The sequence below is a fragment of the Sceloporus occidentalis genome, unplaced genomic scaffold (assembly GCF_023333645.1).
Source record: "Sceloporus occidentalis isolate IW3139 unplaced genomic scaffold, rSceOcc1.0.p SCAF_5, whole genome shotgun sequence".
Lineage (NCBI taxonomy): Eukaryota > Metazoa > Chordata > Lepidosauria > Squamata > Phrynosomatidae > Sceloporus > Sceloporus occidentalis.
This window is the reverse complement of record NW_028316985.1, coordinates 172,303,083-172,411,854: the sequence shown is the minus strand read 5'-3', so window position 1 is coordinate 172,411,854 and position 108,772 is coordinate 172,303,083. Positions and strand designations below refer to the sequence as shown.

The 108,772-nt window shown below is 40.6% G+C and overlaps 1 protein-coding gene across 1 annotated transcript; it reads left to right on the top strand.

The window, feature by feature from the left end:
• The first annotated feature begins 19,290 nt into the window (after positions 1-19,290).
• On the top strand, positions 19,291-108,396 carry MMRN1 (multimerin 1). The gene is made up of 8 exons (XM_089526124.1): positions 19,291-19,869; positions 41,711-41,830; positions 48,881-48,987; positions 63,132-63,248; positions 65,815-65,988; positions 83,600-85,573; positions 97,187-97,333; positions 106,225-108,396. Exons 1-8 carry the CDS (start codon positions 19,349-19,351, stop codon positions 106,644-106,646), a joined length of 3,582 nt encoding a protein of 1,193 aa, XP_089382250.1. The 5' UTR covers positions 19,291-19,348; the 3' UTR covers positions 106,647-108,396.
• Positions 108,397-108,772: the final 376 nt, after the last annotated feature.

Genomic DNA, 108,772 nt, shown 5'->3' with positions numbered 1-108,772 from the left:
GCTTCTCCATTAGAATTATGTGGTTAAAGGCCCAAACAAATGTGAAACAGGAGATCAGTGTTTGACTCTTGTATCAGTGTACTTCCCCCATTGGAAGGCAGATTCTAAGCAATGGAACAGCTGTTTAGTAGTTGGTGGGATTCTAGGGGCAAGGGTGAGAGAAGATTCCCCCCAAATCCTACAATTCTATCATTTTCTGCTAGTTCTGCTCCAGTGTATTTTTAATACACAGCTGCAAAAGTGACAACCATGACGTGTGGGAGAGCTTAGTACTGTACAGTTACAGCCTCTGCAACTGAGTAAAATGACCTGCACACCTCTAGGAAAATGAATGTCATCTCCAACCGCCTCCAGTTACCATGTTGTCATCTTCATGCTGGAATGCAAACTGACAGGTCAGAATAAACATTACAGATCTGGAAATGAGCCAGTGTGGCAGAAGAGGAAAACTGGTAAGAAGGCAGATGAGTTAATTCCCTGTTTGATGCTAATAATGGTGGTCAGATACTTACTTCTACACAGCACTCACAGTATGCTAACCATGCTTGGACCTATTTATTCCAATGGAGTTTCAATGCACAATATAGCAATCCTATGCATGTCTATTTGGCAATAAATCCAACTGAACAGAACAGGATATATAATCAAATAAGTGTATATAGGGCTACAGCCTTACCTGGAAATAAATTCCATTGAACTCTGTTAATTCTTGTTGAGTAGACAACTAGCTGGATTATTGGAACAATGTTTCCACCCAGAAGCTGTACTTTTCTGAATATTGCAATGCATTTCTCACTTCAAATTTTTTTAACTAGATTGCTTACTTCACATAACATTTACAATAATGCACATATTTGGGGAAAGGAGAAGGAGGCTGATAGGCACATGCATACACATGTCCGAAGGGGCAACCAAGATGACAAAGACCCTAGGGACCAAGCCTTAAGAGGAATGGTTAAGAGAGCTTGGTGTGCTTATTCCTGAGAAGAGAAGATAGGTGGTATGATAGCTATCTTCAAATATATTTGAATATCTGTCATGTAAAGGACTGAGTGATTTCCCCCCTTCTGCCTCTAGAATCATAGAGTCAGAAGAGATGTCAACGGCCATCCTGTGCAACACTCTGCCATGCAGGAATACAATCAAAGCACTTTTGATAGATGGCCATCCAACCTCTATTTAAAAGCCTCCAAAGAAAGAGACTCCACCACACTCAGTGGCAACTTACCCAGCTCCCTAAGCTCCACATAACTGGTTTCCAGACCTTTCACTATTTTGGTTGCTCTCTTGTGGACACACTCCAGCTTGTCAATATCCCTCTTGAATTGTGTTGCCCAGAAATACATGCCCACTAAGGGATCTAGGAGTCTTAGTAGAGTGCAGGTTGAACATGAGTCAACAATGTGACACAGCAGCTAAAAAAGTCAATGTGATTCTTCATTGCATCAATAGGAATATAGCGTCTAGATCAAGGAAAGTAATGGTGTCACTCTATTCTGTTTTGGTCAGACTTCACCTGGAATACTGTATCCAGTTCTGGACACCACAATTTAAGAAGGATATTGACAACCTGGAATGTGTCTAGAGGAGGGCAAACAAAATAAATATCCAGTTTGCATTGTCTTCTTTTTAAAAAACAAAAAAACAAAAAACAAACAAAAACAAAACAGTTTTCTGGGTATCATAAACAGAAGAGTTGATGGGGGACAGAATCACATAAACTGTGTGTAGCATCCCATCTTCTGCATAGCAATGATCCTTTCTATCTGCCAGCCACTTTCTCCTGTCCATACAAATGTATGGGTTGTGGTAGAGGTTTTTAGCATGTTACGTTAACATGTGCACCTCTTTCTAACCTATTTATTTGCCTACTTTAAATTACTATTATTTCTTACATTTTGTGGGTGGGATTGGAGAGTCATCCTTGAAAAAAACACACAACATCTTTCTTTGGACACAGTTTGTACTCTTGCAGAGAAAGAATTGTGATTTATTAGTTTACACAAGTTGTTGGTTCTGCTGTACAATAATAAATTAGCTGATAGAATAAGTTAAAAATAAAGCTATACATTATCCAAGCAATCAGCTATTTGCTAGCCTGTATGTTCATCTCCATTAATAACTTTTGCCATCTTGACTACACTCTGATGTCACTTGGCCACACAAGCCATGGTTTCCATCTAGCTACAATGGATCCAAAATAAAAGGAATAATAATTTGTTAATATGTGCTTCAGGTCACCTTCAATTTATGTCAACTGTATCCTAAGGTTTTCTTGACAAGATTTATACAGAGGAGGTTTGTCACTGTTTTCTTCTAAGACTGAGAAAATATGATTTACCTAAGGCCACCCAAAGGGTTTCCATGGCTGAATGGACTTCGAACCCTGGTCTCCTATGGTGCGTCTGCATTGTAGAAATAATGCAGTTTTGTACCACTTTAAGTGCTGTAGCTCAATACTATGTAATCCTGGGATTAGTAATTTTACAAAGCCTTTAACCTTCTCTGCCAAAGAGTTACAGCCTAATTCCCACTTACAGAAAAATCACTTTCCGATCCAAATCGATGGATCAATTTGACATTGGATTGTGGTTCCCACTACATTTGCCCTGATCACATTTTCTGGCATGGAATCAAATAAAAACAACCCACTTGTGGTTCCCATTCACAAATCAATCGGTTCCATTTAAAAATATGCAGGTTAAATGGGTCTAGAGCATGGTCCCCCTTTCGGAATCACTTCAGTGATTTGGATTAAGTGGAAACCATGCTCGCTTAAACTAGTTTGAACCAAATCACGATCTGGTTTAAAAGCTAGTGGGAATGAGGCTATAGATCCCTGGATTCTGTAGGATGGAGCCATGTCAGTCAAAGTGGTGTCAAATTGCATTATTTCTGCAGTGTACATGCATCCCCAGAGACCTATCCCAAGACTTAAACCATTCAACCACACTGGTTCTTCGAATAATCGTAGGAGTGGAAAAACCAAAGTGGCAGAGCACCACCGCTGTTCTGAAAGGGATCATGCCAATTCTCAGCTTAATCCTGCTTTCCCTTTGGATGACTTCCACAAACTGCGAAGACTTCCTGATTTTCTTCTCTCCTTAAAACTCAGGACAGCACATTGTGTAAACTGTTCAGCATGTATTCCGCACACCACCACTCCAGTTTCCATAACAACCTAATGTGCCACATTTCCACTCCTTGATCTCACTTATAGTGTCTTTTCAAATCTGATTACCCAGTTTAACTAATAAATGACTAGATCTGAGCTGCCGGCTGCTTTTATGTCTACAACTTTATTCAGCTAGATTGTAAAACATCATCTTTTCATGTTCTCCTAATTAAATTGAAGGCAATACTCAAAGGAGCCAATCCAAATTGGATTTCTAGGGGGCAGAAGGATATATTTGCAGCCAAAACCATAAATTAGGTTACTGAAGCGCTGAACAGAAAACAAGCCAGGTATACAGTACAAGCCCCTTTCACAGACATGTTCCTATGTTACCTGTTGAACCCTGACTTATGAATTCAATTGGAAATATATTATATGAGTATATTAAGTGGTTTAGAAAAATAGTACTGTATAACTCCTTTCAGCTTATCCTGTTTGCTACACATACACAGTAACTTTCAAGACCAGACAGGATTCGGAGCCTTTTAGGGTATTCATAGACCTAATGAGAATTCGGTTAGTGTATTCTGCCTGAGGTTAACAATATCATTCAGGTGGAGGTCATTCGACACTTATATAAATTCCATTGATTGGATAGATCTACATAATATTGTTAAAGAAATCGTCCCAACTATCAAATTGATGGAATTTATTAACTTACTATTATATCAATGAGCCTATTATGGTTCAAACTAATAATAAGATTATGGCCTAGCTATTTAAATAGGTTAAAATCTCAACAAGTCATTTTTGCCTTGGTAGATTCTAAGCTCTATTTAGCCAGTATTCTAGGATAACATAGGCGCCATGAAAGTATGGAGTCAGTCTGTACTAGGGTTAGGAAGGTGCGGTGCTTCTGCACTCCCCTAACCCTAGTACGGACTGAGTCCGTACAAAATGGCGGCTCCCCTTCCACATGGGGGCCGCCATGATGACGTCACGACCGCGCCGCCTCTATACGGGGCAGCGCGGACGTGACGTCGTCAGTCCGCGCCAGGGCCTTTGCGCGGACCAGGAAGTACAGTTTCGGAGCTCCTTCCTGGTTTGTGGCGCCACTTTGCATCGCTGGGCGCAGCCTTCAGACAGCTGCACCCAGCAAAGCAAGGGAGAAAGGGGCCAAGCGGCCCCTTTCTCCTCCTCCCCGCCGCTGTGAGGTGTCCTTGGGGCTTGAAGCCCCAGGGACACCCCTTTCCAGGCTGCGCGGAAGGGGCCTTTTGCCGCTTCCCCGCAGCCTGAAAAGCAGTGGACTGGGGCCTCAGCAGCTGCCGTTCTAGCAGCTGAGGCCCCGATACACCGGGGAAAGGGGCGGGTACAGCCTGCCCCAAATGAGCGGTCTGTAACCCACCTATGAGACAATCAGTCCTCCAGATCTTTTGGTGTTCAGTTCCCAGAATTTCATTGGCCACAGGAGATGAAGTCTGCAATGTCTGGACAATGAAGGGTTGAAAACCACTGCTCTAGTTTCAAATGCAGAAGTATGAAGAGTTTGGAAATTTGCTTTTAAAAAAGGAGTTAAGGGCAAAACAGACCGGCATAATATACCAGCTTGAGGGTGGTGGGGGGGGGGGGGGCATGGTGTTTAGATGAGACATACCCCAATGCCACCCCCAAGCCAGGATCATGCCTCCCACCTGCCCAGATGGTGGGCAGCATTGTGGTGCTCCGCCGGCACAGTATTTATATGCTGTATGCCACAGGCGTTCCGAAAAGGTGCCACGGTGGCAGAAAGGGAAGCTTTTTCCCATTCCCAAAAGGAGCAGCATTTTGCCGCTTCTTTTTGGGCCAGAAAAATGTCAGATTGGGGCTGCGGCAACCACACACTGCGACTCTGATCTAGTGATCAAAGCTACCCCTTTACGGGCTATACAGATGAGAAGCTAAAAGCAGCCCGTCTTTGCCCCTGGTCGGTGCCGCAGCAGCTGCACCGACCCGCTCCCTAAAAAGAAGCTACTCCAGGCCATGATGATGCCCGTTCCAGCCAGTGCTGTTTGGCTGCTCAGACGCCCATGCGTCATCATTAGGGTGCCCCATATAGACAGGCGTGCCCCAAGATATTGCACAAGTGGCGAAAGTCAGGCTGGGCACGTGTAACTGCTCAGCCCTATCTAGCCCTATTTTCGGGCCCAGGCTGGCACAAAGTGCCGGTCTGCTTAGGGCAGTGATGGTGAACCTTTTACAGACCAAGTGCCGAAACTGCAACCCAGACCTCACTTATTTATTGAAAAGTGCCACATCCCTCTGGCTTTCTAGTAAGAAACTCTGGCAAACTCTATGCTAGGGTGACAGCATGTGTGCCCACAGAGAGGGCTCTGAGTGCCACCTCTGGCATGCATGCCATAGGTTCGCCATCACTGGCTTAGGGCATGAGTTAATATCTAAGCCCCCTTCCTAAGTATTTAGTTATTGCTATAGGTAGAATTTTTAAAAAGCAAATCTTTGCTTTTCCATTTCTCAAAAGTAACAAAAACAGTTACTTTGGATTTCATTTTTTAAAAAATTCATTCAATAGCACAAAATGCAGCATAAACTAGCTCTTGAACCATGTAATCTTCCTTTCTACCATTTAGCAAGGCCATTGTCATGCAGCTATAACTGTAACTAAAAGTTTAGTTTCTAAAGTAACTCAAAGAGAGTAAAGTTATTGTACATTAAATCACAATCATAAGCAATATCAGTTATAGGAGAAATAATTAGTTATGTTTGTAAGTAGTTACTTCCAGGCTCTGGGTATGTGATGTCTCAAAAATAACAACAAGGTACAACACCTTGACTATATCATGGTTAATGATTTCTTATGAAATTTCTTCTAGTAAAAATCTGTTTCATTCCAATTTCTACTTATTTGCTTTTAGCCTTGTCCTCTGATCAGAAAACAAACAGACAAACAAACTCAAGCATGTTCCTTCTTCCTCATGATAGCTCTTCTATCCTTAATACCCTTGCCATGGGTACCTTCCACATGCAGAAATGGATTTAAGGAGAGGGATAAAAATTGTAGAAATCCAGAAACAAGGAATTGGCTCTTTAAATAAACTGCATAGTTCTGATCATTTTCTGGGAAAACAGGTGTTACCATTGACACATGGCAAGCATACCATGTGCTGGTGCCTTTGTCTCCAGATTTACTGCAAGAGGTTTAAAAATATCCAGCATGAAGATCATTAAGCTGCTGTTGTCATTAGTTCATCACAACTCTGAGTTCAAGGTTGGTTTGGAGTTTCACAATAAAATCTATGAAGAGCTTTCTTGGAAATGGAGAAGAATTTATTGGGCAGAGGAGGCTGTTTTGCTTGCATCTCACATTTGGCATTTTATTGTCAAGTTATTTTATTGCAGCAGTTCACTTGGTTAGGAATAAAGTTTTATTGGATGTTGTCTATTAATCTGGAGCATTAGAACTGCAGACAGATAGATGATAGTTCTAGCTCATTCAACAGGATTCATACTTAGCTCCTTGTTTTTCAAAAATGAGATCCTCTTGAACATAACTATTGGCCACTTCTTATGATATGGTTGCCAAGGAGAGACCAGTTGAAATCAACCAAAGTCTTATTTGCATGCTGTTCACTGCACAATGCAGCCTCCACCAACTCTTGATCCTTGGAGGGCTTTTTCTTGGTCTCACCAAAATCACAGACATGGTTGGTGAGGAAGTGTGAAAGGACCTTCTTGGTGGCTGCTCCCAGATTGTTGTTGTGGTTACAGTTAATTAATCCTCTGTCAATTAAACCACTGTCAATTAATCAATTAATTCTTCATCCTACTTTTTCAGTTGCTTTTAAAATGTTCCAGTTTCTCTCTCCTTCTTCCAATTTGTCCTCAGGTTACTTCAATTGCTTCAAATTGAGTTCAGTGTGAAAAAGCAGTTTGCTTTTAATTAATTCAGCAGGGGAGAAGAAGGGTGGCATCTTGCCCTTCCCATTAGGCTCAGGCAAAAGCAAACTGCTGCCGTTTCTCCTAGCTTCTGTGTTACTCCTTCTTAATAACTTTTACCATCATGAACAAATTCTGATGTTGCTTGGCTACATTTTCCATTGTGAAATGCTGGAAGACATGTGTGCTGCATTTGCAAAGCTTTTGATGTGAGACAAAGATTTTTTTTTTTTTAAAAAAATAGGCTTTTAGCCATTAATTCCTTGTTGAAGAAGTGTCTGTTAATAGGCTGCTATATTTTGTTCTGAATGTTATGTTTTCAGTACCTTTGGACTATCCTGTTCTTTAATAGGAGAGTTTATTTAGCTGCTTTTAAACTCTTTTAGTTACCATGATTTTTAAAGCTGCATTTTGTTTGAATTTAATGTACGGCCCCCATACTCTGAGAAATTCCCAGAAGCCCCTAGGCAGCATACCCTGTCATTAAGATTCCAAGAACTTCCATGGCCATTCTGGCAGGAATTATAGTCTAACACAGTGGTTCTCAAATCTTGGTCTTCTAGAGTTTTTGACTTCACCTTCCAGAAGTCTCAGCCAGCTATGCCAGTAGGAGTTGAAGTCCAAAACATCTGGACAGCAAAAGTCTGAGAATCATTGATCTAATACACCAAGAAGGTTTTAGATTGGGGAAGTCCAATTTAAACAATTTATCAGCTGATTGAACAGAAAATGGAAACCTGTCAGAACAGAAGCAGAACAGTCTTTTTGATAGGATCAAGCTTTGAATGCAATCAAATTTATTCTAATGCCCATTGAGCTGTATGCTCTTTTGCTACAGAGAAATAGAACAAACACACATTATTATGGACTGACACAAATGTGAGGACTGACATGACTGTGACTGAAAGCATGTGAAGGGTCACAAAACTTGAATTTGTTGTATTCTCACAGTTATGACACCTACCAGACATAGAAATCATAACCAAAGGCCATACTCCAGAAACTTTGCAAGGTGCTATATATATCACAGCCTTTGCACATCTCAGTCTCAGCATCAGTCTCAGCTGGGCAAGGAGGCTATAAAATCAATACTTTTAGTCTACTATGGAGCCATAATTACTTTTTATTTATGATCTGTGTCAAATGTAAATGAGTGCATATTAAGACATTCTGTCAAAGAGCCAAGAATACATTTCTTAACTGAAGTCAGCGCCCTCTGTCTAATGATGAATACTGAAACCAACTTTTGACAAATGTAATACTGTGCTTCTGAAAATTCAAGATGATGAGAAATAGCAAATTGCTTGGAAAAACTAACTTCCTCATTCATAGACATTGAATCAATTGTGCCTGAAAACTATCAGGAAAAAAATCACTGAGATGGTTTATTTGTGTAAGATGCTCACATTCTTGTTGTGTGTCTTGAAGTTATTTTCACTGTATGGCAACCCTAAAGCAAACCTATTGTGCATTTTTCTTGACAAGCTTCTTCAGAGGGTTTGTCTTACTCTGAGGCTAAGAGATTGTGACTTTCTCAGGGTCACCCAGTGGGTTTCCATGGCTGAATATGGATTTGAACCTTGGTCTCCAGAGTCATAATCCAGTGCTCAAACCACACTAATTTTACCTTTCCTTTATGAAGCTCAGAACAGCTTAGACAGAGCTCTCAGTGGTATTCCAAGCCTCACCTGCCTAGTTTCAACAAAGCCACAGAACTGGGTGCTTTCAGATCATTCACAAGGGCTATTCATCGGATCACAGAATTGCAAAATTTTAGAATTATGAAATTGGAAGAGGCCTTATGGGCCATTGAGTCCAACTTTCTGCTCAGTGCAGGGTCTCCAGAGGATGGCTGTCCAGCCTCTTTTTTTGAAAATGTCCAGAGAAGGAGACTCCATCACCTCTCTAGGCAATTGGTTCTATTGCTGAACTATTCTTACTGTCAAGACCTTCCTTCGACTGTTTGTTGGAATCTACCTCCCTGTAACTGCAGACAGCCCTGGTCCTATCCTCTGGAAAACCCTGGAGATATTTAAGAAGTGCAGTCATGTCAGCCCTCTTTTCACCAAGCTGAACATGCCAGCTCCTTCAACTTCCTCATTTGTTTTGTTCTCCATACCTCTTATCATCTTTGTTGTCTTTCCCTGAACCTGTTCCAGCTTGTATATATCCATCTTAAAATTATGGATTCTTCACTGTCCAGTTCTCACATCTGTACATGATGATAGGGAATACAGTGGATTGTACAATTCTAACTTTAGTGTTCAGTTGTATGACTTTATGCTTTAGAATCTTGTCTAGTTCTTTCATGGCTACCCTTCCTATTCCTAGTCTATTTCTGATTTCTTGACTTCACTCTCCATTCTGCTCAGTGTTGGAGCCAAGGTACGGGGGACTCTTTATTTCAGTTTCCTCATTGTCTAAGAGAATTTATATAGATCCTCCATGGTCATTATTTTTGTTTTCTTTATGTTCAGCAGCAATCCTGCCTTTGCACTTTCTTCCTTGAGCTTACTTGATTCCATTGACCAGGTCCTCCCTATTGGTTAGGATTGTGTCCAGGACTGCGGATCTCCTTATTTCTTTCTTTGCCTTTTGAGGTAGGAAATAATCTGGAGGCACATCAGGAATTTGTTGGACAGCCTATGCTTCATAGAATTCATCTCCCAGCAGCTATCAGGGTAACTGAAGTGCTCCATAACTACTAATTCTTTCATCATTGAGGTTTGTTGTGAAAACTTCATCTACCACCTTTTCTTGGTTTGGTGGCCTATAGTGCCATTCTGCTCAGCAGAAGCAAGAAGAGGGGATCTCAAAAGCATTATACTGCCAGTGCATAGATCCACAGCTAAAGTATCCCTGAGAAACAGCCACACAACAACTCATCCTAAGGGGCAAGGATAGGTAGAAATTTTGATTCAATCTGTTTTTGATAAGGACTGACCAACTTTTGAAATTTCCTCCCTATATGGGATGAAAAGAATTAAGCAGAGAAAGGGAAATGGACAGATTTCCCTATTCTTGCTACAGTCCCCCTCCAATAATGCTGCTCAGAAAAGTAGTAGGCAATTTGCAAGGAGTACAGGTTACTATTAGACTAAAGATTGCCTTCTTCAAATGATAATATGAAATCACAGCAGGCTGAAGCAGAACCACCCCAAGGTATCTAGTGGGGAAGACATTATCAAAACTGCCAGGTTACATTTTAAACACTGGACACACTGGTCACTGGAAGTTATCAGCAGATATCCTGTGCTGAGGCTATATAGTGTGAAGGCTGGTCCTGAAGGATGCCCTTAGTCTGGGCACATAATCACAGACTTCTTAGCTATCCTCTGCTCTTCACTTGCTAGTACTTGGTTGTGCAGGTGTGGAAGGCAGTATGGAAAGGGTGAGGTTTCAGTGGTGGTGGTGGTCATTGTGTAGGGGATGTAGAGAATTCTGCCCTCTATAGCAGCAGAAACAACAAAAGATGTATGCAGTATACACTGGTGTATATGTCACTAACAGGATACTAGATCTTCATAATATCAAATATAGGTCTCATGGATGAAGCATGATTAGGGATATGAAAAGAGGTGACCGTTTGGAGAAAACATTCCTCTGTTGGATGAGTCCTCTATTAAGTTTGTCCAATCTGGGTCAACAAAAACAGAGAGGCCTCAGAGGCCTCCATCAAAAATTGCAACCTGGAAAATAAAACGAGCAGGAAACACATAGGTCAATGGTCTACAATTTTCCTCATCATTGTCAAATTCATTGTATTCCTATTTAAATTATATTAATGATTTCTAAATCTGCATCTATACATCTAAAAGTAGTGTGTATGTGGATTTTGTACAAAACCATGTCCTCTTTTGTCCTATTATTTGATGACGCATTTCCTCTTTTTCAGTAACGCTGGACCAGCACACCAGTCTGATGAAATGTGGAAATCAGAGGAAAAACAAAGGGTTGGAGAAAGTGTGAATTTCCCTCTGGAAGATTATTATGATGTGATGCTTCTTATGAATGTGCATATAATCTTTTTCAGTTTTGAGAAAAGAGAAGTGATAAATGTTTCAATCTGGTTCATGTGGTTAGGGAAAATTATATATGACAAATCATTGCAACACCCAAAAGATAGGGTGAATTTCTTCAGATTGTTGAGTTACTGGTTGAGAGAGAGAAGTAAGACTGATTTCTGGGAAGAAATGGTGCAAGATGCTTCTGTAAAAGAGGGTGGAAAAGTATGAAAAAAGACAATTTCATCTTGTAGCACAATAATTGAAAATGAAATCTCATGTAGGTCAAAATTTAGGACAACTAAAAATGCTTATACACTGCGTAGGTGTGAGATCAGGGGTTTCACTAGGGGGTGCTGGGGGTGTGGACCAAACCAGGTGACACCCTAAGGTTGTGTGTGACACTACTTCTGCCCAAATGTCTGCCTTTGGGCAGAAATGGTGTTGACATGTGTAGCTTTAAAACATTGGAATTCAGTGGAAAAGATGGAGTGAATGGGGCAAGGCTCAGTGGGAAGAGGATGGAGAAGCGTCAGATTTTTTATTTGATTTTGTAAAAAACCCAATTTTTAAATTCTTTTACGTTTTTCTTTAAAAACATCAAATCTTACCAAATTTTCACTTTAACTATCTGAAACATGTAAACACATCTGGACTGTGCATATGATATGGTAATTTAAAAATAAAATTTAAATTTTGCAAATTGTTTATGTCACAAGTATTGCCATTACATTCAGTGATATATGGGAATTCTGGTTTAAGCGTAACCTTAGTACAAAAAACATTACGAAGGATTCTGTGTGGTGTGGTATGGGAGGAGGTTAACAGAGGCGTGACACTATGAGGTACCACAATAAGTAATGCCAACCCTAGTGACACCACTGTTATCTGCAGTATATCAAGGTTGTGATACACTGGACATAGTCCAACACAGTTGGCTCAAAGAGCTTCAGCCAGATTAACTCAAGCTGCTACAGGCATTATACACTGCCCTTGTGGCAACAGCTCTACTGGCTGCTGGTACATTTCCAGGCACAATTCAAAAACCTGGCTGTGACTTAGAATGCTCTACAAGGTTGGGGGTCAGGATATCTGAAGGGCCACATCTCTGTATATGAACCTGCCCAAGCTTTAACATCTTCAGAGGAAGCTATTCTCTTGGTACCACCACCTTGCTAGGCATGTTTGCTGGGTACAAAGACAAGGATCTTTGTGGTAGCTGCTTGCAGACTTTGGAACTTCCACCCTACCTAGGCTAGAATGGCTTGCTCCTTGCTTTTCTACCTACCATGCTGTTATGAACTGACTGCAAGGAGATTTAAATGGTTTCCTGTTTTGTTGTTTTATATACTCTGTCTTTTAATTAATTTTATACAGTTTTAATTCTATACATTGTTTAATTGCAGATCTAGATCTAGATACTTGTTGACTGAGTCTGATCAGAAGCTGGACTTGCACTTCCTTGTCAACAGCCTCATTCGCTGGAGGGTGGTGGCTGGTGATGGAAATGTCATCTACCTGTGCCTCAGTCTCCAGCCAAATAGATCCCCTTCTCTCCGTGCAACTACACTGGAGGTAAAGTAGGTTGGATGGGAGCTGGACCAAGAGATGCTACTTCTCTATGCAACTATGGTAGTTATGTATCTAAGTATTGCATGTAGACTTCAGACCAATGCTTTTAATTTGTTCAGCTTTTAATATTCTATAAACTTCTTCGAGTCACAATATTGTGGAGAAAAGGGAGGATACAGATGAATAAAACAAGCAAATGAATAAATAAATAACAACGGCCCATAATTAGGCATTCTTAAGCCTATTGAAAGTAATGGGCCTCAGAGGCTGTAATCTTTTTCAGGTGTGCCTCTGAATGCAGGTGGGTGGGCAGCCTTGCAACATCCAACTTCGTACTTCACTTGTATGTGTCTGTTACACCCAGGTTAATGTATGGGAAATCCTTGTGAACTGGGTTGCAGTCTCTCTGTCCCCTATGTGACTTTTCTTGTTGTTTGTTGCTGTTGTTTGTCTTCAAGTCATTTCTGACTCTTCGGAGATGGTTTGCCATTCTAAGGCTGAGAGAGTGTGACTTGCCCACCCAGTGAGCTTATACAGCTGAGTTGACATTCGAACCCTGAGCTCCAGAGTCATAGTCCAAGACTGAAAGGACTATACCATGCTGGCTCTGTCACATTGTGATGTTTCTTGCAGACAATATCTTATGGAAGACAATCCTCAGAGAGTTCACTTTTGTACTGTAAATGGGTCAACACACACACAACATTTTCCTTGCTGGACAATCAGGGCAATTCTGCTTCATTTCCTTAAAATATGCAAAAATGGAAAAAAAAAAGGGGGGGGGAACCATTACCTTATGGCACGGTCTAGCAAAAGCAGTAGCATTGGATTGATGATGTCTTCACTGAGAACACACTTGAAGTGTGGAAGGATCATAGCTTCATAAATGGAAAAATTGGTTTTGTGGAGACGTGTTTTGCAAACAGTGAGGAAATCATTACACACACACACAACCTCAGTGTTTCAGTTTTACACTGGAGGTCACATTTTATGAGAAGATGGGAGAAAAATCTTGACAGCCTGGCTGGCATCCTGTTGGCAACATATGGAGTTGTCATTTTGAATTATGCCTGTGTGTGTCCTTTTGCGGTCATTGCAGGAGGAGGTATTTTGCTGTCTCCTTCATGCAGTGACCTCCCTGCAGGAAGAACTCACCTTCCCCCTGTGCCCTCCCATTCCATAGCCATTTAGTGACTGAGGATGGGTGGGCAGCAGTCAAGGAGTGTTATGAAGGAAGTGTCATCCTCCAGAGGACCCCTGGACTTTCTTGTCTACCAGATCTTGGCTGATGTCTCACTGTGGTGGCATGTCTCGACCAAAGTCTTGGCTAAAATTTCACATTATTACAGTGTGAATGACTTTTCACACTTTTACATTCTTACCTTTTCATCCTGTTTCTTACAACTTCTTCATTTCAACATTCTGTCATTTTGAAGTTGAAGGCTTTCATGGCTGACATCCATAGTTTTTTGTGGTTTTTTTGGGCTATGTGGCCATGTTCTAGAAGAGCTTATTCCTGACGTTTCACCAGCTACAGATGCTGGCGAAACATCAGGAAGAAACTCTCCTAGAACATGGCCACATAGCCCGAAAAGCCCACAAAAAACTATTCTGTCATTAGCTACATTATTTCCAGATTTAACTGTATCTCATGGTTTGTAGTCTGAATCTTTACAATGGACTTGGGCATGTTATTGTTGTTGTTATCATTAATTTATTTATTTCCCTCCTTTTTCCTTATATAGGAACTCAATGTGGCTATCAACAAATTTACAAAGGTACAAGTTAAAAGCAATACAAAAGCATTAAAATATAGATACAAAGTTTAAAAAACAATTAATTTTTTTTAAAAAGCTATAAATATTCCACATGTAAAATTAAAATTGACTAAAACCTTTATACAAATCTTAAAATCTGACTTGCACAGCATTCAACAACCCAGCCCTCATCAGTTTGTTGTTATTGGGTGCTTTCAAGTTGATTCCAACTTATAGTGACTCCATCATGGAGTTTTCTTGACAAGGACTTTTCAGAAGAGATTTAGCATTGCCTTCATCTTGGGCTGAGAGTGTGTGACATGCTCAAGGTCACAAAGTGAGTTTCCATGGCCGAGAGGGAATTGTACCCTGGTCTTCTGGCACTCCAATACCTCACTGGAGATAGATATAACAGACAGTCAGACACATAGGTCTTCCATAAGAATACCCAGGATACACTAACATAAGGAATTCAGTAATGGGAAGACTTCAGACTTGGAGGTCTTCAAATGGAGGCTGGATGGCCATCTGTTGGGGATGCTTTGATCTGGATTTCCTGCATGGCAGGGGGTTGGACTGGATGGCCCGTGCAGTCTCTTCCAACTCTATGATTCTATGATTGAGGGTTTTATTTTCACTAGATTTCTAAGAACCAGAGTTGGATCCAAAAGCAGTACATTAAGATTTGGAGAATTCTGTGCTCAGGAATTTGTTTTGACTAGCAGAATTTACCAGGGCCCATAGTCCTTCCTAACAAAAAGTCACTAATCGTTAATCCAACATTTAATATGTATCCTTTGAGTTTCTCATTCCTGCATGGGTTTTTCAATATTTAAAGCTATACCAAAACATTCCAGAAGTTTGACATTTCTGTTGTCAGGTAATAGACAATTAATCTGGAAATGACTATTAGTCTCCATGTCAGGAAATGAAACATAAGAATTATCTCTTAGTAACCAGTCTAACAAATACAAAAGGGTCAGAGGACATCTCCCAGACAGAAATTATGACAATGCGGTAGTTAGTTACAAATCAATGACCTACATTACACCATGTTGTTGTTGTTGTTGTTGTTGCTGTTGTGTGCCTTCAAGTAATTTACATCTTATGGTGACTTCAAGATGAACTTCTCACAGAGTTCACCTTCACAATATTTGTTTAGGTGTGTATAGGGGTGCCATTGCCTTCCTCTGAGGTGAACAAACTGTGACTTGCCCAAGGTCACCTAGTGGCTAAGAATGGATTCAAAACATGGTCTTGAGTCCTATTCCAACCCTGAAACCATCACACTATGCTGTCTGTCTGTATGTTATTATGTGCATAGGATATATGTATGTAGTAAGATCAAGAGTATACTTACTTCTGTGCAGGGGCTTAAAAATGACAGCATGACACCAAAGTGTCAAATTTCCTAGCTATACTTTTCATGACCCTGCTGTCTGTGGGGTCCTGACATATCTCCTGTACCACCAATTATAACTTTTAGTTGTCTCCGCCAGCCCAAATTTGCACCCAAATCCTTGGCATCTCCAAAAAGGAGGAAAGCTAAGCCTGTCTTATTTCCTCTCCTTCTCTTCTGCAACCCAGCAGCAGTTTCCACTGTACTGCCTTTAATTAAATTGAGGTCCATGATTGCTTTTTTGACTAGTTGAAATGTGATGAGAAATGAAGGGTAATTGATTCTGACCAGGACTGTTGATCTACCACCCTTAAATACCAGCATGTCTGTCTCAAGCTTTGCCTCAACTAAAGTGTGCTCTTGCATTTCTAGATTGCTAGGGAACAGGGAGGGAGTGGCCTGCTTTTATATTACCTACATAGCAATTGCTCTTTTATGGAAGGGTTGTTCAGCCTTGGAAAACTTGAACACTTGGCTTTTGAAAGTACACACGGCTATGTAAACAGGAGGGATCTGGTGTGCTGGCTCAGTTGCTGGTCCTGAACTGGCTTTCTTCCAGTTGTGCTTCACACATTATCCACGATTACAGGTGTAACTTAGCATAGTAGTTCTCTGGCTGGCTAATCTGACTTGTTTGTATCTTCTGCAGCACTTTTTCTGGTCCCAAGGAGTGTCACTAATGAGATGCTGTCAGCTGCAGAGGCTGTGTGAGAAACCTTTCCACTAACAGAAGATAAATCAGGAGGCCACTTTAGCAGCTGCCCAGGCTGGCTCACTGGAGATGCCTGCCTTTCAGTTACATTTAGTCAATTGCTACAATCTTTGGCAGTCTGCATGCAGGCACACACACAGACACCCTACTTTGTTCACAGAAATATCTATGGAGATTATCAGACAGAGGAAAAGCAAGGAAGAAAAAGGCATACTTCCAGGATAATTGCGTGATCACACTCAAGATGTTCAGATGATGTTGCTCTTATTGAGGACTTATCCCAGGAAGAACCAGAAATGCTCCAGCAACAAATCATTTCTGGGACTTACCCATGAATGGTTTGTTGTTGGAGTATTCCTGGATCTTCACGGAGGAAATCCTGGATAGGTGCAATGTGTCTGAAAATCTTCAACATGAATGCACAACTTTGCTGGGAGTATGCCTTTTACTCCAGTTTTTTCCCCAGTCTGAAAATGTATGTTAGCATCAGATATTTTCACACCTCAAATCATATCCATCTGCAGGGAATGTGGGGCACAAAGAGGAAAATCCACATAGTGCCTATTCCCATGATGTGCACACACCAGAGTCTAAATCTAGTTGCTAGTTCTAACTGTTAGGACTAATCATAACTATTGGGACATAATCTTTATTCTTATGCTTGTTAAATGATTTTATACTTCATTTATAATGGTGTTTTAATATGACAGTTGGTTTAACACTGATCCAAAACACACTGCAGAAATAATCCAGTTTGAGACTGCTTTAACTTCCCTGGATCAATGCTGGAGAATTCTGGGAACTGTAGTTTTTTGAGACATTTAAAGCCTTTTCTGTCAGAGAGCTATGGAGCCACAATAAATTACAGTTCCCAGGATACCCTAGCACTGAGCCAGGATAGTTAAAGCACTCTCAAACTGGATTATTTCTGCAGTTTGTTTTGGACCTTTATGTTTTACCTTTGTGTCATCAGACTTTTAGCTTTATCTTGTTTTAACCTTGCAGTAAGCCACTTTGATTCCCTTGAAGGAAAAAAGGCAGGACATACATAAAGTTATTTCATTCATTAAAACTAGAGAACGCATATTAAATCAGTTTCCTAAATCTCATTGACAAGTCCAGACTAAAGTAGACCCATCAAATCAATTAGATTTACTTACCTGTAATTGATTCAATGTGCCTACTCCATTTGGAACTAATCAATATAATTCATACCAAGAACTGAATGGTACTTCAACATATGAAACTGAGTGGGTCTACCATAGTTGACATAAGATCCAATGGCCAGTCTGGTCAGCTTCTATGTGTGGACTGGGAAAGGGGTGTCAATATGTCCTTCTAAGACAGGAAATAGCTTCAACTGTCCCAGAACAAGGAACAAGTGCTTTAACTGCCCTGGGTCAATGTTGGGGGATTCTGGGAACTGTAGTTTTTTTAGACATTTGCTGTGTTATGTACAGGCTTGAGGTGTCACTGAGATGAGGAATTGGAGCCCTTGTGGCTGCTTCTGTTTCCATTGTCTCACATTTCTCATGCCCCAGGTCAGTTGAGAGATTCAAGGTATATGGCAAGATGCAGGGGTGGTGGTGGAGGCAGTGGTGACCTTCCTCCTGTGTTTTGTGTTTGTTTAGAGTATGTGCTAAACATGGATCCTTTGGACACACTTATTTAGAACATTCATAATAGTCTGAAATATTTTGAAAGGAATGCTCTTGAAAATCTAACCATGGTAGTCCAGTTTCAATTTCATACATTGTGAATGTTCACACATCACACACATAAAACCCCCAAACATGTTTGTGTTTTAAACCATAAATTGCAGGGCAAATTGTTTTGCCTTTTCTACTTCTGGTCTGGTTCTTTTCTGACCCCTTTGTCATCTCCTGTTTCAGGTTGGGCAGCTGGGAGGAAAAAACTAGTGACAAGCTGACCTTGTGGATTCACACATCATTACAAGCCATGGTTTAGATAAGCTAGAGTTCATGAGCCAACAATAAGCCATACATTGAAGTCACAGTTTGTGGCCAGTTAACAAAGCGTGGCTTGTTACCAGAGCTGGCATTGCCAATATCTTGTCAGATTTCAGCAAACCAAACCATGGCTTGTTGTGAAATGCAAACGTGACCCATATTGTCAAAGGCCTGGTAATACAGCTGTTTCATATAACACAGAGAAAACAATATACCAATATGGATAGGATCAAACCAAAAGATGACAGAAATACAGACAGAGATTTCCAGTGGCAGAAGAAAAAGAGAACCAAAGGTGTAATGACATGTGAACAGAGCTGCAGCTGGATCACTGTGTGGTAATGATAAGAGATATAAAACAACAAAAATAACACATACATTACATATATTGCTCAGACACATAGGGCACAGGCATTTAAATTTTATGACATTGTTTAGTTTCAAATGGCACAGTTGATAGGTTTCTCATGTTCTGTTGCTAAACATTGTGAAAGGGAAGTTACTCAGCAATTATTATGCCCTACCCATCCCCTTTCAATTTTTTTTATTACTGACAGCATGTTTCCATGTTCATATTGTGCCATTATTCCTCATCCTGTAGCTTCACAAAGACAATCTTTTTAGCCTTCCCCTAAGGATTGCTCGCTTCATCGTTTGGAGAGGTCACAGGTTGCAGAGGAATCCACAGAAACAGGAAATGGAGCTTCCTTGCTCCAGTTTCAAATGCTAAAAACCTGTTTCCTCTCTCCACCACAAATAAAAGTCCCCAGATGGGCCATTCTCAGTAGGGTCATTGTGAAAGCACCAGCTTGAAGGGGAAGAGGCAGAAGGAGCCTCCTACAAATACTTTCTGAGAGACTCTGTGAAGTCCGAACAAGCCAAGAGAATGAAGGATGTACTCTTGATCCTCATTTTAATGTGCTTAAAATGGAGCAGCGCAGAAGCCGATTCAGGTGGTGTGGCCCTAAGCACACCTGTGGACAGTGGAATGGAAACAAGTCACCATGGTTTGATTTTGACAACAACTTTACCTGCTGCCACAGAGAAACCAACTGTTTTACAAAATACAACCCAGGAGGTGGATGAAAAACACAGCTCTCCTTTAGTCATGGAAGAGATTCAAGGATTACAGACTCCAGCGGCAATACAGCAGAAGAAATCTTTAAATCTTACAAATCCTAATAGCGGCAACAGCATTAACAGTGATTCTTCAAATGTAAAAGCATCAGCCTTATCTAATAGCACAAAAATCCCAGTGCAAATCAGTCCTAGAAAGGGTCCTCTTCAAAGGGAAGTTTCCAAAGGAGCAACTGTGAGCAGATCTTCTAGGCAATCAGGGTACAGCAGCAGCAGCAGCAAGCAAAATATGGACTCAAAAAAGCCTAGCTTTGAAACCACCAGGGGGAAGTAAGCAAATATATTGTTGTTGTTGTTGTTGTTGTTGTTGTTGTTGCTTACCATTGCTAGGCAAAGCTTAGAAAAGTTAACGCAGGCTGCACTGCAGAAATAATCCAGGTTGACACCACTGCCATGGCTCAGTACTATGGAATTCTGGGATTTGCAGTTTGTTGTGGAACCAGGACCCTCTGACAGAGAAGGCAAACTATTCTCTCACAGAGAAGACTACACTATAGATCCCAGAATTCTATAGCATTGAACCATGGCAGTTAAAGTGGTGTCAACCTGGATTATTTCGGCAGTGTGGATTCAGCCTGAGATGAGTTATCGAATCTCTTGTTGCAAGGTAAACCAACATTTGTTTAATCCCATTTATTCTTCTCTAGTTGGGACTAGCAATTAGATATACACCATGGATTACAACATCCAGAATCCTGAGTTATGGCAGTTGTAAAAAAGCAACTTTTATAAACTTTGCAACTAGTAAGGTCACTGTTCTACACTTCATAGAACAGTGAATTTATTAGAATCACACATGTCTCTCTCTGGGGATTAAAACCAAGATAAATGACAATAATATTACTTTAAAACTACTTTTGATTTTAAATAAGGAGAAACTTCATGGGAGAAATGGTCTTTTAGTGGGGAATGTCCTATAAGGTTACTGCTGAAGAGGGATGAGTGAACTGAATAGCTGGGATACTATGATAGAAACAGCAGCTATAATCTTGCAAAAAGATTGCAGAAATCCCATTGGATTTTAGACAGATTCTACAAGGGAAGAAGTGCACAGCAATTGCATGATATGTGCAAAACATCACTGTTGACATCATTGTCAAGTTTCACAAAGGTTTTTTGTTTGCTTGTTTTGTTCCACTGGCAATAAACAGAGGGAACACAGTAATGCAGTGTTCTTAGAACAAGCCACTATTTGAAAACCTAGACTCAGAATTAAAGCATGATTGTCCAGGACATTTCCATTGTCAACAGTGGGATGTGACATATTTCCACATATTCATAGATTATTGACATCCTGTAATCAACAGAGGAAGACCGAATATTCATCATGAGAATGCAGGAATATTAGGAATTACTTACTTCCCTGGAGACAGAGAACCTAAGATTCCCCTCCCCCCCCCCCCCCCCCCGATAACAGTGTAAATAAGAGCACTTCAAATTAGAGTTGAAAATCTCTGAATGACATCAGAGACAAGATAGCCCTGGTTCCACTTGTTTCTTCTGTTCCTCTGTCATGTCTTCTGCATTGACCATCTTCTCTGCTGGCTTGCAGAATTCCACGTGGGGTGGAGGAGACTAAAGGACAGAACCTGAGAGTATTTAGGTAGCTTGATTCTGGGATTTATAAGTTGTTGTGGCACCAGAGTTCTCTGAAAGATAGCTTCCCAAACTCCCAAAACTAAATACTTCCCAAAACCACAAATCTAGAGAACCTATGAAAATCTCAGAATTCCATAGTATTGAGCCATGTCAGTTAAAGTGGTATCAACCTGGATTATTTTTGCAGTGCAGATTCACCTCAAATCTAGCTCTTTGGTGAAGGCTGTTAGCACTCATATTAACTCCTGGAGTGGCTTCACCATCCCACTAACACAGGAGTCACTAGTTGTCAATGCTCCCAATGTCTTTTTGACTTTTGAGTGGGTGCACTCTACTCACCCCTTCCTCTAATCAGTGCTCCATATTGGCTGATGGTAATGCAAGCCTGAGTTATTTAACTTTTCTTTGGCCAGGGCTGCAATCCTATGTACAATTTACCAGGGAATACGCCTTATTAAATACAATGGAATGTCCTTCACAGTAAACATTTATTGGATTGTACTGCATAACACTCATCTGACCTCCCTAAAATGCACACAACCCATTCAAATAACCCAGATTTTTATTCTTAATTTTTGAATGTATTTCCCTGAATAATATGAATAATGACTGAGGCAGAATTAGGCTCTTTGTTCAGATGGTGTTTGCAGGGACAAATTGTACAAATTAGAAAAGCACTGAAATTCTCAATGTTTCTCTCTGGAGCTTTTTTCATACTGAAATAACAGCAATTGGCTAATGTTATATTGCAGAGATAAATTTAACACTATGAACTAGCGTGAGCTTTAGAGGATATTTTTTTTAAAGACTAGAGATAAATCCAGTGGTATTAAAATGTATTAAAATGTTCCAGGAAGCAGCATAAACAAACTATTTGCAATATAGTTCCTTCTGAAGTTGTCTATTTTGTATATTTAGACTAAAAAATAGATGAAGCAATACATTTGAAATGCCAGAAAATTGAGAGGGAGGTGCAGACTGCCATTGTACAGACAGAGATATTGCATTTTCTTAGCCTTCATTTGAGAAAAATCATGGCTGTGGAATAGGTGAATCACAGAAACATGAAGTATTCAGCAGATCCTCCAGAGACAGATAATTGGGCTTGGTCAGTTTATGAAGAAGTGTGAGAAAAAGGAGGTACTGGGATGGGGACAAGATAGCAATAGCATGTTTTTTGTAGCAGAAAATTTAGGGGCTGTACACACAGACACAAAGGGGCGGCATGCAGCTGCCCCTATTTCAGCCAGGTTGGAGCTGTGGCAACCACACACCATGGTCCTGATCTGGCCTTTGTAGGGTGCAAAAGGGAGCTGTAAAAAGCAAAGGGTGCAACAGCCACATTGCCATGGCTTGGCAGTGCTCCTTTGGCTGTGCATAGTCTGTATGTAGTGCTGGAGGAGTGCCATGATGCCACGTGCTGTGTGGTGTGGCGTGCAATATCACACCGCCTTGGGGGCAGAGCCAGGGCATGCATCATGGAGATGCTATGCCCCGAGTCTGCCCCCACGCCAGCCCAAACTGCCAGTCTGAACAGCTCTTTAGTCTTAAGGTTCATGAATGGAGTTGTTTCCCCTAAGCCAATGGGAAGTCTTGGGCCACCATTGGCATGTGGGCTGTCTTCTAGTCCATCAAATCTGAACTTTGAACTTGATGGAAATACAGAGCATGAGCAGGCGCTACTGGCTTTGAGGCAGATCAATCTCCTGGTCTCTCCCCTTGATGTAATCACTGTTCCCACCCTGCTCCAACATAGCCCTGTCTGGTGGCATCAAAACCAACAACATATTCCTCCTCTTCAAATGTCCTGCATTTCCTCCTGAATAATAATAATAATAATAGTAATAATAATAATATTTTTTATTTATATTTCCTGCCTCTTCCTGCAGATCGAGGCGGGATTACAACAATATGCACCTCTGGTTCAGTTCTAGTGATGCTATTTGCCTAGACATTACAGCATCCCTTACATATCTCTGCCCAGCCACTGCCAGAAGACCTTCAGCTTAGCTCCTACAGGAGCAAGCAGGAAGGAAGCACATAAGAACAGGCATGCAGTATCACACCAATGGCATACTTAGTCCAGCATTCTGTTGATATCTAGTCAACAAATGGCTTATGGGGACATCACCAGCAGGAAATGAGTGCAAGTGCACCTTCTGTCTTGTGTTCACTTGAAACTGAAATACAGAGATGGTGACCATCACTCTATCTTGTGGTAGCAAATCTCAGTGTAATGTTGTTTTGTGTGAAGACATCCTTCCTCTTGTCTCTCCTGAATCTCCCACCATTCAGCTTCAGTGGATGACTGTGGGTTCTTTTTCCATACCACACCCTGCTTTAAACATTCTAATAATGCCTCTCCTTATGTATCTTTTTTTTCAAAGCTGAACAGCCCCAAATGTTTTAGCCTTTTTTTCTCATAGGGAAGCTGATCCAGGCACTTAATCATTTTATAGAGGCAATGGTGTTGACTATTTGAGTGTACTTCAAAATATCACTGCCCCTCCACAATAAGAACAAAAAATTAAGCTGTCAAGAAGAGCCCACATAGGAACCCTCAAAGCAATTCTCTGAGAATTAGTCTCAATAATATAACATGAATCCTCCACTCTCTAGGTACCACCCTATGCCATTCAGTGAACAGAAAAAAGGAACTGTTATATAACCTGCAGCTGCTAAGAATGAGCTTTAAATAAAAATGTTAATTGCTGAAAACATACACAGTAGCTTTTGACACTCTTCCTGTGACAACCAAATCTAAGTACAGGTTTCCAAATCTCCCTTGTGCCAGGAAGATTACTGGGTTTCATCAGAGCATTATGCGCTTGTTCAACATTGTGGGAAACAGCACCCAAGAATCTCATTTCTCATTCTGGTCTCCTTTGAGTGCTCAGGTGAAGCTGTTATGAGATTATAATCACTTAGGATGGGGGAATTATGTCTCTCTCATTTGAGTCTTTGTAAAAAGTCTATATTTTTGCCATGTTCTTTATGATGATGTGGAAGACTTCTTTCTGAGGTATTGGTCATAAATATGCATCAGTTATTTTGTTGTTATTGACAGTTCTCTACACTTGTTCAGTTTGTCTCACTTAATAGTGCAGGTTGTGAGCCTTCTAAACATTTCTATGTGCTGTGTTATGTACTTCCATTTGCACAAATTAACCTGATCTAATACAAGCGAGGCTGTTGCTTCAAGCCATTCAGTCTAGGGATGCAGCATGAAGCCTCTTAGCTGCACTTCATACAAGACTCGCCTGCCATGTCTCATACCATTTGCCCAAAGAACACCCTCCCAAATGGAAATGTAATGAACACTCCAAGAAATTAGTATGCAAGAAAGTTCCAGGATAAAGGCAGTCAGGGAAACAGAAAATTCAGCAAAATGCTTCTTTACATTTTCCAAAGTAGTTTCTTAGTTTGCCACCTGTTGGGAGTTGAAATAGCCATTTTCATACCCCACAATAGATTCTGATAGCTCACTTCACTGAGTGTGGCATATAGAATCATAGAATCATAGAATCATAGAGTTGGAAGAGACCACTAGGGCCATCCAGTCCAACCCCCTGCCATGCAGGAAATCCAATTCAAAGCATCCCTGACAGATGGCCATCCAGCCTCTGTTTAAAGACCTCCAAGGAAGGAGACTCTATCACCCTCCGAGGGAGTGCATTCCACTGTCGAACAGCCCTTACTGTCAGGAAGTTCCTCCTAATGTTCAGGTGGAATCTCTTTTCCTGTAGCTTGCATCCATTGTTCCGGGTCCTGTTCTCTGGAGCAGCAGAGAACAAGCTTGCTCCCTCTTCAATATGACATCCTTTCAAATATTTAAACAGGGCTATCATATCACCTCTTAACCTTCTTTTCTCCAGGCTAAACATCCCCAGCTCCCTAAGTCGTTCCTCATAGGGCATGGTTTCTAGACCCTTCACCATTTTTGTCGCCCTCCTTTGGACACGCTCCAGTTTCTCAATGTCCTTTCTGAATTGTGGTGCCCAGAACTGGACACAATATTCCAGGTGGGGCCTGACCAGAGCAGAATACAGTGGCACTATTACTTCTCTTGATCTAGACACTATACTTCTATTGATGCAGCCTAAAATAGCATTGGCCTTTTTAGCTGCCGCATCACACTGTTCACTCATGTTCAACTTGTGGTCTACTTGGACTCCTAGATCCCTTTCACACGTAGTTTCATTCAGCCAGGTGTCACCCATCCTATATCTGTGCATTTTATTTTTCCGCCCTAAGTGCAATACCTTACATTTCTCTGTGTTGAATTTCATTTTGTTAGCTTTGGCCCAGCTTTCTAGTCTATTCAGGTCATTTTGAATCTTGATCCTGTCCTCTGGGGTATTAGCTATTCCTCCTAATTTGGTGTCATCTGCAAATTTGATAAGTATGCTCCCAATTCTGTCATCCAGGTCATTGATAAAGATGTTAAATAGCACTGGGCCCAGGACAGAGCCCTGTGGGACCCCACTGGTCACTTCTCTCCAGGATGAAAAGGAGCCATTGTTGAGCACCCTTTGGCTTCGGCCGGTCAACCAATTACAGATCCATTTAACAGTTCCTTTGTCTAGCCCACATTTTACAAGCTTGTTTGCAAGAATGTCATGGGAAACCTTGTCAAAGGCCTTACTGAAATCAAGATATACTATATCCACAGCATTCCCTTCATCTACCAAGCTGGTAATACCATACCATATAACAGAGCTGAGATGAATATTTCTTTAAATTATTGGTTTAGAAGGAGAGAGGTGGGGAGAGGGAGTAAAAGTTTCAGTTTTTAGTTGGGGTGCTTATTACCTCTATTTATAGTGACCAGATATCATAATTACAAAGGTGGACAAGACAATACAAAATGTAGAACATTACCAAATAAAAGCTAAAAACACTAATATAAATATAAATTAATTTCATATGGTTTATTTGCACCTACTGGGTTTGGGTTTCAGGACCCACCATGGATACCAAAACCTGTGGATGCTTGAGTCCCATTAAATATAATGGATAGAAAAATTACCCTTATATAAAATGGTAAGAGCAAAGTTTACTTTTGGAAATTTATACATTTTTTTCAATGTTTTCATGACAGGGATGCTTGAATCTGTGAATAAAGAATCAGTGGATACAGAGGGCCAACTGTATGTAACATATACTGCATTTATTAGGTACTCAACCTGACGAAGTTGATGATAAACATATCTTCATTAAACTGTCTTGCTGGTGTGCAATATACTTATAGAATGCCAAGCAAGACAAATGCTTAAATTGCACTTTACAGTGCGCCCTTCCCTTATGTGGGGATCCGTTCTGGACCCCCCGCATAAGGGAAAAACTTGTATAGTCAAGCCCCATTAGAAGTAATGGGGCTTGTGCCCATGGTGCACCATGGGGCGTGCACTGTGTGCATGCGCCCTGTTACCTCTTCCTGGCATGCGGATGCTTCTTCCAGTGCTGGCTTCCAGTTTATGCTGGAAGCTGCATAAGCCGCACCTGCGTATAATACGGGTGCACTGTACTAGCAGCAAACTCTGCACTGAATCTACATTCAGTCCATCCTCCCCCCTATTTACAGTGAGGACAGGCTGCCAAGTAGACAAATTTCTCAAAGGGGAACAAAGCAAATGTGGTGTTGCTCAGCGAGCTTCTTAGTCATGTTCAAAATGGAGGCCATTCAAAATTCCTCTTGGACAGAAGGTTAAATGTAGGACATATCCTGGAAAAGGAGGATGTCTGGACACCCTGCTTCTATTGTGGTCATGGGCAATTACATTTGCTGCTTCAAGCCATTTCTTTCATAGAAACTTTTTTTAAAAATATATAAGACAAGAGTGAGGGCAGGAAACGCTGACAACTCTGACATGCTGGAGCACAGTCAGAGAAGGGCAGCAAGGATGATAAGCAGTAAGGAGAACAAAACATATCAGGAAAGGTTGAAGGAGCTGGGCTTTTTCAGCTTGGTGAAGAGAAGACTGAGGGGTGACATGACTTCCCTCATTAAATACCATAAGAACTGTCATGGTGAGGAAGGGGCAGTCCTGTTCTCTGCCATCCCAGAGGGCAGGAACAGGTTTAATGGTCTTAAGTCACGTGTGGATGACACCTGAAGTCAAATCAGGATGAGAGTAATGAGAAGGCTTTTATACCTTTAATAGTTGTGCAGAAGAGGGCATTTCATCAAGTGTTGCTTGTCATGCAACCAGGTAACTAGCAAGATCTGCTGGAATCTTATTTTTTAAGAAAATAGAATCATTGCATTTATTTATTTATTTATTTTCTTTTATATGACACCTTTCTTGCTGAAGGGGCCCAAGCAGCTCACAGATTAAAAAAAAACAAAACACCTCACAATAAAATCCCATATAGTTAAAATAATCTAAAAACTATATAAAACCGCATTAAAAATATAACAAAAGTTAAAAGGCAACAGACATGCTCAATATAAAAACCACAGTGGTATGCTTATGTTTTAAATGCTTGATTAACTAAAAACATCTTAGCCTTGAAAGGCAAGCAGGAAGGGGGCCAATCTAGCCTCTCGTCGAAGAGAGTTCCAGAGGGTAGGAGCAGCCATCGAGAAGGCTTTCTCTCATGTCCTCACCAGGCGAGCCTGGAATGGTGGCAGGACTGAGAGAAAGCATTATCTTGCAAGTTCATATGTGGAGATACAGTCTCTCAAATAGTCTGGACCTAAGCTGTGCACTTTCAATTGTGCCCAGAAACAAACAGGTAGCCAGTGAAGCTATTCCAACAAAGGAGTTATTTGCTCCCTATAACTGGCTCTGGTCAGCATTCAGGCCACAGCATTCTGGACCTTCCAAAGGCAGCCCCATGTAGAGTGTGTTAAACTAGTCCAAATGGGATGTAACCAAGGCATGTGTCATCGTAGCCAGATCTGGCATCTCAAGAAACGGGTGCAGCCGGTGCACAAGTTTTAGCTGTGTAAATGCACTCCTAGTCACAGCTGAGGCCTGGGCATCTAGGCTCAAAGTTGAGTCTCGGAGCACACCCAAGCTGCAAGCCTGAGACTTCAGGAGGAATGTAACCCTATCCACCACAGGCAAGGCCCCTATTCCCTGATCTGCCTTATGATAGCACCTGTCTTCTCTGGATTAAGTTTCAGTTTGTTTGTCCTCATGCAGTCCATTAATGACAACAGACATTGGTTTACTACAGAAATAATTAAAGGGATGGAAGCCTTCTCTCCAGTTTTCACTTTGGCACCCTAGCATCATGCCAGACCCAGAAGAGAAATGATTGTCATTCTCTGAAGATGCCAGCCACAGATGCTGGTGAAACTTCAGGAAGAAACTCTTCTCAAACATGGCCACATAGCCCGAAAAACCCACAAAAAACTATGGATGCCGGCCATGAAAGCCTTCGACTTCAGATTGTCAGTAGGTTTGCCCTGTACCCCACTGCTGACTGAACCCCTGCTACACTCCATTTTATTGCCCGAGAACAGAATGACAAATGGGAGAAAGGAAATTTCACCCTAACATGAGCATGTCACTACACCCATTTAGCTTATGAAGGTAGCCTTAAACATGCTTAGTGGTCCCATACTTACCCCTCCATATACTTGGTACAGTATATGTATATGTGTGTGAGAGAGTGGAGAGTGGAGACATGTCTATCTATTTTCTGCAGAGATGTAGAATCCCTGGAGGTCTTAGCATATGCCTATTGCCTATTTTATGGATGTGTGTGTACAGATTATCCTTACTTTATGGCCGTGTTATTCTGTAGAATCAGTATGTAGAGAGAATTCTTTTAGCACCTTTGAGACTATCTGAAAGAAAGAAGTTGGCAGCATGAGCTTTCGTAAACTTAAATCTACTTCCTCTGATGCACTTTAATGTTTTTCAATAATTTTACATTTTTAAAATTCATTCTCTTTTTACATGATGGCTTGTCTAATTGTGTTTCAACTTTTTTTATCATCAGGATTTTAGCATTATCTGGTTTTAACTTTGCTGTAAGTCATCCTGGGTCCCATGTTGAGGGAAAAATATGAATGAAATCAAATAAAATATTGAAAAACTTCACATTTGTAACTACACGATTCACTAAGGAATCAACTCCCATGACCCACTTTATACTTGAGAGAGATACTTTGAGCACATCATCCCAAAGCTTCATCATCCTGATGAGGCAGACATCTCATTTGCCTCTGTCACAGGTTTTTCCCAACATGGGACCCAGGTTAACTTACAACAAAGTTAAAGTCAGATAATGTTAAAATCCTGATGATACAAAAAGTGAAGTCTCATAGTTTGGAGAGGATCCCTTGAATTAAAGTGGGGAATTTATGACTGTGATAATTGCATTACAGTTTTGAATATGTAGCATGTATGAATACAGATCAGTTATGGATTTGTAACTCTAGGTTATGAATATATAACTGCAATGTAGAATGCAAACCAAAATGAATAAATCAAGCCATATTGATTTAAGAGCCAGTGTCTGTGGGTTGTAGCCTCACTGTTGAGGCTGCACAATGCAAGGAGATCAGTTGGCACAACTATCCTAGATCTCCTCTATCCCATGCAGAGTTGATGAAAGGATGAAGGAAAGAAGAGGGAAGAAAAGGACATCTCTACAGAATCATTAACAAAAGTAGTTGCAGGAGTCATTTTCTTGGGGGCTTCTTCTTCTCCCGAACCTGTGTCAGAGTTGGCACCCAGAATCCCGGACAATCAATCAGTCAGTTTGATTACAGAATCAACAGCACTTTATTGATAGATCCAAAATCAGACATGTGCCTCACTCAGCTTCTTAGCTGAGACTAACCACACCTCCCCACAGACAAAGTAACAGAATTCCCCAAAGCCAAAATCCCCTCCCATGCAGAAGCCCGCCAAGCAAAGCCCCTCCTGGTTCCCACAGAACTGAAACCACATTCCCTGCTCAGAGAGCCAGGCCTTCAAGGCCACCCGATAAGACACCTGGCCCTGCTATGCACTATACATCACTATCTACATTCCTAACTGCAGCTAAGCCCCCATCATCCCCAACTACGGCGGGATACAAACCGCCGCTTTGCGGCGGTCTGCCGCCGCCGCCAGTTAGTCTGCGGGGGAGCCGGAGCCTCCACACGGCGTGGCTCCCGTGCAGACTGAAAAAGAAGCTCCAAAATGGAGCTTCTTCTTGAGTCGCGTTTGCGACGTAGCGAGGCGCCAGGGGCGCACTCGCTACGTCACAACGCCCGCAACGCGTACGGACGCTCAGTGTCCGATACGTCAAGATGGCGGCGCCCATGTAGAAGGGGCGCCGCCATCTTGTACATATTGAATACGTACTAGGGTTAGGGGGGTGCGGAAGCACTGCCCCTTCCTAACTCTAGTACGTATTCTATACGTACTAAATGGCGGTATGTATCCCGTCCACTATACCTCAACATTCAACACTATCTGGTAGAATTCTAACAGGATTCTAACAGTCGGCCTCCCTGAAAAGAAAACCCCCTCCCTCCACCAGCAGAAGCACAAGAAAGCAAGAAATCAAGTCACAGAAGAAAGAGAAGGGTTGTCAGGGTACTGCGCATGAAAACGTGCCACCAAATCAGGCACATTAACATGAGCAACAGAAACCCCATTCATCATGATCAACAGGAAAATGCTTCCAGTGTATGAGATACTGAAGTTTGCCCTTATGCAGTCTAGAGTCCAGAATCTTAGCAACTTCGAAATGTTGTTGCCCATCAATCATCATAGGCAAAGGCTGCGAATCAGTAGTCTTCCAACGACCTGTGCTGTGATCTGGCTTCAGCAACCTAAAACAACAACACTACAAACAGCCTATAAAATAGTAGGAGAATGTGGTAGCTGAAAAGAATGAGGAAACAGTGTCACACAATGTGTTATAAGGTCAAAAAAGAAAAACAGCAACCTAGGTATGAGAATCAGAGGATCCGCTGTCCAAAAATCACAGCAATTGGATGTGACAAAGGAAATGGATGATGAGAGAAGACCAAGTGTTTGCAACTATGTAGTACAAAGTGTCAGGGCCTCAAATCCTGGTGAAAACAAATGTTATTTCCTACCATGAGTCATTAGTACAACCTGTTTTGGAGACGAAGAGCCTATGTTCTTGGCACACATTCATCAGAAGCCGTACCTGAAATTCTTAGTCAAAAGCTAAATTTTTACCCTGGGTTTCTCAGTCTTTCTCATAAATGAGGTTTAGATGGAAATGCTTTCCAGAACAAAAGATTTAAAACAAAGTTCACTGTGGGACTGGTGGTGAGTGAGAGGGCTCTCTTAACATAACTCTTTAGAAGAAAAATGGCCACAACTATTGATTATGGCTGGATACAGATCCAGGCATCAGATTACCTTCCTGTTGACCATGGAAAATCCAGCCAGCTTATTTGCTGGGCACACTAGTGATGATAGCAGGGGAGGCCATATGTCGAAAAGCCACCTGTAACCTGGGAGTAGGACAAGATTTCCTGCCTTTGGGTTAGTTCCCCCTGCCCCAACCCCCAAGGACCCTTAAAGAGATGTCCAACCACTTATAACAAGACCCACTTGCACTGGATCCAGGCATCTCATCATTCTAAAACCATCCAAAGTGTGTGATAAAATTACTCTTAAGTACTACATGAGATGAAATCTGATGATGAATTGGCATTAGGCCTGAATATTCATCCTTGGAGTGGACTGGAGGGTCCTTTCCTGAAGCACCTTGGCCACTCTTGAATGGCTGTTCTTCTGAGGCTTTCCAGAAAGTGTGTAAAGTCTGACAGTGGCTTTTGGGAAGGAGAAGATGGTCACTCAGCAAAACACAGCATTGAACAGGAAGCCCTCTCCACTATGACTGTCCAAGCTTTCTCCTCCAGTAAACAAACAAACAAACAAACAAACAAAATGTAAAATTCATGGAGTTGCCATAAACTGACTTGCAACTTGATGGTATATACATGCACACAAATAATTGAAATGCCTAGTTTTTTGTGGGTTTTTTGGGCTATGTGGCCATGTTTCACCAGCGTCTGTGGCTGGCATCTTCAGAGCAATGTCATTCTGAAATTAAATTGTATTTTTTTTTTTTTTGGTGGATGCCATAATGGCTCCTCTGCTAATTGTTATCTCCACTTCCGAGATGTTAGCAATGCAGGGTTAACAATGATGACATGTAAGTGCCAAGAGAACCCCATGATAGGTTTATCTTAGGGCCCTCTTAAGTCGGAAATGACTTGAAGGCACACAGTAACAACAAACCCTGTGTTTCAGTGTGCACTGGCAGTTTCCGATGCACAATAATCACTTTTGCTAGCTCTCCTTTGCTGAATGTTGTAAAATTGCTCAGTTCCATTTTCCACAGATGTACCAGTAAGTCCGCTATCATAGATATAAGTCCCATACTGAATTCCAGCCACAGTAATTTACATCCTTGGGTGAAAACCTCTCCTGACTGCCAGCAAACCTACTGTGGATATTGTGGGTTTCCTGCTGCTCACATAAATGCATACAGTATAGTAGACGGCAAACAGCAATCCTAGTAGCAATCATTGGGGCATGGGAGATGTTCTCTCCAGCCTATTTTCCCAGGAATTCCTAGATCTTAGCAAGCAGGCAATTGAAGTTTAACCTCACCCATTCCTCTCTGTAGTGTGATAGGTATGTGTGCATGTGTGTGTGTGCCTATGCACGTGCATATGCTGAGGATGAGAAAATGTAACAGTGTCACTTTTTCTTCCATCCAGTTTTTAAAAACCTCAGGTTTTTTCCACCCCAAAGTTGTGATTTGGAAATTTGAGTGCACTCTTTAAAAATGACTTGAAATGAAAATTTCACCTATTTGCAGCATCCCATTTCCTAAATATACTTATTCCAAGCATGAAGGGGGACAAGTTGTACCTGCCAGCCATTTAGATGTTACAGATGAGGAAGCTCTCAGAACCCCCCTTTCCCCACCAAGTGATGACACCTCTAATTCAGCAGAAATATGGTCAAACACACAGGAATTCAACCAAGGACTTTTCAGGCTACATTATTATAGCATTGTGATCTCATTTTAATTGCCATGGATCCATCCTGTGTTTGAGAGTTGCAATTTAGATAGGGATATTTAGAATTCTTAGAAAGAGAACTTTAGTGCTTCCTTAAAACTATGAACCCCAGGATCCCATAGCTTGCAGCTGTGGTTGTTAAAGTAGAATCAAATGTCTGGGATGGTGTAGTGTGGCTGGACATGAAGATGTTCAAGAGTTAGGTACTAAAACCCCTTAGCCTGGATGGGGAAATCTGTCAGTTTCAGTTTGTTTCCTTCATATGTTTAAAATCTCAAACCCTCTTCACCCTAAATTGCAAGGCATTTATGAGTTTTGGAACATTCTTACAAAGAACCAACTGAAATGAAATTCTACCCTATTCCTAACATGTTCATATCTAGGGAGAATGTGTTGAACACCCAGGGAGTCTGGATTGTGTGGGATAAGTGTCTATGTTAGTGTGGATGTATACATGACCCTCCATCTCAGCCAACATTATATGTGCCCTTAAGGTCCAAAAAAGTTGCTTTAACCTGTTGAAAAGTATGCATTGAAAAACCATGTAGTGTGATAATTTAATTTTTTATGAGAGCACAAAAAGTTTGAAACACTTGTATGTTGAACAAGGTTGCCATCTGCTGGTTGAATCATGAGGGTTCCCCAGCACACAGCCTAGAAAATTTGCCAGTTTGCTGCTGCTGTTATTGTTGTTTGCCTGCCTTTCTCCTATGCTTTATCAGTAGTCCAACACATAGGAATTAAGCTGGATACCCCCCCCCCCCCCAAAAAAAAAATTACATCTAGGAAAGATGCCAGTCACTAAAGATTTCTAGCTGCTTTTAAAGTCACTGGTGTAGTTTAGCTGTCATGTTGTTATTTGCCTTCAAGTCGTTTTCAATTTATGGCAAGCCTAAGGCAAACCTGTCATGGGATTTTCTTGACAAACCCAGAGTGGGTTAACCTTTGCTTTCCTCTGAGGCTAAAAGAGTTACTTTCTCAGGGTCACCTAGCTGGTTTTCATGGTCATGTCAGATTTGAACTCTGGTCTTCAGAGTCCTAATCTAAGAATCAAACTATTACATCATGCTGTCTCACACTTTAACTGTACTTTGTTTTAATCTAGAGATGTAAAAGCTTGATTCTTTCATCCTCATAAGTGAGGACAAATCATCATGATAATTTTCTCCCAGTTGCAGAATAAAACAAATATCCCTGCATAGTATTCTCTCTGTATTCAAACATCCTGAACTTTGCAGAGGAATTATTCTCAGAATAAGACGTATTTTTCCCACCCCCCGACCCCATGTTTTCTGCACAGAAAACAGGTTTCCTGCAAAGGAAGCCCATTTTCTGCATGGAAAAGAGCGTGTGTGTGTCTGTGTGTGTGTGCGTGCAAAACCACAATGTTTTTAGACATTACAAATTTTACCAACCTTTACCAGCCTCCATTTTTTAAAATGATTTCCATTTTGGTGGCTAGGCTTATAAAGCAAGACCTTTTAAAAAACATGCAACTGGTGAGGCAAGCTTCTCTGCGTTCCTCTTTTCTTTCTGATTTGCTCTTCTTAGATGTTCAGTAAGGGATTCCGGGGGAAGCTGCTGTTTACCTTGTCTCTAGGCAGGAACACTCAGCTACACTAGGATAAAATAGAGCACAATCAATTTTTTTGCATTGTTTACTGCAGACATGCTGTTGTAGTCTGACACTGAATGTCTGTTTCTCCAACTCTCCTTCATCTTTCTCCCCATACCAGTGCCACTAAAAACCATCTAGAGAGATGATAAAAAGTAAAGGAGGGCTGGGCAGGCATTAAAAGACTGTGTGAAAAAGAAGTTCTTTGTCAGAGGCTTTGTGAACTGAGATGTGCCTGTATTCATTTGAATGTGGTAACCATTGGTGCTTTCTGTGGAGTTTATCAGACAAGGGAAATTGGAAGTATAATCCAAAGACAATCTGAACACAATCAAGGGGTTTAACATTATTGTGTGATAACCCACTACACGCAAATTCGAGCAATGGGAAGTCAGTCTGAACGCAATCATGTGGTTTCACGTTATTGCGTGATAGACTGCCACACGCAAATTCGGGCAATGGCATGCTATTTTTGGGCAATGGGGAGCCAGTTCGAATGCAATGCGTATTCATGCAATTGCGCTAAACTAGTGACTTTAAGTGAATGTGTTCTGGCCCCACTTTCTTTTCATTTGAATTTAAGAGAAATTCCTCCCGCCTGATAAACTCCTGTATCAGTGGAGCAGTGAATGCACAATAATTTGAATGTGAATTTGAAAGACGCTATCCAAGGTGCTGAACCTTAGCCCCAAAATAGGTTTATCACCTTGGACAGCTCTGTGGGCATCAGACAGTGGATTCATGGCTTCACTGACATGGGAGTCACCATCTCTTTGATTAGCCACATTTTCAGATATTTCTAATTAAAAAAACCAAATTGCCACAGATCACTACTTTGTTCACAGTAACCATGTATTTAAAACTGAGGTTCATGGTTTGGAAAACCTTGTTACATTCTTGCTTTCCAAAGTATGTTCTGCAATGTGTGACTTGAATTACCACTGAGAAAAATCCCCACTGCTTTGAAATTTTATTTAGAAACAAAAGTACAAACAACCAGAAAAGACACATATAACATTACAACAAGATCATGAAATAAACTCAGAAATAATAATAGATAGTGTAGGCAGGTCAAAATATACGATGTCTAGATGGCCATCAATAGAGCAGCAAGAATGTTCAACTCCAATATCCTCCACAATAGAAAGAAAATAGTGCACCTTCTTACAGTGTTCAGATAAAGAAATTTTGGGCTCTGGTCAAAAAATTATTTAAATCTTGTTATAATCATTTTCAATCTGAATCCAGCTGTTGGAACTTGGGAGGGGGTCTATTTGTTAAAAAGTATAACCTTCAACCCTGAGGTCTTCCCATCACTGAATTTATATCCTAGGTTTTCCTATAGGGAAAGCAGTGTGATATATATGGGGGAAGGGGGAAGAGAGCAAGAGCAGGAGAGCAAACCAGTATGTTGCACTAGTTTGAGTGCTGGACTAGGACTCTAAGAAACCAGGGATTGAATCAATTGCTATTTGGCCCTGAAAACCCACCAGGTCAAGTCACACACTCCCAGCCTAAAAGGAAGGCAATGACAAGGCTTCTTTGAATAAACCTTGATGAAAAAACCTATGATATGGTCACTGTGCATTGGGTTGAACAACAGCAACAACAGAGACAAATAGCCAAAGAAAAATTCATAAACTAAAGAAAATTAGGTGGAAGTTATATAAAGAGTCTCTCTCTCTCTCTCTCTCTCTCTCTCTCTCTCTCTCTCTCACACACACACACACACACACACACACACACACACACCTGCATGTGCACATATGTACTTGAACAGAATTTTATCAGAGATTTTAAGGCTTCCATATAGGAAATAAATTTATCTCATTTCAGATTCTTTGCTTGTCACATTTTATGAACAAGGCATCTTCATTCAGTTACATTATGCTGGCAGAACTTAGGTTGCAGGGTTTTATTCTACCATGCAAACAAAAAGAAAGCTGCATGGTGAAGATAGTCCTCCTTTCCACTCTGCCTCACAGATGCAGAAAGCATTTGCTCTTGGCCAAAGAAAACTGGCAAATGATGTTCTCATTTCATATGCATAAATCTCCACACGACTGGCACAGTGATGGGGAAAATGAACAGAAGGGAGGCAACAAGCCAGGATCAGCCAGGGCGGTCCAGAGAATGTCATGCTGAGAATGGCTGCTCCAAAACACATCAGTGTGTAACCAGTTAGTGCCTGGGCTGCCAACTGCACCATATGCACAGAAGGTACAGAAGTCTAGCCAATCTCTTAAGCCAATAGATGACACTCCCTTTGGATCGCATTGCCATGGCCAAGGCACTTAAGACTCTTTCGTTAATGAGTGTTTAATGTATCTCATTCATCTACTTCTGCAAGGATGCTACTGGCTTTTTTTAATGGGCTTTTATTCTGCCCTGCATTGCTTGCTTCTCCACATAATCATTAATAACCACCAGGGCAGGCTCTGGAGAATAATGAAATAAAAGAATTTGCCAAGATCCCAAGGCTGCTACTCCCAAAAAACATCAGTGTCATTGTGTAACTGATGAGTGTTGGTACTGCCAGCACTGGCATATGTTTAGACGTCTAGCCATCATGAAGGACCTGCTATTGAATCAGAGCTACCATGCTCATATATCACAGGGCTGAAAGATAGGCAACAAAAGGTGCATGCCCTACTACTTCCACATTAGTATATTAGACTGGGGAGATAGATGTGGATTGCAGTCCAAACCCAGCCTCAAAAGCCTTGGGGTAATCTTAGACTGATCACTATATTTCAGCTTAATGTAAATCATAGGGATATTTTAAAGATAAAATGGTGGTGGTGGCCCAGTTGCTATATTAGATTTTCAGAAAGTTCCTCTTTTGGACAAGCTATATTGTCTGGAACAGGACACAGAAACAATAAAATAACCTTATGGGTTAACACACATGAAACTGAAATTGAATGAAAATAAAGGGCTAATGTCAACTAGAATAGATCCGTTGCAGTGGATGGAACTTTTGTTAAGTGGTGACCAACATGTCTCATTTATTTAATATTGGGACTAATAGTAGATTTAACCCAGATTATTAATCTTTCCCTAGTATGATCTAGCAAAACTTTTCTTAAACTCATTGGTTGTGTGCTCTTTTTGCTTCTTTTTCCCCTAAAGCATCCAAAGGAGTGAAGCTGTATTTCAAATAAAGTTCCAATACTGAAGCAAATAAGCTACTCCAAATGAGAATAATTTATCTGCTTCAATGAGGGAACTGTGTCTGAAATACAAACCCACTGGTACCATCATCATCATCCAATTTTCTGTTTAACAGAGAGCTTGAATTGCTTCTTTTTAATATGTCCATGTGGCAACAAAGACTAATATCAGATCGGGTCTGTAGCTTTATTGCAGGGAAGGAAACTTAAAGAAAGCTTCATATGAAATACTGCTATATTAAAAAGAACACTTGTCCTTCTGTAAATTCACCTGAGCTGATGTACACACACACACACACACACACACACACACACACACACCACACATGCCACACCTTTGCCTTTAAGTCACCTATTGACTTATGATAATCCAATGAATTTCATAGATTTTCTTAGGCAAGGCATGCCCAGGTGGTTTTGCCAGTTCCTTCCTTTGAAATATATCCTGCAGCACCTGGTATTTGTTGGCAGTCTCCTACCAAAGTACTAACCAGAGCTGACCCTGCTTAGCTTCCAAAATCAGATGGAGATGATAATTTTGGATGGGGACACACAGGAATCCATTAGTACACATCCAATACCTGTCACCTGCAGTGTTTCCTGTATGCATATATAGCAGGGCCAGGACATGCTGATCCAGTACCTTCCTGGCTAACAAGGCCCATTCAGATCTGCTCCTCATCACTACAGGAGAGTTGGAAGGCAAATGTTGCATTAAGATGAAGTTACTGGAATTTGTATGTACCTGTTTTCCTTGATCAGGGAATTATTTCTATTTTGTAATTTTGAATGTCAGAAATGAGCTAGGGTTAGTCATTTTCCCAAGGCAAGTATAAATCCTTGAGAACCACAAACCAGTTTTTGCTTTCCTTATATTTCAGCGCTTTATAAATAAAGGATAATAATAATAATAATAATAATAATAATAATAATAATAATAATAATAGTTTCCATGATTCTATGGAAAGAATATTCACAATTACTTTTTTTCAAGAGTCCATTCACACTACAAAATTACACAGCTATTATTTCATCCCACAGAATCCTGGGACTGGTCATCTGGTGAGGTACCAGAGAGCTTTGGCTGAAAATGTTAAATGCATTTCCCTAAACTACAAATCTCAGTAGCCCATGGGATGGAACCATGGTATTTAAAGTAGAATAATAATGTTATAATTCTTTAGTGTGGCCAGGCATGGGTAAAAAAAAAAGGCAGGGGGTTCGAGATGGTTGGAAAACTCTATCAGGAGGAATACTGCAGCAGAAAGACCTTTGTGCAGTTTCCCCCAGTATTTGAACATCCAAAAATGTTGTGGAAGAATTATTCTGCAGAGTAATTTTGTGTGTGTGCAGGAAACAAGGGTTTTTTTTTGTACAAAATATGTTCTGCACAAAAAATGCATATTTCTCTGCATAATAATTCCTTTGCTATACTTCGGAATCATAGAATCAAAGAGTTGGAAGAGACTGCAAGGGCCATCCAGTCCAACCCCCTTCTTGCCAAGCAAGAACTCTCAATCAAAGCATCCCCGACTGATGGCCATACAGCCTCTGTTTAAAGACCTCTAAGGAAGGAGACTCCACTACACTCCGAGGGAGTGTCTTCCACTGTCAAACAGCCGTTAATGTCAGGAAGTTCCTCCTAATGTTGAGGTGGAATCTCTTTTCCTGCAGTTTGCACCCATTGTTCCAGGTTCTATTCTCTGGAGCAGCAGAAAACAAGCTGGCTCCCTCCTCAATATGACATTCCTTCGAATATTTAAAGAAGGCTATCATCACCACTTAACCTTCTCTTTTCCAGGCTAAACATCTCCAGCTCCCCAAGTCTTTCCTCATAGGGCATGGTTTCCAGACCCTTCACCATCTTAGTTGCCCTCCTTTGGACACGCTCCAGTTTCTCAATGTCCTTTTTAAATTGTGGTGCCCAGAACTGGACACAATATTCCAGGTGGGGCCTGACCAAAACAGAATACAGTGGCACTATTACTTCCTGTGATCTAGGCACTATACTTCTATTGATGCAGCCTAATATCACATTGGCCTTTTTAGTTGCTGCATCGCACTATTGACTCATGTTCAACTTGTGGTCTACTTGGACTTCTAGATCCCTTTCACACGGATAAGTCTCTTGTTCAGCCAGGTGTCACCCTTCTTATATCTGTTCATTTCATTTTTCCACCCTAAGTGCAGTACCTTACATTTCTTCATTTTGAATTTCATATTGTTAGCTTTGGCCCAGCTTTCTATTCTGTTCAGGTCATTTTGAATTTTGATCTTGTCCTTTGGGCTGTTAGCTATTCCTCCTAATTTGGTGTCATCTACAAATTTGATAAGTATACCCCCAATTTTGTCCTCCAAGTCATTGATAAAGATGTTGAATAGCACTGGGCCCAGGACAGACCCCTGTGTGACCCCATTGGTCACTTCTCTCCAGGATGAAAAGGAGCCATTGTTGAGCACCTTTTGGGTCTGGCCAGTCAACCAGTTACAAATCCATGTAATACTTACTTTGTCTAGCCCACATTTTACCAGTTTGTTTGCAAGAATATCTTGGGGAACATTGTCAAAGGGCTTACTGAAATCAAGATATACTATATCTATGCATTCTGTTCTTCTATCAAGCTGGTAATTTTAACCAAAAAAAGAGATTAGATTTGTCTGTCATGACCTGTTTCTCTGAAACCCATGTTGACTTTTTGTGATTATGGCATTGCTCCAGAATCTTTCCTGGTATTGATGTCAGACTAACTGGATGATAATTGTTGGGATCCTCTTTTCCCGCCTTTTTGAAGATGGGGACAATGTTTGCTCTTCTTCAGTCTGCTGGGATTTCTCCTGTTCTCTAGTTCTCATACTCCTCAAATATTTTCAGACTTTTCAAATATGAAAGAATACTTTCTTTCTCCTGCAGCAGGGAAAAAACCTATAGTAACCATTCACCTTTGTAAGGGAAGACAACATAAGGTTTTACATCCTTATTCCATAACCATTTATGATTTTAGTGGTACACTTTTATGAGCTTTAAAGCCTTATGCAACTCAGGTCTAGCCTATCTCAAAGACTGTATCTCCTTCTATGAGCCTGCCTGACTTTCAAAGTCTTCATGAGAAGCCTTTCTTTCTATTTTGCCACCATCACAGGCACATTTGGTGAAAACAGGGGAGAAAGCCTTCTTGTTGGCTGCTACCAACTTGTGGAACTCCTTTCTCTGGGAGACTCTGTCTGTTCTCTTTGTCAAACACTTTTATATTTAGCTAAGCCTTTGGCTTTGAAGTTGCTGTGGCAGAAAGATCTATTCCATAGGCTGTATTATCCTTTTACATGTTTTATTATGTTTTAATGTGTTTTAACTATTGCAACTATTAACAGAATTGCTCATTTAATTTTTTAAAAGTTCTTTTCTTAAGGGTACTTTGTTTCTAACTTGATGTGAACCACCTTGGGCCTAGTAACAGGTGAAAGATGAAATATTAAATAAACGAATTAATAAATAAACAGGCCAAAAACCTGCTGGGGACTTAACATCTTCATAAGTGGAATGATGTCTGCAGGAATTAGAACTGGGCAGTTCCATAACATCTGTGTCTAATAAGGGGCTATTGTTGTGTTACTACATAGTAGAGCCAGCGAAGTTGCTAATGCACATTGAGACTGATGCACAATGGAACTAATCACTATTTCTTTCTTACATTTACACAGGAATTGGTGTGCCTATGTTCATACAAGGCTCCAGCCCACTATTGTAGTTGACAATGTAGAAAGCTATGCATCAGGGAGAGCTGTGCCATGCAACTGGATTACAGGTCCCTGTGGATCAAGGTATGTAATGTGGTTTAGATTGCATAGATGTATTTTAATAATGAAAAGGAAGGTGTACAAAGCCCTATAATGTCCTGAGGAGCTCTCCTACAGCATTATTCTGCTATTTTCTTATTCAAAACACCACACCTTAACTTATTGGGAGATAGGAACTGTATGGATAGCATGCACTATGCATAGAAGAATTGTGCAGATACCATTATAAGCTCAAGTAGTTGTGAACTTCCAGTACTGCATAGCAGGGCTCCTGACAAAAGGAAACAGAAATATGTTGACATGCCTGTGGCCATGGCTGGACACAGAAGTCCTCCAACTGCTATGCAAGATTAGTGATACTATGGATGGTCACAATCAGTTAAGCTTATAATGCTCAGATGCAATGTGAATTGTGTACCATTTCCCAGAAATATTCTTACCTGGTTTGGAATGGTAACTTTGAGGATGAAAGAAAGGTTATTAGAAAGCACATGGATTTTGTTTTTTGTTTTAGTGGATCAATATGCCATAATGACAAAGTGAAATTGTGAAAATAAAGACCTAACACAATTTAGCTAATACATATACTCCTTGGCCACATGAAACAATGGATTACTCCTTACCCTAGATGTATTCAGCCTTTCCTATCACCAGCTTTAACCAGCTATAAAACAAAAGAAAAGATTCACCAATTTCTTAAAAGGTTCTAGGTGGATTGTATATGCCAGGACCATTTCCTTGTGTGTGTATTTTTTTTTTAAAAAAAAACCCAACACCCTGCTTTTTGTATCAAACACATTCTTTGAATTAGACAATTAAGGCATTGTTAGTACATAACATACGTTTGTATGAGAGCGATACTTAAGAACAAGATGGAATGCTGCAATATATGATTGTGTATGGCATTGTGTAGGGGTGTCTGAACCCTAGGTATGGCTGGATAACAAATATAAGGAATTTCATTGTCCCAGTGAGATATGCAAGCCACCAGCCACCACTGATGCAAACACTTTAATGGAAAGATAGGAAAGTAGATAAAGATCACTTTAGGCCTTTGTTCCAGTTGAGCTATCCCTTTTCCCATGGAGTTACTGATATTTACCCTGTGTTCAGTGCTTGGAAGTAATGAGTTAAAACAATATCCTTACCTGTAGTGCATTATCTTCTTTTTTGTAACAAGAACAACAAAGTTATACTTCTTAAAAAATGCAACAAATGGGCTTGCAGCTATTTAACTAGTGAAACACAAATACTTAGTTACCTATAAAGAGATTTTAGGCATTTATAGAGGTACTTCGACAAGTGTTTATCAAGTTTTACACTGTTCTTATCAATCTTGAGGGTTGGCTTAAAAGAAAAAGAAAAAACTAGATGAGTAATACAAAGACTTACTTTTTTAAACATTGTGTAATTTTTGAACATCATGATGATGAGGAGGAATGGATTAGTTTTACATTTTCCCCCAAGCTCTTTCTCTGGGGGCTATACCAAAAGAGGCAGGCAGGCAGGCAAAGATCATCTCAGGGTCTTAGTCCAGATGGGCTGACCCCTTCCCACAGAAGACCAATAGCACACATGGTCCTTTGGGAAAGATCTAAAGCCAGAAAGCCAGAGCAATGTGAGGCCCCTGGTCCTTGGCCTTCTCCTTCCCTTTCCACCACAGGGATTTTTACCTTCAATTGTCCTTTATGAATTATTCTTCTGTATTGTTGCTATAAGTTACTTTCATCCTATCGGTAACTTGCTTTGGAAGGATTTTTATCCTGAATGACAAGATGCTTGGTAAATATTCATAATATGAAATAATATTGTGGAGATCAAAATTTGGTTATCCACTACCTTTTCTGTTTTCTAAGAGTGTGAGAGTCTGTTCCTTCTCTCTCTCTCTCTCTCTCTCTCTCTCTCTCTCCACAATTTTTGACAAAAAAATGCTTTTTGAGGAAAATGCCCTTAAAATTCTTATTTATATATGTATTTAGATGGGAATTTTCATGCAGCTTTTAAAAATGGTAATAGTACAGAACCCATGCGCAACAATGACATAGGCTGGAAATAAATGAATTTGTCCTTCCCTACTAATGTTTTAGAGTGCAAGAGCTTTGTGATTTCAAAGGTGTAAAAGATCAGGTCAGGACTTTCTTTTGCTACTTGAAAATTGCCTCAGAATCATTTGAAATACAGATGCTTAGGGTCCTCCAATAAGTGTCCAAATCTGAGGGACAAACATTGTTACTTCCTTTCTAGATCCTATGGAAGCATAGTGGAATTTTTCAAAGACTTCCAAACTGTTTCATTCAGCTTATTATTTTCCACTAGGTGGCATGTTTGCATGCCTATAAGACATGACTGTGGTCTAGGGAAAAATTTAAAATCCAGTCCATCTCCTCTCATAAAACTCAAACCCTTTTCAATTTTCAAGTCTCTTTTGCTCAGGCTGAGATATCATCCAACCAAGATTAAGGGGAAAATTTGATTCCAGTGCCAATTGGTATTTGAAATGTGCAAGGATTTGTTTCCTGGAACCTTTCCCTCTATGAGTCAGGCCAGGCTACAGTGTTAGGGTTAGATCAGATTGTAACTAAAAAAGTGCTCAGAGTACAATAGATTACCTAACCGCAGCACTCTAAGCAATTTATTGCTACAGAACTGAATTTGAAACGATGAAAAAGAAAGACCTCTGAAATATTTTTGCAGGTGAAGGACCTTTAGAGCAGCACACTGTTTTTGCTCACTCAATAGCAGACTGTAGCAAAATTTTTCAGAACAAGAGTAGTAACATGAAAGTAAACACTAAATACATTGTGTTATTACTTGCACCAAAAATATCTCAAAGCAGGGAAAATCTCATGAGTCAAGGATGTCATTTCATGATTTCACCTTGCTTTGGTCCTTGAAATAAACAAACAAATAAACAAATAAATAAATAATCAATCAATCAGTCTTTGAAACAAACAATAAATAATTTGGTGTGGATGCTTGAATCCTTAAAAATATTGTTTAGTTGGAATCCTCTGTCACAGTGTACATTATGTAACTTTACATATACTTAACTAAGTAGCAGAGGGTTGAAGAAATCATGTTAGGGGATTCAAAAGATGTGTAATGAGGCACTGTCAAGAGTGTCACAATGCAGGTTGGTGCTCCTTAGTCAGTGTCCTTACACATAATGGAACTGATGTGTAACATGGAGTTATGCATCCATAACTGATCTGTATTCACATCCCTACATAGTCATGATCCTGGCACACTTTCTGCAATGACAACTGCCTCTCCCCCAATTTACTTTACTGGGCATCAGTCTCACCAAGAGAAGGAAGTCCTTTCTTTTCTCCTGGTGATCAGCCAATGAGTGGATAATGGTTCCATCCCCTTGCATCAGCAAGCAAGGCTGTGACTATCAGAAGCAGGACTCTTGTTGCATGTCTGTGTCACTGTCTCACTGGCTGGCAGGCGGGTGCTGAAACTGTTATTCACCCTTAGCTTTATTGCCAGCAGAATTAACCTCCTTTTCCTGGTGCATCTGATGTTCAGTAAAGTAGACTTGGTCTGTTTAGAGCTGGGAGACACTATGCAGAAACCTTCAGATTGGGAGATCTCATGTCCTAAGATTAGTTCTAGCCTAAATTCCACATATCTACCCCAGCTTTTTTCATCCCACTTTTCCACTGAAAAGTCTCAAACATTCCTTGACCAAAGTTCAGAGTGTAGAAAACTCACAGACACCCTCAACTAGCTAGGGAATAAAGAGGATGGCTGAATGATCTTGGGAGCTATACTGTATATATTCATGTATAAGTCTAGAAATTTTAGTCAAAAAATTGACCCAAAAAAACTGAGTCAATTTATCCATGAGTCAATGTAAGTATTGTACTTTAACTCTTATTTAAAAAAGGAACCATCCCTTGGTGAAAAGCAAGAGTATAATCTGTCCTGGAAGCACTGACCTTCCTCTATTCTCTCACCCATCCAGCATTTAGTGTGAGCAGAAACAGTTATCACAGCTGGAAATTTGTACATTCTTTGGCATTGTTTTTCTTTGCTTCATCCTTTAGAACCTTTGTTACATGCACCTAAGTTTTACCCTCGACTTATACATGAGTCATATCAAAATCCATAATTTTCACTCCCAAACCTACCTCGACTTATACATGAGGTTGACTTATAGTAGAGTATATACAATAGTCCAAAAAGTAACAACTGAAGACTCTGCCAATAGGTTTTCCCTCCCTCTTAGCTTCCGATTTCATACAATTTTCATCCAATCCTAATCAAAATTCATTGAGGGAGGGTCAGTACCATACATAGTAGCATGGGGGATTATTTGCACATTCAGCTCAATGCACATAGGTGCCTCACCCCCCTCAATTTGGAACTTGGCACTGTAGAGCTTCCTCATTGTATAAATCTTTTAAGGCACCTCTTGCTAAATGTGTAAGATTTGCACCACATGTGCATCATGCACGGATTTTGCTTGACTGTGATGTCCAAAGCCATCTTGAGCAGACATCACTGATAAGAAATAAGCCTAGAAAGTTACAAGGATGTTGAAATCTCTGTTATAATTGTATGTCTTTCAGTTTAGCAACTGGAGAAGACATGTTTGAGTAGAAGCTTCAAGCGGATGTGAATATTTTGGAACCAGGTTTCAAGTTCTTCATGACATACATTTACTAGGCAGTTATTCATGGTCATCTGAATCTAGAGGCATAATTCAAGTCACATAAAAATAAATATTTACCTAGTTTGCCTTCAGAACACTAAACTCCTATGGATTTCCCTATTGCTATGTGTGTCAGGAATGAAAATTCAAACAGAAACATCAATTGCAAATAATAGGAAGTTTTGCTTGATTCATTTGTAAAATTTAAGTTATTTCCCTTCCTAAGTTTTTAATGAGATTTTTTTCTTCAATAGGAAATAAGCATCACCTCTTTCCTGTGATACCTGTCACAATCTTCTTGTTTCTCTTGGAACCTGCTGCATTCCTCTTTCTGTCTTTTGTAAAGGAAGAGATATGATCCCCTTTAATACCTGAGGCAAAGCAGAACTCTTCAGTTCACCTATGAAGGGCAGGAGCCATTCTTCCCATCTGTACCTACCAGGGCTGCATCCACACTGCAGAAATAGTCCAGTTTGGCACCACTTTAACTACAATTGCTTGGTCCTATGAAAGTCTGGGTTCTGTAGTTTTGTGAGACATTTAGTCTTCTCTGTCAGAGAATTTTGGTGCTCCAAGAAACTACAATTCCCATAGCACTGAGGCAGTTAAAGTAAAGTGTTGAACTGGATTATTTCTGTAGTGTGGATGCAGCCCTGGTGGGCCTACTGGCTTTTTCTTGTTTTGTTTTTTGGCATACCAAAAGTGATGTAATGCCACTTCTGGACACCTTTTGGTCCAAATTTTGGACATGTTTATTTCTTCAGGACGTTTTTAGGAGATTGGAGGTCTCTAGGAGTTGAAGAAAACAAATTGCCACATTTGCAGGCAGCTTTAGAGGATCTGATGGCTTTGGGGGAGCATTTGGAGGGGCTTATGAAGCTGCATTTAGGAGCCACAAGAACTGCATGCAGCCTGCTTGCCCGCCCTGACTTAGGTCATTATTCAACAGAGTATTTACTGCATATACCCTACAAAATGGAAGCAAAGTAAAGACTAGAGTTGGTTGTATGTTGGAGGTGATTCAAAGCAAAGCACCTCTCGTGGACCCTGACAATGTGGTAGGACAGAGCAATACCGGACCATGTTGATCTCCCACTATGCCTCAGAGCAATGCATGTTTAGGTTAAATGCTAGATAGATCTACCTGCTACCAGAAAACTTGGTGGAACAGACTGTTTTTTGTTTTTTGAAAAAGGATGAGGAATAGGAAAGTGAACAATTTTCTATTCTGACAGGCTTTTATGAATTAACTGCAATTGGATTTTAATGGTATGCTGTCTTATTAACTTTTATCATCTGTCTTTTAATGATTTTAATGGTTTTAATTCTGTGGATTGTGTAACTGGATTTTAAAATAACTTTTATATAATTTTATTGATGTGTTCTCATGCATTTTAATCTCAATCAGTATTAAAATCTTAAAGCTGCCTTGAGTCCCATTACTGGGGAAATGGCAGGATATAAATGACTAAACAACAACAACAACAATAACAGCAACAATAAGTAGTAGTAGTAGTAATAGTTTTGTACTAAAATATTATAACTTGTTGTTATACTTGAATGGGAGAAACCTCTTAATTTATCTATTTGTCTGTTTTATAAAACACTGGTTTCTAGTATTTACAAATTTTGATTCCACTTTGGATTCTACGAAAATAAAATTATTTTCATCTGAAAAAACAAACACCAGTCTTAAAGGTGCTGCCACATTTACCACCACCCCCCCCCCCGCCGCCACTCCTTCCTTCTTCCTTTTTATGCTGCAAGTGATGTACATGTCTACTTTGAATATGGCTTCTTTGAAAACTATCAGTTTAGATTCTGTAATATATTGCCCTTTCCTGCATAAATCTGTTTAGGAATTAAGAGCAGCCTTTTGCTTTCAGTCCTCCTACTCTCTCACGTGAGGTGAATTTCTGTTGTGGAACCCTATTTGTATTACCTTCCTATTACCTAGGAAGATTACTTCTGGTGCTACCAGTTTTTTCTGAGAATCAATTAAAACACATTTTATTTGTGCAGATCCCTTGATGCAATTTGGAGGTTTTATACTCTCGGGTTATGGCTCTGTTTCATATGGTTGCTTATTCTGAATTACGAAGTCCAGTCTTCTAAATCCATAAGCTACTCTGAGACGTTTTGCTGCAGAGAAGCTAATGAGTATTTCAAACAAATAAATAAAATAAATGCCTCCCAATATTTAATTTCAGCTGTACTCCTGAAGTCTTTATTTTCACTAGTTTTGACATGAGGCCATTCTGTAAAAAGCATTCACTTGTGGTCTTGCACAGGATGCAATCAATAGACTTCAAAAATAATCCCTCTGTGGCCTATTACTGATGTATCATCCTGTATCATGTCCATTCATCTGAGACAAACCCCCACTAACATTTGCTTTCCAAATCACCTTGCAGCTCCCAGTCAAGGACTCACCAAGCTTACAGGATCAAACACATGATAGTGACATCACTGGAATGGAAGTGCTGTCCGGGATATAGTGGAGGAACATGCCAGCCCAAAGGTATGGAAAATGATGGTTAAGCCTTTCAGAGGAACGATCTGATCCCTTTGCAAGAAGAGACAGCTTGTGTGTGTGTGTCAGGATGTGGAGGACCATCGGTGGTAGATGGATATGGATGGCCTTCCAAATGAATTGGGCAAACTTCAGGCTTACAAGATGTACTTTGCTTTAATTAGAACTCCTGAGGTCCAATAACTGAAACCAGGTGCAAATGGTGGCGCAGGGAAGCAGATAGAGAAGGGAAGAACAAGAAACTTCTGAGCACATGTTAAACCCAGGAATGTATGTTCACTTTTTTATGGTGGTGGGATTGTATGTTCCTGTAAAGAAAGAGGCTATGATGATTATAGCACTGCTGTTGGTAGGGTCTCTCACATCGGACAGATGAGTAGCAAAGCATAAGGTCTCTCATAGATAATAGCAGTGGTGCCATAGCTAATGTTTGTTAGTATTGCACAGTAGGAGCCACTGGTAAAACAAAACAAACAGCTTCATTAATATACCACTTCATACTGTGTCTAGGTGGTTTACAACTGTAAGGTAATTGCCCCCAACAAGCTGGGTACTCATTTTAGCGACCTCGGAAGGATGCAAGCCTGAGTCAAGCTTGAGCCCTTTTGCTGGTATTGAACTCACAACCTTATGGTTTGTGAGTGAGTGGCTGCAGTACAGGCATTTAACCACTGTGCCACCAGGACTCTTAAACACTGTTATCCAAAATACTGGGGTGCCGGGAGGGCACACATAAATTAATCTGCTTAGGGGAATTTTAATAGCTCAAACTTTAATAGCTCTCCTAGCTTGTGTTTTCTTCCTCATCAATAACTTTTATCATCTTTGCCACACTCTGATGTTGTTTGGTTTTCATATATGAAATATTGTGTGGTGGGGGTGGGGATAGGCAAAGAGACCTGAAGTAACAACTTGGATGTATGGGCTGGAGGAGCCATGTGGACATTTCTTAAAATTGGACTAGCATTGTTTCAAAATAAAAGATAAAGCTATTTCTTATGATAAACATGCCAAAAAGGGGGATAGGGACTACGCCTGAAGCACTTTGCTATTTGTCTTCTAGTGCACAGCCCCAAATGACTCATGTTAAGGACACCTCTGTACAAAGCATGAAGCCTCTGGCTTGAATCCTGACTGATCCTGAAAAATATTCTCTGATAAGTCAGTCACAGCAAGAGAATAAATCTGGTGAGGACCTCATCTTCAGCATAGTCAGCATACTGGTTAATTCAACCCTGACAGAGAAAACCATCCAGTTCAAGACATCATTTTATAAAGTAATTACTTAGAGATATTAAATCATGGCCTCCTGAATGCCTCTTGTTTAAAAATTAATTCACCTATAGCAGCTTGACCCGCCTGACTTTTAAAGGTACGCTGTCTCTGAATATATTCCAGCCAGAGGGCATCCATTTAGACACTCAATCCTATTCCCATTGAAGTCAAAGTAAATTTATAGCCTGAGTTTCATTTGGATTAAGACTGAGGCAGATGGCAAAATGCCACACCGGCGATTGTACCGACCTTGTGTAAAACATTGCTTCTTTGAGGCAGGGAGCCCTGTACTCTTACGATTGCCCTAGTGATCAAACACATGGCAAAGGCACTGTAGTTTAACAGGCTATATGACTGCTATCACTTGCTCCTAGCCTTACACACAAGTTCCCCTTGAAAAATAAGATATGGCACCCACATACATATTTTAAATGGATGAATATTACAAGAAATGCCATTAGCTGCGGTAGGGAACTCAATCACCGGCGGTAGGGAAGAGGCTGTGATTAAAAATTTATGTGGAGAAATGTAGAGAAGTCACGGCTGTTTGCATCCAAGAGCAGAAAGTCTTAATACTGGCAAGACTGGAATCCCCATGGATACAAGATTCCCTCTTATATCACAACTGAGAAGAGGGAGGTATTTTGGGTGAGCTAGAATGGCTCTGTTCATCCATGGAGCTTTTACATCCACAACCCCAGCCATTAGGAATATGAAAGGTTCCCAAGGTTTATTATTACTGCTTTTTCAAAATATATACTATAAAAGTAAAAATGATGGGGGTCTATTTTCAGATCCTAAAACAGTAGTGATATCATATTACTTCCAGATTCAATTTTAGCCTACTTGGGACCATGGAGGGAAGTGCTGGACTTTGAAGACAAAACCCAGAAAGTAACAAACCAACAAAAATAGAAATTGCTAATATAATAACAACAACAACAACAATAATTTTTTTATTTATATCCCACTTTTTGTGAAAACAATCAAAGTGGCCTACAACATTTAAAAACATTCTACATTCCATAGTATATATACCATATCCCCCTTAAAAAAGAATTAAACAGGTTAGAGTTCAAATTACAAAAAAAAAAAAAAAAAAAAAAAAAAAAAAAAGCCATTAATATGTAATAAACAATAGGCCACTTGGGGCTTAGAAAAATTGGTGTTTTTGATGTTAAACAGTACAGTGGCTTGAAATCTCTTTAAAAGGTGAGTTGAGAACTCCTATAGGCTTCCAGGAAATACCATTCACCCTTGAGGAGCTGACAAGGGACATTCTGGGCCATTTGGAGTTGTTGTTTTTGTTGTATGCCTTCAGGTCATTTCTGACATTTGGACACCCTAAGGCCTTATCAAGTGGTTTTCTTGGCAAGATTTGTTCAGAGGAGGTTTGCCATTGCATTCCCTGAAGCTGAGAGAGTATGATTTGCCACAGGTCACCCAGTGGGTTTCATGGCCAAGCTGAGAACTAAACCCTGGTTTCCAGAGTAGTAGTCTAACACTCAAAGCACTATGCCATGCTGGCTCTCTTTGGAGAAGTTAAGGGTGATAAAATATATGTGGCAGTACATGTGGTCCCAGAGCTACATGTTGCCTATCCATCCTATGAATCATACCACATATGGTTGGGAAAGCTAGACAGTGAAGAAAGCTGATAGAAAGAGAATGAACTCATTTAAAATGTAGTGCTGGAGGACAATGCTCTGGATACCATGAATGGTCCAAAAGACAGATAAATGGGTTTGAAAGCAAATCATGTCTGAACTTTCATTAGAAGTCAAGATGACTAAATTGAGGCTATCATACTTTCGGCATACCACGAGAAGACATGACTCCTTAGAAAAGACAATAATGGTGGTAAAGTGGAAGGCAGCAGAAAAAGGGGAAGACTATAACACAGGTGGATTGACTCAATAAAGGCAGCCACAGCTTTGAGTCTGTAAGTCTTTCGCTGGGCTGTTAATAACAAAGAGCCTGTGCAGACTGGTGTGGGGATTGCATGGGGGCATGGTGTTCACATCCAGCCACCCCCCCCCCACTGCCCCCATGCCTGCATCACGCTGTGTGCCCAACCACACAGTGTGGGGCATCACAGTGCTACATTGGTGCTGAGCAAAAGGAGTGCCGAAAAGCTACTTTTGCAGTGGCTAGGGTGCTCTTTTCACAGCATGAAAAGAGTTGCTTTTTGCAGCTTCTTTTTTTTGTGTGTGTGCCATGGAAAGGCCAGATTGGGGCTGCGGCATGTGGTTGCCATGGCCCTAAACTGGCAAGGAAAGGGGCGACACAGAGCCACCCCTTACATGGTCTGTTGAGCCCCAAAGTTTCCTGGAGGTCTCTCATTCATATGATTGCTCTAAGTCAAAGCTAACTTGATAGCAATTAACAACATCCTTCACCATAGCATCACTGTACTTGCTGCTAAAATTCAGTAATGGAATTGCAATGGAGAAAGAGTATAGTCTCAAAGGTTGTCACAAAATTGCCGGTCCTTTTTTAAAATCTTAACGTGCTGGAGGTTTAACTTAGGATCTTCTTCATGTAAAACATCGGCACCACCATGTCCATCCCAGACAAACACAAAAGCACAAAAGCAACAAACATGAGTTTATGATACATGCTCATCATGGAGCTGTGAAAGGCTACAGCTCTCTGTTGAGTGGCTTGTCTCTGAATTTTGAGTGACATGGCCCACATTTAATTACTGAACATAATTCCTGCAAAGAAATATAAAATGCTACAATGGAGCTGAAAGGAAGATTGGGGGTTATACAAACTGTGGCATATCTCAAAGTAAAGCAGCTAGTTGATTTAATAAGGAGGGTGTTGCATGTGATTGACTGTTTGGAGGGGGAAATGCCATCACACTGGCAGCCAATATATTTGGGAACAAAAGAATAGTAAGTGAAAGGATAAAAGGACATCCATCAGGTGGTCCCTTATCACAGGAAAGTAACTGATCCCTCCCCTCCCATCATAGATGATATCGTCACACTGCCACCTGATAAATCCTATGTAATTAATTGGGATGAATGCAGGTATTTAACTCCTGTTGACAGTTACAGCCATATGAAGATAACAGCAACCACTGAGAATGTGAACAGAGATTTCAGCTTATATTGCAGCCTTGGCTGCTGCTAGGATAAGCTGTAAAGACAGCTAGATCTCATATCCCCATGTGGAGTACTTAATTGTTGCTTTCTATAATTACAGCATGTAGAATTTATTTGTGCCATCTTTCAGTACAACCTCTTGTTCATCATGGCTTTTGATGTGGTTTGAAAAGTGCCATCCCATCTGTCAGAAGGAAGGATGTATGACCTAGATCACAAATGTGCAAATGGTCTCCCCTCTTTCTGCTACCTTTGCAGCACTTCACTCCTCCCAGGCCATTCTTTTTCTCATCAAAATAAAAAGTGAATTACTTCCCTTTGAAAGAGGGACAATTCTCCCTTTGAAAAGTCTGTAGACCCTTTCCACTGTTTAACATTAAAAAAAATATCCCCACTTTTCTCCCTCAAAACTAAACATTTTTGGTTCCTTTCCAAAATTCTATTCAGCAAGATGGACTAAATGCAAACCATCTATTCAAGTAAGGCGTCATCTATATTTTGAAATTAATGCAGCTTGACACTGCTTTAACTGGCATGGCTCAATGTTATGGATTTATGGGATTTATAGTTTCACGAGATATTTAGCCTTCTTTGACAGAGAATTCTGGTACCACAACAAACTACAAATCCCAGGATTCCATAGGATGGTGCCATGACAATTAAAGAGGTGTCAAACTGCATTAATTCTGTATTGTGGCAGCAGCCTAAGGATATTACCACATGGGGATAAGAAATGGGAGAAAAGTGCTATGCTTTCGTCATGTTTGCATGATTGCAGGAAGATTTTCACACAATGTTGTGCACATACCGTACTTGTCCCATCATCGAAGCATTGTGTGAGTGCAACTTCTCATTAATGACAAAAAAGCATTAATGACTTGCTAATATAGCTTCATTAGCGCTTTTGTGAATGTGTGAAAGGTAATCACATTTCAATAGTGCCATTGAGAATCCATCATTAATCCTTCCAGAAATAAATTGAATCCCTGTCTCCCAGTGTGTCGTTCGGCAGAATCACTTCCTGAATCACACTTGTGAGTCAAAGCGGTGAGAGATTACCTGTTTTTTCTCTCTAATCACAACCCCTTCTTTTGTAAAAGTGCTATTTTACCACTCATGAATAGTTTATGACCTGTTATTGCGACACCGTGTGAAAGTAAGTGTTGCAATTTTGCCATTGCTAAATAATGTCCAAATAGTGTTATTAAAGTGTAAATATCCCTCGTGTGATAATCTCCTAAATCTTTGGTGAGAGATGGAGACAAGTTGGTGTCTATTTCTTAGTGCCAAGCTGTGCAAAGGATGCTAGATGATGTAGCCATTGTGCCTCTGCCCCTTCTCCCAGCTCTGCTTCCTTCACCTGGCTGCCTGTTTCTCCCTTTATTAGCCTCCTTTTGCCTTTGATTGTTCAAACTTTGGTGTACGTATACTGGAGAAACTTCACATTCTATCAGAGTCCAATAGGATTTTGACCAGAGAGAATGCAAATCCAGTTTGTGTTGAGAGCAATCTAATGCTAAGTCCACGTTTACTCTGAATGCACAAAGGCAAACTATTGACTGAATCAAAGCATTGTATATCATATTCTGTACTGCTTGATCCTTCAGGATACAGAGAGACTAGATTTTAGAACCATGCTCAGATATTAGACTGTCTTCCCTATACAAAATAGCTTTAGGAGTTAAAAATCATGTCAACTAAGCAACAAACCTCAGCTCCTGCATTTCTTTCTTCTTGGCAACCCCTGTGACCCTGGAGGCATTTATCTGCAAATAGCAGCAAGCCCAGTGGATCTGTGGAAACTAAGATAAGAAGGGGGGAAATAGACAGTTAAACTATTTTCCTTAATCCCTTTGTACCTAAAGAAAGGTTTTTCATTTAAATTCAGTTTAAGGTCATAACTGTGATTCACACTGTTTCCCCTCTCCTTAGTCTCTTTCCAACCCCCCAATAAGCTGCTTGACTAGACTTTTATATTTAGTCATATTGAAATGTGTTGCTATGTACGCCAGGCCTTCAAACCTTCCTGCATGATCCACCAACCTAAATGCATCTCACCCACCAAAAAAGTGACTCCCTAGTGGCTTGGGAAACATTCTCTTTCTACTGTTGCCATGAGACTACAAACAAGGAGAGATTACCTGGCTCCTGGCAAAACAGATATAGTGGCCAGTGAGAAGACATAGTAACATCTTCAATGGATTCTGCTGGTAGACCTCCTGATTTGGGTATCTCATGATATGTTCACAGCATGATTCAGCTCATAGTGGCTATTTCTGTTTTTTTCTTTTTCCTTGCATCTAGGGAGATTGCTTTCTTTCTGTTACACATGAGTTTTCTGATTTTCTGGCACCAGCCTTATGCATTACTGAAATGCAAACTTTTTTGTGTGGCTGAAACTGATGTAACAATATTTTGGCCTTTGAACAGCAGCTTTTTCAGCATATTCTGGTATGAGGTGAGGCAGCAATAGCCGATGGAGTGCTTGTAATCCACCTACCATCCCAATTTGGCAATTGTCACAATAAACCCTCTCACATCCCACTTTTTCATATGCTTTGAAAATGTTCCAGTTTTTCTCTCCTCCTCCCACTTCCCCCTTTGTCCTCAGCTTACTTCAGTGACTGCAAAGTAAGTTTAAAGTGTAAAAGCAGTTTAGATGCAATTAACTCATCAGATAAAGAGGAGGGGTGGAATCTTGCCCTTCCTAGAAGGCTCTCGTAAGGCAAACTTGCAGCCCGTCCTAGGTTCAGTGTTCTTCCTCATTAATAACTTTTGCCATCTTGACCACACTCTGATGTTGCTTGGCTATGCGCATCCGTTTTCAACTGTGAAATGTTGAAGGGCATATTTCAATGTGTTCTATATGCAAACTTTCCCAGGTTTGCTCCCTAATAGTGCTGAATAGGGCTGAGAAAGACCCCTATTTGAAAAACCAGACAATTACTCTGTGTAGATAAAGGTGAGGGGAAGGAGAAGGACCTTGGACCGGAAGCCTAAAGCAGCAGAGTCCTCAGAGTGTAAACAATGTCATCTGCCTTTTGGTGGATAAGAGCTGTGACATTTGCCTGCATCTGTTTAAAATACAGAAAAGATGGTGTGTTGTGGGTGTGGCTAAGTGAAAGAAAAGCCCCCAAATGCTCAAATTTTTATTTATTTTAAAATAAATATTCTTTAAAAACATCACATCTTGCCAAATTTTCACTTTAACCACATGAAACTATGAAAATAAATTTAAGGTGTATGTATGATATTGTAATTTAAAGGTATATTTTTTATTTTTAATAGTTGTTTATGTCACAACATTCAGTGATATATAGGAATTATGATTTATGAGTAACAATACAAAACACATTACTAAGGATCCTGTATGGTGTATTATGAGAGGAGGTCAATGGTGTGTGTGTGTAACACCATGAGTTATTGGGTGATGCAAACCCTAGTGATGCCTTCCAGGCCATGATGGGGGGGCGTGTCAGAAGGGATTTCCCCCACTACAAATGGTTCCCCAACCTGAATGTGATGTTAGGTGGATGAATGGGCTGACTCAATGTGATGCAGCTTCATGCTCATTTTGCTTCAGCTTGAACTATGCTGCCAGGAGGCTGCTGGCTGAATTTTAGGTCTAATTGTTTTGCCTGCATTCAGTGCTGGCTTGTATATAAAGAGCAGCGTGAGGGAGGCTTTGGCTTAAGAACCATGCCTTTTCCTACCTTGTACAACAAATCCCAAGTAACCTTGTGAGAACACCCACATGCACGATAGTTGCTTGTCAATTTGGAATGCTTTATTTGAAATGATATTTTATTTACCTGCCAGCTGTGCAAGGATCATATTTTCTGTGCAGAAAATGAGGAGTGAAAATTAACAAATATTCTTTGCATTCCAGTCTAAGAGGACTTGTGCAATCCCCCTCCCTTAGGGAATGTAACAAAATCTAATATTGCAGAGGCACCCTTTTTTAAGGCACTTGTTTTCATCAAAAGATGCAATAGACATTACACAAGTTTTCAAATGCCAAAGGCAAAGTAATAAAAAAAATCGTAGGTCTTGCCTTTTTGGCCCAAAAGGCGTGTCACCTCTCCTTCTTGCACATTTGTTTGGATGACACATGGCCCAAACCCTGATTCATGTGTGAACAGTTCATATTATGTCTGGCACAATCAATTGTGGTATAATACCTTTAAAAGAAATGTTAAAAGCTTAACTCTTACTTGGGATCTTCTGGGAAGATCTGGATTGCTTCATTCCCAGACTAGGGTGGCTGCCTGCATGGGTGTCCCACTGAACTGCCTAGCACACCCGCTACTGCTATGGGTCCCTTGCTTTGAGTTCAGAAGCAAGCAACCTGCAGTGATAGTGGATGTACCAGGCAGTTCCGTGGGACACCCATGTAGATAGTCACCCCAACATGGAACGGATGGCAGCTAAAGAGGGGAGGTAGGACAGCTCTGTGGTGACTGCCCCCAGAATATCCTGGCCCATGCAGACAGGGTGTTAAAGTAGGGGAAAAATGACAGTGTCAGTGTCATGGGCCTGCATATTGTTTAAGCTGTTTGATGAAAATGGTCTTTAAGATGATCTTCAGGGAAGACTGATGCAGGTAGAGGCCCTCCCTTTTCTTGACTATGCAGGCATGGGGGGCAAAGGTAGCAAAAGCCAGGTAATAAAATGTTAATCTCAGCTGCACTAAAATAACTCCCCCTAAGATTTAGGCTCTCTCTATCCCGTGTGAGACTGTGAGACCCCCTTTTCATCTGGAGTATAGTGAGAATGACAGCCAGGACACAATTCATGAGCACCCTCTCTTGAAGCCTGATGGGGTAAAACAAGATGTAGGGAGAAGAGCTTGGACTCTTTCCCCACCATAGAATTACAGCACTATGCTTCCACTTTAACTGCCATGGCAACATCCTATGGAATTGCAGGATTTGCAATTGAGGGAGAGGCATAGGATTATCCACCAGAGAGCTGTAGTGCAGCACCAAACTATGAACCCCAGGATTCCATAGCATGCAGTATGGCAGTTAAAGAGGAATCATAATGCTATAATTGTGTAGTGTGAATGGGCTGCTAGTTTTAGTCAAGAACTGCATAATTTTTTATTTTGATGGATGGGTTTCAGGAAGACCCTCCAAGACTGCACAAACAGCTCCTGTGGACAACATGCAGTGTGTGTGCTGGCACAGTTCCTAAGCCACTATATGTGTGTGTGTGTGTGTTAAGATAGAAGCATTCTGAATATTTAGCAAGCAGTATAGAAATACTCATTACTATATCTTGGTTTTCTCACACCCTTTGTAGTGAGCTATAATAGTGTACAAAAGTGCAATGAAACTGTATGGGAAGCCATTTCTATAAAACAGAAAACACACTCCAAATGGCAATTTACTGCAGAATTCCTGCTGCTCACACTCACTGGAAAGTGCTTCTCTTAAGAGACCTGTTCAGAGTATTCTCAAGTATCTGGAGTGCAATTTTGTTCCTTCGTTATTAAAAATGATATGGTTCTCTTGAATGTCCCTTGGGTAACCTCTCAATATAGATTTAATTATTCCTCATTCTTATATGGAGTACAGTGTGATATTATTACTGATGGGCAAACTCCCCCTCCCTGGCCTGATTCAGAATGAGCTTGACAAAAATGATAGATTTTTGAGATTGCTGTGTAAAATATCTAACATATTAATCACTTTGGCTTGATTTTTATTCTGATTTCAGCCCATCATTGTAGTGTTTGCTTCCTACTGTCTTTCAGAATGGAGGAAGGTATTATTGCATCAGATCATGCATTGTAACTAGTCTTCCTCTAAGGTCAGCAAGGAGACATAAACAGGATGTTTTCAACCCATTTTTAGTGTATAACAAGGCAGACACTCAACAGGAACATAAGAGCTTGGAAATATTATACAAAGAGACTTAATTCTTATAATCATTCTCTATCTGGATTCCTCTGCTCACAAAGGAGAGGGAGTTGCCATTGGAATCTAACCCTGCCTATTTAAGAGACAGTCACATTCTGAATGATATCACTGGGGATTTATTAACAGTTCCAGTGGTTTATATTTTCAACAGGTTTTAATTCTTAGATCCAAAACACACTGCAGAAATAATCCAATTTGAGATCTCTTTAACTGCTCTGACTCAATGCTAGGGGATTCTGGGAATTGTACTACTACTACTACTACTACTAGTATTTATTTATATTCTGCTTTTTCGCAAAGGAATCAAAGCGGATTACAACAATATAAAATTATAGCATCATACAATTTTAAAAATACAATTTTAAACCCCCCCAAACCCCAACCCTCCCCCCCAAAAAACCTTTATCAACCCATAAAAAAGGATTAAACAGCAAGAAATTTAAAACATTCCAATGCGAATACACTAAAATTGTGGGCAGATTGGAGTGTGAAATGTGTCTTCCTCTAAAGGAGGTGGGAGGACAGGGATGAGCCTGTCATTCAGATTGCAATGTTGGTATTGATAGGGATGGAGGAGGCAGTCTAATGGATCTACCCTAGTCTGGGAAGGCCTGCCTGAAGAGATCCGTCTTAATAGCCTTTTCAAAGACTTCCACGGTGGTGATATGATGGATCTCATCCAGCAGGTCATTCCAGAGCCTAGGAGCAGCTAATGAGAAGGTCCTCTGGGTCACCACTGAAAGTCTGGTCTTCTTAAGTTGTATAGCAGGTTCTTCCCAGAGGACCGAAGTGTGAGGGGAGGATTATATGGAAGTAGGCACTCCCGCAAGTGGTCAGGACCCAAGCCAGGTAGGGCTTTAAAGGTTAATATGAACACCTTGTACCTTGCCCTGTAGTTTTGTGAGACATTTAACCTTCTCTGACAGAGAGCTCTGGGGTCAAAATAAACTACAGTCTCCAGGATTCCTTAGCACTCAGCTGGGCAGTTAAAGCGGTCTCAAATTGGAGATTTCTGCACTGCATCCTCAGTGATATCACATGACTGTCTCTTAAACAGGCAGGCTTAGATTCCAATGGCAACTCCCTTTCCATTGTGAGCAGAGGAATACAGATAGAGAATGATTATTAAAATTTAGTCTCTTTGTGTAATATTTCCAAGCTCTTATGTTCCTGTTGAGTGTCTGCTTTGTTATATACTAAAAATGGGTTGAAAACATCGTGTTTATGTCTCCTTGCTGACCTTAGATTATTTCTGCAGGGCATTTTGTACCATTGATGGTTTAATTATATTTTTAGCTTTTGTATGCTGAGAATTTTGCTTTAATAATTTAAGCTACCTTGAGCTGAACTGAGGAAAAGGCAGAATATAATAGATATAACCATAACTACTGCTACTTCTTGGGCCTCCATTGACTTTCCCTAGCTCCCAGTGCTGGGGCCATTCTGCTCTCCCCATTCCCCTTCTGTTAGCATTAACCAAGCAAAGGAACCAGGTAATAGGAAGTACTTGTGAAAGCATTGGCCTCGAGTGTATGGCTGGACACTGTCAGGTGTAATAGCAATAGCAATAGCAGTTACTTCTTTATAGTGCGAAGCACTCTCTAAGTGGTTTACTTTCGACTTCACATTGGTTTAAAGGGTGTTAGCTAACTGGCCCTAACAAGCTGATACACATTTTACTGACCTACAAAAGGATGGAAAGCTGAATCAACCTGAACCATGCAGGATTGAACTTTCATCTGTGAAATGTTGGACGGCATGGGATTCCATACCCTCCAACATTTCATGGATGAAAACGGGGACACATGTGGCCCAGCAATTTCAGTGTGCAGTCAAGATGGCCATAAATAAATAAATATATTAATGAGTAAGAACAGGCAAGCTAGGAGAGGCTGTAGCAGTTTGTTTATGCCTCAGCTGACTGAGGAAGGTGAGACTTTATCCCTTCTCCCCTGACCCCGCCCCCACCCCAGCTAACTTAATTGGGTACAAACCACTTTTTCATTTTGAAAGCCCTTTGCAAGCTGAGGACAAAGGGCAAAAGTGGGGAGAGTAGAGAGAATCTTGGACATTTTGAAAGCAGCTGAAAAAGTGGACAGGGAATTACATGGTATAGTTCCTGCCAAATTGGACAGGATTGCACTGCCATTCATGATGCTCCAATCCACAGATGGTTAACCTACCAATACAGAGGGCTGACTGCAATAGACTGTCACATCTGGGTTTCCTTTTTTGTGTTTATTTGGAGAAGTGACAGACATGTCCTGACTGCTGTGCCATCTAAGCTTTCCATGATAGTAGCAATCTTTTTGGTTTTCTAGACTGATAGCACAGGCATTTTCAGATCTCCACAATAGTAGTTTTCACATTGATTGAAGTATAACTGTCATGGTTCTATCCTATGGACTCTTGGGATTTATAGCTTCATGAGCTATTTTGAATTATTATCAAGAGTCCCCCTAGTATCTCACCAAACAGGAAACCCCAAGATTCCACAAGATTTAGCCATGGCAGTTTCTGTGCCAAGGTCGGCCAATATAACACCTGTGTTAAAAACTCTTCACTGGTTGCTGATTAGCTTCTGGGCACAGTACTAAGTGTTGGTTATTACCTTTAAAGCCCTTCATTGCTTGGGCCCGAGTTACTTGAGGGAACGCCTCTCCCTACACAATCCACCCCGCACTCTCAGAACATCTGGGAAGAATTTATGAGAATACTATAAGCCCAGGTTAATGTCAACTTCCTATAGATCCTTTACAGACTCAGCCCCCAAACTATGGAATGGCCTACCGGAAGAGATCTGTCTTATCACCACCTTAGATACCTTTAATAAGACAGTTAAGACGGATCTCTTCCTGTGGTCTTATCCATCCGACCTCTTAAAAGAGATCTTTAAGATAAAATGCTTCACTTCTGGTTATGATGTATGTTTTCTAAATGTTTTAGATGTTCTAAATGTTTTAGCTACTTTATTGAATTAATAATAATGTCAATGTTTTATTGATTGTATTTTATATCTGTACTGTGCTAATTTGTTGATGTAATCCTGCCTTGATCCGCAGGGAAAGGTGGGAAAATATAAATAAATAAATAAATAAATAAATAAATTATTATTATTATTATTATTATTATTATTATTATTATTATTATTACCATCTGTAGTGTGAAGGGTATCCAAGACAAAACATAGACCTCTCTTAAATGCAAACCTATCCCCTCTCACTCTTCCATCTCCAAATCTCAGCAATATTTTCCAAATGTGCTGCAGATTTTCAATGTGTTGCTCAAATATCCTTTGAGCATCATGAAAGGGCAAACTTGAAATCCAGCACTAAACCTTGCAGACTTTCCTAGCATTCCTAATACAAGCCCATTACCTGGATTACCATTTCCCATGATCACTGGAGCTGAGCAATGGGCATGATATCATTATTATGCTGGGCTTGCTTGATGCCCTTCTTTAAGCTTCCACTTCAGCATTAATCTTGTAGCTCTCCAAGTGTTCTTAATGATAAGGGAGGGTGAACCTTGCATTAGTGCAAGCTTCTGCAAATCGCCATCAATTGCGACCTGAAGGAGACACTTATAATCCTCTCTGGTTAAGAATTAAAGCCATTTGCTATCCCCTGCCAATATGGTGGCATAGCATGTGGTCCAGATGGGCAGAGCAGCTAGCTCAGGAATCTCCACAAATAATTAGGAATTGGCAGAGTAAGAGGTGCAGAGGGCTCTGAAGGGCACGGGCAATGATATTGCTGAACATTGGGTGAATAAGTCATGCTGAATGTTTCACTCATTCTTATTCTTCCTCCCCATTTAGCTCAACAGGATCAATTGCTTACTCAGAGCAACCAAGTGGAGAGCAACACAGCTGTCAATGGCGGGACACTAGGAAACCAACAACATCAACAAGAACAGCAGGATCCCAGCGACCCAGGTCAGCGCTTGTAATTACTATGGTCCCTAACACAATAATTGTCAACACTATTTATTAAATCCAGAACAAAAGAAATCCCCCCCAGCCACCTGACATGATGTTAAAAAGCACAGGAGTCTCTTGCAATCTTGTTTCCTTTGTGGGGGATCAGAAAGATTAGGGGGTAAAGCAGGATATTGAAAGAAAGTGAGCTTACATTAGCAGTACAGTGCTAGATGGAAAAATTCACGGGGACAAGAGGGGGAAACAGTTATAACAAATACAGTGGCCTTCTTGGAAACAACAAAGTTCAGGAGGCAGATATATACAGAGCAAGTTCAATCATTAAGACTACCCAATTGTATTGTAGCAAACACTTTCATGGATTATAGCTCCCTTGTTCATATTCAAGTAGCAGGTCCCAAAAACTTGTTTTGAAATAAATTGGTTACTCTTAAAGAAACAGAGAGCCAGTGTGGTGTCTTTGTGTGTTTGACTCGGACACTGGGAGACCAGAATTCAAATCCCTGCTCAGCCATGGAAACCTGCTGGGCAAATCACACTCTCTCAGCCTCAGAGAAAGGGAAGGGCAAGCCCCACTGAACAAATCTTGCCAAGAAAATTCCATGGTAGGTTTGCCTTAGGGTTGCCATAAGTTGAAAACAACTTGGAGGTAGACAGCAGCAGCAGCAATGACAAAGATGAAAGAAGACTCCTTGAATGCTTTGATCTGAAATAGACTTAACATGACTATTTCTCTGAAAAAATTTGGGGGAAAGGGGTATAGGAATCCGTTGGGGTAGGTTAAGCTGTTATTGCTGCCTGATATTACTTGCTGTTGATTCCTTTCAGTTTTTACTCTACAGAGGTAATGACAGGCAAGCATGCCTTTGCTATGGCAAATGGTGTGGCAACCAAAGTCAACTACCACATAGAGAATCCATCCACACTGCAGAAATTATCCTGTTTGACACCACTTTAACTGCCATGGCTCAATGCTATGCAATTCTGGGAATGGTAGCTGGTTATGGCAGCAGACCAAAAGCTCTGGTGCACTATTTTGATCATACGATCATGTTGCTCAGTGACATATCTCACAAATTCTTATTTTCATCTGTGAAATGTTGGTTATGTTTCTAGTACCAAGTGGTTTCAAAAGGTGAATGACATGGATTAGAAATACCAGTTAAGAAATCTGGGTCTAAGGAGTGTTTGGAGATAAACTGGAAAGTTCCTGTCCATATATATCATCCAAGGAATCTTTTCGAAAACAAAACATGGCTTCAAGCATGTGAATGGCATTTCTCAGGAGAGAGGGCTACATGTTCTGCACAGCTCTGCCTTAGATTCTCCAAAAACATCAGGCTAATGCAGACAGACCTGGTGTTCCATTGATGTTTTGAATTACAAATCACATAAGCTATAGGCAGCATCATCAACTGCAAGTGATGATGGAGGTGGGAGATGAGATAGTAATTCAAAACATGTGGAGAACATGAGGTTGGAGGGGGCTGGCATGAAATATTGCTGATGCAGTGCCATGGGTGACCTGCCCCTGGCTAGCAACAGATGAACTTCCCCCAGCATTTTCAAAATTAGGTCAGCAGTTATGAGCATTATTTGAAAATGCTCATACATAAGAATGACATTCTTTTTTCCCCTAGAGTTCTAATTGGAATCATAATATTAGCTCCAGGATAGACAATCTGTTGCCTTCCAGATGTTTTGGGCTTCAACTCAGCTACCTGTGAGAGGTGCCATCCAAAAATCAGATAACATACCTGTGTGGAACTGGATCTTGTCACATACCTGTACCATTTTAAACATGCCCTCACTTGTTTATCAGCTGGGAAATAGACCCTAGGAAAATTCTTAATTTCAATCAAGTAAGCAGCTTCAGTCTATTGAACATCCTATTGTGGGACTGGAGTTAGGGAAGAAGCCCTTCATGTAGTGGGCATGGAGAGTTGATGCCACTTAATTTTCCCTGAAGCAGAATTTGGAGGCAGATTCTGAGGCGCTTGCTTATAAAAAGCATATGAGGAATTCAGAACAAAGTTTGATAAAGCTCACAGGTATGGACGCTGGACTGCATATCTCTATGGAAGAACAATTTATTTATTTCTGCATTTGTTACTGTTGAGAGATGGCTTAATTTTTGCATGACCTACTCCTATTTGCACGGCTAAACCAATTGTTAAAGCCTATCTGTAGGAATATAATGAATGTATTTAAACAGTAAAATTGAATCCTCCATAGGAAACCAGCTAGATAGGAGAAGGCTCCACTTATGCTCATTAAATTTCTGTTAACTATTCAATATACTATCCTAGAATTATAACTACACCATAATAAATATGGATTATTCAGCAATTCTTTGCCGCTGTGCTTGTATGAATGTCACTCATAACTAAAGACACATGACAAAAATCAAAATGGCCATTTCTTATTAATGCAGAAAGTTTTCACTCCACATCTGGCAATTGCTCATAGATGTTGTTTTGGCACTTTCTGCTTTTCATTTTGTGATTTAATTCAGTCTCTTTCTTTATTCTCATTTTGTTCCTTTCTTTTTCTCCTTACCTAGCGGTTGCACAAAAAATGAATGAACAGATTAGCAGCCAGGAGATGAAACTGACTTTACTACAGAAGAAGGTTGACAACATTTCGGTCGTCATGAGCGATGTGAGCAAGACACTCTCCTCTCTGGAAGGCAAAATCAATGAAGATAAGGGCAGAGACTTCCAGGCTTTTCTAAAAGGTAAAAGAAAGAAATTAATGCAATCACTCACCCAGTTAAAAGTGCCAGGGGAAAAAATACACACAACGAGAGAATGGAAAAACAGAGAAATTATCAGAAATGGACTGTCCTGCTCCATTATTATACATTCTGTAAAAGAAGTATACTTTGCATTTGTTGTTATTTTTTTTAAAAAAAGAAAACAAATAATAGAGTCCAGAATCTTGTTGATCTCTTCTGTATGTTTATATTTGTGGGTTGCAGTTTTTTGTCTGATGAAAATGTTAGCATCCAGTTCTAGATCATAAAGCTGGAAGGGATCATAAGGGGCATCTAATGCAAGCCCCCTGTCATGCAGGAATACACAGCTAAAGCACTCCACCAGCCTCTAAAGCAATCTGTTCTACAGTTGATCAATTCTTGCAGTCAAGATGTTCCTAATGTTTGGGGTGGATCTCTGTTCTTATAAGTTGAATCTATTGATTTTTGTTGTCTCTGAAGCAGCAGAAAAACAGCTCACTCCATCTTCTATGTGACTTTGCTTCAGATATTTTAAAAGGGCTGTCATAACACTTCCAGACTTCTCTTCTTCAAGCTACACATACCCAGCTCTCTAAGCCATTCCTTGTAGGTCTTAGTTTCCAGCCCTTTTACAATCTTGGTTGCCCTCTGGACAAATGAACTGTAATGTCCAGAATTAGACACAGTATTCCAGATGAGATGTGACCAAAGCAGAATTCCAGGACCAAAGCTCATGGAAACAGAGTTGCAACATGTGCCATTGCAGATGGGTTATACACTGGTTTGCACATTCAGTTGTACAATGTTGTCATTCAACACAAGGTGGTAATGTGTAAATCCACATGCAGAGATTTATATCAGACAACCTCAGTGTAAGATCTAAGCCTTTGTGAGTCCCCCCAACCCCAAACTTTGAAGGCAGTATGATGACCAAGCCTATCAGCACGCATGCTGTGCAGATTTATCTCAGCAGTAATGCCACTCAGGCAAAATGAATGAATGTACAAACACAGACAATACTATAGCACTTGTATTATGTTCATAGGTCCCTACCAGCACTACACATTCCTTGCAGATATGAAGGTAAACACCTTTCACAGTTGTTTTTGTTGAGTTCCTCTGAATAATAATAATAATAATAATAATAATAATAATAATAATAATTTTATTTATATACCGCCCTTCTATAAACCAGGGCGGTGTACAACATAAAATCATATACAATACATACAATGAAACAGCAGATACATTAAAAACATATACATTAAAAACATTCTAGCCAGCATGTCACTGCTGACATAAAGGGGGGGAAGAGACTAATTGAACCCTGTGTCAGGGAATGCTTGTGTGAACAAGAGAGTCTTCAGCTCCTTCTTGAACTGGGCCAGGGAGGTGGCAGAGCGGAGCTCAATGGGCAGAGAGTTCCAGACGGTTGGGGCCGAGATGGTAAAAGTCCTCCTTGATGTGGAGGCTAGTCTGGCCCCTGGAACCCTCAATAGCTGTTGCCCAGATGTTCTGAGAGTGCGGGGTGGATTGTATGGGGAGAGGCGGTCCTCTAGGTATCCTGGGCCCAAGCCATTTAGGGCTTTATAGGTAATAACCAACACCTTGTATTGTGCCCGGAAGCGAATAGGCAGCCAGTGCAGATCTTTGAGCACTGGTGTTATATGACTGGCTCTGGATATACCAGTAACCAGTCTGGCTGCCATATTCTGCACTAGTTGTAGCTTCCGGGTGTGGTACAAGGGTTGCCCCATGTAGAGCGCATTGCAGAAATCCAAACGAGAGGTTACCAGAGCATGTACTACCGTTTCAAGGTCCCTCCGGCCCAGGTAGGGACGCAGCTGGCGAATCAGCCGAAGCTGATAACAGGCGCTCCTGACCGTCGCATCCACCTGAGATGTAAGGTGGAGCGACGAATCAAGGAGCACCCCCAGGCTGCGCACGGAGTCCTTCACAGGAAGCGTGATCCCGTTCAGGACAGGTGGAACCACCGCCATTCCCGGGCCGGGGGAACCTATCACGAGTACCTCCGTTTTCTCTGGATTCAGACTGAGTCGGTTTTCCCTCATCCAGCCCATTACCGACTCCAGACAGGCCACGAGAGGAGAGATGCCATCCCCAGTCACTGCATCAGTCGGAGACATAGAGAAGACTATTTGGGTGTCATCAGCGTACTGATAACCCCGCGCCCCATGTCTCCGGATGATCTCTCCCAGCGGTTTCATGTAAATGTTGAAAAGCATGGGAGACAGAATGGCTCCTTGAGGGACCCCAGATGTAAGGGCCCTCTTATCGGAGCACACGTCTCCCAGCTGCACCATCTGGAACCTCCCTGAGAGGTAGGATCGGAACCACTGGAGTGCAGTGCCACCGATCCCCACCTCTGCCAGGCGCTCCAGAAGGATACCATGGTCTATGGTATCGAAAGCCGCTGAGATGTCCAAGAGCACCAACAGGGACACGCTTCCTCTGTCGATGCCCAGACGGAGATCATCGACCAAGGCGACCATGGCTGTCTCAACCCCGTAGCCCGCCTGAAAGCCAGTTTGAAATGGGTCCAGATAATCCGTTTCATCCAAGATCGATTGAAGCTGGATTGCAACCGCCCTCTCGATCACCTTCCCCAGAAATGGCAATAGCGAAACTGGCCGATAATTATTATGCATCAGGGGGTCGAGGGAGGGCTTTTTAAGCAGCGGTTTTACAATGGCCAATTTTAAGCTGGATGGAAATTGCCCGTCCCTCAAGGATGTATTTATGATCCGGTGTAACAGTGAAGTTACCACTGGTCCCCCCTGAGCCGCTAGCCATGAGGGACAGGGATCGAGAGAACAGGTTGTCTTCCAAACATTTCCAAGGATCTTGTCCACATCATCGGTACTAACTGACTCAAACTGATCCAGTTTAATGGAGTCCACGGAGGCTCTGGACGCCTCTACTCTAGATTCTGCCCTAATGCCGGCGTTAAAACCCTCGCTTATCCGAGAGGTTTTATCCGCGAAGAAGTTGTTAAATTGGTCACAGCAGGCCTTTGAAGGTTCAAGGATCTGGTTCGGGGCAGGAGGGAGCTGAGTTAGCTCCCTGACTACCCTGAACAACTCTGCTGGACGCGACTCCGCGGACGCGACACGAGCACCATAGAAAGAATTCTTAGCTGCTCGTATCGCCTCTCCATAGTCCTCCAAAAGGCGGTCTAGGAGAGCCTTGTCGGCTAAGCGTAGGTGTTTCTGCCAGCGGTGCTCTAGCCGTCGCAGGACACGCTTCCGCGCCCAGAGGTCTTCCGTATACCAGGGCTTTCGTTTGGAAGCAGGCCTGAGAGGGCACTTGGGAGCGATACTGTGTATAGCCCTGGAAAGACCGATATCCCAGATCTGATGTGCATTTTATTATTTGGTTGTGAGACTTTTTTTATGGCTGTTGTTCTTTGTTGTGTGCCTTCAAGTCATTTCTGACTTTTGGTATCTTAAGATGAATCAATCACAGGGTTTTCTTGGCAAGATTTGCCTTTGTCTTCCTCTGGGTTTGCATGGCCATGTGGGGATTTGAACCCTGGTCTTCACATTCATAGTCCAGTACTCAGACTACTATACTGCAGTGGTTCTCTTTTATATTCTCCACACACTGAAACTGAAGCATATTTTTTTAAAATAAATGTTTCCTAATATGCTTACTTGTGTTGGTGAAATTTATGCAACTTTTCACCATTGTCTGTGGTTAATTTCTTCACATATTTTTTCAACTGCACATTTTAACTGGTCTCATTTTGAAATATGCACCTTGTTTTCTCCACACCTAGGCCAACATCTTATATACTTTTAGCACAGACTAAATATAGGCCATCCAGTGTGGTGTAGTGGTTTGAGACTATGACTCTGGAGACCAGGGTTTCAATCCCCACTCAACCATGGAAACCCACTGGGTAACCCTGGGAAAGTCTCAGTCTCTCTGCCTCAAAGGATGGCAGTGACAAACTGCCGCTGAAGAAAACCCTATGATAAGTTCACTTTAGGGTCACCATAAGTTGCAAAAGACATGAAGGCTCACAACAACAACAACAACAACAACAACAACAACAACTATTATGCTGAATCTGACAATTACCCACACAACTGTGTTGGTTAACATGAGAGTCAATACTGTATTTCATAAGCAGAGCAATTAGTATTCACAGACAGAAAGTGAGCAAAAAACAGTGCCATACCACTTCCACACAGGATCTAGCAGAGAAATAAGGAAGGAAGGCATAGTGTTATTTCCAAAAACATATGAAGTAGTAAATCCTAAAGGTTTCATACCATCTCATGGTGAGAAGCTCTGTAACATGTGCTCTTCAAACATGAAAGAGTGAAAGAGAGGGGGAGGGGGAGAGAGAATCTGGGACTACAGGTGGAGGGCAAACAAATTCAGGCTAACTGCAACCTACATTCAAACAAAAATCCACCAAACAGCGATACCTTTAGTTTTTTGTGGGGTTTTCGGGCTTTGTGGCCATGTTCTAGAAGAGTTTCTTCCTTGAACATGGCCACATAGCCCGAAAAACCCACAAAAAACGATGGATGCCGGCCATGAAAGCCTTCAACTTCACAGTGATACCTTTATTGGCCAACCAAAATGCACAATATACTTGTTGCAAGCTTTCAAAGCTCCACAGGAAGAGGGAAGGTGTAGCTAATGCCAACAAAAAGGAAATAAAGGTTAATAATAGTAATAATAATAATAATAATAATAATAAATGACATTAATACATTCTGTGCACCTTCTGAGTGTGCAGGCATGTTAAGGTTGCTACCTTTAATATCATTGCCGGATCCCAAACTACAAAGCTGATTGCTATATGGACATGACAGCTTTGAGTTCACCTGTTGCACAATGGTCAACTAGCTCCATATTCATTAAGTCAAAAATAAAAAATAGGGTTGTATATCTGCCTCCTAATTGACTGGGTGCAATAGGGACTTCAGTTACAGAACCTCAGAGAAAACACAGTGTCCGTCTAGCATGGCAATGGTTTACTTCTACAGAACCTGGGATTTGTAGTTTTGTGAGGCACCAGTAATCTTTGACAGGGAAGATGAAAGATCTTCTAAAACTACAAAACATAGAATTCTATAGAATGGAGCTGCAGCCCTTAAAGTGGTGTCAAACTGCATTATTTGTACAATGCAGAATCACTCACAATCACTTGTGTAATGCTGTTTATGTCAGAGTACTGCCCCAGTAGGATTTGGGTCTGTGGTTCTCAGAAATGCCCTATTAATCTTGCAGATATGTGACTCCTCCATGTGAGGAGCACATTTTCTAATGAAAAGTCAAGACTTACACTTACAGGAAAGTGTACGTCTTACTTTCATTGAGACAGTTTATTTACAACAAATTTTTCTTTCCTACTGGCAACAATAACTTATGCTAGAGTGGAAATCTTTCTTTATAATTTGAAAATGACAAGGCAGTTCACCTTATTGTTGAGACAATGTAGGTTATGTCAAGACCATGAATGTTACATGCACAACAGCCCTTAGTAGTGTGGTGGATGTTAATTCCATTGTTACTTGTGTATTACCCAATAACAAAAATTCTCTGTGTGGTAAAGGGTAACAAAAAAACAAGTAAAACCATCAAAAGAAGTGCAAAGTTTAATTCTGGTTGTTAGTCCCAATTAAAGTAGACTTGTTGAATCAATTGGATGTACATAAGGTAATTCAGTGTTTCCTCCATCCCCATGATTGGATTAGCAACTGGATTAAAATGAATATAATCGTATAAAATATCATAAATAAGGTTTGACTGTTTTACTGATTGTGTGTCAAGACACTCTTCCACACTAAGGAGAAGAAAATGTGTAAGTTTACTTAAATCTCTACTAGTAACTCAGATGGTAGAAACAGAGTATATTTAACCTTGCAAAAGCCATTAGAAGATATCTCCGTTTAGACTACTCCTGGTTTGCCCTGGACTTTTCACACTCTACATGCTGTTCTCAAAGAGCATTGTTTCAGCCACCGTCATATTTACACCTCCTTTCCCATCTATCCTGTCCAACCTCCCTCCCCCTACCGACCAGTGCATTTGATTGCTATGTGGCACTCTTGACCCTCGGGTGCAGATTCAATATGTCTTTCAACATTTTCCATTTCCTGTCTGCTACTTTTCCATCCATTTCTCTATTCCCTTCAGGTTAATCTCTTACTTGCACATTCGTCTAAGATGTGCTTGGGTAGAATCAATGTTAGAGCATCTCATCACCCACCTCTGTGCTCGATTTTGGATTCACTCAAAGGATCTGATGCTGATACCCAAAATGAAAATGGCTGTGATCACAAATATCATGTGATATTTCTTTTGTGAAAAGACAGTCCCATACTAACCATCACACACTAATTCACATGCTCATTTATTTATTTATTTTACATCCTGCCTTTATCCCATTCTGAAACTGAAGATATCTTACAGTACAATGGACACTTCCCATCCATGGGAGTTTGTTTCCAGGGGGCCCTGCATATGGAGAAAACAGGGGAGCTAAAGCCCATATTAGTCAATGAATGGCAACATGCACACACTTGTATCAGCACATACACAGGCATGTGCCGTCATTGGTAATATGAGATGAGATGACCTCTGGGAGCTCCAATCCACAAATGGCTAGCCCATCAATATGACAAGCTCACTATATAAGATTAAGACAAAACAGTTAAAGGAATATATAACAATATACAATATATTACATATTTTAGATATACAGCTACCCCTCCATTTTGTGGACTTCGAATCTGTGTCTCTTGCCCATTTGCAGGTGGCAAATGGAGGGGGACAAAATTGGGCATGCACTCACAGCATATGCCCACAGCTGCCTGTGGGTGTCACCACCATTGAAGCCAATGGGCCTTGAATAACAGTGTTTTTCTGTTTTTGTGGGATGAGGGGGGTCCTAGAATGGATCCCCTGCAAAATTGGAAGGGCTACTGTACTGTGTATGTAACAAAAGTAAAAAAAAATAAATAAATAGAAAATGGTATTAAATATTTAAAATACTTCACAATGCATATAAAGCATAAGATAAAGTACAGCTTCTTGTTGTTGTGTGCCTTCAAGAAGTTTTCTATCTTATGGTGACCCTAAATGTTTTTTGGCAAGATTTGTTCAGAGGAGGTTTGTCACCCGGTGGGCTTTCATGTCCAAGCTGGGAATCGAACCCTGGTCTCCAGAGTTGCAGTCTAACACCCAAACCATTACTCCATGCTGGCTCTCCTAAGATACAGCCCACACTGTTAAAAGAAACCTCTGCCAGCAGTTCAAGACTGAAAGTCGGTTTATATATATATATATATGTTGATAAAAAGAAATCACATAGGATATTAACCTAGCAGCCCATGAGAATGGGTTCCACAGTGTGCAGTGGTATATCTCTCTCCATGTCTTCACCAGCCATATCTGTGACGGTGGTGGGACAGAAAGAAAGCCCTCTCTCAAAGGTCTTGAGGTTTGGGCAGGCTTGTATATGGAGATATGTCTTTCAGATAGCCTGGACTCAAGGTGTACTGGGATTTATAAATTATGGCCAGCACTTTGAATTCTGTCCAGAAATATGGAGCCTTCAGCTTCCTATCTATAGTATACCTCCACTATAAAACATTGTGATTCTAGGAAGTGTATATATGTAAAATGCTCTCAAATGGTAAACCTATCATGTACACCCTTGTCTTCATTCATGCTACATATGTTGTACTGTAGTTAGGAAATATAGGTATGCGTGCCCAATAGACAAAATTTCAGAATAATCTAGCAGACAAGAATCTGATTCTCCTAGTGAAGTTACTTCTGTTTTTTGCAATTTTAACTTCACTCCTGTTGGGTTTCCCTGGAAATAATGAGGCCAGTGCAGAATTCTAGCATAACCAGACCTAGGTAAAGTAAGTTTTGAATGACAGTTTCCAGAATCCTCAGATACACACACACCTAAGTTTTCTAGGCTCTGAGACCATGGACTGATGTAACACTATATACACAGAGAAAGAGAGAGAAAGAAAGAAAGAAAGAAAGAAAGACAGACAGACAGACCTTACAGAAATGTGGAAATTTTAAAGCAGATGACTAACTTTATAAATAACCCCCTGCTTTTCCTTCTCTGCCTCAGCCCCTAGATTAAAATTCAGATATGGGAGAAAATAAAAATTAAAAAAATCTCCATCGCTAAGGCATTTGTTACAGACACATTCACAATAATTTATGTGTATGAATTTATGTCTATATTTGTGCTTGTTCCAAATCTATGAAACCTAGATATCTGAAAGGATAGCAAGAGGATCCCAAGGTAAGAACCTCAAGGTTCTTTTGCCCTTAAAATAGATTAATTTTTGTTAATTAAAATGCCTGTCCCCTGCAGGACTGTGTTTCGACATTAGGGGTGGCCTTCCTTAATTTTTCCTAACCATCAGAGACAAAGCTGCAGTAAAGCAAGGATCTTTACTTCTCTAGAGGGCTATTAGGCAACTCCATGTTCTCTTCCCACTGCAGGGTCCCCAAAGTCTTCAGGGTGAGAGAAAGATTGAATGAGTACCAGGTTGGACAATGGGAGAAAGACAAAAAGGGAAAGACTAAGTTTGTGGATCGAAGTGAAGGATTCTCTCTCTCTCTCTCTCTTTTCTGTGAATAGGCTGCATTTATAAAAACTGACCCCTTGAAGACAGCATTTTGTTTTAGACTCTTTAAATTGAATTTTCCCTCCACGGTACATCAGATGTGTTTGAGATGAACCTTAAATCCACCCTCTGTCAGATTTCTCTTTGATTTATGTTAGTTGTTTATAAATTGAGTTATCCTTCTGACCATATTGTCTTATGAAAGTGCTACTGTTTGCCTTTTTTTTTATTAGCTTTTCATTATAAGCCTGGGGACTCAAAAGGACTTGACCCTTTCATAAGAGTGGACTGTTTGCGTGTATGAATCCAGCTTGGGGGATGATATGGGCCACTGAAGAAGTGTTATGGCATTTTCTTGATCTGCTCCATCTGCCTTGTATCTGAGCTGTCTCATAAGGACAGGAGAACTTGTCATTCTCTAGGGTGTGTGGGTACTATTTCTTTTTTATTGTTCTGACAGTAGAGCAGAGAGCTCTTCTATCAAAACAGGAATGATTTTCAGTTCAACATCCATCTCTTTCCAACTCACTTATTCCCCAAAAGGAAGATAATTTCCACTTTCTTGTATCCTTTTTCCATTTCCCCCACTCAATCCAACATTCTCATTCTATTTTTCTCTGTTTGGGGCCCTAGGATGTTCCTGTACTAGTGATGCAGAACAAAATCTTATGAAAGATTAGGAGAAAATAAGAACTCCATACAGAATCTTGAGACATCTTTGCAGTAGACTGTAGGGTGAGACCGAAGCACAGTGGGAAGGATTTATTATTATTATTATTATTATTATTATTATTATTATTATTACTATTTACGAGTAAGATGCTTACCAAATGCTGGGAATATGTATGGCAGAGGCTGGCAACCTGGTGCCTTCCAGATATTTTAGGCTACAAATCCCTCCAGTCCTAACCAACCTGACCTATGGCTAGGAATGAGGGTCACTGTAACCGAAATCATCTGAAAGCCACCAGGTTACCTACCATGGGTGTATAGAAATGTGGCCACAAAACTGAACTGTAGATAAGCCAGTTGAAGCATGCCTAATCATCTGGCATTCTCTCCTTTTCTTTCATTTCATCTTCTTGCTGTCTTTGGGATACTCACCTGTCCTGTTTCTTCAAGTCCAGCATTATTATCAAAATGGGAGTGTTCCCTCAAATGGTGAAAGACAGCAATTTTTATAGCATGTGATTTTCCTTGCCTATGTATCTTGCACTTAGCATATTTTGTTTTACAGTTAGTCATATGAGGGTAAGCACAAGCTTAATTTGCAAGTCTGATTGCTAAGGTATACATCTCTGAGGAAACCCTGTTACAGGAGCGAATGTGGCTTTGCTTGGATGGGCTTGCATGTGCAATTGGACATTTAGTTGCACATTTGCTATCTTGGTTCAGTTGGGCAACACTGTCATTCTACACAAGGGCTGTGAAGCATAAATAATGTGTAACTCCACGTGCAGTGATCTAAACTTTGTTGTTGTTGTGTAACATCAAGTCATTTCTGACTTATGGTGTCCCTAGGGTATGCAACCTCAGTGTAGGATCTTGGCCAGTGAATCGCTTGTAGTATGATCCAGCCAGTTGGACCCTTCATTGATTTCTGTTTAACTCTTTTCAATTGCAATAACTGGAATGAATATCTCCCCAACTATAGCTGGAGCTTGTCTTTAGGCATTTATCTTGTTTCATTTACATTTTATTGCTTTGATTCTTTCCGCTCATGTATGTATTCCAGACTGAGTTCCTGAGTAACCTCTTTTCTATTTCAAATTAGGTAGCTTAAATAGGGCCCAGCAGCTTTGAATATGCAGCTGCTTTGAAAGCCAGGGTAAGCCAAGTACAACCAGACATTGATGTCTTACTTGGCTTATGATTGTCAGTACCACCCCTCTGCATCTTCCTTTCTGTCTATATTAGATTTATGTCGTCCATCCTCCCACTGGATCTGTCATGCTTGCTGCATTTGTATTGTGCAAGCAACCTTCCACCCTCTTTTCATATGACCTTTACATAGCCTAACAGGACCTCTGACCTTGCCTCATCTCTCTTCTCTCCCCATCCTGTATTAAAAGTCAATGTTCTGCAAATACTGGTGGGTGGGGGGGAGGATGAACGTCTAGCCATGACATGCCTCCATTAAACTCAATGAAGATACATAGCTGGACAAAAGGACTGGTGGATCACCACTGAATAAAAGAGACATGTAAACTTGACCTTAATCTCACATTTGTTTTCTTTGGGAGTGGGGTGAACCTGGTATTTTTACAGAGCAGCCCCATGCTTACTTACTCAGAAGTAAATCCAAGGTCAGTGTGCAGGGGGTGCAACATTATTTCCTTATTTATGGAAAGTAAGGGAGTTTTGCTTTAACTTTATGTCTTTAATTTGTAAAATAGAAAAACATGAGAATGAAAATATCTATGAATCACAGTGTGTTGTAAATAAATACATGCCAAAGTGATCTTTGCTTGATGAAATGGCATCTTTGCACAGTCTCTTTCCACCTTTCCTTCTTCTTGTGCCATTCAGTGTGAAAGCCCTCTGGCTGAACAACATAAGAGATTACTGAACTGTTTTACTAGCAGTGGGGACTTTTTTCACCAGATGTCAATCTTTTTCATTTTGATTCCTTTAAAAAAAAAACACCAGATAGAAGCATTTTGACTAGCTGCTTTTTCATGCTGAAAAGCAAGTGCTGAAAATTCACTTCAATTGTATTATTTCCCTGTTCACCCTGCATATGTCATTGGTTCTCAAACTTTAGTCCACCAAATATTTTAACTTCAGCTTCTAGATTCCTTTACCATAGGTCATGCTGTTTGGGGTGTTTGGAACATGAAGTCCAAAATATTCAAAGGGTCAAAGGTTGAAAACCAATGTCATATACAGATTGCTGTTTTAGACATAACCAACCAACCAGCAACTGGAGAAGTTCCAAAAAGCTGCAGTTTTGGCAGCATATCTGCAAACAAACTAACAAGCAAACAAACCAAACCAAACCAACCAAACAAACAAAAAACCCAAAAGAACAATTCAACTCAACTCAGCTCCAAGCTATTGTTTTTTGCTCTTCCATTATCTACCTATTAGGCTCTCCTTGGATACAGTGTGAGCATTATAGCTCCCGATTTCTGCTCTAGTTTGGATCATATTCTGAGCATGTCCCCTCCTACCCTTTGCTGGCCACAACCATAACATAGCTGTTTCTGTGGAGAAATTTTGCTTTTCAGAGGCTATCAATGTAGCAGGTCAAGAATTAGAGAAAGCTTTTCATCTCTCCCTGTCACCATTTACTGTAGGTTGTTCCCAACATGGTTGTTCTATTAGGTGGATGTTGAGTTGTGGGGTCAATGAGAGAGAAGAGAATACGAAATAAAGGGGGATCCATTCCAAATCCATGTTCAAGCAAAAGTACTGATATTTGAGGAAGTAGTTTTAGCTTATTTCCAAGGCTGCCTAAACTGAATCAGAGGTGATGTACTTTGAGGTGAGCATGAGGCGGGCCCATCACTAGGAAGAATGAGGCAACTCTTAGGTATTGGCAGAAGACATGCAGTTCTTCCTCCTGACCTCCCCAGACATTTTTGTCCTATGGGAGGACTGGGCAGCATGTGTCACACAGCCTGTCCTGGAATTCCTGCTAGCTGAAGAATGGCGGGGGGCCATTATCTGATCACCAATGATGACATAAGATTAATCAGTCAGTCCTATCAGTTTTCATACATGGAAGGTGGATGAAGTGCCATCTTGTCCCTAGAGACAATATTATGTTTTAGGTCAAGCCAGGCTTGGGAAGCTCTGATTTCAAACTTCGTCTCAGTGGCAAACTCAGCTGTAGGTGGGTCTGGACAAGTTATTTCCCCCAACCTCTTACCTATAACAAGTGAGCCATAACATCAGCCCACCTTAGAGGTGTCTATAGGAATGAGAAGTGCTTAAAACACTTCAAAAGTGCAGCATCAGACACTTTCTTCATTTATGCTTTTCTATGTGTACTTTTCCCCACTTGTCATCTAAAATATTTACTGTACTTGTATTTGGGTTAATCTTTTGGAATGAGGGGATTGAGGCCAAAGGTGTTATGAGGGGTGCAGTACATTGCAATACTTTGTTAAGGGCAGCAGGATAAGTAGGCAAGTATCATGTTATGGATTTTAATGTCATTCTTCTCATCTTTAGGCTTTCATGGGCTTTCTGGAGCCCCTCAGGCACCTAATCTATGGAGGCAATTATTTCATTTTTGTTCAGAGTGGCCTTTACTGCATTAAACAATTAGTGATTGTCTATGTTTCTTTAGCCAATTAGCAATGGTTTAGGATTTGGCAAGAGATGAGGGAATTCTTTAATTTACCCCCATAAGATGAGGCTTTGTTCTGAAACCATGTGGTCACATGCAATTTCTATTTCAAATCCTTCCTTGTGTTCCTATCAGTTCAACCTTTTCTTTCTCTTCTTTCTCTCTTTTTCATTAAGGTTAGATGGAAGTTTCCTTTATTCTTCTTATTCTAATTAGGGTACCAGCTTAAAATTTCAATTTCAATGTAATATGGTCTCTTGAAGTGAGTGTGTATATTAATAATTATGTATGCCTATATGGATGTGTATGTTGTTTCATATTTTCTCTTTCACATGATAGGTCAATATAAAACTGTCACTCCTGGATATTGTTACTTTAATCCATAATGATCAATATTAAAGATTCAGCTGAATAGATTGAACTCGGGTGCCTTCTTTAATTAAAGCCAATTCATCCAAATTATACTTCCATGTTGTGCATACTAATTCCCTATTGTGCTGTTACTGGAAGAGGTTTCATATATAGGGTGAATTAAAGTCTAAAGAAAAAGAAACTTATAGTGCTTATTTTGCCTTTATCTGCAGTGCCATTACCATTCATATTCAAAAATACTTGAGATAGCGAAAGTTATGCTGCCTTTTTCAGCTCGGATGTTGTGTCAGAAAGGAAATTGTACAAGAACATTATGTGGTGCTTTCAACAAGATTTGTATTGAAGTATGGCCACTCCCTATGCTTTTTAATCTGATATTTCAATCTCTTCAGAATGTTTGGAGTTAGTTGAAATAAAGTTAGGACTGACGTCTTCCCACTACTACCTCATTACTTCTTTTCTGTGGAGAGCCTGGGGAAGATAGGTTGGGGAACATAGCTGGCCTTCTAGGTAATGCTGAAGTGTAACTCCCATGATCTCTCACCACTGGGCTAGCAATGATAGGATTTACAGTCCCACAATATTCGGAAGGCCACATATTTCTCACCTCTGGTGTACAGCACATGATATAATAGTATTCTTGCTTTTTATCCATCTCCATTCTGTCAGCACCACTTCAGCTTGAATACTGAGCAATTTTGTGATATTTTAGAGATTCTAATTGTCCAGCTTTGACTTTTGTTTGTATGCATGGAACTATATGATTATATTAAATATCTATCTATCTAGGCATGCATAGAACTATATGATTGTATTAAATATCTATCTATCATCTATCTATCATCTATCTATCTATCTATCTATCTATCTATCTATCTATCCATCCATCCATAAGGTGAGATATAAATGTTTTAAATAAATAAATATATACATTTCATAGCAAAATGTAAACAGACCAAAACTCCATCCTTTGTTTGTATGTGCTTCCAAATCACCTGTTGACTTTAGCAGCCCCATGAATTTCATAGGGTTTTCTTAGGCAAGGGATATTCAGAGGTGGTATTGCCAGTCCCTTCCTTGGAAACATATCTTACCACACCTGGCCTTCATTGGCAGTCTCCCATTCAGGTACTAACCATAGCTGATCTGCCTACCTTCTAAGAACTTTATCACACAGTGTTATGATGATGTTCCGGGAACCAAATGAGAACAGAACGTAGTGAAGTTTACTGCACAGTATGGGTCCCATTGAGTTCCCATTCCGAGCTCAGTGTTCCAACAGCATTCCAGGGTGAAAATGATGAAAAACAGTTCTCAGAAAGATGTAACGTTATCATACCGTTACATGAAAAGTTAGTGCCGTAATCTTATCCGTTCTTATATCTGTTCTGTCAGTCCTCATGTCCTGATTGGCTGAGACAATTTCCTCCTCTGCAGTCCTAGAGCGTCCAAAAAGCCTAATGTTCTTCCAGGTATGACACGGCACCGTGTCAACATGTAGGAATGATTTTCCTCAAATAATAAATAAATAATAATAATAATAATAAATAAAATTTTTATTTATATCCCACCCCTTTGAGGTCAATCAGGGTGGCTAACAATAATACAATACAATACAATATATACAAAAACTTCTCTCTCCCCCCCCTTAAAAAGTTATTAAATCACTTATAATTAAAACCAACAAATTAAACAACATAACACATACACACCATTACAAAACAGACAAAAACAAAACAAAACAGCAAACTGTGGCAGCAATCCACTCAAATTTCCAGAGAGGACCTTAGGGACTCTCATGAGATGAGGGTTCTTGAGGGTGGGATTATCTATCCAGGAAAGGCCTGCCGGAAGAGCTCCGTCTTGACAGCCTTTTTAAAGCTGTCTAAAGATGTCAGTTGACGGATCTCGTCCGGCAGGTTGTTCCACAATCTGGGGGCGACAACAGAAAACGCCCTCTGGGAGGTAGCCGAAAGCCTAGATCTTTGAGGCTGCAGCAAATTACTCCCAGAGGACCGGAGTGTGCGGGGAGGATTATATGGGAGGAGGCGGTCCCTGAGATAGTTTGGACCCAAGCCATTTAGGGCTTTAAAGGTGATAACCAACACCTTGTACTGGGCCCGGAAACTAATAGGCAGCCAGTGGACGGACTTTAATACCGGAGTAATATGGTCCCTCCTCGATGTTCCTGACACTACTCTGGCCGCCATATTCTGCACTAATTGCAGTTTCCGAATCAAGCACAAGGGTAGCCCCATGTAGAGCGCATTACAGAAATCTAGACGTGAAGTTACCAGCACGTGTACAATAGTCTCGAGATCCCTTACTTCCAGAAAAGGGCACAGTTGGCATATCAGCCGAAGCTGATAACAGGCGCTCTTGACTGTCGCATTTACCTGATTTGTCATCAGGAGCGACGAGTCAAGGAGCACCCCCAGACTGCGAACACAGTCCCTGGAGGAGAGTGTTACCCCATCCAGGACTGGGGATTGCAACCCAATTCTTGGTTTCGGGGCTGCTACCGTGAGCACCTCCGTCTTGTCCGCATTCAGTTTCAATCTGTTTTTCCTCATCCAGCCCATTACTGCCCGAAGATATTCATTGAGAGAAGAGACTCCATCAGAATTCGAGGCCGACGAACGAGACATGGAGAAATAGATCTGGGTGTCATCAGCGTACTGATAACACCCAGCTCCATAACTCCGAATAATCTCACCCAGCGGCTTCATAGCAGAAATGGTTTCACCCCCCCCCCCCCCCACATCATATTTAAACAAATGTTTACATGCGAATAGTTTTTATTTTTTCTGGATATATATATATACACACACACACACATATGTGTGTGTGATATGTATATGCATGTATATCTATCTATCTGTATGTGTATATATATATATATGTGTGTGTGTGTGTGTGTGTGTGTGTGTGTGTGTATAATTGGTATTGATACATACATATATATTTATATAAAAATATAATCACAGATGCGTGTGTGTGTGTGTGTGTAGGATATATATATATATATATATATATATATATATATATATCACATATACACAGAGGCATATGATGTGATATGAGAATGTACTCAGCAAAAGCACCCCAAAGGGGGTGCTGTACAACATAATGTGTTCCCGTTACATTATCATCCCATTATTACTTCTCCAATGCGATGAGTCCCGTTCCTAGATTGTTCTGCCATAGAACATTTTTGTAACTCTATGGTAACGTTACAGGTACTGCTGCCATAAAAGTTCTAAGACAAAATCTGATGCCTTTAGGGTATTTAGGCAAACTACTCTAGGTTCAACTAATAAATATATAGGTTTCAGCCAATGAAAGAGAGGACAGCATCTAATGTGCAAGACCTTAATGGGGGTAGGCAGAATGCAGCCATGGATTGCATACAGTCCTCATGATAATTTTTCTCCACCCTAGGATACCTCCTCAGATCTTACCAATTCCCCTGCCGAAAAATGGTTTTGTTGGACCAAAACCTGTCAGTTTCTCCCAGAGATGCAATTGTCCAATAAAACAAAGTGCAAGTTATCTCTAGAAGTGAATGGCTAGCCACTTCTAGTTTGGGATCCCCCCATTTTGGGGGCTAACACAGGTGGGAAATTGGTGCCAGAAACTCAGTGCAGGATTTCACTGATTTCTTCACCCCACTGTTGTTGTTGGTTTTTTTTTTTTTTTTTTTTTAAACCTATTTCGCACTAAGCAATACAGTTCAGTTTTGTTCTTTCAGTATGAAACTACAGATTGCTGGTTGTTCTAATTAAATGGCTGATAATTAAAATATTTTCAGTCCCTTTGCTGCCTCCTGGCAGTCCCTCATTTTCAAAGTAATTCAACTATATATCTGGTAGAGTGAGAGTTCCTTTAAACCTTTGGTCTACTATGCTAGAGACCATGGTTACATTTCACCTTGTCATTTTTGTCTATAATTGCAAGAAGCAGCACATTATGAGTCCTCCCTAAGGACAATAAAACTGATTAAAAGGAGAGGCGCAACTAGCAAAAGTGCTATTCAAACACATAATTCTCCTGAGGTTTAGCAAAGGCAATAATCTACAATCCAAGAGATGGAAGGAAATTTATTGGAAAGAATATATCTCGCCCTGCTCCTTTCTCTAAGTAGAGCCTGCAGAATGAGACACAAAGGCCAAATGTCTCTGTCTCTGTTTTTTTATGTTAAGATCCGTTTAACTATTGGGTTGGGTTGGTGTTGATTACTCTTCTTTTCACTCATTTGTTTATTTATTTATGGAAGTATCTGTGTCTTTTCTCCCTCTAGGTCTCAAGTCCAAAAGTATTACTGAGCTAGTCAAAGAAATCGCAAAAGAACAGTTTAAAGTTCTCCAGAGTGATATGCAAGAAACAATGGCCCAGATTTTCAGGATTGTATCTGGTCTGTCTGAAGATCTTGAGAACACCAAAGAACTGATCAAGAGTTTGAATGGTTCTCAGCAAAAACTTGTCACGGATATAGCAACTAGGCCTACAAGGATAGAAATCCAAGAGATAAGGAGCCAGATCCTACATATTGATCAAGACATCAGCTTTACATGTAACCAGCCAATCAAAGACCTTCAGGAAAAGCAAAGGTCGATAGAAGTTGCCTTGGAGCATCAAACTTCAAAGAGTGACATTTATTATGAATCACTGAACAAAACTCTGACTCAGATGAAAGAGGTGCATGAACAGCTCTTGTCAGCTGAACAGAGCTCAGACCAAAATTTGCCTACAGCAAGTAAATCAGTGAGTGATAACCTTACTGATTACATGATTAGTCTACATGAGAAAGTGAAAACACAGAGTCTGATGGTTCTGCAGCTGTATGATGATCTCAGAGTCCAAGACAGCAAAATCAACAACCTCACGGTAACATTAGAGATCCAGAGAGACAGTCTGCAAGAAGAATGTGATGACATGTTGTCCAAATGCAGGCAGGATTTCAAAATGCAACTGAAGGGCACAGAAGAAAATATGCATGCATTAAACAATACAGTGGAGAATCTTGTGTTCCCCTTGAATGATAAGATGGACAAAATGAATGAGCAAATTAATGACCTCTGTTATGATATGGAGATCCTCCAACCTTTGATTGAGCAAGGAGTTCCTTTCAGCCTTACCTCAGATTATGAGCAGCAGATTGAAACAGAAGCTATAAACAGAAGGGTGGAAAATTTAACTAGTATTGTAACAAGAGTAAACTCTACTATTCAAGAACTCGCCAACAGTCAGAAAGATCTTAAAAATGAAGCTCAGGCTTACAATGAAATCTCAGAGAGGCGTATTAATGAATGTTTTGCTTTAGTGGAGGATGGAATAAACAAGGCAATGACAGTTATGAACGAGGCCATTGATTCTATCCAGGATAACTATGTCCTGAAAGAAACTTTGAGTGTCTTCAGAAATGAAACAGAAGCCTGCTGCAATGGGGCAGAGAAGGTGGAAAGCATATTAACACTAGTACCTCAGTTCCAACAAATGAATGAATCCCTTCAGATACTAATCAGTGAAAACCACAAACTTGACTTTACTTCAAAAAGAATTCGTACTTCTTCAGAGCCTTCATCTGATAAAAACATCATTCCTCATCTAAGCCCAGTTTATTATGATCAAAGCAAAACATCTTTAACTTTACAAGGGCATCAACAAGGTACAGGGCGCTCTGAGCAGAAACCATTGTATCCCGTGCAGGAAAATGAAGATCCTGAAGTTCGCTTGCAGGCTGTGGAAGCAAAAATAAACAAGTTTTTGGCAAATAACTGCATCTCAGTAAGAAATGTCAAAGCTGCTGCAACAGAAAATGAGAAAGTGGTCTCAGGACAGCTTCAGGCCCTGAGTTCTAGAATCAGAGCACTTGAAGCCAAATCTATACGGTTCTCTCTGAGCATCCCTCTCTTAAACAAAACTGCCTACGAAGCTCGGAGATTGTGTCAGGATGTCTCTGGAAGCATTCAAGCCATGAATGCCAGCATTCCCAGACAGATGAAACTTGTACATCCAGATACTTTGCTGTTTCAGAAAGGCATGGAAGAGCTCACTGAATCCATACTGGAGGTCAAAGCAGGAGTTATCCTGTCCAATCTAACCTGGTATGTAGACAAGTCCCTAGCTGATGCAGTAGACAATATTACGAAACGTCTGAAGGCAACTCCTGCAATTTCTAAGAAACCACTACCAGCAAAAAAGATACCAGTGAATACTGCTGGAAATCAAGCCGGACGGAGTCAGAGAAACACAGATACTACTCTAGAAGCAGGTAATGCATTTTAATATTACTACTGGTAGTGATGGTTTCTAAAAAAAATCATTTAGCTGGTTTGGGGTGCCTGGCTTGTAATGTTTGGATGCATTTGCTTTATATGTTTTTCCTTAGCTCAGAAAAAAGTGAGATTTTGCATTCATGTTAAAAAGTAGATATAACTTAAAATAGATAACACCTATATCTCTTTTCAGTCCAGATCTTGGACATCACTTTGGACTGGACACCAAATAATCTTGGAGAGAGGGTTTTTTATCTCTTTTGTCTGAGTGCAAACCAAAGGGTAGTGAAAATATAAGCTAGAGACATAAGCCTGCAAGAAAAGCCTTACTGTGTGCTATTTTTTGGTTGCTTTGGTTTGGAAGACTTTCCAACACTTGTCTGAACAAGTTCTAGAAATTTACAACTTTATTTTTTGGGGAAGCATTGCTAAGATTATCTAGGTCTCCCTGCAGCCTTAGATATTTTATTGGAGGCATTTCCTTCACTCTGTTTAAACTAAGATTAATGTCAAAGACAAAAAGAAAATGGACAAAAATCAGACAGAAATCCTGGACAAAACACATGGGCACTTAAACCAATCTAATACAGTGCAACCAAGAGTATATTTGGAACCTATAGGGTGGGACTAGTACTTATGGAAATGGCTGTAACTTGTGGTAGATCAGATACTTCTTATGCAAAAAGGGCTCCAGCAAGCACTATCCCTATATATGTTGAATGGTGACTAGGGAATTTGGATTCCAGAGAGACATTGATAATCAAACTCGTATAGGTATTATCAGGGCTTTACATAGTTCCCCAGCAAGCCTCTTCATAGGAGCCTACAGCATGAAGGCAAGGGGAGTCTGGAGGTGGTACTGAGTTAATTCACTGTGCCTTAATTCACTGTTTCATTGGGCTATGGGGTTATTAAATAGTATTGTTAAAGGGAATAAGCATGAGATTTTGGTCACATATTTAGTAGAGGGGCAATTGGGTTTGCTTTGTGCAAGGGCTGAGAAAACCTGGGATCCTGTTTCAGTCCAGACCAAACTGGCACTAGCAACTGTCATTCTGAGATCCTGTTTTAAATGTTTTTAAAAAGAAATGGCTTTGATGAAACAACATTGTTTGGTGCACAATAAGGTAAATTGGTGAACAGCAAAGGCATTTTCTTTCTTTTATATCCCCTGTTGTCTTTTTCTTTATTTCCATTCCTTCCAGCTCACTGCCCACGCTCAAGGCATGCCTAAAGTCAAGTGCTTGCAGTTCATCTGATAATCAAGCGCGCAAGAAGTTTAAAGTGGATTTAGGCTTCAATAATATTTCCACTTTATTTCATAAATGGCTGCTTACTCGTTCTCCCTTAAACCCCTGGAAGCATGTGCTTTGTGCAGTAGTGAAACTGCAGAAGTCAGCAGCTCTGCTGAATGAAGTGCCTTGGCCTTTTGGCCAGCTAGATTCTATTTTTCTACATGAAACTGACTATATTTCAGTCAGATATGGTCCTTTACAATGGATGGCTTTGCCAGCAACATTTATATGACAAAGCTGATTTCAAAGAGGCTGAGAAACATGAATGATGTGAACATTTGAAGTGGCCTTACAGACCATCAGTCCATTTAATCCATGAGAGCAGCTATTCTCAAACCTTTGGTCCTTTTATTGTTTTAGAATTTTATTTATTAAAACATTTATACCCCACCCTGCTTCAGAGATCACGGGGTGGCTTACAAAGAGCATTAAAACAAGTTACACAATTTAAAGCAATCAAATAATTGACTTAACTAAAAGCAAATAAAATTTCAAGACTAAGTTAAAAACAGATTTTAAAGATTTAAAAAGTTTTTAAAGTTATGTACACCATATTTAGGATGATTTGGATTTTTGTTCATCTTTAGGATGAGTTAATGAGGCCCAAAGATTTTGATTATCAGTCACGTTTTGACATGGAACCTAAAAGACATGAGTGTTGGCACCAATTGGTCCTTCAGTGGGAGAGCATTTCACAGTTTGGGTGCCACAGCTCAGAAGGTCCTGCCCCATGTCTCAACCCAGTGTATTGACCTCACTGGTGGGACACAAAGGAGCCCTTCTCAGCAGATCTTAATCCTTGGGCAAGCACATATGGAGAAAGATATTCCCTCAAATATTGAGGTCCCAAGCTGTTCAGGGCTTTAAATGCCAGCACACTGAAAAGTCATCATATTGAATTCAGACTGAAAATGTATTGGCAGTCAGTGCAATTTTGGACATATGATATGCTATCTACTTGGTACTCCAGTCAGCAATCAAACTGCTGCATTTTGCACTAGCTGCTATGAGTCTTCCTCTACTGTGGCTTAGTTGTCTCTGTCCTGGACCTTTGGCCATGCTGGCTGGAGCTTCTGAGAGTTGAAGAACTGCACTGGAATAATTACTGACTGCTTCTCACTTCTAAACCAGTCCATTTTCCCAGATGTGCTTCCAGTTTAAATATCAGTCTGTCTCTCAGAGAGACATGGATGTAATAAATCTGTTTTGAAAGCATACTGGAAAGATAATTGAGGGCCCTCCCCTTTAAAGATGCAGCCTGAGCCTCAAGAGAGCTACTGTTGGGGGTAAGTGAGGCCCACAGAATCCCTTTCAGCTTTAAACATAATTTCTGGCATGTGGTATTTGGAGCACCAAGGCTTTCATTGCTGCTTTGTTGTTCAGTGCCAAAAGCACCTCGGTGAACATTTTTTGCACTTTGGGTTTTAATTGCTAAAGATTGATTGTTATCCTAATTCAGTTTGACTCTCCATGCTTCAACTTTGCATATTCAGTGTAATAGGGCAGGAGACAGATGAAAGGAGTTTTTGTTGTTGTTTGTAATTTAAAACAGCAGAAAGCATCAGACATGGATATTCTCTGTCTATGAAGAAATGAAGCAGCTGTAACCTCAGTAGTTTCTTATTGCCCACTGTACTAACAGGCCTCAAAAACTGACCTTTTGTTAGTGGACGAGAGAACAGTACATGCCCCATCAGCTCATTTAGTCTTCAGGTCCTTTTATGGAATGGGCAAAAATACCCAGTTCAGCTGTCTTTGAAGCCCAAGCAAACCGAAATATCTTTAATCATTATTTCTTTGGCTTTGAATCTGACTATTGAAGCAGAAGCAATGAGGATCCTTTGTTTACAAAGCACTGAGCTGGGATGTGCAACATCAGTCATCTCAAGGGCAGGCACATGATGTAGTTACCACCTGGATGAAGTTAAGGAGCTATGGGCCAGCTCAGTGCTTTGATGGGAGGCTGTCTGGGAATTCCATGATGGAAGAAAGGTGGGGATGTAAATTTAAGTGATCATACCACATGATGCTAGGGCACACTTTCTGCAGTGCAAAAAAGAGGCTTCTTTTTGTGCCAGTAAGGCCAGATCAGGACATGGCATCAGGCTGCTCCAAAGGGTTAGTCTGTTGAGCCCCTTAATTCAAAAAACATAACTTGTCCTAAGTCTCCAGCACTGCTATGTATAGATTACAAGGTGAAGTGCTTCTGCCCATTGTTCTGTCACCTGTCCCCATCCCAATCCATAGAATTCTGTGGCCACTGAGCATGTCCATTTCTCACTGGGTTGTTGTAGAAGATTTCTCCCTTTAAGGTTCTCTCTGCCATGAAGACTTTTCATACTTCTACAAGCATGAAAATTCCCTTAGACTCCCATTTGAGCATGGATGGTACCATTTTGGTTACACAACTATCCATGTTCATCTACAGATTTTAGAAATATAGGGTATGATGTGATGATATTTGCATCCCAGTTTTGTTGAAATGGATGAGGCTACCAAAGTGGTTGAGTCAAAGAAGGAAACAGAATGGAAACACATGGAATCTATAGTCAAGGATCATCACTTCTGTTGCCTTCCACTCTGGCTAATTTTAGGCTTTCATCCCAGGATGTGAAATTATGCCCTGCATGTGCAAGTAGAGTCAGGCTGAGAAGCCCATTCCATGTGGTCTGAGCTGCTCATCCTGTTCTGTGTACAGAGATCAAGCAGGGAAGTGTAACATTACAAGCTCCCCTGACTTGTTGTTTGCAATATCTCTAGGATGATCACATTCAAATATTCCACTTTGAACATTGCTTTGGGCAAAATAAGGAAACAAGTTAGGCTCTTGAAGGATCCCTTCTTCCTCCTTGAAAAGTGTTGCTGTCATGTATAAACTTTATAATGGACTTCCACTGGAGAGTCCTTCAGAAGAGCTCTTAAGATAGAGATCCGTACAGCCCTTCAGTTGGCTTTGTACAAAACAGTACTAGAGCTTGGAAAACTTACTTTTTTGGACTACAGCTCCCAGAATTCCCCAACCAACTTGGATACTTAGATGAAGAGATCCTGTTCAATGCCAGAGTCAGCAGAGATGATCCAGTGGCTGTTCTGGTTAACATGAGGCATAGTGGGGGGATGCAGTGGTGTGGCCCACACAAGGTGACACCCCAGAAGGGGGGTGACACCTGATCAGACACTCTCCCCCACGTTCCCCCTGTGCCATCCCCACATTCCCCCTTGGTTGCTCCCATCCACTCCACCATCCCTGTGTGCATTCCCTCTGTGATGTCTATGCACTCCCACCCACCCCCACATCAGGAAAAGGATGAGACAGCATGAGGGCAGGGAGTGCATACTGCCTCCTGAAGTCCCACCCCTGGAAGCTTCAACACCCCACACTGGGGTGGCATGTGGACTGGTGTCCACATGCTAGCTAGCCTTTAAACTAGCCTACAGTGTTGAGGGGAACCACTTGCATAATGGGATATATTGATACCTTTGTACACAAGCATGCAAACAGTACAGTTATCTGGGTAACCAGAAGCTATGCATGCATAATGCCTCCTCAGGATTCTGGCCTTAATTTTTCCAAGCTCTGAGTAGGGCAGATGATACTAAAGCTTTGAATATGAATTGCGGACGTGAAGCAGTAGAAGCTCAGAAGAGATAAAACCCACTCCTCTATCCATCCCAAGTACACTTAGGATGTGCTACATTTAGTAGATTCTATACTTGGCTCCTTAAAGCCTGAGGATCTAGCTTAATATAATAACATTCATTTATAATGATGTTTCCATCAAAGGGGAGAATATCAAACATATATAATAAAAAACACACAACTCTATAAAATACTAAAATAATATGGTTATATACTAAAACAAACTCCTTATCAGTCATTAACCATCTCAGTAACCTTAGGCGCAGTCAGCAACTCAGCAATCCAGAGAATCAAAGAGGAAGGTCTTCAGTCCTTTTTAAAGTGAATAAGCCAAAGGTGCAAAGTAAGACTTTTCATAAATGCAGAGCCAGATCCTGAAAGGCCTGCAGCCTTGATGAAATCATATGTGTTTGTGGAACTGCCAATAATCCTTTTCCTGGAGATCCTAAATTCCTAGATGAAACATAACATGCCAGCTGAGTTTCCAGATTTTTTTTTTTGGGGGGGGGGGCAGGTTAAAGTAAAGGGGCTTACATACCAGGATCAAAACTTGTATTAAGGCTTGGACCAAACTGGTAGTCAGTAGGGGGATCTACAACTGGAAAAGACATGTGAATATTTGGGGATATTTAAAACAAACTGAACAGGACTGTTTTGGATTAAAACCAGAGGAGTAAGAGAGCAGGAAGTCAAACCTGCCAGTAGGCTATTACAATAGACAAGGAAATGGGCAGTCTTGATACTCAAAAAACTAAAGATCCTTTGAATATTATAAAGATGGAAATTACATGTTTTAGCAGTTGCTAAAGGAAAAATAGGGAAAAATGACTTCAAGGTTCCTGGCAACTAAGACAAAAACTAGTGTGTAATACTGTAAACAGATTGAAGGGCATGAAAGTGGATCAGGCCGATACAACCAGGATCTCTGTTTTAATCATGTTCAGCTTGCTGTGGAGTCTGAGCAATGGAGTACTAGAATCATGAAAGCTCAGTAGACTGTCCACACACCAAGTTCCTGCAGTCCAAAACTCTGCCATATTCAAGAAGCTAATATCTGTACCAAAGGATAATGACCTTTTTAGCTAGCCAAGCTTCAATGTTTTGAAAGTCTAGGGTTTCCAGTTGAGATTAACCTTTGCCCACATGTGCCTGTTGGATATTTTGGGCAATCTATAATTTCTAATTGTGGTAGTTTAGGATTGATAGAAGCTGTAATTCAAAGCATTTAAGTTTGGTAGCATTGCCCCTTCTGTTACTGACTTTTGAACTGCACTCATATACTGCTTTATCCCAGGTGTTATGTTGTGATAGATGGAATCCAGTGTGTCAGGGACAGGAAGATGGAAGAAAATAATTACTGAAGTCAGACAGAAACTTAGGTCTGTTGGAGTCCATAAGCCTCATCCGTCTAACCTTGGTTAAGGAAGGGGGCACTTTGTACAAAGCACACAAAGCTTTGCATTCAGCCTGGCGAACTCAAATTCATCACCCTCGAAGTGCTGTGACGGAAGGCAATGGCATCTGAAATGACTGGGCTGGAAATTAAAGATAGCTCCGAGTGCTGATGAAGTGCCTGTGAAAAGAGGCAATTCCACACATCTGCCGGCAATCAGCACTTATTCTGAGACACCCTTTTCATCACCCATACCTACCTACCCCTTGAGCATTCTTGGGCTATTCTTTCAAAGACTCTGAGAGGCTGGCCTACTTGGCAATCTTGTCGCACGAACATGCACACTCCTATTGTCACTTGCTTGGAAGTCTGAAGAGCGGAGCGTGTTGAATAGTCTCTGGTAATTCAATTTGTCTAATCCCTAGATGATAGAGAACAGTGATTTGCAGAGGACAGTTCAAGGAGTGGGGAGAGAAGGGAGGAGGGACACTGATGCCTCTCTGACTCTTAGACCCAATTTATGCATGCAGAGGAATTAAGTGATAACACTGTGCCTTGACTCTTCTAATTCAGGATAGGAATGGTTACAATTTATGTCCATGCGCACATGCATCTATCTATCTATCTATCTATCTATCTATCTATCTATCTATCTATCATCTCCTATGTTAATAAACACAAACAGGATCATACACACACACAAGAGACAGTATATTTTTCCTTTTTTGGGAATTAAGACAGAAATCTTAACTAAAGCAGCTGTTCCCAAATCAAGGTGAAATGAAAGGATTATTCGTTCTCAAGGAGACATGGTTAGGACTTGTTAATCTAGACTACAGTGGGCCCTCTGGGGTTAGGGACACAGGACTCCCATGAACGTGGACAAACCAGATGTAAAATAACACTTTTTAACCTGAGAAAACACCTCTCTAGGAATCTCTAACTCCTCCAGTGCAACTCTATAGTCAATATCTGCCATAAATTGACCACTGAATTACACTGGAGAACCTATAAATAACTAGAGACGTGTTTTCTCTAGTAAGCTCTATGTCCTGCAGCACAACTCTATGGTGAATTTGCAGCTGAGTTGTACTAGAGGTCCTAGAGATTCCTAAAATATTATTTTAATCAAATCCACAAATAATCAAATCTGCAAAAGTCAAACCAGCAAATGTGAAAGGTCGACTATACAGTGGACCCTTGTTATACGCTGGGGTTTGGTTCCAAGATCCCCCGTGTATAACAAAATCCGTGTATGCTCAAGTCCCATTAGATATAATGACAAAGCAAAATGGTGTCCCTAATAAAAAATGGAAAATCAAGGTTTGATATTGGAAATTCATACTTTTTTTAACATTTTCAAACCGTGTATGCTTGAATCCGTGTATAACAAATCCGTGTATAAGAAGGGCCGACTGTATTTGCTTCTAACCAGAAGGTGGATACAGAGCAGAATTTGAGTCCTGGTACTACAACTAGGAGGGAAAGAGAAAGTAAGTACATAGACTCCCCTTCCCCCAGATAATCTTTGCAAATTGCAGCAACAAAATGGATTAAAATTTGCAAATTGTATCAAACTGGTCCACTATTTGCTGCGCCAGAGATCTGCAAACAGCTCTATACCCTTCAATAGAACAAAACCCAACAAAACTGGAGAAATGACAACTGGAGATTCGAGCCAGACCCTAAGATCTGACAACCCTACCAGACTGAGAAGAAGTGAGGGAGGGAGAAAGAAAGAGAAAGAGATTAAATTCATCCTTAACACTCCCAGAATCCTAGTGGCTGGAATGGCTTTAGAATTATGTTGTCCAAAAGGTCACTTTTCCTAGCTGGGTTTTGTGTGTGTGTGTGTGTGTGTGTATGACATTCTGCTACCAGACTCAATGTAAAACACAGCACAAAATAAAGAAGGAAAATCCACCTATGCTTGAGCCCCATAGGAAATAATGTGGCTCATGCATGTGGTGGAATGAGGCGTGTGTGCCACGGGCGCACGCACCATTGTTTCCCTCCCCAAGCAGCTTCCACATAAGCTGAAAGCTGCGTAAAATGCATCCGCCCAAGGTATAAAATAGAATTGGTTAAAATAAGCAGCAACAATTAAAAACATCAACATCAACTATCCAATCAAAAATCAGACAGATAATCACATAGTGCCTGGGAAAGCTTTCCTGAACAGGATAGTCTTTAACTCGGATTTAAAAGTTGTCAATGAAGTGGAGACCCGTGTTCGTGGGGGAAGAAGGTTCCAGGAGTGAGGGGCAGCAAGTGAGAAGGGACGAATCCAGGATGGGGCAGTGGAGATCCTAGGCTGGGACAGAATGGAGGGTACAAGTGGGAATCTGAGGAGAAAGAAGTTCAGATAAATAAAGAGGGGCCAGCCCATGCAGGGCTTTAAAGGTCAACAGAAGCTTATACTGAACATGGAAGGGAAAGGGGAGCCATTGAAAGGATGATAATAAAGGAGAAACATGGTCAAAGCGGCCAGTGGATGTAATGATGTGTGCCGCTGAATGCTGAATGGAAATTAAAGGATGAAGATGAGAGAGAGGAAGCCCTGCCAGAAGGAGGTTGCAGTAATCTAGTCGGGAGATGACCAGAGCATGGACCAGACTCTTAGCAGTAGAGGCCGAGAGAAATGGACAGATTTTGGCAATATTGTAAAGGAAGAATCTAAGGCTTTGGCCTGAATGTGGGGGATGAAAGACAGAGAGGAATCAAAAGTGAAACCAAGACTGCGGGCTTCCTGGACCAGTCAAATAGAGGTGTTCTTGATGGAAACAGAAAAGGAGTATTGAAGGGAGGACTTAGGTGGAAAGATAAGAAGTTCTGTCTTGGACATGTTGAGCTTCAAACGCCAATGACGCATCCACTGAGAGACAGCTGTAAGACAAGATGAAACTTGCAGTTCAAGACTTGGAGAAAGGTCAGAGGTGGAAATATACAGCTGAGTGTCATCAGCATACAGATGATAGGAAAAACCAAAAGAGCTGATAAGTTTTCCTAGGGACAATGTATAAAGAGAGAACAGAAAGGGACCCAAAACAGAGCCCTGAGGAACTCCAATAGATAGGGGAACAGAGGACGAAGTCTGACCACATGTGACCACTGCAAAAGATCTATCTTAGAAATGACTCCTTGCAGATGAGGAATGTATTTTCTTTCACTGGTGTGAAAACTTGCAGAACATATCCTGTTAGCATAGCATAGATGATGTTAAAGGCCAACTTGGAATGCCTCTGTTTTCATGACAAATATAACTGCCCAGTTGCACTTTTCCATGGCTTAACATATTGCTGAAGGCTATATCCTGTCTGTTGTATTGATTGCATACTTTACTCTGTTTTAAAAAGTCACAAAGATATCTGTTAAGAGTATATGATGGGGGAACATAGGGCCTGAACGGAGAGGCCAAAATAAAGCTGCTTCGAGTCACTTTGGATGTATGCTGTTTAAATGACACATGCATCTTAAGAGGTCAGAAGCTACGCCAAAGCTGTGCTCCAGTCCTTATGGGAAAAAAAGGCATGGCTTTGGCACAGCTTCTGGCCTCTTAGGATGCATGCATCATCTAAAGAGCATAGCTCCAAAGTTTTGGCCTGCCAGTTCAGGTCCATAGTTTACTTTATTAGCCCTTCAAGCTGAGCCTCAGAAAGCCTGTACAATGGAAGATATGTTTATTATATGGTGATTTGGAGTCCAAGTGCACATGGATATGGAGGCAAAATTGTCTAACACTATTCTCTTGGAGAGAAGGTAGAATCATGAGAAATTTCAGTATCCACAAGCCAGACAACACTGTCAGTAAGATCAACTAAATGTATACACACTTGTAAGCAAGCATCAGGTTGGGAAGTAGGGAAAAGACAAAAGTTTTTAACTGCAAAAATCTTCAATTTAATTTCTGCTTTTGCAATGGACTACTTTCATGGTTTTGGGCAAGACTTTCAAAAGCAGTTTTCCATCTGCAAAATAGGAACAGAATTGGAAACCTCTTAGTGGTATATAAATGAATATCAAAGCACAGTGATGATCAGGCATGCAGGCCTGAATCAAGTGTTTCCTTTCTGTGAGGGAAGGGGGGAAATGTGGGCCCTACGGTCCCTTGTCTGTCTCCAAAACATCCCCCATTTTTAAAAAAAGAAGTGCAATTTTGGGGTGATTTTTGCCTGAAATCCCCCATGTGCATGCAACAAACCCACCCAGTCCCTCAAATATCTTTGTTTCCCAACATTTCCTATTCAAAATGGCAACCAGAAGTGATGCAACATTGTTTCCTGTTTTGGAGGAGAAACAGAGAGACATTGAGGTATTTTGGCTCACTGGATTTTGCAGCCGATTGTCATGTGTGTTCGGGACGTTGGTCCCTGCACAGCTACCCTCCTCCGCTTTACCCATTAGAATGGATTGGCAGAAATGAGGAGTAATTAGCCAGTTTAAGATGGATACAATCACTGCCATCAAAAAGCACACAGCTCATATAGAGACAGATAATTTTTTGGAAATTAAGATCTTGTTCACACTACACAGTTGTAGCACTTTGATATTTCTTTGACTGCCAAAGTCAAACGATAGGATGAGGCACTTTCATGAGAAATTCTAAACACCTCATGAAACTACAGTTCCCATGATTCTGTAAGATGCAGCCAGGGTAGTTAAAGTGAAATCAAAGTGGTATAATTGTGCAGTGTAAAGGAGACTCCAAAGCTCTTTTGCCACAAAGCATTATGATGGCTGCCAATAAAGTGACTTTAAAAGAGGACTCAACAGATTTATGAAAACTCAGACCATCAGGATCAATGGCTGCTAGTCAGGATGGCTATATGTTATATATGTTATGGCTATATGTTATCTCTAACATCAGAGATGGCACACACCTAGATAGCAGTTGTGAAAGAATGTATAAAAAGGGTACATCTGCATTCATGTTCTGTGGGCAAGTGGCATACAAAAATGTGTATATGAAGAAATTGTGTACCAAAATATATATTCTGCAAAACACTAAAGGGATGTGAACTTTGATGTACTTTTTTTTTTAAAAAAATTGCATCCACTATGAAACAGACTAGACATGTATAAATCTGACATACATTAGAAATAATGTGATATCTCTGTTCTTGCTTTAAATTAACAAGTCATATCCAGTTTGGGGGGCAGTAGGTCTAGAAGAAGGAGGCTAAAATATGTGGTTTGGATATAGGAAGCTGACACATTTGCAAAAAGTTATTGACATACTCCTGGCTTGGCCATTCATGTTATTCTGTTGCTTTCATTCCAGGTGATTATCTGAGCTGCAGTAGCTCTCCATGCCAAAACGGGGGGACCTGTGTAAATGAAAGGAAGGGTTTTGTCTGCGCTTGCCGCTATCCCTTCGGTGGAGCCAACTGCAGCACAAAGATGGTGGAGGAAAATGCTCCAGCTATAGGTAAGTATACATGAAATCTAACCAAACTTTCATCTCTCTCTCTCTCTCTGCCTTTAGGTACATAACAGAGATTAAGGGGGAAAGAACATGTCATCGCCAGTGATTTCCTTCAACAAAGGTTTCCCAGAGTCAGATTCTTTTTTTAAAAAAGCTCATCTCAAAGAGAGCCTATAATTTTGATTTCTTTCACGTGCCAAGCCATTTTTTAAAAAAATAAAATAAAAAATAGTGGGCCTATGGTGGATTGAGCAAGAGGTTTGTTAGCCAAGCAATGTGTCTTAAACAGACCAAAGCAAGCTGGCAATTTTTGCTACAAAAGCTGTGAAATTGCATTATTGGGAAACTGCATGTGTAATGAAGGTTGTACTTTCCATTATAATTTAAGAAAAAAAGATTGGGGAGTGATGCACATGGTATAACCTCTTTCCACACATTCACTAAATAAGTGAAGACAAGGACTCAGGGTTGCACCTATTGTCCCCACTCCAATCTCCATGTATTCAGACAGAGATTTGAACCTGGGCACTAGGCATGTATAAGTGGCATGCATGGAGCCTCCATAATAGGAACAAGAATACTTGAAAAAAGCACAGCCATGATCATATATACAGAGCCTGTGTAGTAGCTGTTCAAACTTTAGTATGGAAACACTAGTGTATAAACAAAAAGATAGACAGTTGAACCTACCAGCACAATACCTCCCCACTACTTGAGCTTGGAAAAGTGTCTTTTTGGACTATAACTCCAACAATCTCCCAGCTGGCATGGTCAGTAGCCATAATGGTTGGAGGATACGGGGCACTGTGATCCCCAAAAGTAATTTTTTCCAAAGTTGATTATTATTATAGTTTATTTTTATAGAGCTGTAAATTTACACAACACTGTACATACAAATGATCACATCAAGAAAAATGAAACCTGCCAATGGTGTACAATCTACAAAATACGTATAAAACAATAGGTAATAATATAAGATAGAATTGGTTAAAATAAGCAGAAATATGTTTCTTCCTCCATATGCTCCATGAATGCAGACATCCTGTTTGGAAAGCCTTTTTGTTTTGTGACATTTACAATGGTGTTACTGAAAGCCAGTTTGGTACAGTGTCTTAAATTTTGGACTGTGACTCTGGAGATCAGCGTTCAATTCCCAGCTCAGCCATGAAATTCACTGGGTGATCTTGGACAAGTTGCATGCTTTCAGCCTCAGGGGAAGGCAATGGCAAACCTCCTCTGAACAAATCATGCCAAGAAAACCCTATGATAGGTTTGCGTTAGGGTCACCATAAATCTGATGTGACTTAAAGGCACATAACAATAACAACAACAAACAATAGTGCCATTATGTAAATTTATTCTGGATTTAATGGTGCAGTGTCCATACCCTCCATCTTCTGAGAGTGATGTCTATCACTTCAATTCAAAATGGGGGTAAGTCAGTACCATACTGATTCTCAGATGTATTTGTACCTCTCCAAATTAAAAGAAATTCACCATATGGCACACAAGGGCTGCATCCGTATTGCAGAAATAATCCAGTTTGATACCACTTTAACAGCCATGACTCAATGCAATGGAATTCTGAGAATGCTAGTTGGTTGTGGCACCAGAACGCTCTGACAAAGAAGGCTATATGTCTCTCAAAACTAGAATTCCCAGAATTCCATAGCACTGAGCCATGGCAGTTAAAACTGGTAATCCACTGGGTAACCTTGGGCAAATCACAGTCTCTCAGCCTTATAGGAAAGCAATGGCAAACCTTCTCTGAATAAATATTGCCAAGAAAACCTTATAATAGGGTCACCATAAGTCAGAAATTGCTTGAAGGCACACAACAACAAAAACATAGTTCACCTTATTTAATAATAATAATAATAATAATAATAATAATAATAATAATAATAGCTCGCTTCTCCCCGGAGGATCAGGGCGGGTTACAATAAAAAATAAAACATAGTAAAATAGTAACCCAATCCCTACCCAACAATTTAAAATGCAACAGTATAAAAATCAGTTATTAAAATCACATTAAAAATTACAATAAAATTTAACCCCCATAACAATGAGGTGATTTAAGGGAGAGTCAAGGAGGCACAGTTGTGGGACAGTGGAGAGGGCCCATGTATTAATCTAGGAATGCCTGCCAGAAGAGTTACATCTTGATAGCTTTTTTAAAGGCCTCAAGAGATGTTATGTGATGGATCTCCTCTGGTAGGTCATTCCAAAGTTTAGGAGTGGCCAATGAGAAGGTCCTCTGGGTAACCATAGCAAGTCTGGTCTTCTTAGTCTATAGTAAATTTGTCCCAGAGGACCTGAGTGTGCGGGGTGGATTGTATGGAAGGAGACATTCCTTTAAGTAAGCTGGACCTAAGCCATTTAGGGCTTTAAAGATGATTACCAACACCTTGTACTATGCCCAGAAACTAATTGGCAGCCAGTGTAAAGATTTCAGAACTGGAGTTATATGGTCCCCTCTTGATTTTCCAGCGACCAACCTGGCTGCCATATTTTGGATTAACTGAAGTTTCTGAGTTAGGTACAAGGGTAGTCCCATGTAGAGCACATTGCAGAAGTCCAATCAAGAGGTTACCAGAGTATGTACTACTGTTTCTATGTCACTCGGTGCCAAGTAGGGGCATAGTTGGCATATCAGCCAAAGCTGATAAGTGTTCCTGGCCATCGCATCTATCTGAGCTGTCAACTGAAGGGATGAGTCCAGGAGCACTCCCAAACTATGAACACAGTCTTTTAGGGGAAGTGTGACCCTGTCTAGGGCTGGTGAACATATCTCCATACCCAGTTTTGGGATTCCTATAGCAAGTACCTCCATCTTATCTGGATTAAACTTTAGTTGGTTTTCCCTCATCCAGATCATTACTGCCTTAAGACATTCATTGAGAGGAGAGATGCCATCTTCAGTCTCTTCTGCAGTCTGAGACAAAGAAATATATTTAGGTGTCATCAGCGTACCGATAATATCTTGCCCCATGTCTCCGGATGATCTCACTCAGCGGCTTCATGTAAATGTTAAACAGCATTGGGGACAGATCGCTCCTTGAGGGACACCCGATTTGAGTTCCCTCTTGGTTGAACAACTGTCCCCAAGCATCACCATCTGGAACCTTCCCGAGATGTAGGACCTGATTCACTGCAACGCAGTGCCCCTGATACCTAACTCTCTCAGGCGTTCCAGAAGGATGCCGTGATCAATGGTATCGAAAGCCGCTGAGAGGCCCAAGAGTGCTAACAGGATCACACTTCCCCTGTCCATGCCCAGAAGGAGATCATCAACTAAGGCAATCATGGCAGTCTCAACTCCAAATCCTGTCCTAAACCTGGTTTGAAATGGATCCAGAAAAACCGGATTCTTCCAAGACCAGCCTCACAACACACCGGTGATTGAATTAGATTGAAATACAGCAACTACCAAAATAGGCACCAAGTGATTTTCTCTGAGCTGATGTTTGAACTCAACTCTTGGTAGTGTTGGCCTGTAATACTAACTTAGAGACAATCACTTGGTGCCTATTTTGATAGTTGCTGTATTCAGAGAGGGGTTGCCATTGTCATCCCCTGAGGCTGAGAGAGAGTAACTTGCTCAAGGTCACCTAGTAGGTTTCCATGTTTTCTGTCTTAAGTACTACATGCTGGGTACATCCATACAGAGCATGAAAAAGCTAGCTTTTTGTACTACAACTTCCAGAATCACCCGGACAGTGTGGCCCTTTTTATTTAAAAAAAGAGACAGTTTTCCAGATTCTGCACCCAATTTTCCAGACTCTGATGTGTGAGCATCATGAACAACCAGAAGAGGCTGGGGAGATATTACCTGACCATATTTGGGCTCCAACTCCCAGAATCTTTCAACCAACATAACTAGTAGGAATAATAAAAAACAACAACACTTCCAATGTTTAGCTCACGTGTAGCTCAAGTATATTTGTCCCATTCCTGTGTAATGTACATACTATCAATAACAACAAGACAAGGCCTTCAGTCTAAAAATGCATGTCAGGCAAGGAAAAAGATGGATTACATAGTCCTAGTAATTTAAGGCTGTTTCACTTGCTGTATTGGTTGCACAATTATCAGAGTTATACTCCTGTTACAGACAGCCAAAATAAAGCTGCTTCGAGTCACAGTGGAAGTATGGCGTTTCAATGATGCATGCGTCCTAAGAGTCCAGAAGCCACACCAAAGCCACGTTCCAGTCCTTAGGGCTGAAGTGTGGCTTTGGTGTGACTTCTGGACTCTTAGGACGCATGCATCATTGAAACACCATACCTCCACTGTGACTCGAAGCAGCTTTATTTTGGCTGTCTGTAACAGACCATAGTCTGTAAACGCAGTGTTTCCAACTTCTGCTCTATGTAGGATCACTTTGAAGGATTTTGAGAAATTAAAAAACTGTATAGTAAAGAAGACTATTTAAGGGAAAGCCCAGGGCAAACATGAGGACTGGGCACTGCTGAGTCTGGGACATATTAGCAGCCTAAGGATTTGGGATGTAAATCATCATTTAAGTCTGGTTTTTTGGGGGGGTTTGTTTGTTTTTGCATGAAAGAACAAAAAATTTCACAAGTGTCTTTCCAGCTGGGTGAGATCTTGAGATCGTTTAAAACACATTTTTCTCATTTTTTGACTACCATGTGAAAAACGTGTGGGTTAAAAAAACCAATACCCTTGTATTGTATGCAAAAAATCACACCCCATAAGCAACTCCAATTCTGCAATTGGATGAAAATGTTCACAGCAGAGAAAAGTGCCCTACTCCATTCTAGGTGATTTATGTGGTTGTGAGCATTGAAGTAATTTGGTAATTTGTTTCCCATGACTGAGTGGGGAATTGAACTCTAGTCTCCAGAGTTATATGCCAGTGCTTGAACCACTACATCACACTGGCTCTCTTGTCTGGGCTTACTTATGTGTAAGATGCCAACAGGATCCCAGCCATAGTTTTCTGTTCAAAAATATTGTTTCCTGCATAAAATAAAGAAACTTTTATTTGGTGCAAATGAGTTCCCACCTGCCAAAAATATTCTGAAATGTGAAAAAATTGTGAGGTGGTTGACCATTTCCTTTCTGGGTTGTCTTAATGTGTTGAAATACACTTTCTCATTGGAGATAAGAAGATTTGCAAGTAGAGATATTTCTTTACATTCCTACTGAAGATCCATAATGTGAGCATGGAAGCTGAATGAGTGTAGCCACCAGAGATTAAAAGTAATACCTATTCTGTTTATACATGTCACACTTCTACCTTACATTTTTAGCTGTGCACTTCAAAAATGCTGGGTGTACAGTGACACTCCCCAAGACACTTGTTTTAAAAAATGAATCAAGCTAGGATTCCCATTTAGAATACATGAAAAGTATGTTTTATGCCTGTTTGACCTATTTAGTCATTTATCAATAATTTGCTACAGTAGTACACACATTTTGTTTTGTATACTGGATGAAGAAGAGAAACAAATAATGTTTTCACCTCCTCATTTACTATTGTTGTCATTAAGCTTTCCACATTTTTTCCAATATTTGTAGAGAGCTTGAGAGCAAATTTTGGGATGCGAATCACATGCAAACATGTTACATTTGTAGAAAGGTGTGACACAGAGGGAGAAAATCATGAAAGCTTTTCTTGCTAATAATGCGGCACAGTCAAGACTGAAATTTCCATGCTGGTTCTGATAAAAAAAAGAACCTCTTTTTTGTTGCAGCGTTTGACATTAATTGTGGAGAAAATTGCTTTCTATACAGTACTTAAAAATTCATTCTGCTTTTCTTCTTCAGCTTCTTGAGAAGTTGACAGGAGGCCTGGGGGGAAAGTTTACAACTACGCCTGTGTCTGCTATACAGATTTGATCCCATTTACATTGGCAATTCCGCATGAGGAGAAGACAACAAAAGGCAGATCTGGATGTTATGGCAGACACGGGGTGAATGCCAAAAATAGCAGCCCCACATACAGATCTTCCTTCACCCCTCTAGTTAAATTTACTTCATGACATGACAGCATTATGCTGATTTCCCAACTTCCATTTCACACCACCAGCTGGTGGAGGGTGGGCAAGCTCCATAGAGAGATGGCAATATGAAGAAAGAAAGATGGGAGGTGATCATGATCAAAACATTTAATTAATTAATTAATTAATTAATTAATTAATATACCTCCTTTCTCCCAAGAAATCCAGAATAGCTCATAGGATAAATTAAAATGAAGTAGAGCAAAGTCTCTTTCTCTCTCTCTCTGATCCCCCCAATTAATTAACCTGTTTTATGAAAACACCATGAATTTAAAGAATATAACACCATTTAAAAACAGTGCAATGATAATGTCTGGACTCCTCTATAGCAGTTACAAATGTATAACCTATAGTTACACTCTTGTGACTGTTACATTCTCATGATTTGTGAAATTCCCCGCCTACCAGACAACAGCCACTGCAAATGATGGAGGTTTGTTCCCCGGTTGATCTGGAAGCATCTGGCTGGTGTTCCCACTCTCCTGCCCTTGTACAAGCAAGGTCCAGTGCAAAGAGGATTTGCAATAGAGTCCTGTTTCTGCTTGTCACATTGGGGATCACTCACAGGAGAAAATGGTAATCAGCTGCCTCCTGAGTGGCAGAAGAACAGACCTCCATCAATTGTAGTGGCTGCTTCATGGTAAGTGAAGAATCAGGCAGGGATTCATTGCATAGCACCATAAGTACAATGCTTATGCATATGTATCTTCCTCATAAGATCCTGGTCAGCAAAAGTAGAGCACACACTCTGTTAAAAGGCTCTTCTCCTGTTAACTGTGAAAACCCTGTTTCCAATTCTATGATTCTACATACCCACCTTGGTTATGAAGCTAAGCAGACCCTCCCAGATGAACCCCACAATTCTCCTTTATTGGGTAGCAGCCACTGCTTCTGACAGAGGTCTGTTCCCCTGTTGACTGAGAAGCAGATATCTCCACGTTCTCTCATGAAAGAGTGACAGCCAGAAGCAAGTTCCCTGTTGCAATTACCCCTTAAATGAGAGATCATTTGCAGGAGAGCTGGTGGAAATGTTAGTCAATTGCTTACCAACTGACAAGGGAATAGATCTCTCTCTCTTGCTGCAGCTGCTACTTGGTGTATGTATTCCCTAATGTATTTTTCTAAACTAGTGAATACATAGAGATCATGAATACAACCCAATCACAAATCTGTAACTCTAGGGAGTTTAGTGCACAGCTAACAAACCCAGCTTACCTTTGCCGGTTTGAATCCTAATTTGGGCTGCGTCCAGATATTATCACACTCAAAATGCCACCAATGCTGCCGGCCAAGGGCAACCTGGGTTACCTCTGGGTAGAAGCCATGCTCAGCCAACCTCTTTTCAAAACTGAGACTCTCCCAGCTTTACAAATCAGACGGCTGAGCACAGCTTCTACCCGAAGGTTACCCAGGCTGCCCCTGGCCAATGGCATCAGCAGCATTTTGCAGCCCGAATTAGGATTCAATCTGGCAAAAATAAGCCAGTTTTTTTTTAATCTGTGCACTAAACACCCAGGTTATGCGTTCATAACTGCTTTAGTGAATTCTAACAATTGGCTTTATCTGCCAGCCAAGTGACAGCAGAATAGGGGCCAGCCTAGCTTTCTGTGGAAGAGAGAGCCTGGGAGCAGCCACTGAGAAGGTTCTCTCAGAGGAATGGGGCAATTTATTCGCCAAATGCATTTTAAGCTGATTCTGATTACCACATTTCCTTAGAGATAGGGTCTCTTAAGAAAACTCATTTATCACCTACTTGAAATATATCATGTAGGTTTCCACATAAAATCTCTCCCTCTTCATTCTAACCCCACAACAACCCTATGAGGTAGGAAGATGAAAGAGAGAAAGAGGCCCAAGGTTACCTGAGGGGTTTCATAACACAATTGGGACTTGAAGCTAGGCTGTCCTTCTAACAAATACATTATACTTAATAAGAGGCAGACAAGCAATCTAGATAGGGAACCTGGCAGAAGAATAGGCAGGTTTTAACCTTTGCTTCTTGATGCAGTTCCAACCCAATTTGAGGTCCCTGGACTTACTATTTGCATTAGAAAGAAAGCTTTCACTGACGGAAATAAGATTTTTTTACTTCCAATCTAAGTAGCAACAGAGGGAGCCATTAATATTAGGACTGCTGCAGAAGGCTTAAGCCCCCCTACCCCAGCACTGAGGATCAGACCCCCTAAATGTGGCATTTATTTTTCATTTTTTTAAACAACTGTATTTGTTCATTGCCTGAATGGCACCTAGGGAATCAATGAGAATTTCTCATGTTTCATTTTCTGAGAAGAATTCACAGATTATAAAAATGAAAAGAAAAATGTTGAATTTTAAAGAATTCTATCAGGAAAGAAGGAAAGTGAAACCGACAGATTTACTCACCCACCATGAGGGCTTTGCTGTTTTTATGTCCTTAAGGTCTGACAAGTGCTTAATGCCTTAAAAAGTGCCTTTGAAAGCCTATGTATTATAATATGTTTCTGCTGCTGAATTAGGATGAGTCCCTTCTCTTTTTTTTGATGGACATATTATCTTTAGCAACTACATGGTAGGTGAGTACAGTGTGGCCCTCTCCATATTTGGAAGAGCTGTGCCTTTTAAATTCATCCCTCTAGACCATATACCTGAGAATGTTGTTTGATTCATATTGTAAAATAATTTCCCCAAATCTGCATATATGGAGCAAAGAATCTGAAATTTTAAATATTTAAATGTTGGAATAAGCAAACCCTGAACTTGACCTAGAGAAAGAGTCATAAACTTTGCCAACAACAACAATACCATCTGCAGTAGTAGGCCATGTCTACTGTGATATCTAGCTCTGTGCACTAATAGATTTACATATCTTTACATTTTTCCCCTTTGCAGATTTTTCAAAAGGCTCTTACCGGTATGCACCAATGGTTGCCTTTTTTGCTTCACACACCTATGGGATGAATTCTCCAGGCCCTATTCGATTCAACAATCTGGATGTCAACTATGGGTCCTCCTACGTCCCAGCAAATGGAAGGTTCCGTGTGCCATATCTTGGTGTTTATGTCTTTGAATACACCATTGAATCAAGCAGCCCAGTCCTCTCAGGGTACTTAGTAGTTGATGGAATAGATAAACTGGCTTTCCGGTCTGAAAATGCAAATGATCACAAGTATGTTGAGAGGGTAGTTACTGGTGATGCCTTACTGGAACTGAACTATGGACAAGAAGTTTGGCTGAGACTGGCAACAGGTTCTATCCCAGCCAAATATCCACCCATAACTACATTTACTGGCTACTTATTGTACCGTACATAAACTAGTTACACACAAAAGCTTATCATTTATAAAGGAAACACTGGCTCTTTCCCTTTGCTTTGAATTTTCCTCCACCCAGTGAACTGAATCTCACTTAGGGTTACCATCTTTTCCTTGAATCATAGCATCATAGAGTTGGAAAAGACCACAAGGGCCATCCAGTGCAACCCCCTGCCATGCAGGAACTCACAATCAAAGCATCCCCGACAGATGGCCATCCAGCCTCTGTTTCAAGACCTCCAAGGAGACTCCATTACATTCTGAGGAAGAGTGTTCCACTGTTGAACAGCTCTTACTCTCAGGAAGTTCCTCCTAATGTTGAGGTGGAATCTCTTTCCTGTAGCTTGGTAGGTTTCCTATCTCTTTAACAGCTGTGTGATAGAAAGAAAACATCTTTCCTGTCCCTCTTTTCTTGTGCAAGGGAAAACAACAACACTTTAGCTTAAATTCTATTGTTAGTCCTAACTAAAATAGATCAATTAGATTTATTTATGTGTTGACAACCCATTCAATAATGGATTCAATGGGTCTACTCTAGTTGGGACTAATCAACAGGAACCCGGTTATTAGTGGTTTTATTTCCACCCATCTACCAGGTGTTTTTCTTTACTTTTTTAAAATTGCAATTTCCAATCCAGGAGCCCCAGCACAAAAAAAGTGGCAATCGTAATCTCATTAGATTACTATCTGAAATTTATATTCATTCCCCAAATGCCTGCTATCTCATCTTACTTTGTATTGACTCAGTCTGTAAATAGCTCTCCCGGGCAAGTAGTTAATAGGAATATGCTTGCAACTACCCAGCTATTTGCATCATTACCATTCCCCTTGCAAATGTACATCAGGTTATAAATGTTATCAGCAATGTTAAATTAATTTGTTTTCAATGGCTTCCAGTCCTCACGTGATATGAGGTTGACAGACTCCAGATTTTTGCAGCATCTACTTGTTTGTTTTTTATTTTTAACTGAAGCTGGAAGCAGCTACAAAACTGGGGCTTGCCTGGGAAAATTATGGGACAAGATCACATCCTCCACTCATTTGTATTTATTTTCACATTCAGAATTGAGCTCATTACTTTCAAACAAAAATTCAGTCCCAGATGTGATTCAATTCCTCAGCAGACTAAAATGGAGGGTGATGGTGAACAAAACCTCAATTCTTCGCTTCTTCCTTTCCTCCTTCTCTATCTTCCTCTTTTCTTTCACCACCAAATCATGTGTCAGTCTACTACAAATCCCTGGTTCTACTAATTCACTTTCTGGCCTGTTCCCATCTCCTATAGTTATAAACTAGTCCGATCACAATGGCTCTGTTGCCATTGTTTTGGAGGCAACAATGGTATGTCTGTCAAATGAGGTGGTTTTCACATGGTTGGAATATTCACATATATTCCTTGCTGGCAAGAGATTGCACTGTGGAGGACTTTTCCAGATCACTGGGACTAGTTAGGAAGGTTTGAAGGTTTGGATCTTGGCCAAATTTCATTAAGTCTGGATCTTCAGTTGCCAGATCTGGTTAAACTTAATGGAAGCTTTGTATTAGGTTTTTATTCATGCATCTGTCCATACTACATTGGCTTAAAAAGAGTACCAAATGTTAAAATTTCCACTCTTATTTGCTTGAAATAAAGTATTGAAACACTTTACTGTGAAAAATCACAATTTAAATCCTGGATTCCTAGAAGGTGAAGCCTCTCAATAATGGAGCACTTCCAAACCATTAAAAAAAAAACAAAAAACCAACCCAACACACTACACATACAAATTACTAGCACTCTAACAGATTAATTATAAAGCCAAGGTGATCCATTGAAAATACTGAAAGACTGCAGTTTCCTCACCTAAAAAAAAAAAAAAAAGAAATCATTGCTTAAAGAAAAACCCTATCCTTAATGCATTGCCTAATTCAAGAGTAGTATATGGCTTGTTTTTCATCAGCACAGCACACGTATTCACAAGGGAGATCTGTGAAGAATATCTGATTAAAAATCCATATATTTAATCTGAATTTAGTAAATTACACAATTAATAGCATCAATCAAGGGATTAACACATTCATTTCCTGAAGACCAGCTTCACTATTGTCTGATAAGAAATCTACAATGCTTAAAATGTCAAGCAAAG

Excerpts from the sequence above, each read along its gene's own strand:
- MMRN1 (XM_089526124.1), top strand. The coding sequence starts at position 19,349 with ATGAAGGATGTACTCTTGATCCTCATTTTAATGTGCTTAAAATGGAGC. Across the intron at positions 48,988-63,131 it reads AGGAACATGCCAGCCCAAAG|CTCAACAGGATCAATTGCTT; the intron begins GTATGGAAAATG and ends CTCCCCATTTAG. Across the intron at positions 65,989-83,599 it reads CTTCCAGGCTTTTCTAAAAG|GTCTCAAGTCCAAAAGTATT; the intron begins GTAAAAGAAAGA and ends TTCTCCCTCTAG.